Source organism: Lathyrus oleraceus, chromosome 7, assembly GCF_024323335.1.
Source record: "Lathyrus oleraceus cultivar Zhongwan6 chromosome 7, CAAS_Psat_ZW6_1.0, whole genome shotgun sequence".
NCBI classification, from domain to species: Eukaryota; Viridiplantae; Streptophyta; class Magnoliopsida; order Fabales; family Fabaceae; genus Lathyrus; species Lathyrus oleraceus.
The window spans coordinates 547423362-547567540 of record NC_066585.1 but is presented as its reverse complement, the minus strand read 5'-3'; the positions used below and the strand labels follow the sequence as shown (position 1 = coordinate 547567540).

Here is a 144179-nt window from a genome sequence, read left to right as displayed (position 1 = left end):
TATTCCAATAGTATGCTCCTTATTTTTTCTCTTCACTTTAGAGTGCGCTTTTGTAATAAAGCGCCCTCTAAGGGGCGCTGTCTATTCCAGTTTTTGGCGTAGTGTAAAATCCCACTTTCATCCCCTAGCAGAGGTAGCCGTTGTGGTTCATTCTGTTTGTGGGCCTCTACCTACAAACCGGTAGTTGTAAGTCCTATCTTTGTGGTTTTCTACCTACTCCTGGTAGTTGTAAAATCCCACTTTCATCCCCTTGGTGGGGTTAACCCTTTGTGCTTATCCTAGTTAATGACGGTTTCTGTTTCCGTGGTTTTCTGCCTACTAACCGGTAGATGTAATCCCCTCTTTGCAGTTATCAGTATCCAGTTTACGGTATTGATATTCTTTCCCCTTCTGGATACTTGCCTTAATCAAGCAGTATTGTCCCCAGTGGATCTTCCCCTTCCCTTTGGGTATTTGCTCCGAGTTAGCAACTTTATCCTCTTTTGATTGGTCATCTTTGCATGCCTATTCCTGGTACCCTGATGCCTTTCTTGTCGGTCGATTTATCCATTTAACAACCAATCCGGTTATGGATAATCTTCCATGCGAGTGTGTTATCTACATTTTGACGGCTATAGATAATATGTCTCATGCACTCTTTGGCCAATCTTTTGATTGTTTTCACCATCAGAGTAAGATTCGTATTCCTTTGTTCGGAATCGAATGTCCATCCTTTAACAAGTTTGCTTTCGCTCTCTTCAGGATGATGTCGGTCGATTTATCCATTTAACAACCTGCAATCCGGTTATGGATAATCTTCCATGCGAGTCTATTATCTATGTTTCGACGGCTATAGATAATATGTCTCATGCGCTCTTGGGTCGAAGTCGTCCTCCCCAGTCGAGTAAGATTCGTATTCCTTGTGGAATCGGATATCCATCCTTTAACAAGACTGCTTTTCTAGCCCTCTTCAGGATGTTGAGTGTTTTGGAACACAAACCAATTCACGTATGGTCGGTCACCCGTTTCTACCTACAACCCGGTATCTTTGGTGTTCCTTCCTGTTTGCTCGCTGTAGTGACCTTGGTCCCCAGTGAGATCCCTTGCAAGTGTGTAGCCTTGCCCTGACACATGTAGATGTCAGTATCCTGTCAGCACCCGCGTGTGTTATTTCTTTGGTGTCGGTAAACACCATCTTTCGGTGATTTCCCAGTCATGCGTAAGTGTCTGGTCTTCTTTGGTGTCGGTAAACACCATCTTTCGGTGATTTCCCAGTCATGCGTAGTGTCTGGTCTTCTTTGGTGTCGGTAAACACCATCTTTCGATGCTTCCCCAGTCATGCGTAGTGTCTGGTTTTCTTCTTTGGTGTCGGTAAACATCATCTTTCGATGTTCGTAACGTCGTCCTCCTTCCCTAGTGAAGAATCCTCCTCTCCGTTGGTGTCGATAAACGTCGAGTTTTTCTCAATTATCCGTTGATGATTTGGTTGTGTTCTCTCTCCCCATAGTTTCCTCCTCTCCATTGGTGTCGATAAACGTCGAGTTTTTCCTATGCGTCCGTTGGCGTATAGTTGATATCTTTCCCCACAGGGTCGTCCCCAGAAGAAGATTTCCTCCTCTCCGTTGGTGTCGATAAACGTCGAGTTTTTCCTGTGCGTCCGTTGGCGTATAGTTGATATCTTTCCCCACAGGGTCTCCCCAGAAGAGTCCTCCTCCCCGTTGGTGTCGATAAACGTCGAGTTTTTCCTATGCGTCCGATGACGTATAGTTGCTTATCCCTCACAGATCATTCATTAATGATTGTTGATTCCCCTCAGAGTAGTTCCTCCTCTCCGTTGGTGTCGATAAACGTCGAGTTTTTCCTAGTCATCCTATGATGTCTAGTTGTACCTTTCCCCATGCGGATTTACCTCTCCGTTGGTTTCGATAAACATTGAGTTTTTCTCATTCGTCCGATGACGTCTGATTGTATACCCTGTTCCCAGTCATTCATTAATGTCTGGTTGATTCCCAGCCAGAATCCCCAGTAGACGTCCTATTAGGTTTCTGATTGTGGTGCCTTTCCCTCGTGAAGTGGCTTCCTCCTCTCCGTTGGTGTCGATAAACGTCGAGTTTTTCCTATTCGTCCTATGACGTCTAGCTGTACCCTTCCCCATGGTGATTTACCTCTCCGTTGGTTTCGATAAACGTTGAGTTTTTCGTAGTCGTCCGTTGACGCTTGATTGTATACCCTGTTCCCAGTCATTCATTAATGTCTGGTTGATTCCCAGCCAGAATCCCCAGTAGACGTCCTATTCGGTTTCTGATTGTGGTGCCTTTCCCTCGTGAAGTGGCTTTCTCCTTCTCCGTTGGTGTCGATAAACGTCGAGCTTCTCCCTTTCGTCCTATAACGTCTGGTCGAGTCTTCCCATTCATCTGATGATGTCTGGTCTCCTTCTCTGTTGGTGTCGATAAACGTCGAGCTTCTCCCTTTCGTCCTATGACGTCTGGTCGAGTCTTTCCATTCATCCGATGATGTCTGGTCTCCTTCTCCGTTGGTGTCGATAAACGTCGAGCTTCTCCCTGTCGTCCGATGACGTCTGGTCGAGTCTTCCCATTCATCCGATGATGTCTGGCTACCTCTCCGTTGGTCTTGGTAAACGTCGAGTTTTTCCTGGTCGTCCCAGCTGATTCACCTCTCCGTTGGTTTCGGTAAACGTTGAGTTTTTCCCACTACGTTCGCTGACGTATGGTTGTATCCTTTCCTGGTCATCCCCAGTAGAGTTGATTTACCTCTCCGTTGGTCTTGGTAAACATTGAGTTTTTCCTAGTTGTTCGCTGGCATCTAGTTGAGATTTCTGCTCCCATTCATCGTGTTGAGATGTCTGGATGTGGTTGTGCTTTTGAAAGAAGAAAAACAGAAAAGAGAAGATTCCCAGCAGTGTGCAAATTTCTACGGTTCTTGGTATTCAATCCCTGTTTACCCTGAAAGTCTGACAGTCGTTGCTCTCATCCGTTCGGGTTCCCAGTTGATTGAATAGGGGCAGCTGTAGCACCTCAAATTTGCAACCTACCTTTTGTATATTCATTTCATATTAGGTCATTAACATAACATGGTCCACTGCATAACATTGCATTGTCCATTTGCCCAAGTGCAAGCCCACTGACAAATCAGGTCAAACTGGTCAGGAGAATCAGTCAACAAGCAAGCATGTGCTCTTTTCATTGGAACAAAGCCCTATGGTTGATTTATCAAGTTCATATGGTCTAAGGATCATTTTGAAATGGTTTGGCCAAAGATTGGATGATCAAAGCTCATCAGTCAAGCTGAATTTCAGTTGGAATCATAGAAAGTCAACTGTGGTCAACTGTGCCTGATTTTATGGATTGGAAGGTGTGAGATGGTTTGAAAGGCTTCATTCATGTCCATACAAGTCTCATTTGACATACCAAAGACCAAGGTTGAAGAATTGGAGGTCAGACAAGAAGTTTCCTAAAATGGCAGGTGACCTGTAATTTCAGCTGCCCAAAATGGAAAGTTTTTCTCCCCAAAATTACTTCATCATACAAGCTTCAAATGGAATTTTGTCCAACATGAAAGTTGAAGATCTTGACTTCACCATTCCAAAAAGTCCAAGAACTTGAAATTCCCATGTGTGGTTGGCAAGATATGGTCCATTCATTTTCCAAAAATGCCCAAATTCAAAGTGGCATAACTTTCACATGGAATGGCCAAATTGGATGGTTTTTCTTTGAGCAAATCACATTTTATGTGTACTTTCATAATCCATCATCACATTTTGCCAAAAGCCTTCATACAAAAAGGTCAATTTCAAGTGCAACAATTAAAATCCAAGGGCAAAATGGTCCAATTTGAGAAATACATGGAATTTTGAAATGAGGCTTTTTGCAGCACTTTCTAAATGGCATTTGTGACTTGTTTGAACCAAGTTGGACAGAAAAATCAGCTGCATTAACCAAGGGCATTTTGGCCAAAGCTTGAAGAAATGCATATTACACTAATCTTTTCCATTTGCTTAATCTTAATTAATTTTGGATTAGGGAGAGGTATAAAGAGCTAATTGTAACTGTATTGCTTAAGCACTAATCATTCTTCAAGATCCAAAACAGAAAAACCAAAAACTCTCTCACTTTCTCCAATTTTTCACATTCACTTTCTTCCAATTTTCTCAAGAATCTTTGATCCTCTATGCGATTTCTTTGTGGATTCTTCATGTGCAGGTGATATTGAACTTCTGTTGAAGCATTTGGAGGTATAAATCCATCAAAAACTCCAACTGTCCAAGCTTTCTCAACCATGGCAAATCAAGAATTCGAGCACCTGGAGTGTTGCTGAGCTACCAAAGCTGTACCAATCATCTTCCTAATCAACATACTTCTGCTGTTTTCGCGAATTGGATCGAAAGGAGCACAAATTCATCAGCTGCCATTCTCATAAGGTTGGATTTCGACCTTGATGATTCTCCAAATTGAGATATGATCTGTGTAGATCGTTGATTGTAGAATGTAGTGCAACTTGTAGAATTAGAATCCATTAAGATTTGAGAGAGAAATCTAGGATTAAAGTTAGGATGTCAAAACTATTTCCGTTCGATCCTCGCTGTACATAAACTTCGGGACGATTTCATGTATATATTCATGATGTACGCACTCATACGGTTCCAACGGTATATTGTTTGCGTATTTTCGTTGAGATTTGCTCGTGACCGAAGCTGAAGGTGAAGAACATATGAACACGGACGAACAGCTTCAATTCCTGGAGATTTTTCGCGCTTCAATCCGTTTCCAGGCCTGGCAAATTTCAAAATGTGTTTCCCACCAAAAGCAGACGAATCAGACGCTGACACGACATTACTGAAGCTGTGCGTTTTGCCTTGGCTGTGTCTAATTACAGAAATGCCATCCGAGTATTAATTAAATTCAATTAATTCATTAGAGATTTAAATAATTATTTCAATAATTCCATAAAACTTACAAAAATCATATAAAATCCATTTCTAATCCAAATTTAGTGGGAGTTTTTTTTGTTTGATTCATAATTTTGTCTAGAATTTTATAGGTATGATAACTCAAGTTGTGCATGGAGATTTTTTGCTTGGCCTATGGATCTTTGTCATGTGTGCATGTTTTGTATGTTTCACCATTTTTAACATGAAATGATCATACATTATCCAAATTGAATGAAATTTCACATGCTAATTCTTGACTCCTTGCTGGTTATTTTGATGTATAGTTTGTGAATTTTGGATCTCTGGTTTGGTAGATATGATGTGTGCAAGTTGAGTGTGACAATTTGTGTCACACTAGGTTAGGTCAATTTCATGATTTTATTTGACATGCCTAGGCTTTTCCAATTGATCTCAAATTTTTCATGTTGTGTCTTATATATGTCTAGTTTCACCATGAATTTTTGTATAAATTTTTGATTCATTTTCCATTTAATTGAGATTTTTGATTGCTGGTTAGACATTTTTGGTCTTTGTTTGAGTGTTTGTTTTCCATGTCTCATGAAATGCTCATACTATATCATATGAATGTGAAATTTGATGGAGTGATTCATAACATGTTTAGGTGTAGTTTGGCTTTAGTCCCATTCATTTCTTAATTGTTTTCACTGTTTGGCATGTGATTGAAGTTGATGCTCATTTTGCTACCATGTGTTGACTTGTTTGGATTGCTGCTGACTTTATGATTTTCATTGACCTACTTCCTGTTGTCCAAATGGCATGAAAATTGATATGTAGCTCATTGAATGTGTCCTGTTTAGGCTGGAAATATTGTGGAATTTATTGAGATGTTTAGGCATTTGTTTGAGTGTGATCTTTCTGTTTGCTCCTATGTGACTCATAATTGCCTAGCTTGATCTAATTTGTGCATGAAATTAATTTGGTGTATGGTTTAGACATGAGACCAATTGGATTCTCTTTGTATGTGATTAATGTTGATGTTGATCATGTTTCACTTGCTGTTTTAACTTTTTTCCTTCTTTTTGACCCTAGGCTTGTCCTAGTGGTCTTGTATCTCATGTTTGAATGTGATTTTCAGGTTAAGAGGCAAAATACCTTAAGGAGGTGGATTCACATTTGATTGAGATATCATTGGACATTGTACACTAACTTGTTTGTTTTGTAGGATGTTTGGCCTTTGAGTTGACTTGCACTTTGGTGCATTGGATTGTGTTTGTCTGTATATAGCTAATTGTGAACCGTTTGCTGTTTAGTTATGTGATTGGTATACTGATGATATTTGATTGATTTCAGGTACATTAGTTGCTAATATTGCTTTGCTTTGCTTGATAAGCAATTTGCACTGAGGTATAACATTCTTGTCTCCATGTAGTCTGGAAGACCTGGCCTGTTACTTAGCCAGGCACCTGTCTGAAGTCCTCCTTAAGAGGCGATGTTTGTGATTGTTTACTTTTGTGCCAAGCAGGTAAAGACCTCAATGAGGCAATTGGCGGAACCCAAGGGATATGCAATCTATCCCCCGCTATTCTGTTGAGTCGTCCCCCTGCTCACACCACTGTGTTGATGCATTGGGACACAAACCCAAGATCTTGTACAATGTACAGTTGTGTCAGAGTCTTGAGTGTAGAAGGGTTCCTCCTTTCTGAACCCACACTCCCTTGTCTTGAGCTCTCCCTGACCAGGGATAAGAGCTGTGAAGTCTTATCTTCACTCACATTTCATCAGCTTCACCTTAGCCCCTCAATGGCAAGGTTAAGAGCTAACCATACCTCTGTACAGATGACTTGCTCTTGCAGTCTTACCCTTTGATTGAGCCCTTTTGTGTGCATATAGTGGGTGTTACTTGTGAATGCTTAATTTGCTGTTTACTTGTGTTGAATAGAATAGGCTTGCTTCCTGTGCAAGTTAGCTAGAAACCTTGACTTAGGGACAACTTTGCATGATAACAGCTAGGCTCGAGTTAGTCTCCCTAGTTGTGTTTCCCTCTGTTATCTGGTTAGGTTAGTCCTGTGTCCCTTCGTAGGGGAACTACGTCGCCCTGATCCTCATACCAGATGAGGTACGTAGGCAGGAGATGAGCAGATCTCTCCGGGCGCCTGTGTCTTTGTTTCGTGTTGTTGTGTGCTTGGAAGCTGATGTAAGTCCATCGAGTGGCGTTCGGGTTCCAGTGTGGGTTTTTGGTTCGGATGCTGATGTAAGTCCATTGATTGGCATTCAGGCTCCACGTTTGCCTCCTTGTGTGTGTTTTTGGTTCGGATGCTGATGTAAGTCCAGTGATTGGCATTCAGGCTCCACGTTTGCCTTCGCCTGTGTTTGTTCGTGTGCGTGTTAGCTGAGCTACGAATGCTCTGATTCTCCTTCGTCCAAAGGAGATACGTATGCATAGGATGCGACATCCTAGCGAGCATGTGTCGTTTCCCCGGTCCGAACTACTTTGACTCTGATGTCTATGCCTGATAGACTAAGTAGGCCCAGGACGCGATGTCCTGCCGAGTCAGTTTCAGTCTGTTTTCTTGTGTCTCTTTCAGCCAGTATGTTTATTTGAGCAGTGTTTTAGCAGCCATTTCCCTTCCTATTGTGCGTGGATCCCGTCGAGTACGACGGATGCGTAGGGGTGCTAATACCTTCCCTTCGCATAACCGACTCCCAATCCCATTCTCTTTGGTCGCGAGACCATGTCTTTTCCAGGTTTACTCTGAGCGTTTCCTTTCCCTCTTTTGGGATAAATAACGCACGGTGGCGGCTCTGTTGTTCTTGTTTCCCGCCGGTTTTTTCGCGTAATGCGACAGGAGGACCTCCAAAATATTTTGATTAATGTTAACTATATCCCTAATGTGTCTGATAAGTTTGTTCAATCGTGCGAACCATCTAGTTTTTTTGTTAAACCTGCATTTTCTAGGTTGGATTATCTAGCTCGTGTAGGCTCTCATCCGCAGATTGATTTGTCTTATGCTTTGAAGAGCGTGTGGAAATCCAATATTCCCAGTAATAACCAAGTATTCACATGGAGGCTTCTCCTTAATAGGCTTCAAACAAGAGATCAAATAGCAAAGCCTGTTTGGTTTCAAATTCTAGATTAGATTGGTCTTTGCATGTTAATCCCTTGTACAACCATCTTAGACCATTTGTTGGCTTTTGAAACCTCTATAAAAGAAAAGATTAAGAAAAATATTTGTCTTCTATTATGGATAGCAGTCACTTGGTCTATTTGACTAATTAGAAATGAAACACTATTTAAGGAAGGGCATAAATGTGTGAGTGAAATTGTTTTGTTGGCTAAATCGGTCTCTTGGGATTGGTTTGGATCAAGATCTAATGGTCATCTTGTTTGTGATAAGAAAGATTAAATCCATTAGACTGTATTCATTAGTTTATTTGTTTTGTATCTTCATTGTAATCTTTTTTTCCTACTCGCGTTAATAGAATTCTATTGCTTGTAAAAAAATTGAAACTAAACAATTGAAAGTTTTCCATATTCAAAAAGCTAGTTTGAGATTCTAAATATAAAGTCAATGTATGTTTTGAGGAGGAGAAAATATTAAATTATAGGGTTAAATATGTTTGTGGTTCTCCTAAATATTTTATACTTCATTTTTAGTCGTTCAAAAGAATTTCTTTAAAGAACGATTTTCTTAAAAATTTTAAACCATCCTTTTGGTCCCTCCGATTAAAATTGTCGCAATAATTAGTAATCCATCATTTAAATTGTCGTTAATTCTATTATTAAGTTGTAAAAATCTTCGTTAAATTACAGATGAATCAAAAGTAATGATAAAATATTTTAGAAAAACTATTCTTTAAAATAAATTTTTAAAAAATTAAAAATAAAATATGAAATATTTAAAAGAAACACAAATATATTTAATTATAAATTATATTAGGTAAAAAAAAAAACTAATTTTCATGGTCTAGTCTAATTGCACAAGGATGACTGGACCAAATATTAATCTGAAGTTTCTGTAGGATGACAAGACAAAAGCTTTTTTCTTCTTCTTCCTTTTCAACGTCCTTTGATGCTGGACAGTGAAATATATATATATATATATATATATATATATATATATATATATATATATATATATATATATATATATATATATATATATATATATATATATATATATATATGATACTACGTCATGAAGAAAACAAGTTAATTCTTAAGGTCTAAAAATGAGTGCACCTAAAATTCTTCCGAAGCTCCTATAGAATAACGGAAGAGTTAGAGCTTTTAAAGCTTTTTTTCAACGTTCTTTGATGCTGAAAAGTAAACTACATGTTGATTGCTTGTACAAAAATCAATTGGGTACATTATAACACCGTTGTAAATGATCAGTTTATTTAGAAACCGATGTGAAAGATAACATGCACTGATATTACTATTCACAAACTTTTTCACATCTGTTAAAAGAGGGGCCACTGTGAAAATAGAATTTAATTTGCATCCTCTCAATTTATATTTTCTTCAATCTTTTTCAATCTTAAATCCTAATCGTTTAATTAATTCAATGGTAAATAATAAAAACGCATATGTTAAAAAAAATATTGAAACAAAATATTTAATCATAAATTCTCTAAAATATATATGTATATTTAGCACACTCAACAATTAGATATATTAAATTAATTAAAATTTTGATTTTTTAATATATAAAATATACGAACTAATCTAATATTTTTGTTAAATACAATTGATATTTAAGTATACTAATTGATTAAAAAATTAATTTCTTTTAATATATGAAATATATCTAAGGATTTATTTTATCTCTAAAAAACAATTAATAATTAAATATACTAATTGAATTAATTTATTTTCAATGTATAAAGTATATGAAAAATTGATAAGCATCCTCGGCTTAAGATATGATTGCGTCAATATGTTGCTTTTGAAGGCGGGTCTTGTAGATAAGAGGTTTTTGTTTCATTCAATTTTTAATAAAGTAGCAATTTGTTAATTAATTTGGGATTCACACCAAGTTAGAAATAGAAAATTAGTTATATTAAAAGGTGAGAATAGGAAAAGTGGAATACTTATTGAATATTCGTCGACTGAGTTTAGTAAATAATTAAGAATTAAGATCGAAGGAGATTAAAAGAATTAGAGATCGAGTGGATTAGCAATGTCAACGTGGTAGAGAATGTTTGGAGGACGTTCTTCGCTCCCTGCTTCGTCTCTTAATTATTCCCCTATTTTCATCCTCAATCTCCGTTATGAAGGAATACTTTTCTTAATCTTCATCCTCACATATCTTCGTAGAGAATCATTGAGATCGAATCTTAATTTTCTTTTTATATTTTTTAATCATAATTATGTTTATGACATTAGTATTTTATTATTTTTTCCTTAAAAGAACACGTATATTTTGATTTTTTTATAAATAAAAACACATCTTCCATCAATAATAAAAGGAAAATCAAAATACTTGTAGGTTGTTGATATTTTTTTCTGTAAAAAAATAAATATTCTTTTTTTATACAATATTAACTTTAAAAAATATATAAAATTATATAATTATATATTATATAATATATATAATTTAAAAACTAAATAATATAATCGGAGTCGGGAAATCTAATAGAGGATACTTTTTAGATCCCCGTCCAAAATATGATCGGAGGAACTTTTCCCTCCATTTCCATCTAAAAAAGGTTATCTGACTTTAGAGCTTCAGACATGTGATTCTCATGTAAATCTTCCTTAATAAATGCAATTCACATCCCTATAGTGAATTCAAATTCATGAAAGATTTGCATTTTAAAAGTAATACTAGAAAAATACTATTATGACGGTTGTACGGGCCACTTTTAAGTGTTTGTTTTCTGCAATATAAAATAAATAACATATTTAATAATTCAAAATTTTTAATATAACATTAATTAAAACAATTAAAAATAAATAATAAAAATAGTGTGGGTCTTGTTTTTCATTGAATATTTTATACTTCAATGTAATTAAATAAAATGATTATGATAATGTTTAGATTGTAAATTTGAAGTTGATTTGATTTAAATATTTAACATGTAATTTTTTATGTATTAGTGCACGATATTTTCTTTAAAAAAATATTGATTAAAAAATATTGTCTCTTATTTTTTATGAATCAATGAAAAATATTTTTCTCATTTTTTAAAATAAAATTTTGTCTAATATTTTTTATATTAATCAATAACAAATATTTAACTTGTATTTCATGATAAATATGTGTTATGTGTTTTTTCTTATAATTTTCAACGAAAAATATTTGTCACATGTTAATTTATTTTTCGATGATAAATATTTTTCCTATATATTTTTATATATATCAAGAAAAAATAGTTGTTATGTGTTTTATTTTATGTATTAGTGATGGATATATCTGTTATATTTTTTTAATAATCAGTAACAAATATTTAGTTTATATTTTATTTTGATGAATAAAATATAATTAAGTGAATGAAACTTGCTTTTGTGATGAGAGATTATAATCTTTTAAATATTTATCAACAAAAAATATTTATCACGTATTTTTTTATTGATCGGTTTCATTTTTTTTTATTGTTCTCATTTTATGTCAACGATAATAATAAAATATTAACTTATTTAATTCTTTGGTGGCCAATATTTATTATATGTTTGATTTACTTAAACTAATATATCTATATTACTCTAAAATTCATTTAGAATATTTAAAAATACTAAATTTAATTGGTTAATTAGTGATAAACATTTTTAAACTACAGCTTTGAGAAAATTAAAGTGTGATATTTATTTAGTAATTTTAACTACCACTTAAGTTTTCATATTTTCATTTGCTTACGAAATTAGTATCACATTAGACAACCCCCTATAAACAATAGTATCAATGATGCAATCAACTATGTTAGTATTATTCACATCCTTGCAAAAAACACTTTGTCGTTTCTATAATGCCAAATAACATATATTGTTTCTGTAGCAGCAAGTTTTCTGATGGCTGATCTCCACCATTTTCATCTGTTATTCCTCATAATCCACTTAACACCATCCAACATATCAACAATGTTATGATGCTAATGTGTCCAAATTATGACCTTTTTCTAAACAAGCTTAGTCACGGGGTAGCAAAAGAGAAGGTGATGTTGGGTTTCAGCATCATTACAAAAACAACAATGACTACTAGTTATCAAACCAAATTGATTCAGGTGATCTTTCGTTACTATCCTTTCATGGCAAGCAAGCCAAATGGAGAAATGCGCTCTAGGCTACGCCATATTACCGTAGAACAATGATCTCAACTCAACTTTTTTATTGGTATCCAAGAGAGTTTTATGCATTTTCTTCATGCTGAATTTGTTAGCTTGTAGCATCTCAGTCCAAACTTGCAGCAGTTGAATAATCTTTCTCTAGTTCAAAATGGCTCTAAGAATCCAAGAGGAGTTATGTCTAACTTCAACCTCCATTACAATATGTTTTTTCAGATAGTAGGTGTGAACCTGTAGCGGGGTATTCGTTACCATTAGAGATATTGACTAAATCCAAGGTAAACCATACAAGTCGAGTCGCCACCGCACTTCTATTTATCCAAAGGAATGGTTAGAAAGCGAACAAAAACCTAAAAGTTTTATCAAACCAAAAACTAGAAAAAGAGAGTCAGAGATCTGGGTAAGGGGGTTGGTTATGCAATGGGAAGGTGTTAGGCACCCAAAATATCCTAGGTACTCCTAGGGAGCCCTTTTCATACTTGTTGTAAAGGTTGTTGTCTTGTGAAAAATTTGTTTGTGCAAACATGATTGAAGAGATGAGAAGAGAATATACAAGTTATTTATATTTTGTGTTTATATGGATAAACTCATTGCTTACGTACCATCTTAAAAAAGATTAGGATCAAAACCTCGTAGTTCGGGGGTAAAAATCTCAAAAATGAGTTGGTGAATTGATTGGTCCAAAAGCCTTAAGGTCTTTTGTTATCCAAGGGAGAAAACTTAACCAAACCACAAATCCACCATGTGAGGATAGATTCAACATGCTAGTGAGGGGTTAACCCTATAATAAGCATGGAAGACTCATTGTCCATCACTAAGGATATAGGTGAGTATTACATCTACCACAAGGATAACTCAAACCTAATAGTTAAAGGTTATGAAAAAGTTTTGATTAAGAGGGTGGCCATTGAAACCACAAAAGACATTTGAATGGGTTATATTTACCAATGAAAAGTATGTACAAAATATAGTCAAAGTTGACTTAGAGATTCAATTCAAAATGAGTGTTATAAAAAGAAAAGTTTGAAAATCAAAAGCATAAGGCTTAGGTTTCTAATGTTGAAAACAAGTGTTAGATGTTTGCACAAAGGTTTTGGCTTGGGTTAGAGTGGAGAGAAGAAGAAGAAAGGCTAAAGTCCTAAGCATACAAAGAGGTGAGGGATAAAGAATAAGACCACAATGGAGTTCCTCTCTTGAGATCATATGGATGATCCAAGTAGCTCTCATCCTTTGGAATAAGCAATCACATAAGCATAACCTCAAGCAATCATCAATCAAATGAACTTTTGGAAGGTTCTTCAAGGCATCTTGTAACTCTTTCTCTTAGAAGCTCATGGCAATGGTTCCTCAAAGTTGAAACAAGGTGGAACCCCTAGCACAAGAACACACACATCAAAGAATTTTATGAAGCAAATCAAGAATGGACAAGAGTGAGTTTAGAGGTTTGGGTCCTTCATGATCATCTTCAACATTAAGGTCCTTTTACTCCAATTTTTGCATAGGGAATGTCCTAGAAACTAAGTCCATTTGTCCATTTCTTTGCCTTTGGTCCATAACAATCAAATCAAAACACAAGCACAATAATATATACACAATTATGTTATCAAGTGAGCAAAAGGCAAATTGCATTAACATAAACATGTGCTCAAGTGAGCAAAAGGAAAAAGCAAATGGATAATATGTGCAAGAATAGTAAATTGCATAAAAGTAAAGTGCAAAAAGTAAATGTTAATGGTTAATGATTAGTGTTAGTAGTTAGTGTGCCATAAGGCAAATTTAGCGCTATGTTAAGCAACCGTAATTGGACTTATGTAGAAGTCACAACTATCTGAGGCCGGTCAATAATAATGTAGGCAACAACACAAGTTAGAAGTCTTGATTAGTGAACCAAGTTCCAACAACTTGCCATGCCAAAAAGAAGAAGAGAATTGATCTTGTATTGGTTTAAGTCTTTTGCATGATTTAGGAAACAACCTATCCTTAATGCAAAGTCATTCACTTGATCAATTGATCAAGATGAAGTAGATTTGGATTAAGGAAGATTAAGTCTCCCTAATCAATGCTAACTTATCAACCTTTAACTCATTGATCAAAAAGAAAAAAGAAGAAGAAGGAGATGAATAAAGGAAAAAAATGGAAAAGGAAAGAATAAAGTGCATTAAGATGAAATAAAATATACCAATCCATATGTGTTGACCAAATGACATTGAGAGTCAAAGTCAAACAATGAGAAAACCAGAAATGAGATGAAGATTGGAGGTCAAACAATAAGCAAAATATTTTTGGCATTTTTAATATTAAAATAAACTTGAATTAAAAATAAAAGAAAGGTCAAACTTCAAAATCACTTCAAATCAACCTTGAAAGGTCCAAGTGATTTATCCCAAGTTCAACAAGGTCAAACAAAGTTTGACAAAAAATTTCAGCATTTTTAAAAGTCAGAAACTATTTTTTATCAATTAAAAATGAATAAAAATAACCTAATTGAACTAAAATCTCAAATAAATCTCAAATCAATTAAAAAATTGATGAGAATATTTTTCATAGATCCATCATCATTCAAATAGGTTAGGAAAATATTTTTGTATTTTTTGAATATCAAAAACTATTTAAAATGAATTAAAAATAACCAGAAAAGAGAAAATTCACAAAAAATATCAAATGACAAAATAAAAAATATTAAAAATCAAAATTAGAAACTAGAAATTATTTGAAGAAGAATGCAATTGATCCCATATTTTTTGGAATTAAAATGAAGAAGATATGAATTTTTGAAAATAATGGAAATAAAAGAAATTAAATCAGAAAAATAGAAAATGCCAAAAATCCAGAGGCGTCAGATCTGGATTCATTAATTGACGTGGCACATCTGAAGGCGGGGAGACGCGTGCGCATGGTGTACTTGAGTCAACAGCATCACACATGGCATTATTAAAAGTCATAAGATCAAACGGTTGTGATATAAACTGGAGAAAGCATCCAACGGTCCACAATGTATCTGGTAAAGGGACGGTCACCGGAGCCACCGTCTTCTCCGTTGAGCATGAAGATTCCGGCCAGAATTGCAGGTTTCAAAAGCTTAACCAAAATACACGATCCATACATCATTGGAAAGCTGGGATGATGTACATCATCCCTGTACCACTCAATTCCATTCTAGGTCTCTATATTGAGAGAAATCAGAGATGGAAATTCTGTGGTGTTCATATGAACTTCATGGATTTCAACAATTAAGCACTCAAAACAATTGCCTCTATGAAGAGGACTTCAGCCAACACAATATCCAAGCAAATAGATCAGTAAAGGGTGAGTTTCGAAGAAAAAACCAGTTGAAGAACAACCTTGGATTGTGAAGATCTGAGCTCTTTTCCTTGCTTCCTTTGGCCAAACAGAAGTTCTATGGATTGGATAATGAAGGTCTAGGAACTTTAGATCTAAAGATTCAACCAGATTTTGTTGAATTTTAGATCTGAAAATTTGAAGAGAATTGAACTTAGTTCCTTTAGGTGTGGCTCGGTTTTGATTTCTGCAGCACTTCAGGTTGATTCATGGATGAAATTTGAATGGAGTGAGGCTTCTATTTATAGATGGAGAGGCAAGGCAAGTGTGATCAATCTGTGTGCATGGCAAATGGATACTCCTTGCATGGGCTTGCATGATCATTCAAAAGGCCCAAATTCAATGCCAAATGCAATCTGAAGCATAATTGAGCTGAAATGGTCGTGTAATTGGCAATGCACAAGCTTGCATAATGAGTTCCAACATGTTATGCACAATTATGCCTAAAACTTCTCCTCTTCGAAAAAGCCATTTGCCAAATCCAAACATGAGCATGTGAGTAATGGTTGGAAAGGTCTTGATGTAAGGAGCAAATGTTATGTTGGGTAAAAATCCATTTGAAGTGTGGAAATTAGTGAATTTTGAATTTAAAGTGTAAGGTGCAAAACATGCAAAGGCAAGGTTTCCAAATTTGGCCAATGTTCAAGCCCCTCTATTTTGATGATGCAAGCCTCAAATATAAAAACCTCCAACATCAAAGTTGTATATCTATTAAAGACAATCAAAATGGACTTAAATTTTTCATCATTTGGATTTTTGATGAAAGAGTTATGGGCACTTGAAGTTGGACTTTTTTGACTTTCAATGCATTTGGTCCAAAGTGACCTATAATGTTTTGCATTATCACATGTATTTCCTTTGAGATTTTGAAATTTTGTTCAACATAACATTTGAAGTAGACATATTAATATTTCCAATTCATTTGATCCCATCTAAAAATAATAAAAAATGAATGAGTTATGTTCTGGGGAAGTTGACCCAAAATTAGGGTTTCAGTCAAAATGACCTATAATGTATTGGAATGGGAAATGACCTTCCAAGCTTCAAATCAATTTTTGATGAACATGAAAGTTGTTCATATTGTCCTTAAGAACATTTTTTATTTTGGGATCATCTTCATTTGAGCATCACATAAAACTTTAGGTCTCAGTGTATTTCAAAATAGTCAGATGGATTGACTGATCAACTTCTCAAGTCCATGACTCATATCTTGATGAATTGATGATTGAGGACACTCAAATAAGTTCAAATATGCATAAAATGATTAATTAAAGAACTTCCCTTGATTGTATTTGACCATGGGCTGAGGTAGCTTCAAGAGCAAGGCATTGTGGATGATCTGATGAACTAGGGTTCCCTTGGGGAACAAACCTCAAACCCTTTGACTTGTTTTGATCAAAATGATGAATTGAGATGCTAGGGAGGCATATTTGATGGATGAGAGCTTTGGGAACCATTACCATGCTTGCTTTCATCTTCTCTTGGCCATATCATTGTGTCCATGATTTCCTTGAAGCTTTTGACCTTGTGATTGCTCAAGCTATAAACAAAAGATGTTAGTGACATATTTTTGTGCTTTTGGTTAGTAAACAAAATAAGAAAAGCAATAATATACAATTCAAGCATGCTTGGTGACCTCCAACCACTCACAAGAGGAGATCCCACCCAAAGGTAAGGAGCCAAGATGTTTATGATCCTTGAGGCAATGCAAATGCAATGTTATGATGCCATGAGGGATCTTAGGGTCAAAATTGGGGTCTTACAGAACCCACTTCACCCAAAGGCTATCTAATTTCTCACTAATATTCCACAACAGCCTGACCAAATTAGCACGGTTCCAAACATCAAGATTAAATAAATTGAGCCCTCCTTGATTAGTAGGCCTGCACACAGACTTCCACGGAATGGGAGCTTTCCTGCTAATTTCCGTATCACCTGTCCATATGAAGGTTCTACATATGACATTGGTTTTATGGAGAACAAACTAGGGGAAGGAAACACCGCATCCAATAATTCATAACAGTAAAAGTGACATTTTTCAAAAGTTGAATTCTCCATGTATAACACAACAGTCTAGCACTCCAGTGAGTAATTCGACCTACAATTATGTCAATAAGATGCATATAATGATGGATTGTGAGCTTCTTACTAGTCACCGGCACTCCCAAGTACAAAAATGGGAGAGATCCCTCTTTGAAAGACGTAAGTTATATGTTTTCTTCCCTAATATTTGGCTCCACTCCTCCAAAATAGATATGGAATTTTGCTGGATTTGCTTTAAGGCCAGTCGAGTTGGAGAAACTCTTGAAAGCCTTCATCGTGATCTCAACAGAGATGTTATCCTCTGGAGAAAACAACAAAAGATCATCTGCAAAGCAAAGGTTAGTGAGGCCAAGTTTTTCACATTTGGCATGGAAGTTAAATATGTTGTCTCTATGCATATTCTTCAAATTTATGTTCAAATATTCCATCATGATGACAAATAGAAATGGTGAGATAGGATCACCCTGTCTTAATCCTTTTTTTCCATCATAATCTCATAGGACTCCCCATTTATGTTGAACTTGTAAGAGACAGAGAAGATATCAAGCATAATCCACTTGGTAAACTGACAAGGGAACCCAATCTCATTGAGGATACACTCCAAAGCCTTCCAATCAACAATATCATATGCTTTTTGGATGTCCACTTGCATCATGCATCTTGGTGTGCCCCTTTTTCTAGAGTACCCTCTGATTAATACATAGGCCAGAAGAATATGGTTGTGAATATCTTGGCCAGGAACGAAAGCAGCCTGGTTTTTATCAACAAAACCTTGCTCAATCTAGTTGTATATGATTTTATCATAACTCAAAGTAGTGTATTATTGAAAATCTTCAAATATTCAAGGTAAGAAATTGTTTGTGTTCAAAGAGAAACTCAAGCTTTTGGTCAAGGCTAAGATCTTGGAATGAAAAAGTCCTTTGGAAATTAAATTTACAAGTGGAAGAGACAGTTAAAGATATTAATATGTTGGATCAGTTGGTGGTAATGATGACATTTCTTTCAATTATGAGCTATCTAAGAGGAGAATCGAGGTTCAATATCCGGTTTAGCAAAAGCTCTATCTTCGCGAATCATTGATCATGAAAAAATCCAAATGCATATGGCTAAAGGAAGGAGATCAAAATTCAATTTTTTTTCATTCATTCATGAATTCTATATTTTGTCCTAATGGCATTGTGGCCCTAAACTCAAGAGACACTCTAATATAGAATGTAGAATGCATTAAGTCTTTGGCTTACAATCATTTCAAGTATATATTTTAAGAGCCAACACCTTGTAGACCAATGCTGACACTATGGCAAAAATGACTTTTAACAGCGCATCTTAGACAACGCTTTTAAAAGAAAGCGCTGTCTAAGGTTAAAATTAAAATAAAGCGCTGAAAATGTTCCAAGAAAATAATGAAAGCGCTGTCTAAGGGGGGGTCTTAGACAGCGCTTTTAAAAAGCGCTGTCTAAGACCCCCCCTTAGACAGCGCTTTTAGAAAGCGCTTTTAAATATAGACCTTAGACAGCGCTTTTGATAAAGCGCTGTCTAAAGTCTTTAAATTTTAAAAAAAAATTAAAACCAAAAGCGCTGTCTAAGGGGGGGTTTAGAAAGCGCTTTTGGAAAGCGCTGTCTAAGGCATACCTTAGAAAGCGCTTTCCACAAAAGCGCTGTCTAAGCTCTAATTAAAATAAAATTTCAGGATTGTATTTTCGTTCTCAGTACGTATTTTTGTTTTCCCTCTTCTTCACTCACCTCTCAGACACCCAAAACACATTTTTTCAGCGCAACGTTCGAAAACCCTATTCACCTCCGCCGTCACCCAAACAAGCGACCGCCGCCATTTCCGCCACCGTTTCCGCCACCGCACTCCTCATCTCAACAATCTCAACAATCTCAACCCTATTTTGTGTGTACTGTATTCCATTGTTTTACACTGTTCATGTTTTACCTGCAATGTTCCATTGTTTACTGTATGTTTTAATATCATTATATATTGTTCAGGCCAACGCCAAGGCAAAGTTTGACGAAACTGTTGAAGCACATATAAAACCGGGCATCGATTCCAAGCGAACAGAACTGGTATGTTTCAAGATACTTCTTTTTATTTTTTATTGTTTTTCTTGTGTTTGTGTGTTTTTTCTGAGCATATAAAATGCATGTACTCAGGTGGCATATAAGATGTTTTTCTTTGTCTGTACTATATATATTTATATACTCACCAATGCCTACTACAACACGTATGATTACTCTTTACAGGAAAAAATGACTCAAAAACACATGAATTTGTAAGAATATGTTACTGTTTGCTCAGAATTGTTGCATCATACTAGTAACTCTTGCACCCTTTCAAAACTTAGGGGATTTGTACCTATGTTCATGCATTATTAGAAGAGTTTGAGAGAGTAATAATAGCACCAAAAAATTCAACTAAAACAGACAAATTAATAGTTATAGTCTTAGGTTTTTGCTTGTAAATCATGATTTGTCGGTAATACACTCCAAAATATAATGGTTGTTTGTTGTTGCTCATGTGGGGGCAGGGACTAACTAGGGATTGTTCTGGGTAGAAGTAGTACTACATGTGTCAAATATTAAATGATTTATTTATAAAGATTGAAAATATATGGAAATTTAGTTAAGAGTAAAGAAGATCAGTTAGTATTTTATTTTATAATAAAATATTTTTATAAGTAAGTTGCTTATTATTGAATGGACCTTGATTGACTGCAGTTAACAAAACAAAATATAACAGTCAAAAATAATAATTATTCAATTTAGATATAATGTTTTAAATAAAATCTCTACTTTTGAATTATGTATTAAGTATTAAAGTTGGTATATTGGCGTATCGGATACGTTATTGAAGTTTATATTAACATTGGTTATGTATAGGTTTTTGAAGTTTAAAATGAATTAAAGCTTATAATTGTTAGGATATTCAAAGATACTACCTTAGCTTATAATTGTATGGATTAATTGTTTACTTTAATAAGTAGGAAAACCATGGATAAAACATGGATCTGTGCCGATCGAATGACCAAAGAGTACGAGAGTGGGGTTTTGGAATTCGTTAAGTATGCTGTTCAACACGCTGAAAATCCCAGACGAATGCATTGTCCTTGCTTGCGTTGTTGTTATATTGGTAAGGTTGACGCACATGGATTGAAATCGCATTTGCTGAGGCATGGAATTGATCAAAGTTATCGGTGCTGGATATTTCATGGTGAGAAAATTAACGAGAATGTTGAATCGAGTGGAAAAAGTAATACGAGCTATGCTTCATACGACAAAGACACGGAAAGATACGATTGTGATCGAGTTGAAGAGATTGTAGAAGCACTGGAAGAAGATCTTCATGATTGTCCTGAAATGTTTGAGAGGATGGTAAGCGATGCAGAGAAACCGTTGTACAACGGTTGCACTAAATTCTCAAGACTTTCTGCGGTATTAAAGTTGTACAACTTAAAGACGGGCAATGGATGGTCGGATAAAAGTTTCACAGAGTTGTTGGCCCTTATGAGAGAAATGCTACTGGATGATAATGTTCTTCCTAATCGAACCTATGAGGCAAAAAAAATGTTGTGCTCTATTGGCATGAGCTATGATAAGATACATGCTTGTCCTAACGATTGCATTTTGTTTCGTAACGAATATGCAATGTTAACTGAGTGCCCTAAATGCGGTTTGTCTCGATATAAGAAAAGATTATCTCCCGCAAAAGTCTTATGGTATTTTCCGATAATTCCGAGATTTAGGCGCATGTTTCGTAGTGAAACCGATGCAAGACATCTTACTTGGCATGCAGATGAAAGAATTATTGATGGAATGTATCGGCATCCGGCTGATTCACCACAGTGGTCGAAGATTGATAATGATTATCCTGAGTTTGGATCAGAAGCAAGAAACCTTCGATTGGCATTATCTACTGATGGAATGAACCCACATGGTCTTCAAAGTATCTCACATACCACATGGCCTGTGATTCTTATGATTTATAACCTACCTCCGTGGCTATGTATGAAGCGTAAGTACATGATGTTATCTATGTTAATCTCTGGGCCTAAACAACCAGGGAATGACATAGACGTATACTTGACACCTCTGATTGAAGATTTAAAGATTTTGTGGGAGAACGGTGTGGAGGTTTATGATGGATATAGGAAAGAAAGTTTCAATTTGAGGGCGATGTTGTTTGGCACAATTAATGATTTTCCAGCATACGGGAATCTATCTGGGTATAGCATTAAAGGTCAACGTGCGTGTCCTGTTTGTGAAGACGGAACCGATACGATTCGATTGGAACTTTGCCAGAAGAATGTGTTTCTCGGTCATCGTAGATTCTTACATTCTAAACATCACTACCGTGGGTGGAGAAAAGCATTCAATGGAGACACCGAACATCGTAGAGCTCCACCCGCATTGTCAGGTGAACAAGTTTTTGAAAAGGTGAAAGATGTGCGTACTGAGTTTGGCAAGCCTTTTGCACATAAGATTGTGAAAGGTGGGTGGAAGAAAAGGTCGATATTTTTTGAATTGCCATATTGGAAGTCTTTGTACGTGAGACATTTTCTCGATGTTATGCATATTGAAAAAAACGTATTTGAAAGTGTTATCGGTACATTACTCAATATAAAAGGCAAGTCTAAGGATGGCCTTAAAGCAAGGGAGGACATGTTAAAAATGGGAATGAGAACTGAATTAGCACCCGTGAAGAAAGGAAGACGAACATATCTACCACCTGCTGCTTTTACTTTATCTAGAAAGGAGAAAAAAAATTTGTGTAAGTCTCTGAGTGAAGTTAAGGTTCCAGAAGGATACTCATCTGATATCAGAAGACTTGTTTCTATGAAAGACCTCAAGTTGAAGAATTTGAAGACACATGATTGCCATGTTATAATGGAACATTTTCTACCGATAGGTATACGTTCTATTTTGCCAGAAAAAGTAAGAAGTGCCATAACTAAATTGTGTTTTTTCTTTAGGTCAATTTGTAGTAAGGTGATCGATCCCGAGATCTTACCAACACTACAAAAAGAGATTGTAATTACCTTGTGTGAGCTTGAAATGTATTTTCCTCCGTCTTTTTTTGACATAATGGTTCATTTAGTTGTTCATCTTGTGAAAGAGACACAGTTGTGTGGACCAGCTTATATGAGATGGATGTACCCTGCTGAACGGTATATGAAAATATTAAAAGGGTACGTGAAATCCCGAAGTCGACCAGAGGGTTGTATTGTTGAACGATACATTGTTGAAGAAGCTGTTGAGTTTTGTACTGAATATTTGTCTAACGTTCAATCGATTGGACTCCCCAAAGCTCAGATTTTCGACAAAATGGAAGGTAAAAAATTAATTGGGAATAAAATTGTGACAATATCAAGGGATGAACGGGATCAAGTTCATTTGTATGTTCTGCACAATAATAATGAGGTTGAGCCATATGTTGAAATGCACAAGGATGTACTCCGAAGGTTAAATCCGAACAGAAATGAAAATTGGATAGTTATAGAGCACAATCAAAGTTTCATACAATGGTTGAAGGATCATATTTATTTGAAGCGCTCTTCAGATCCTTCTTCAGTAACAGAAAGGTTGAGATGTTTGGCATATGGTCCAAGTTTGCATGTGTTTTCTCATAGCGCGTATTCAATTAATGGATACACATTTTATACCAAAGAACAAGATGATAAGAGTACTATGCAAAATAGTGGTGTCACCGTGCTAGCTGAAGCAATGCATATATCAAGTATGAAGGACTTAAACCCCAAATATGCAAATTTGTCATATTTTGGAGTTATTGAGCACATTTGGGTGTTTGATTACGAGAAGTTTCAGATTCCCATCTTTGGTTGCAAGTGGGTGAATAGTAGTGGCATACGAATGGATAAGTCTGGATTTTTGCAAGTTGATCTTACTAGGGTGGGGTACAAAGATGAACCTTTTATTCTAGCATCTCAAGCTAAACAAGTGTTCTATGTGAATGACCCGAAGAGTACAAAATGGGCTATAGTGCTTTTCTCTAACAAAGTGACTGATGATAGCGGTGTCGATCAATGTGATATTGATGTTGAGAATGAGTCATGCATTAGACGGAATGAGTTGAATAGAAATGATGAAGTTGAGGATCTTATACCGGATGAGTCATATATAAGAAACGATCATAATGAGGGAATTTGGATCAATTCATCCGTACGCATTGCTAAGAAACAAGTGATTAATATTCCAACAAAGAAAAGAAAGAGATGTTAGTGACTTAGGTAAATTATCCATGGTTTCTTTATTTATTTTTTTCATTTGTTTTGATTATAAGTTATATGTGATAATGCATGATTTCATTATATTTTTGTTTTCAATTGCTTTGATTATAAGTTATATCTGATAATGCATGATTTCTTTATTTTTTTGTTTTCAATTGCTTTGATTATAAGTTATATTTGATATTTGATGGTTTCCTTGGTTTATTACAGGTTAGACATGGCTGATGACCAACATGAGGAAGTTAGTAAAGTATCCGCGGAAGAAGAAATTCGAAGAGGCATCACGGTAATGCGAAGGGTGGTCCAAGGAAGATCTCGAGGCATCATACTAGATGTCTCTTGGAACAACCAGGGACAACTTATAGAACCTAATGGGCATACCTTAACTAGTTTCATCGGTGCACTAGTAAGGAATGAAATTCCCATTACATGTGATGATTGGAGAAATAAAGAGTTGAAAGACTCCAAAGAAAAAATTTGGAGTGAGATAAAGGTACAATCATTTGGCCCTTAATTATACGGTATCAATTATGTTTTTTCAATTACCGATACTAACTATCAATCTGTATGTTTTTCTTAGCGATGTTTTAACATCGAAGAAGAAAGAAGAGGGTTTTGTATGAAATTGGCCGGAAAGCTTCTTAGAGGGTTTCGAACATTTTTATCATCCAAGTTCCTTAAGGATGCGGATGGTAATTTTGTGGATGCGGAGCTTCCTAGAAAATATGAAAGTTTGATATCGGCTGAAGAATGGGAAGCTTTCAAATCCAAAAGACAAGACCCGACTTTTCAAAGAATAAGTGCTACAAATCGGGAAAGAGCATCAAGTCCCGCATATCCGTACCGAAAAGGACGTGTCGGATATGGACGCTTAGAACAATCCATGGTAAGTATTTATAAATTGCGAAAACAAATTTGTTCATCATATATTAGTTTTATCTGATCAAATTGTATGACTTAATGTGTAGCTGCAGAAGGAGGAAAGTTCAGAAACATCTCTTCCTGCACATGTTTTGTGGAAGGAAGCCCGTGTGGGCAAATCTGGAGTTCCTCAAGAAGAAGTTTTAAACGTATACCAGAAATGTGTAAGTATAACATTTTTTCATTAATTGAATAACATTTTTATACACAAATATTTGACAAGTATACGGTATTCATCTGATTTTTCAGGAGGAGCTATCTCAGTCTCTATCTCCCGATGATACTAAGACCATACTTAGTCGGGCATTAGATGTCCCTGAGTATTCTGGTCGGGTGAGGGGTAAGGGATTTGGAGTCACTCTGACCTCCCTCAGTGTTAAAAAAGGAAAGGCTCCTAGTAATCGGGAGCTTCATGCAAGATTGGAAGCCATGCAAGCTGAGCTTGATGCATTGAGGAGAGAAAGAGAGGCTAGCGCCTCAACGGTATACAGAGATGCTTCGGACAAAAACAATATCAACTGTACCTTTCAGCCGAACATTCCAGAGGTAATTACATATAATTGTCTTAAAATGAACTATTTGCTTAAATTATGTATTTGACATATATACACATTAACGATTTCTTGTTATTATTGGTTTTAGGGCATTTCCCATTGTCAGCTGTATTTGGCGTCACCATACTATCGGATGGTTGGCAAGGGAAAAGTGCATAACGTTAGCGGAGTATTACTCCACACTAGAGAGCTCCCTGCTGGATGTTTGAAGGTATCAGTTGATATTGCAGTTGAGCCGAATGCAGCATTACCATATCCTAGCGATGATTCGGATGCAACAACGGTGCACGAAGCAGTAGGTTCGTTTGTTGCATGGCCGACAAACCTCATATGCGTAGGATATGAGGTATGCTTAAAACTTATGTTAACTTTAATGTGTATATTCAAAGTTTAAAATTTATGCTTAAAATTTTACTTACATATTTTCCTTGGTTATGTTAAATAGACTCCCACAAAATCCAAATCAAAAGAAAATGAGGTTAGCAATGCCTCCGCACAACAAAAAAAAGAGGTTAGCAACGCCTCCGCACGGGTAAAAAGTTCTGGTGCTAAGAAGACCGTAGCTAGGAAAAAACCTACCACCAAGTATAGGTCATGCCTCAGGAAATTTCTAGAGATGACCGATATACCGGCCGGAGGTGTTCGGACTATACATATGGAGGAAGGGATTTTCGGCTTTGATCACGACCAAATGATTGGTAATGAAGACTTCATGCAAGTTTTTGGTCATGAAGAAATCGGCGTCAACGTTGTCAATACATATATTAGGTAAATCCGGTCTACTTTGTTTTATTAATTAAACAACTTATGTTAATGATGTTTACTTTATGTTAATCCGGTTTACTTTATGTTTCAAAAGAGGTGTTAATGATGTTTTTATATTAGGTTTTTGTATGACAAATTGATGCGCCCCAATGATTTGGACGAGTCATTCGGATTCTTAGCACCCGCGAGCGTCAACTTAGGTTTAATCTTAAGTAGACTGCATACCGTGACGGAGTATGTTCTTCGGATCCTCACGGACAATAAAGATGCGGAGAAGTTGTTTTTTATACCGTTTAATACCGGGTTAGCATTTCATTCTAAATTCATCTATTATAATTATTTTCCAAGTTACCATCTAACATTTGCCTAATCATTATAGTGGACATTGGTTGTTGCTCGCAATCAATCCTATCCGAGAAATTGTGTATTATCTTGACTCGTTAGGAAATGATTGGACAACATACCCGGATATGAAGGACCTAATTGACACGTAAGTGAGAATGTTCAAAATTTTTCTTAGTTTATGTGAATTGTTCTAATTGCTTCATTTTTATTTTATTAGCGTCCTACAAGCTTTTCGGGCCCAACGAGATATCCAAACCTCAAGGAGGAGCGCCAACCGCATTACATGGATTAAAGTGGCGGTATATTTTTAATTACCACATTTTTTATTATATTAGTGATGACACTTGATAAAACTTAGGATTTATAATCCATATATTTTTTTCATGTAGTGTCCTCAACAACGTAATCAAATAGATTGCGGGTATTTCGTGTTGAGGTTTATGCGGGATACTCTTGCTTTGGGCCGATTAGTGATTCCCACCGATGTATGTATTTCTAACTTATTAGTTATTTTTATATTTACACATATCTCATATAATTAAATAGTTGGAATTAATTCAAAATATGTTATATTATTATGTAGTACTTTGAGGAATTCAAGTGTGCATTTTATACAAAGGATCAAGTGGACGAAATCAAAGAGGAGTGGTGTCAATTCATGATAGAGCTCAAAGTTTTTTCATAAATTTGTGTAATTAATGTGTACATTTGTAGTATATGTAATGACTTGTAAATGTGTACATAAATTTGTATATATTTTGATACATTTAAGGCAAAATTGGTTTGAATTGGTATATATATATATATATTTGTTAGCCAAAAATTGTTAGAAAAAAGGCCAAAATGGCATGTATAAAATGTGATAACTGTCTGTCAAAATCTGGTTGAAAACAGGTAGAAATTCTGGTTTATAAACCTGGAAAAAATGTGGTTTAAAACAAAAGCTTGAAAAAATTTTGTATACATTAGACAGCGCTTTTGGAAAAAGCGCTGTCTAAAGGGGGGATTAGAAAGCGCTTTAGGCAAAAGCGCTGTCTAGGGGGGGGGGGGGCTTAGACAGCCCCTTAGACAGCGCTTTTGCCTTAAGCGCTGTCTAAGGTATACCTAAAAAAATTAAAATAGGGGGGGTTTAGACAGCGCTTTTTGAAAAGCGCTGTCTAAGCCCCCCCCCCCCCTAGACAACGCTTTGGCCAAAAGCGCTGTCTAAGGTATACCTAAAAAAAATTAAAATAGGAGGGTCTTAGAAAGCGCTTTTGGCCAAAGCGCTGTCTAAGGGGGGGGGGGCTAAGACAGCGCTTTTAAGATTTCAAAAAGCGCTGTCTAAACCTTTAGCAGCGGAGGTTTAGACAGCGCTTTAAAGCGCTGTCTAAGGCCAAAAAAAGCGCTGTCTAAGGTCTTGTTTGGCATAGTGTGAAGGGAGTGATTTTTAATGAACTCTTTATAGAAGAAATTAATAGTCTTGAGGTTCCCTTCCCACTTCAGGATATCAAAGATGTTATTTGGAGTTCAGCGTGTGACAAAAGTCCTAGACTGTATGATTTTTCGATGGGCTTCTTCAAAGCTTGTTGGGATATCATTAACTAATATATTTTTGGCTGTGTAAATGATTCTTGTTTCACCACTGCTTGATGATAAGAACTATCACATGTGGGCAAGATTAATGCACATAACTTTGATTTCCAAGAACAGAGAAAAATTTATTGATGGAACTCTCAAGAAGCCTCTGATTTATGATCTTCTGTATGCTCCTTGGATCCATTGTAACACCATGGTTTTAACTTAGATTCATCGTTCAATTTCTGAATCCATTGCAAAATAAATTCTATAGATCATTAGTGCAGTTGGTGTATGAAAAAGATTGCAACTTCAGTTTTCTCAAAGTGATCTATTCCGCATTTTAGATATTCAGGAAGATTTGTAAAAGTTTTGCCAAGGTACTCTTGATTTTTCAAATTACTTTACTCAACTGAAAGTTATGTGGGATGAGTTGGAGAATTATCGCCCAATTACTGCTTGTTCTTGTGTTATTTCTTGTTCATGTAGTTCCATTACATCAGTTAAAAAGTATATAGAACATGACTATGTGATTCGGTTTCTCCAAGGATTGAATGAGAAATCCACACATTCCAAATCTCAAATCATGATGATGAATCCCCTTCCTGGTGTTGATAAGGCTTTCTCACTCGTTATTCAACAAGAAACAGAGATAAATAGTTCAGTTTCTTCCAATGTTCCTAGTGCAGTCACCAATGAAGAAATTCTTGCATCTCAGTTTCACACATCACCAGGAAATTTCAATGGCAAGCCTGGAAATAACTACTTCAGAGGAAAATCTCAAGGACAAAAAGGTCATAACCGGATGTGCACTGATTATGGCAGGACAAATCACACAATTGAAACTTGTTTCCTCAAGCATGGCTATCCACCAGGTTTCAAAGGCAAAGGTAAACTTCAGAATGCAAGTTCTAATTCTCAATCAGTTTCTAATGTTAATGCAGGTTCAAAAGTATCTCAATCAGGTTCACCTATGTCTTTCTTTGGTTTTACTCAAGAGGAGTATAACAACATTATGGAATTACTCCAACAGTCCAAGACCACTCCCAAAGCCAATTCTATTTCCACATCTCCCTTTGTCTTGAACTCTCATTCCCCCAATAACAATGGTAAGAACCCTCACCTTTGGATCCTAGACACAGGTGCAACTGACCATATAGGTTTTAACGTAGCTTTATTTATTTCCTGCAAAACCATTATACTTGTTCATGTTAGCTTGTCTGATGGCTCTCAGGTTACTGCGTCAATGTCTAGTAGTGCATTTCTTTCTCCTGCCTTAGTCCTACACAATGTGCTTTACATCCCTAATTTTCATGTCAATTTGCTCTCTATTGCAAAACTTGTTAGTAGCAATTATTATTATGTGCATTTCAATGTTGATTCATGTCAAATTCTGAAGAATAATTCCAAGGCAATGATTGGTATAACTAACCTACAAAGGGGATTATATGTTCTTACTTCCTCAAAACACTTTCATGCCTGCCATTCTATAGCTCAATCTCCTAGTACTCTTTGGCATTTAAGGCTATGCCATATTTCTAATGTAAGCTTACACAATATATCCATAGTTTTCCCTTTTATTCCTTATAAAAGTAATAATATTTCTTGTGATTCTTGTCATTTTGGTAAGCAAAAGAAATCATCATTCCCTAATAGCATTACTTTTTCATCAGCACCTTTTGAAATCTTGCATGCTGATTTATGGGATCCTTTTTCTACCATTTCAATCCTAGGACACAATTATTTATTGACCTTGGTTGATGACTATACTAGACACACATGGGTTATATTCCTTAAAACTAAAGACCAAACCAAAAATAGTTTGATACAGTTTATAGAATACATAGAAAACTAGTTCAATACCTCACTAAAATGTATAAGATCAGACAATGGTACAAATTTATAGCTTAAAATCTGGTTTGGCAAAAGCTTCATCTTCGTGAATCATTGATCGGGAAAAAAATCCAAATGCAGATGGCTTAAGGAAGGAGATCAAAATTCAAATTTTTTTTCATTCATTCATGAATTCTATATTTTTCGTAATGGCATAGTGGGCCTAAACTCAAGAGACACTCTGATAGAGGATGTAAAATGTATTAAGTCTTTGACTTACAATCATTTCAAGGATAGATTTTAAGAGCCAACACCTCGTTGACTAAGGTTGAAGGGAGTGATTTTTAATGAAATCTCAATAGAAGAAAGTAATAGTCTTAAGGGTCCCTTCTAACTTCACGATATCAAAGATGTTATTTGGTGTTAAACGTGTGACAAAAGTCCCAGAAAGTACGATTTCTCTACGGGCTTCTTCAAAAATTGTTGGGATATCATTAACTAAGATCTTTTTGACTATGTAAATGAGTTTTTCTTACAAGATCATATTCCAATGGAAATCACGAAATTTTATTGCTTTAATCCTTAAGAATCATAATCCCCAAGAGTTATATGATTATCATCCAATTTTTCTTATATGAAGTATATATAGGATTATTTCGAAATTATTAGTTGGGAAAATGAAGTAGATCATTCGTAAGCTCGTATCAACTAACCAATATACATTTATCTATATTATAAGTATGTTCGGAGTGGTTGTGATAAATGAACTGATGGATTTTGCTCGAAGAAATAAGAAAGACATGTTTCTCTTTAAAGTCAATATCAAAAAGGTCTTTGATTCAATTTCTTGGAATGATTTCCTGTATGCTCCCAATCGGATGAAGTTTATAAGCAATTGGATTAAATGGATCAAGGATTGTGCTTGCTCCAGTTATCTCTCACTCTTGATAAATGGAAGCCCCACAATTGATTTTCATGAAAGGGAAGAGCTTCGTCAAGGGGACCCTCTCTCCATATTCCTTTTCATTCTTGTGACTGAGGGTATTGCAGGCTTGTTAAAAATGCTCGATCCAGCCTTAGTTTTCATCCATTTAAATTATCAGACAATCTAGAGTTCGACCTTCTACAATTTACAGACGATATAATGATTGTAGGTCAAGCGTCCTGGGAGAATATATGGTATATTAAAGTTGTACTTCGTGGGTTTGAAGTGGACTCTGACTTAAGTGTAAACTTCCATAAAAGCGAAATATTAGGTTTCATTGTGGATTCAGACTTCTCGATGACATATCTTACTTCGTAGCATGTGCAATCATACCTTTCGGGTTCTCATTTCTAGGAATTCCAATTAGGGTTAGTCCATGAAGGCGCTCAAATTGGGAACCAGTTATCTCAAAGCTTCAAAGTAGGTTATCCTCCCACAAAGGTAAATATGTCTCTCTTGGAGGTTGATTCACCCTACTAAACTCAGTTTTGAATTCAAATCCACTTTACTTATTCTCCTTCTACAAAGCTCCAAAAGTCGTTGTTCAATAGATTATTAAAATTTAGAGAGCATTCCTTTGGAATGGTGGAGAAAAGAAATAAAGAATTAATTGGGTTGTATGGTCTACAATTTGTAAATCAAAAAGTGAAGGGAGTCTTGGGGTTAAGCCCAGTGAATCATTCAATTTGGAAATAATTAGTAAATGGGCTTGGAAAACTCTCTCAGATGATAATTCGAGTTGGCATTCACTTCTAGCCTTCAAATACAATGTCCTTAACGAATTAGACATAAATCTTTCTTGGCTAGCCAACACTAGGAAAGCTTCATTATGATGAAGGGATCTTAGGATCTCATTGGGTGCTTATGGTGAAGATTCGAATTGGTTTGGTAATTGAATTTCTTGTAAATTAGGAAATAGATAAGAAATCAACTTTTAGAGGCATAAATGGCTTGGATAAGTATCTCTGGGCATACAACTCCATGATTTTTTTTATTTAGTGCAGGGCTCCAGAACAAAAGTAAGCGGATCGAGCAATTGGATTAATGGTGCTTGGAATTGGAGTGTTGACATGAATCTGAAGTTGCTTTAGGGTACATCAAGGATTGATTGGGAGGACCTCCAAAATATTTTAATTAATGTTAACCATATCCCTAATGTGTTCCGATAGGTTTGTTCGGTGGTGCGAACCATCTAGTTTTTTTTTGGTTAAATCTGTTTTTTTAGGTTGGATTATCTAGCTCGTGTAGGTTCTCATCCGCATATTGATTTGTCTTATGCTTTTAAGAGTGTGTGGAAATCCAATATTCTCAACAATAACCAAGTATTCACATGGAGGCTTATCCTTAATAGGCTTCAAACAAGAGATCAAATAGCAAAGCGGGGAGTTATTATAAGGGCGCATAATCTTGTATGCCCTTTGTGTTTGGGGCCAGAAGAATTACACTCGTATCTTTTTCTTTTTTGTACTGTGGTTGAGCCTGTTTGGTTTCAAATTCTGGATTAGATTGATCTTTGTAGGTTAATCCCTTGTACAACCATCTTAGACAATTTGTTGGCTTTTGAAACCTCTATAAAAGAAAAGATTAAGAAAAATATTTGTCTTTTGTTATGGCTAGCAGCCACTTGGTCTATTTAACGAATTAGGAATGAAACACTATTTAAGGAAGGGCATAAATGTGTGAGTGAAATTGTTTCGTTGGCTAAGTCGGTCTCTTGGGATTGGTTTGGATCAAGATCTAAGTGTCATCTTGTTTGTGATAAGAAAGATTGGCTATTAAATCCATTAGACTGTATTCATTAGTTTATTTGTTTTGTATCTTCATTGTAATCTTTGTATCCTCTTGTATTAAGATTAAGTACTCCTTCTACTTGCGTTAATAGAATTGAAAGTTTTCCATATTCAAAAAGCTAGCTTGAGATTCTAAATATAAAGTCAATTGCATGTTTTGAGGAGGAGATAATATTAAATTATAATGTTAAATATGTTTCTGGTTCTCCTAAATATTTTATACTTCATTTTTAATTGTTCAAAACATTTTCTTTAAAGAATTATTTTCTTGAAAATTTTAATCCATACTTTTGTCCCTCCGGTTAAAATTATCGATAATTCAATCGTTAATTAATAAACCGTCATTAAAATTATCGTTAATTTCATTGCTAAATTGTAAAAATCATCGTTAAATTACATATGAATCAAAAATAATGATGAAATATTTTAGAAAAACTATTCTTTAAAAAAAATTAAAATTTTAAAATAAAATATAAAATATTTAAAAGAAACACAAACATATTTAATCATAAATTATATTAGGTAAAAAAACAAACTAATTTTCATGGTCTAGTCTAATTGCACAAGGATGACTGGACCAAATATTATCTGAAGTTTCTGTAGGATGACAAGACAAAAGCTTTTTTCTTCTTCTTCCTTTTCAACGTCCTTTGATGCTGGACAGTGAAATATATATATATATATATATATATATATATATATATATATATATATATATATATATATATATATATATATATATATATATATATATATATATATATATATGATACTACGTCATGAAGAAAACAAGTTAATTCTTAAGGTCTAAAAATGAGTGCACCTAAAATTCTTCCGAAGCTCCTATAGAATAACGGAAGAGTTAGAGCTTTTAAAGCTTTTTTTCAACGTTCTTTGATGCTGAAAAGTAAACTACATGTTGATTGCTTGTACAAAAATCAATTGGGTATATTATAACAAAATTTTGGGAATATCTTAGAGAATGTTTTATAATAGTCGCTACTAGTAGACAAATATGATTTCCCAACACCTTTGTAAATGATCAGTTTATTTAGAAACCGACGTGAAAGATAACATGCACTGATATTACTATTCACAAACTTTTTCACATCTGTTGGAATAGGGGCCACTGTGAAAATAGAATTTAATTTGCATCCTCTCAATTTATATTTTCTTCAATCTTTTTCAATCTTAAAACGATTACTCAAATCCTAATCGTTTAATTAATTCAATAGTAAATAATAAAAATGCATATGTTAAAAAAAAATATTGCAACAAAATATTTAATCATAAATTCTCTAAGATATATATATATATATATATATATATATATATATATATATATATATATATATATATATATATATATATATATATATATATATATATATATAATTAATTAGGTATATTAAATTAATTAAACTTTTAATTTTTTAATATATAAAATATACAAACTAATCTTTTTTTAAATACAATTAGGTATATTAAATTAATTAAAATTTTGATTTTTTAATATGTAAAACATACGAACTAATCTAGTTTTTTTGTTAAATACAATCGATATTTAAGTATACTAATTGATTAAAAAATTAATTTCTTTTGATATATGAAATATATCTAAAGGTTTATTTTATCTCTAAAAAAACAATTAATGATTAAGTATACTAATTGAATTAATTTATTTTCAATGTATAAAGTATATGAAAAATTGATAAGCATCCCCGGCTTAAGATATGATTGCGTCAATATGTTGCTTTTGAAGCCGGGTCTAGTAGATAAGAGGTTTTAGTTTCATTCAATTTTTAATAAAATAGTAATTTGTTAATTAATTTGGGATTCACACCAAGTTAGAAATACAAAAATAGTTATATTAAAAGGGTGAGAATAGGAAAAGTGAAATAGGTATTAAATATTTGTCAACTGAATTTAGTAAATAATTAAGAATTAAGATCGAAGGAGATTAAAAGAATTAGAGATTGAGTGGATTATGGATGTCAACGGGCACAGAATGTTCGGAGGACATCTCATCTCTCAATTATCACTATGAAAGAATACATTTCTTAATCCTCATCCCCAAATATCTTTGTGCGGAGATCGAATCTTAAACTTTTTTATACTTTTTAATCATAATTATATTTATGATACTAGTATTTCATTAATTTTTTTAAAAAAAAATACGTATATTTTGATTTATTTTTATTTTAAAATAAAAATACATCTTACATCAATAATAAAAAAAATACAAAAATACTTGTAGTTGCTTATATGTTGTTGATACTTTTTGCTGTAAAAAAATAAATATTCATTTTCTAATATATTAACTTTAAAAAAATACTTAAAATTATATAATTATATATTATATAATATATAAATTTTAAAATTTAAATAATATAATCGGGATCGGAGAATGTACAGAATGGAGGATATTTTCCAGATCCCCGTCCAAAGTATGATCGGAGGAACTTTCCCCTCCATTTCCATCTCAAGGGAAAAAATTGTCCGATTTTAGAACTTCGACGGATGATTCCCACATAAATCTCCATTAACGTATACAATTCACATCCCTACGGTGGATCCAAACTCATGGAAAGAATTGCATTTTAAAAATAATACTAGAACAAATACTAGTGCGACCGGTGCACGGGCCATCATGGAAAGAATTGCATGCGACCGTTGCACGGGCCATTTTTAAGTGTTTGTTTTCTGCAATATAAAATAAATAACATATTTGATAATTTAAAAAAATTAATATAAAATTAATTAATACAATTAAAAATAAATAATAAAAATAGTGTGAGTCTTGTTTTTCATTGAACATTTTATACTTCAATGTAATTAAATAAAATGATTATGATAATGTTTAGATTATAAATTTGAAGTTGATTTGATTTAAATATTTAACATCTAATTTTTTATGTATTAGTGCATGGTATTTTCTTTAAAAAAAAATATTGATTAAAATATATTCTCTATTTTTTATGACTCAATGAAAATTATTTTTCTCATTTTTTAAAATAAATTTTTGTCTAATATTTTTTATATTAATCAATAACAAATATTTAACTTGTATTTCATGATAAATATGTGTTATGTGTTTTTTCTTATAATTTTCAACGAAAAATATTTGTCACATGTTAATTTATTTTTCGATCGTAAATATTTTTCCTATATATTTTTATATATATCAAGAAAAAATAGGTTATGTGTTTTATTTTATGTATTAGTGATGATATATCGTTTATATTTTTTTTAATAATCAGTAACAAATATTTAGTTTATATTTTATTTTGATGAACAAAATATAATTAAGTGAATGAAATTTGCTTTTGTGATGAGAGATTATAATCTTTTAAATATTTATCATCGAAAAATATTTATCACGTATTTTTTTATTGATCGGTTTCATTTTTTTTTATTGTTCTCATTTTATGTCAACGATAATAATAAAATATTAACTTATTTAATTCTTTGGTGGCCAATATTTATTATATGTTTGATTTACTTAAACTAATATATCTATATTACTCTAAAATTTATTTAGAATATTTAAAAATACTAAATTTAATTGGTTAATTAGTGATAAATATTTTTAAACTACATCTTGAGAAAATTAAAGTGTGATATTTATTTAGTAATTTTAACTACCACTTAAGTTTTCATATTTTCATTTGTTTACAAAATTAGTGTCACATTAGTCCAACCCCTATAAACAATAGTATAATGATGCTATCAACTATGTTAGTATTATCCACATTCTTGCAAAAAAAAACTTTGTCGTTCCTATAACGCCAAATAACATATATTGTTTTTGTAGCAGCAAGTTTTCTGATGGTTGATCTCCACCATTTTCCTCTGCTATTCCTCCTAATCCACTTAACACCATCCAACATATCAGCAGTGATATGATGTCAATGTGCCCAAATTAAAACCTTCTTTTAAACAAGCTTAGTCATGGGGCAGCAAAAGAGAAGGTGATGTTGGGTTTCAGCATCATTACAAAAACAACAATGACTACTAGTTATCAAATCAAAATGAGTCAGACGATCTTTTGTTACTATCCTTTCATGGCAAGCAAGTCAAAGGGGAAAATGCACTCTAGGTTACGCCATATTACCGTAGAATAATGATCTCAACTCAACTTTTTTATTGGTATCCAAGAGAGTTTTATACATTTTCTTCATGCTAAATTTGTTACCTTGTAGCATCTCAGTCCAAACTTGCAGCGGTTGAATAATCTCTCTCTGGTTCAAAATGGCTCTAAGAATCCAAGAGGAGCTATGTCTAACTTCAACCTCCATTACAACACTACGCCAAAAATGACTTTTAACAGCGCATCTTAGACAGCGCTTTTAAAAGAAAGCGTTGTCTAAGGTTAAAATTAAAATAAAATACGGAAAATATTCCAAAAAAATAATGAAAGCGCTGTCTAAGGGGGGGTCTTAGACAGCGCTTTCTAAAAGCGCTGTCTAAGACCCCCCCTTAGACAGCGCTTTTAGAAAGCGCTTTTAAATATATACCTTAGTCAGCGCTTTTGATAAAGCGCTGTCTAAAGTCTTTAAATTAAAAAAAAAATTAAAACCAAAAGCGCTGTCTAAGGGGGGGTTTAGAAAGCGCTTTTGGAAAGCGCTGTCTAAGGTCTAACTAAAATAAAACCAGTATCCCCAACTTCTTTAAGAAAAATCTGTATTATTCCACAAAATAGAGAATAAGTCGTTTCAAAAACCAAACAAGAAACGCGTCTCTTTCTTAGTAATAGCGTGTAAAATTAATTCGATTCAGTAACAACCTAATCGGAATCCTCAATTTCCTAACCCTACTCCTCTCAATCCCAATTCTAGTCATGGGAGTATGGCTCCACAAACAATCCACCACTGAATGCGAACGCTTCTTAGAAAAACCCATTATTGCCCTTGGCGTTTTCCTCTTGGTTGTTTCTCTCATGGGTTTAATCGGTGCTTGTTGCAGAGTCTCATGGCTTCTGTGGTTCTATCTTCTCGTCATGTTCTTGCTTATTGTTCTTCTTTTCGCTTTCACGATCTTTGCGTTTGTTGTTACTAACAAAGGTGTGGGTGAAGCTTTGTCGAATCGGGGGTATAAGGAGTATAGGCTTGGGGATTATTCGAATTGGTTGCAGAATAAGGTTACGAATGGGAATACTTGGGAGAGGATTAGGGGTTGTTTGGAATCGGGGAAGCTTTGCTCTGAATATCATTTCAAGTTTTTGAATGATAATATTGAGAAATTTCATGCTGAACAGTTGTTTGCTCTTCAGGTTAGGGTTTTTTGTTTTTGGTTATTGGATTTATGTTCTTGTGTTTGTTGATTTTCTGGGTTGGGGTCTAAATTTTAGCTTTCATGTTGTGATTTATATTTAGGGTTTTTGATTTTGATTATGTGGATTGGGATCAAAATTTTAGCTTGCATGTGAGTTTTGTAGCAATTGTGAGCTTTGTTATTGTGTTTAGCTGAAATTTTTAGGTTATAAGGAAAGTGAAAAATTTTAGGTTTTAATTACTGATTTACTATTTATGTAGAAAAAGTGATTATGAAGTACTGTAATGCATTCTTGTGTTTGTGTAGGATTAAATTATTTGATTTAGTTTATAAGGTAGTGCTACTTTATATAACTTTTTTTTGAGTATTCAATTTCAAGGTATCTTTCTGAAAAGTGGATTTTTAAACTGGGATTTGTGAGGAGTCATGGTTTCTTTCTGAAAAGTGTATAGACTTTTTATTTTTAAAAACTGGGATTGCTTTTGGTCTGAAAAGGGTGTGTTCTTTATGGAAACAGATTTCAAATGAATCTTTGTTGAACTTTTTTGCATCCTTTTTTGTTACTAGTTTTTTTGGTATGGTTTGTTTGTGTTTGCATTTTATTATTTTTAATCTGTGCTGTTTCATTTATGAAATTTGAAGATATGAAATGGCATTTTAAGGTTATTTGATTTTAATGTGTGAGCAGGAAAGAAGGCTCTGTGGAAGCATAATGTCTATGGATTGGCGCCAAGTGTTGCATCGGCACACCATATATTGGTATTATTTGACATTCTAATGCTCTAATTTCTTTGATTTTCTCTCCTGTTTGCAATTGATAAGTTACTGTTATTTTGTTGTAGACGTATGCTAAGAATCACAATGATACTAATCTATTGGTGGAAGTAATGAAACTTTTGAAGAGGAATGATTTACCATTGCAACCGGGCACGGCAGATATAGTTTTTAGGTATGTCATTCTTTTTGCATTTTCATGATTTTGTTTTGCAGTACAAAGGGTCTTCTGTGAATAAGATTTTAATATGGTGTTTACCTCTAAAAGGAGTTGCTGAACTTTTTGTTGATTTCATTGTTATTCCCTTTAAACTGGCTGGCATGCTTCATTTTCAAATCATGATCTGTTGTTAGTTCCCCCAAAGCTCTATTTGATTGTATGAAGGCAATTTGGTGCCTCTTTGTGCCTTAGGCTACAAGCCTACAATGCAGTTAGTTTGCTTGGTTTTTAGTATTGTCCAACACTAGACAAATTATGAATCTCACCTTTTCTTGTATGTTGCTTTTGTTCTCTTAAGTATGTTTTTCTGACCTGTTACCTGGGTCAATCATTTGCAGCATTTGTTACAATACAGATGAATGGGAGTTGATTAATAAGTACGCGAAAAGGTTTGTTAAGGCTGGTGTAAAACTACGACAAACCTCATTTGAAACATGGATGGGATTTGCTGCCAAAACAGGTGCTCATACTTGATGTCTTTTGTCTGCCTAATTCTATAAGCTTCTGTTGAGGTGCTCATTAGATAAGTGTTTAGTTATATTGAATCATAAAAAAGATGAGCCATGCAAGCTTATGTTTGCAGTGGAGCTTGCTGAAATGCTGTCCACAGACATGCAGAAAGAGGGCCTTCATGGGCGAACGTTGACTCTTAAACTGAAAACTACTTCTTTTGAGGTACTTGTGATTTCTTGACTCTGTTTCTTTCTAAACAATTTTCTGTTTATGATAGAGGTCAATTCTCTGGCTTGGGTTCTTACCTCTGGACAAAGCTTTGTTAAAAGAAAAGTTGTTAATATTGTTCAAGTTCCTTTAAGGATTTGTCATGATCACCATGCATTTTACTATCTTACTATATTTCTCTTGCAAGTACTAAAAAAATGCTCAATCTATAGGTTCGGAATAGAGCTGTGACTTTACAAAACTACATCAACTCAAGTGAGGATATTCTGAAGCATGCATCAAAATTGCTGAAAGCTGAGCTTCCCGTTTCAGTAAGATTAATAGGTATATGTTTCTGTTAACTTGCTTTATTGTTGACCAATTATTCAGATGGTGCTCAAGGCCAATATAAGAGGGTGCTTTCTGCTTATAGATATAGTCTATGAGCAAGTTCACATTAGTTCCTTGTATAAGTCAGTGCATAACAGATTTTTCTTCTCCTCTTAGGTCTTAGAGTATCACAGTTTAACGGAGATAAAAGTGGTAGTGGTGCTACCCCTGATCGTACACAGAAGACTATTACCAATTTCATTACTTCAGGAGAAGCCAATAGGAAAAATGACCCTTTTTCAGATGTTACAGATCATGACTTTATCAGTGATATAGAAACTGATCCTTCGATTGATGTTGGGCACACAAGCCAGCTTGATAGCAGAGATCCTTTTGATGGTAATCATTCATTAGATGTAAATCACCAAAGCTGCACTCTCTGGAAAAATGATGGTGCAGAGAAGGTATATCTCCTTTTCTCTCTTTATTTTTCGAAGTAGCTGACATATATTGATATAGGTCAGTTTCCGCAACCGAATAATTGCTTTGGCGGATTGAGGAGCATGTTGATGTTTTTTAGCGCTACTATTTATCATCTCTGCCGTATTTACCAGGTACAAACTTCTGGTAATGATGCTGCAAGTTCTCACCACAGTGCATGTACAGAGATGCTTGGATCAACTTCATTCCAGGGGAAGTTTGAGGGGAAAATGTGATAGGTCTATGTTTTTTCAGTCAGGATCAAAAGCACCGAATCAATAGACAAAGCAAATCCAAGAAGCAAAAGTTGTCGCAGAGAGAGGGCCGATATACGCCCATTGATTATTTTTTTGTTAAGGAGTAATCAAAGCTTTAAGTTATTATTGTATAATTTGTATCTTATTTTGCCTCACATCAATAATTTCTAAGTCTCTAGGAATGTCTTTTCTCCACATAAGATAAAATATGTATAGTTGTATTATGAATCTTGATATGATTAATAAAATAGTCTCATTCATTCACCGTGTGTTTAATTTTTCTTATTTTATGTGAATTGTAGAAAAAAGGCCAAAATGGCATATATAAAATGTGATAAAATCTGGTTGAAAACAGGTAGAAATTCTGGTTTATAAACCTGGAAAAAATGTGGTTTAAAACAAAAGCTTCAAAAATTTTCGTATACCTTAGACAACGCTTTTGTAAAAAGCGCTGTCTAAGGTATACCTAAAAAAATTAAAATAGGAGGGTCTTAGAAAGCGCTTTTGGCCAAAGCGCTGTCTAAGGGGGTGGGGCTTAGACAACGCTTTTCAAAAGCGCTGTCTAAGGTATACCTAAAAAATTTAAAATAAGAGGGTCTTATAAAGCGCTTTTGGCCAAAGCGTTGTCTAAGGGGGGGCTTAGACAGCGCTTTTAAGATTTAAAAAAGCGCTGTCTAAACCTTTAGCAGCGGAGGTTTAGACAGCGCTTTAAAGCGCTGTCTAAGGCTAAAAAAAGCGCTGTCTAAGGTCTTGTTTGTTGTAGTGCAATATGGTTTTTCAGGTAGTAGGTGTAAACCCACTTCACCCAAAGGCTATTTGATTTGTCAATAATATTCCACAACAACCTGACCAAATTAGCACGGTTTCAAACATCAAGATTAAATAAATTAAGCCCTCCTTGATTAGTAGGCATGAACACAGACTTCCACAGAATGGGAGCTTTCCTGCTAATTTCCGTACCACCTGTCCACATGAAGGTTCTACATATGACATTAATTTTATGGAGCACAAACCTGGGGAAAGGGAAACATTGCATCCAATAACTCATAACAGCAAAAGTGACATTTTTCAAGAGTTGAATTCTCCATGTATAACTCAACAGTCGAGCACTCCAGTGAGTAATTCGACCTAAAATTATGTCAATAAGATGCATATAGTGATGGATTGTAAGCTTCTTACTAGTCATCGGCACTCCCAAGTACAAAAATGGGAGAGATCCCTCTTTGAAAGACGTAAGTTGTATGTTTTCTTCCCTAATATTCGGCTCCACTCCTCCAAAATAGATATGGAATTTTGCTGGATTTGCTTTAAGGTCAGTCGAGTTGGAGAAACTCTTGAAAGCCTTCCTCGTGATCTCAATAGAGTTGCTATCCCCTCAAAAATAACAACAGATCATGCATATTCTTTATAATTATGTTCAAATATTCCATCACGATGACAAAGAGCAATGGTGAGATAGGATCACCCTGTCTTAACCCTTTTTTTCCATCATAATCTCATTGAACTCCCCATTTATGTTGAACCTGTAAGAGACAGAGAAAATATCAAACATATTCCACTTGGTAAATTGATAAGGGAACCCAATCTCATTGAGGATACACTCCAAATCCTTCCAATCAACAATATCATATGCTTTTTGGATGTCCGCCTGCATCATGCATTTTGGTGTGCCCCATTTTCTAGAGTACCCTCTAGTTAATTCATAGGCCAAGAGAATATGGTTGTGAATATCTTGGCCGAGAACGAAAGCAGCCTAGTTTTTATCAACAAAACCTTGCTCAATCTAGTTGTATATGATTTTATCATAACTCAAAGTAGTGTATTATTGAAAATCTTCAAATATTCAAGGTAAGAAATTGTTTATGTTCAAAGAGAAACTCAAGCTTCTGAAGTCAAGGCTAAGATCTTGGAATGAAAAAGTCCTTGGGAAATTAAATTTACAAGTGGAAGATACAGTTAAAGATATTAATATGTTGGATCAGTTGGTGGTAATGATGATATTTCTTTCAATTATGAGCTATCTAAGAAGAGAATCCAGGTTCAATATCCGGTTTAGCAAAAGCTCTACCTTCGTGAATCATTGATCAGGAAAAAATCCAAATGCATATGGCTAAAGGAAGGAGATCAAAATTCAAATTTTTTCATTCATTCATGAATTCTATATTCTGTCGTAATGGCATTGTGGCCCTAAACTCAAGAGACACTCTAATATAGTATGTATAATGCATTAAGTATTTGACTTACAATCATTTCAATGATATATTTTAAGAGCCAACACCTTGTAGACCAATGCTGAAGGGAGTGATTTTTAATGAACTCTCTATAGAAGAAATTAATAGTCTTGAGGTTCCCTTCCCACTTCAGGATATCAAAGATGTTATTTAGAGTTCAGCGTGTGACAAAAGTACCAGACTGTATGATTTTTCGATGGGCTTTTTCAAAGCTTGCTGGGATATCATTAACTAATATCTTTTTGACTGTGTAAATGATTCTTGTTTCACCACTACTTGGTGATAAGAACTATCACAGGTGGGCAAGATCAATGCACATAACTTTGATTTCCAAGAACAAAGAGAAATTTATTGATGGAACTCTCACGAAGCCTCTGATTTATGATCTTTTGTATGCTCCTTGGATCCGTTGTAACACCATGGTTTTAACTTGGATTCACCTTTCAATTTCTGAATTCATTGCAAAATAAATTCTATGGATCAATAGTGCAGTTGGTGTATGACAAAATTTGCAACTTCAGTTTTCTCAAAGTGTTGTATTCTGCATTTCAGATATTCAGGAAGATTTGTAAAAGTTTTTCCAAGGTACTCTTGATGTTTCAAATTACTTTACTCAACTGAAAGTTATGTGGGATGAGTTGGATAATTATCGCCCGATTACTGCTTGTTCTTGTGTTATTTCTTGTTCATGTAGTTCCATTGCATTAGTTAAAAAGTATATAGAACATGACTATATGATTCGGTTTATCCAAGGACTGAATGAGAAATTCACACATTCCAAATCTCAGATCATGATGATGAATCCTTTCCTGATGTTGATATGGCTTTCTCACTTTTTATTCAACAAGAAATAGAGATAAATAGTCCAGTTTCTTCCAATGTTCCTAGTGCAGTCACCAATGAAGAAATTGTTGCATCTCAGTTTCGCACATCACCAAGAAATTTCAATGGCAAGCCTGGAAATAACTACTTCAGAGGAAAATCTCAAGGACAAAAAGGTCATAATCGGGTGTGCATTGATTATGGTAGGAAAAATCACACAATTGAAACTTGTTTCCTCAAGCATGGCTATCCACCAGGTTCCAAAGGCAAAGGTAAACTTTAGAATGCAAGTTCTAATTCTCAATAAGTGTCTAATGTTAATGCATGTTCAAAAGTCTCTCAATAAGGTTCACATATGTCTTTCTTTAGTTTTACTCAAGAGCAGTATAACAACATCATGGAATTACTCCAACAGTCCAAGACCACTCCCAAAGCTAATTCTATTTCCATATCTCCATTTGTCTTGAACTATTATTCCCCCAATGAAAATGATAAAAACCCTCACCTTTGGATCCTAGACACAGGTGCGACTGACCATATAAGTTTTGAGATAACTTTATTTATTTCATGCAAAACCATTATACCTGTTCATGTTAGCTTGCCTGATGGCTCTCAGGTTACTGCGTCAATGTCTAGTAGTGTAGTTCTTTCTCCCGCCTTAGTCCTACACAATGTGCTTTACATCCCTAATTTTCATGTCAACTTGCTCTCTATTGCAAAACTTGTTAGTAGCAATGATTATTATGTGCATTTCAATGTTGATTCATGTCAAATTCTGAAGAATAATTCCAAGGCAATGATTGGTATAACTGACCTACAAAGGGGACTATATGTTCTTACTTCCTCAAAACACTTTCATACCTTCCATTCTACAACTTAATCTCCTAGTACTCTTTGGCATTTAAGGCTATGCCATATTTCTAATGTAGGCTTACACAATGTATCCATAGTTTTTCCTTTTATTCCTTATAAAAGTAATAACATTCCTTGTGATTCTTGTCATTTTGGTAAGCAAAAGAAATCACCATTCCCTAATAGCATTACTTTTTCATCAGCACCTTTTGAAATTTTGCATGCTGATTTATGGGATCCTTTTCCCACCATTTCAATCCTAGGACACAATTATTTATTGACCTTGGTTGATGACTATACTAGACACACCTGGGTGATATTCCTTAAAACTAAAGACCAAACCAAAAATAGTTTGATACAATTTATAACATACATATAAAACTAGTTCAATACCTCACTAAAATGTATAAGATCAGACAATGGTACAAAGTTTATTTCCCTGTCTAAGTTCCTTTGTCAAAAGGTATTGTACACCCGAAATCTTGTGTTGAAACACCCCATATTTTGAATGTATCTAGAACATTATTCTTTCACTCCCATATTCCTCTTAACATGTGGAATTTCTGTGTCTAACATGCAATCCTATCAAAACACCTTTTCCTGTCTATGATGACCCTATGGACATAAGTCAGTTCCCTAGTTCTACTGACATTTCATGTCCTACTGATAATGGCCATTCATCTACTAGTCCACAAAGCCACCCTACTCCTAATGACTCTACCAGTAATCCTTCCACCAATTCTCCTTTATCTCATGACACTAGCCTCCTAATTTTCTTTGATAGTACTTCTAATAGTCTTGCCCCTATTATCAATTCACCCACTTCACCTGCCCTAGCAAGTACTCATATCAGTCCTCCTCATCCTACCATGCATTTATCCATTGAACAATCTTATGATCTTCCTTCTGTCCATACTAGTCTTAATGTTCCCTTAGTTGAACATGACACTTCTAATCAGCCATTGAGACATTCCACTCGAGTCTCTCAGCCTCCTAGCTATTTGGCAGACTATCATTGCTTTCATGCTTCCAATATTAACTCTCATCCTAAGTCTCATACCTTCCATGTTCCATATCCCTTGTCTTATGTCATTAGCTATGACAAATGTTCTCCAACTTACAAGAATTTTTGCTATTTTATATCCTCTACCACTTAACCAAAGACCTTTAACCACGCCATTAAACATGACTATTGGAAACATGACATGGATGTTGAGTTATATGCCCTTTCAGAAAATCAAACTTGGACTATGGTGAATCTACCCCTAGTAAGATACCTATTGGGTGAAAATGGGTATACAAAGTGAAATATAAGATGGGTGGTTCTATTAAGAGATACAAGGCAATGTTAGTAGCAAAGAGTTACACATGGATGGAAGGAATTGACTCCTTTGACACATTATCTCTTGTTGCCAAGCTCAATACAGTTAGAGTTTTGTTATCACTTGCAGCAACTAAGGGATGGCATTTAGAACATTTAGATGTTAATAATGCATTTCTCCATGGTGGCCTACATGAAGAGGTATATATGTCTCTTCCTCCTGGCTTGACTGGTTTCCATGCCCCTAAGGTTTGCAAACTATAAAAGTCCTTTTATCGTTTAAAATAGGCTAGAAGGAAATGGTACTCCAAGCTATCTTCTTTTTTTATTTCTCTTGGTTATCTACAGTCACAAGTTGATCACTCTTTTAATGTCAAAGCTAACAAACATCATTTTACAGCCTTATTGGTATATGTAGATGACATTGTTTTAGCAGGAAAGTCTCAGTCTGAAATTAATAATGTCAAACACCTTTTGGATCAATAATTCAAAATAAAAGATCTTGGCCAATTGAGGTTTTTTTTGGGTTTTGAAATAGCCAGATCCATAACATGCATTTTTCTCAATCAGAGGAAATACACTCTTTAGTTATTAGAGGATGTTAGTTATCTTGCTGCTAAACCTTCCTCAATTCCTTTTGATCCAACAACCAAGTTATCTATTCATGAAGGCCAACTTTTGGAGGATCCTTCCTCCTATAGAAGATTAATTAGTAGATTGATTTATCTAACCAACTCAAGACTTGATATCTCTTTTGTTGTGAAATACTTGAGTCAATACATGTCTCGACCTCATATGAGTCATTACTCTGCTTCCATGCGTGTTATCAGATACCTAAAGTCTATTCCTGCTAAAGGCATTATATTCTCTTCCTCTAATGCATTAAAGCTCTTTACATTTGTTGACTCGGATTGGGCTTGATGTCCTGGCACGAGGAAATCTGCAACTGGCTATTGTGTCATGCTAAGATCATCTCTCTTATGATGGAAGTCTAAGAAAAAACACACCATTTATAGGTCGTCTATTGAGGCTGAATATCGAGCCTTGGCTTCAATCACATGTGAACTTCAATGGTTATAGTATTTGTTTCGTGATTTACATGTTATATTTTCTCAGTCTTCTTATGTATTTTATGACAACAAGTCAGCCATCTATTTGGCACACAATCCCACCTTCCATGAACAAAGTAATCACATTGAGCTAGATTGTCATGTTGTTCGTGAGAAACTCTCATTCATTTGCCTCCTATATCTACTCACGACCAACTTCCCGACGTGTTCACCAAGCCTTTGCACTTTCCTGCTTTAAATTTTATCGTTGCCAAGTTAGGCTTATGCAACTTACACAATCCAACTTGAGGGGGCTCTTAGTATATATTATTCCAGCTAGTATTATCTTGGCATGTGTTCAGCTGGAGCAACCATTCAAAGTGTGTCACGTGTACATTCAGCATTCATTTATATCCATTCAATATAGCTTATAATATAAATAGTTGAATAGATAGATCGATGTAATATATATAAGCAATTATACAGTTAGCTTGTAACTAACTTTGTTGTAATAAACTAGAGTTCAGTTGAACTTTTTCATCATCTTCTTCATGTATTTTTCTCTCTGAACTTCCTGAAACTTCCACCATTAACAATTATATATCTTGGAATAACAAAGTTATGTCACTTTTCTCCACGATTGGAATTTCCAATGGTGGAGAAATTTAATTTATTTTTTAATTTAAAAATAAAAAAGGAAGACGTCACTTTTATTATAAATAAAACACATAAGAGTTGGCGCTAGGAGCCAAACCCATGATCGGTGTAGTTTTTCTCCACAATTGAAATTCCAAACTGTTGGAAAATATCATTTATTTTTAATCAAAAAATGCCACTTTTATTATAAATAAGGGTAATGCTAACTTGTGTCATTTGGGCACATGTTAAAAAACCCACAAATAGAAAATTCATATTGAAAAAATCAATAACACCATTAATTATAAAGTTGTATTAAATTCAACACATAATTCCCAATAAATTTTTACTATGTTTATCTCTTAACTTGTGTCCCAAGGGCACAAGTTAACATTACCCTATAAATAAAACACAAAATTGTTGGCGATGAGAGTCGAACTCATGACTAGTGTAGTCTTTTTACCACGGTTGGAATTCCCAACCATGGGGAAATGTAATTTGTTTTTAATTAAAAAAAAGTGTCAAAATTTGAAGGTTTCACTACGGTTCTTTTTACAACCTTGTTGAAAACTCTGCAATGAATGTACTATTAGTTGTGTAGACAAATTTTATTATTTTCAGGATCGATTATATTATATTTATGAAAATAAGTTCATCCCTTTGCCTAAAGCTCCTAAAGGTTTTGTTCCTTGAAAGGAAACTCCAACTGCCTCCTCTATTAATAGGTTCAACTCCACTGTCAAATCATATCTTGATGATTGTATTACACGTGTTGGTACCTATGACCGTCGTGAAATTTCCTTTCGTAAATACAAAAAAAAAGTCTAATAAATAATTATTACATCGGTCTCACACACGCGCGCACACACACACACGCACATACACACACACACAAAGTCGTGTTTTCTAGTGTGTTATGTTGTTGATTTCTTCTTCTTCTTCTATTATCTTTATCTTTTATGTGTTGGTATTTTTTGAAGTTTCATTTTTGCATTGCGTTTTTGTATGTTTTGTGCTTTTAATTTGTGGCAATTATTAGTGTGTATGTGTATGTGGTGTTTCACTTGTTAATGTGTTTTTTCGTCTTATTTATGTCTCTCTTTATTTTTTATCTTTGTCAAAGGGGAATAAGTTTATGAGATATCTGCAAGTTTTGTACATGTAAGTGTTGAATGCAGGGGAGCCTAAATTGTTCTATGAGGAACCAAAATATCTCAAAAATGGTCAAACATCAAAAAGGGAAGACTAGAACTGCTTCATCGGTAATCATATTAATTTACTATGTTTTGATGTTTTTCCTTATTTTATTTTATCGTATTTTGAGTCCCTTAAAGTTGTCCCTAATTCTCTCTTAGACCGAAATCACTTGAAATGAGTTAAAATTATATCTTTGCCAAAAGTCAATGCAAGATGGCTTGAATCACAAGTTTGTGACTTGAAATCAAGATGTTCATACAAGCATGATTCAAATCATGCAAAATCTTGAATTGAATCATGAGTAAAACAAAATTTAAAATTTGGTGCTAAAAATGTATGATTAATTCAAGACATCACATGAATCAATTCATAAGACACCTTGACTCAAATCATAACTTTGTTTGACTCAAATCAAGAACGAAAAGTTTATTTTGAAATTCAATTTGGGAGATGTGACTTGATTCATAAAATAACTTGGCTCGAATCATATGACTCAAGTCATGACCCGAATCTAATAAGTAAAAAATCTTTTTTATCTTTATTCAAAACACTCTCTCACTTGATTTGAAACATTACTTCTTCTTTTGATTAGAATGAGAGTTATTTTCACAACTATTTTTTGCCTTATCTAAAAGCACATATAAAAACCAATTTATTTCTCTCTCTAAAAATATACATTATAATTTTGTAAAACTTTGAGTGTTTTGTCAATCAAACAAGTTTTCTCTCAAATTAACCTTGAAGAAAAACTTCCCTGGTTGCTAATTTATTGAGTTGTGAACAAGTGTTGTGTGAGCTTCTTTTTTGAAAACTTAATCAACTACCTTTAGGTAAAAACAAAATTACCGAGTGTTTATTAATTTTGAGAGAGTGTGTGAGATCTAGTTGTGAAGGGATTCATTAGGTGTTATAATGTTCTTGTGAAGCTTATTTTGTTTTCATCTTGAAGAATATATTGTGATTGTGGTTTCTGGAGATTGACATTCATTGAATAAAAAGAAGAGTTTCTTCACCAAGAGATTTTCGCTAGGATATAGTGAAGATCGTTGTAGACGAAATCTTGGAATTTATAACTCATTCAACAAGTTCAAAGACTCAGACAAAGAAATTTTGGTAGGATCAAGTAAAGATCGTTGTAGATGAAATCTCAAAATGTCTTGGTTTTGAGAAGGAGGTTTGATTCAAGATTGAAGATCTTGAAGGATTTTCCGTCTAGTGTGTTATGTACAACAGAAGGAAATCAAGATTTAGATATGTGTTTTTTAGAAGTTGGCTTTTAATTTGCAGTTAGCATGTGATTATTTGTTGTATCAAAAGACACTTGTAAATTTTAAATCAGTGAAAAATTATCAATTTCATATGACTTGTCATTAGATTCTTTTCTGAATAATTCCTAACAACCTAATGACTTACAATATGTTTCCAAACCCAAAAAACTCTTCAAAATACTCAACCCAAGAGTCATAGTCTCTATGTGTTCTTTCTTTTTATGCATTATTGTGTTTCTATGTATATAATTTGAATCATTTTGAATGTTGATTTAAACCACATTAGACAGACCTTCATTGAATTATTTTTTCACCTTATTTTCAAATCAATTTTAAAATATCAATAACATAATTTGATATTTAAGAAACTGCTATGAGCGCATGCAGCCACGTGCTCATCTCAACTAGTCACATGCTCATTTCACCTAGTCATCAATCACTACCAATGGATAGCACAGTATTCACTAATCACTACTATATCACTCTTCTAGAAGATCAATAATGAGTGATTTAAAAGACATAAAATGGACCACCGTGTTCTTCCATAAGATGACAACAAAAATATGATAAGTGGTACATAGCCTATTATTCCGTACACTACATGTGTGAGCATTATGACTGTCTTCTATGTAATATGATAGAATAGAAGACTTTGCCGATAGAAACTAATAATTAGTATCAACTTTTTCATTCACTTTTTTTATAACATAAAATATACAACACTCACATGAAAGAGTTTACTTTAATTAAATCTATATAAAGATGCAGGTTCTTTATTTACTTCCCAGTTTTATCCAGTCAAAAATTAGGAACTCTTTATAATATTAAATTCACAATATATAAATATATATATATATATATATATATATATATATATATATATATATATATATATATATATATATATATATATATATTATTTTTCATTTTTTCTTTATGACCACAAACCTTACATATCCAATCCTACCGAAGTTTATCCATTAACAACGAATGCCCCAAACACATTGTTAATGGAGATGATAAGCTCGTTCCTAAGGAAACCTTACTCTATCTTCTATGCGTTTTTTTGACAGTCACAATTCTCACACTTTCAGTCCTATCATCTCCATTAACAACGACAACCTCAAACATGTTGTTATCGGAGGTAGTAAACTCATTCACCATTGTTACTTATCCAAACTCGTACAAAGCAAGGTGATTCAAGAAAGAATTTATCCATCACTTATCAAACCAGTACATGTATATTTTTCACAATTCATTATCCATTAATGTTGTTGTTTAGATATCAAACCATATAGATTTGCTGTTGTTATTTTTTTTATTTATTGAGATTTAATATTTTATATTAATTTTTTTATGAGATAAATTAATTCAGTGGTGTTTTGTTTAGATTGATATTGATGTTTTTATGTTGTTTAATTGTTGTGACATAGCAAAATTTTAAAAATTACATATTGGTGTGAATGTTATATGTTGTTGCATGTTTGTTGTTTTGTTGTTGTGAATTAAGCATATATTTTTTTAGCTAGCAAAATTTTGAATCCAAGATAGATGTTGTTGTTTTGTTGTTTGAAAATGTTATATTTTATTGAAAATATTATATTTTGTTTAAAATGTTATATGTTTTGATAAGATTGAGATTAATTGTTGTTATGTAGGTTGTTTATGTAAAGCAGATATTAGATTGACAAAAGGTAAAATTGAGTTTATTTTATTTAACGTGGATTGATTTTGTTTCACTAACCTCTTTTTAAACGGAATATATAACATTTAATTTGATATAGAAAATAATGATTTGAAAATAAATACGTTATATTTACAAAAACAACTTATATTAATCAATATTTTTCTAGCATCATATAATTTATTATTCATCTCTCATTCTTTAATATTTAGAATTTGACTCAATACTTCTAGTTTTCGTTAAACTCTTTCTTCTATCATAGTTTCTTCATCAAAGAATCCACCTTGTTAAGGACATTGAGATTCATCATCATCTTTGTCGTCATCATTTTAATTAATTACGTGTATATTTTCACAAGTACTTAAGATAAATTGCAGAAATACTAAAACAAGTAGGTGCAGAAGAATAAATGCAGAGAAAACTGTTAAGCTAGAGGGATGAGAGACTCAATATTCTTCCACTCAAAATTCCACCCATTGGCCTATTTAACTAAGTCAGTGGAATATTTTAGGTTAGCCACCCTTGCTCTTGTGCCACGTCTTGACTCCTGAATTTGAGTATTTGTTGCTCTCAACCATTTCAGAAGTTGCAGTGGCCCTTTTGCCCTCATTCATAACAGTCTTGTTTCATTTTTGTCAACATAACTTCCAACATATAATATTATAGAATTTGTCTAAATATAATGATTTCAACATGAATCAATATTTTTTATAATATTTTAAATCTTGTTTTTTCTATTTCATGCAATGTTAGCTAAGATATAATCGAAAGAGTAATAAAAATGCTAGAAATATAAAATATGACAAAGTGTCACAAGTTCCTTTCAAAAAATATTATTGAATCATATGAATATATCACATGGGAAGGCATTAAGGAGCCTGTTGGTCCTTTTATTAAATTGAACTAACTATCTTCAACCATATCGTTAATTCTTCTAATGAATAATGTTGTCTAAGATTAAAAAAAAAATGTTATTAAAGCCTAGAGGAATAAATAAGGATGATGGTTTAAGATAAAAAATTATTATTAAAGCCAAACCTGTGTAATATCTTGAAACAAACTGACAATTTTTATTGAATTTCAATGACAGAATAAATAGCCACGGGCTAAACAACCATCCCACAATTTTAGGCTGATTCTAACTGACCACTAGTCCACTCCTAAACTTGCTGCAAGCATAAACTAACAGACTTTGACTAATTCTAATTTAAAGGGAAATAATAGACTATATTAATTAATTAATAACCCAATGCATAATAAGTTGCAGCTGGAAATATTCTAACATCCTCCCCTGAACTGAAGCCTCTTCATCCAAGATCTTCAGTTCACTTCCTCATGATTGAACTCTGTTAAGTCACGCATGCCGAGCTTTCCTCTGAGTCTCTGAAAAATATCCAACTTGACTGCCTTAGTCATTACATCAGCAACTTGTTCATGTGTTCCACAGTGCTCCAATTCTATTATGCCATCTCTAACTAAGTCTCTTAGAAAGTGAAACCTTACATCAATATGTTTACTCCTTCCATGGAGAACAGGATTCTTAGAAAGCTTAATTGTGGAACTATTGTCACACCAGATCTTTGTACCTTCCTTCACACTTGATGTCCATCCCATCACCTCCAGAATTCTCTTCAACCACACACACTGAGTAGCACATTGAGATGCTGCAACAAATTCTGCCTCTGTTGTGGAGAGAGTGACGACAGGCTGCTTCTTAGAAGCCCATGAAATAGCTCCTCCTGCTAGAAAGAACACATACCCACTTGTACTTTTCCTATCATCCCCATCACCTGCATAGTCACTGTCTGTGTATCCCAATAGACATTCATTCCCAGCATTTTTCTTGTACCATATACCATAAGTGAGTGTCCCCTTCAGATACCTGAGAACTCTCTTTGCTGCTAACATGTGTTGTCTTGTTGGGGCTTGCATATATCTACTTAGCAAGCAAACTGTATACATTATATCAGGTCTTGTGGCTGTGATATACAACAGACAGCCAATGAGCTGCTTGTATTGAGTTGCATCAACAGAGATACCATCACCTTTTACAGATAACTTAACACCGGGTACCATCGGATTATGAACAAAATTGCAGTCCAGCAACTGAAATCTTTCCAGAATCTCCTTTGCATACTTTTGTTGACTGATAAATATTCCCTCCTTACTTTGAAATACCTCCACACCCAGAAAATACCTCATTTTTCCTAAGTCTGTCATTTCAAACTCAGCATTCATTGATGACTTAAACTCTTCCAATAATGAAGTAGTATTGCTAGTGTACATCACATCATCCACATATACACTTACCAACAACACATGAGCTCCCTTCCTTTTGATAAATAGTGTGTGCTCGTATGTGCACCTTTCAAAACCAGCCTTGAGAAAGTATTTCTCGATTCTACTGTACCAAGCTCTTGGAGCTTGTTTTAACCCATAAAGTGCTTTCTTAAGCTTATAAACCTTTGATTCCTCCCCAGCAACCACAAACGCTTGTGGTTGCTCCACATAAACATCCTCGGCAAGCTCACCGTATAAGAAAGCACTCTTCACGTCTAGCTGACAAACAGGATAGCCATGGTATGCAGCAAAAGCTAGGAAGACTCTAATTGTGTCCCACCTAGCCACAGGAGCAAAGACTTCAGTGTAGTCTATACCTTCCTTCTGAGCGTACCCTTTCACAACCAATCTTGCTTTGTATTTATCAACACTACCATTCTCCTTCAACTTTGTTTTAAACAACCACTTCACCCCAATCTGCTTCACACCTGATGGTAGCTCAGTAAGACGCCATGTATTGTTCTTCTCAATTGCTTGAATTTCTTGCTTCATAGCAATTCTCCATTTCTCCTCCTTCACCGCATCTTCAAAAATTAAAGGATCCTCTGCTGAAGCTAGCATTGCACATAGATCTGTTTGACTGAAACTCAGATCATAGTCTTCCAAGTACGAAGGAAGTCTCCTTTGCCTCGGTTCCAAATCTGTAGCAGTCACATTTGGCTCATTCTGCACAAGGTGATCCTCCGCTTCATTTGTAGGATTCTGATTACTTTCCTCCTCGCTGTCATCTGCATCTGAATCACAATCTTCATCAATACATCCTTCCCATATCAGTGTTGTTGATGAAGAACTACTTTCAGGCTCACTATCCCATCCCTTCTGCTCATCAAAGCTAACATCTCGACTAACAACCACCTTTTTAGTGTTGGGATTGTACAGTCTATATGCCTTTGATTCTTGAGACATTCCAAGAAAGAAACCTCTCCAACTCTTATCATCAAGTTTCTTCCTTTGCTGATCTGGAACATGTACAAAAGCAACACATCCAAAGACTTTAAAATGCTCGACTGAAGGCGGATTACCTGTCCAAAGTTCTTGAGGAGTTTTATCCTTGTTAGCAACTGTGGGACTTCTGTTGAGAATGTAGGCTGTCCAGGAAACTGCTTCAGGCCAGAAAGTAGTAGGTACCTTGGTATCTTTCATCATGCATCTGACCATATTCATAATGGTCCTATTCTTTCTTTCTGCTACTCCATTCTGTTGTGGAGTGAGAGCTGTAGTGAGCTGCCTTCTGATTCCTTCTTTAGCACACATGTCTTGGAACTCTGTAAGAGTAAACTCTCCTCCTCTATCTGTTCTAAGACATGTAATGGCAGATCCTGATTCCTTCTCAATTTGAGCCTTGAATTTCTTGAAAACATCAAATGTTTCTGATTTTTCTTTCAAGAAAAAAACCCATAGCTTTCGACTAAAATCATCAATCACTGTAAGAACGTACCTCTTCCCGCTGCTTGATTGAGGAGTGATAGGGCCACATAGATCTGCATGAAGCAACTGCAACCTCTGGGTGGATTTCCACTTGCTTTGCTTTGGAAAAGCCTTTCTCTGCTGCTTCCCTACCATACAAGTTGAGCAAATTTCAGAATTTCCGGTTAGCTTGGGCAGACCTGTAACCAGCTTCTTCTTCTCTAACTTCATTAAATTTTGATAGCTTAAGTGTCCAAATCTACGATGCCATAGAGTCAACAAATCTTCCTTGTCACCTGTAATTTGCAAACATTGATCTAAGCTTCTTTTCTCACTTTTCTTTGGCATAGTGTGAAGCACAAACATTCTGTTTGTCTTCATTTTGATTTGCAGTAAAAGTCCTTTCTCCTCATGAAAGACTTTGCATACATTGTTCTTGATAAGAAAGGTGAGTCCTTTCTCCTGCATTTGGCCAACACTAAGCAGATTTGTTGTCAAACCGGGTACATAGAAAACATCCTGAACCACAAGCACCTTTTGTTCTGTTACCAGCCTTGCACTGCCTTTGCCTACAACTTCAAGTTTGTCGCCATTTCCCAACTTGACAGATCGCCTGAATTTCTCATCAAGAGTGACAAACCATTCCTTGGTTCCACTCATGTGATTGCTGCACCCAGAATCTAGAAACCACCAGCTCTGCTGACTCTCAAAGCTTTGATCTCCATAAACCATTAAGCTCACTTCTTCATTCCTGCTTTGCACTTCTTCAATAGTCGCCATAAGGAGCACTTCCTCTGTCATATCATCATGATGATATCCTGCATTGGAATAATTTGCTTGAGCATTCCAATCAGGACATTCATTTTTGAAGTGTCCGAGTTTGTGGCAATGGAAACACTCCACTGTATCACGATTCCAGGGCCTTGCTCCTCTACCTCTTCCTCTGCCCCGAAAATTTCCTCTACCGTTGCCTCTTCCACCTCTGCCACCATAGTCATGAGTAGCTTTTAAGGCCTGATCATCTTCACCACTCTTCCTGTTGAATTTCTGTTCATGTACCAACAATGAACTCTGAAGTGCATCAACCGTTAGGGTGTCAATATCTTTTGATTCTTCTATAGAGCAGACAATATAATTGAATCTCTCTGTTAGGGTGCGAAGAATCTTCTCAACCACCTTCACATCATCCATTGTTTCACCACAATTCCTCATAGCATTTGCCACCACCATGACTCTTCCAAAATAGTCATTCACTGACTCACCATCTTTCATTTCCAACACTTCAAAATCTCTCCTAAGAGTCTGCAGTTGTGCTCTCTTGACTCTTGCATTACCTCGATATTTGTTCTTCATAGAATCCCACAATTCTTTGGCAGTACTCTTCTTGGTGATCGTCTTCAGAATAGTCTTGTCGATTGAATTATAAAGATAATTCTTTGCTTTGAAGTCCTTCAGCCTCATATCCTCCTGCGCCTTTGTTTGAGCTGGAGTAAGCGTATCTCCCTGCGTCGGCTCAGTGAAACCATCGGTGACAACTCCCCAGAGCTCTTTAGATCTGAGCAAGTTCTCCATCAACAAGCTATAGTGATCGTAATCACCGTCGAACTTAGGTAGGCATACCTGTGCAAAATGACCATTCTCAGTCATGATGAAAATCCTCTCAATCACTCCTTTTTTTTTTTAGGTTACAGTTTGTTCCTCGCTCTGATACCACAATGTGTAATATCTTGAAACAAACTGACAATTTTTATTGAATTTCAATGACAGAATAAATAGCCACAGGCTAAACAACCATCCCACAATTTTAGGCTGATTCTAACTGACCACTAGTCCACTCCTAAACTTGCTGCAAGCATAAACTAACAGACTTTGACTAATTCTAATTTAAAGGGAAATAATAGACTATATTAATTAATTAATAACCCAATGCATAATAAGTTGCAGCTGGAAATATTCTAACAAAACCATGTAGTACTTTGATTAGAAAGATTTATTGAAGAGTGTAAAAAACTTTTCTAATACCAACGTTCAACATTGTATTCAATGTATTCAAGAGTGTCAATGTTCAAAATTATAATTAAAGCCAAACCATGCAGTCCTTTTAGTTTGAAAATAAACAATCATGATTTAAGAAATGAGAGACTCATTTAAAAATCTTGTCAAATAATATTCCAACAATTTTTTAAGAAAATGCACCAGATTTATCTAGTCCATAAGCACCATACTATTCATGTTATTATCCCCATCAAATTTAAACCCTCATGTATTTTGAGCCAATTTTACATGTTGCTGAACAGGGTCGTCCCAATCAATTTGAAGGTCTTGTTCTATTTTAAAATTAGATATTTAATAGATGAAAATACAATAAATTAAAAAGAAAAATATTTTATTTAATTGTAAATAAAATTAAATATATAGAGACAAAGATGATAAAAAATACTATGTAGAAATTTGATTTATCGAAGTTTAGTTATTCGCGTCTTTCATCTCTTACCATCTTCGATTTATAAAAAAAAGTTCATACCATTTAATAAAAGAAAAAAAATCTTTGAACAATTTCCACAATATTAATAATGAAGTATTTTATTTAATAAACAATCAATAGTGTAAAATTATAAATTTTCAAAGTCTCACAATTACTATTTCAAATTTATTCATGTAACGATTCACAATGATAGAAAAATATAAATATTTTCAAAATTACATCTCAAAATTTTTCATAGATCTATAAAATACATTAATAAAAGAAAAAAATTAATTAGGTTAATTGCGATATTAAATTTTAAATAAATTTAAATGTAATTTATTTAGATTATAGGTTATTGGATAGGATATACTTCAATATCTTAATAAAAGAAAATATTTATTAAATTAATTACAACATTAAATTAAATTTAAAAACAATATGGTGGCATTTTTTTATAAAAGTAAAAATATACATAAAATGTAAAAATAAGGAATCAAACTCAGGTTGTATTACTACCAAAATAGTATGGTCAGCGCTGGGCTACACAACAATCATATATTAAAATGGAATTAGTAATATATATTCATTAGTCTTATATTTATATTGACCCTATCTATCAAATTCGGGGCCCTAAAAAGTCAGAGGCTCTGTGCGGTAGCACTCTGTAACACCTCAAAATTTGCCCTCCTCTCTTGGGACTAGCATTAACATATTTGCATATCATTTTAGGACATTAGGCATTTCATATTGCATATCATGTGGTTACATAGTGCAAGCCATCTTCTCAAGTCTTAATCAGGAGATGAGGAAGTTCAAAGGTGCAAGCTAGGGTTTAATGACTGATCATGGGCCATCTGAGGATTGGACTGTGAATTAGGGTTTCATGATTTCCAAGGATATTGGTCTTCATCTTGTTTGAATTGATACATCATCATCATCATGGTTGGATGTCATCAGGAGATTGGAGAAGATTCCTTGAGATTAGGGTTTTGACCACTGGTCAACCCTAATCAGTTGTATTGGGCCAATCAGGGCTGGATCAGGAGATGAGGTTTCTGATGGTTATGGGGTTCATTTTGTGATTATATGGCGATTATTGAGGCTAGGGTTTCACCCTTGAGCTATTTCAGTTGATGATTGGGGCTCAAATTGGTCTATGCATTGCCAAATTCATCTGTCAGATGAAAAGTCAACTGTGGTCAACTGTACATGATCTGGTGAATTTGGAGGTGAAAATGAGTTGAAGACACTTCATTCATGTTGGAACAAGTGTTAAATAACATTGCAAAGCTTAAAAAGGAAGAAAATCAAGTCAGGACAAAAACTGCCAAAAATAGAAAGTGACTGGTAACTGAAGTTTCCAAAAATGGAAAGTTGTGGACCTCAAAAACAGATGTCCAAGGAAGCTTCAAATGAAAAATTGTTCAACATGAAAGTTGTAGATCTTGTTCTCACCTTTCCAAAAAGTCCAAGAACTTGAAAATCCAATGTATGGTTTGCAAGATATGGCTCATTGAATTTCAGAAAAGACCCGTAATCAGGAGGCCATAACTACCACATACTTTGTCCAAATTGCAAGTTCTTTATATGCACAAACTCCATTTGACATGTACTTTGAGGGTGCATCATTGGATTTTCCCAAAAATGGCCAAGGCAAAAAGTCACTTTTCAACTGGACAGCTGAATTGGACCAGGGGCAAAATTGTCCAAATGTCAAAATAATTGGAATTTTTGAATGGGACTTTTTCCAACACCTCAGGAATGGCATTTGGAGTGTGTTTGAATATTCATTTCATGCATAGGCCTTTTAAATTGAGATTTGGCTTGAAAAGTGAAATGGTGAAAATTGGTCATTTTGCATACACATAGTGAATTTGAGAATGGAGCAACCAATCAGCATGGGACAAGTTCCTACAGCTCATACATGATATTTAGGGGTTGTGTGAGGTGTCAAAACAGGTGTCAATGAGCTGGCTATGGAATTGACAATTTTGCCCTTATTTGCACAATTACCACTTTCACTTAACATGCCATTTAACTAATCAAGTGGATTAAGCATGGATTAGGCTCACATATATAATCAAAATCACTTGCTAATCATAACAGCATTGCACAATTACCAAAACCAGATCAAGAACCTCTTCATTCTCTCCATTTTCATCAAGAAATCAATACCTTCAATTCCAAAATTCATCATCAATTCTCAACCATTTTTCGTGATTCTTTTTGATTTGGACTCCTTGCATCATTACCTTGGACTGTTTTTGGAATTCGAAGGTGGAGAAGGATGGAATCGTGACTGCATTTTCAAGAGCATCCATGGTGAAATGATGATTTCAAGCAATGGAAGCCATGGCAATTGAAGCTAGCATCTCCAATCACCTTCTATATCCCTCTACTATTGCTGTTTTCATGAATTGAGCTCTAAAAGCGCGCGAATTACACTGCCATATCCAGGTTTGAAGGTTTTTCGAATCTCATGTTTCTTTGATTGTTCATATGCGTTTGAAAGTGCTAGTCACGTAGGTCATGGATATGCTTGTGGTTTATGAAATAGTGAACTGAGTAGGGAGAAATCCGGAAATGAAAGTATGAATGCAAACCCTAACTCACTCGATTTGGTTGATTTAGGAACAATTAGGTTTGGATAGTGTGATATTTGGATTGTAGGAGTTGAGACGAGTTCAACGGATATAGCCTCGTCCATTTTCGTTAACTTTTTGTGTTCTTCGTTTTTTTTCAAATTCTGGAAATTGTTGCTTGAAGATGATGACTGAATGTGTGTTTGATCCAAAAAAGTATTTGAAAATTTGAATACTCTGTTTACCGCCAGCGCCATGTGATAATTACAGTTATGCCATTGTTGATTTTTAATTAATTCATTTAATTGATAAAAATATTTTAACACATTCAAAAATTCACCAAAAATAGTAGAAAATTCCTAAAATTGTGAGGATTTTTTCTATGACTTTGTTGATGAGTGTAGGATTTTTTTGACCTATTGGTCAAAGTTGTGCTTGGTAAAAATATCATTTGACCTAGGCTTATTTCACATGTGTCCACTTTTGCTACACTTTGCCAATTGTTTCGTGAAATGCACATGACATAAAATAAATTCTTGAAAATTTTTGTGATGATTCTTGACTGATTGATGCTCATTTCCATGTAAATTTCATGAATTTTTGATACCTGGTCAATGAGCAGCAAATTCTGGAACTTAGGTGTGACAATTTGTGTCACACCTCTTTATGTCAACTTGCTGGATTTTTTTGAGTGACCTATACTTGTTGGATTAATGTGAAATTTTGCATGATGCTTAGTTAACATGTTAGGAAGCTATGAGAATTTTTGTGGAATTTTTCATGTCATTTTCAAATTGATTGAGATTTTTCATTTCTGTTGACCAATTGTGCAAGCTTGTGTGACATAGGTTGGTAGATTGATTGAGAAATGCTCATATGGTACTGTATGATCATGAAATTTGATATGCTTGTAGTAGACACATGTTAGGACCTCCCTGTTTTGGTCTCATCCATTTCTTTATTGTTTTCATTGAGATATGAATTTTTGAAGTGGAAGCATGTGTTGATGTTGTGATTTGGAGCCTATGATTGTGTCTGTTTTTGTTAATTTTCATTGACATGGTTCCATTTGTCTAAATGAGCTCAAATTTGACATGGTAGACCTTGATTGACCCCTGTTTAGGTGTATTTAATTTGAGAATTTTTTGATGTGTTTTGGTATGGATTTGAATGCAATACTTCTGTTTGTATGCTTGGTGCTTCATTTGAACCAATTTGCCTTGTTTTGTGCATGAATTGAACATGATGGATGATATAAGCATGAGACCAATGATGTTTGCTCTTGTTTGATGTTAATTTGATGTTGGTTGATGAATACCTTGCTGTTTTAGATTTTTTCTTGCTTTTGGACCCTAGGCTTGGCCTAGTGGTCTAGTTGCTAATGTTTGCTTGATTTTTCAGGATCAAAAGCATAATGTACATGGAGGATGATCCAAATCCAATTTTGATTGATGTTGTTGATGTTTGTACACTAACATAACATTGTTTTGTAGGTGTTGAAGCTTGGGCTTAAGCCTTGAGCTTGCCTTGTGTTGTGCATAGTTTGTTTAAACTAGTTAACTGTTTGTTGTTTATGGTTTGTCTGTCTGATTACTGACTGAGTTTGATTGTTTCCAGGTACTTTAGCTGCTCAGTTCCTTGTGAACTATTGCTTTGCTTTGCTTAAGCAACTTGCATTTGAGGTATAACCTTCTTACTTCATGTAGTCTGGAGACCCGGCTGTTACCGGGCCGGGCAAATTGTCTGAAGTCCTCCTTAAGAGGCAATGCTTGTGTATGTTTATTTTTAAGCCCAAGCAGGTAAAGTCCTTCAAGTAAGGCAATTGGTGGAAGGTAGGGACAAGAAGCCTGTCCCCCACTATTCAGTGAGTCTTCTCCTTGCTCCCATTACATGGTTGTAGCATTGAGATCAAAAGCCCAAGATCTGTTGTGTCAGAGTCATCGAGTATAGAAGGGTTCCCCTATTCTGGACCCATGCTCATTTGTCAGCTCTCCCTGGTTAGGGATAAGAGCTGTGAGGTCTGATCCTCACTTCATCCTTTCATCTGCTTCACCTTAGCCTCGTAATGGCAAGGTTAAGAGCAAACACAGCCTGTACAGACGACTTGCTTAGGCAGTCAAACCTATTGATTGAGCCCCTTGTTTGGTTATAGTGTGTGCTCTGTGGATATCTGATTGACATGCTTGTTTGAGATGCTTGTTCTCATTTGATGTATGCTTGTATGCTTGTGTGCTTGCTTCTTTCCTGGTTAGGATAGGCTTGCTTATGCAAGTAGGATAGAAACCTTAACTTAGGGACGACTTTGCATGACAACATCTAGGCTCGAGTCGTAGTCTCCCTAGTGTTGTGTCTCCCTCTGTTGTCTGGTTAGGCTAGAGTTCCTTCCCCTGTTAAGGGGAACTACATCGCCCTGATCCTTGTTCCAGACGAGGTATGTAGGCAGGAGGTCGTGCGAGACCTCTCCGGGCGCCTTTTTATTTATTTGTGTGTGTTGTTTGACAAGTGCTAGGCTCGAGTCCCTGACTCCTTGGCATGTTGTTTTTTGTGTGTTTACTTGTTATCTGATTGTTTGTTTTGGCTCGGATGCCGACGTAAGCCCAGTAATTGGCTGTCGGGCTCTACGTTTGCCCTTTGAGTGTGTTTTGGTTCGGATGCTGACATAATTCCATCCAGTGGTTGTCGGGCTCCATGTTTGCCATCTGTTTGTGCGTTTTGTGTTGTTTGGCGTGAGTAAGCCGAACTACAGTGGCTCTGATTCTTGTTCCAGACAAGATATGTAGGCATAAGGTGCGACGCCTTATCGAGCTCTTTCCTCTTAACCCCACCTGCGTTCCCCGTGTGTGTGTGTGATGTTTAGCAACCTATTCTTTATTTTAGAACGTGGATCCCTAGGAGTACCTAGGACGTGAGGGGTGCTAATACCTTCCCCTCGCGTAACCGACTCCCGAACCCTTTCTCTTTGGTCGCGAGACCATTTCCTTTCCAGGTTTCTCTGAGCGTTTCCTTTCCCTATCTTGGGATAAATAACGCGCAGTGGCGGCTCTGTGCTGTGTGTTTTTATTTTTTAGGCTCGCCGGTTGATTTTTCGCAGGATGCGACAGCTGGCGACTCTGCTGGGGATTAAAAGATGTTGACCTGTGCTGGTCCTTCTTCCCTAAGCGAGTCTTTCCTAGCGTTCTAGGATTAGTTTAGGTTGCTTGTATGTTTGATTTATTGCATTTATTATTCTGACTGTGTATATATTTGCATAAATGTCTGCATGCATCATACTATCATGTTGCTGTCCTCCGTGCAGGTGTTTCCTCTGTTTGGGGTGGGTGTTCTGAGTGGGGCTAAAACCCAGGCCCGAGTATACACCTAGGATTAGCGTGGTCTCACGTCGCTCATGTGCCGGTTGGGCATATTGTTGCTACGTGACATACCACAAGCCGGACGAGGTTCATCTGAGAAGTGCTCTTCCAGTGGGGTTTTCCACTTTGGTTGGGTTATCTCTTTTGGGCTGTTGACTCTGGTGACCGATCATTTCCCGGATCTTTGGTTTAGATGATCTTAAGGGAGCTACAATGGCACACCCGGAAGGGCAAACCCATTGAGTATCTCTGCCCGATTGTCGAGACTATTATCCGCCTTAGGATGACCTGTTTAGAATTTACCTGTGAGGGGAAGGTGATTCTTTCAGATGCATGTTCAGATGGTGATCAGATGGTGACTTTTTGATCAGTGATTCAGAGACATATTTATAAGTCGGATTTATGGCCGTTTATTTCAGAGACGCCGGAGTGCTGTCCGAGATTTATCAGTGGGGATCCGTTTATTTCAGGATTCCCCGGGCCGAGATATTTATCAGTGGGGATCCGTTTATTTCAGGATTCCCCGGGCCGATTCAGGTGGTGGTGGTGTGTCTGCTCAGAGACCAGTGATGATGATGATGTATCTGTCTTCCGTTTATTTCGGAACCCGTGGGTCAGATTTGTGATGGTACATTCCTCAGATGGTTATGATTAGTTCAGAGACCAGGGCTGTAATTCAGTGCAACAGATGATCAGACGACTTGGAGGATGGCACAATGCATTGCATTCATACATCTGCATCATTCTCATTTTGCATTCATCTGCATCAAACCTACGTCTAGCCATATGGGGAGTATTACGGATTGAGAATCTGGTTGAGAGACATCTTGAATTTCAGAATGGATGTCAAAATATTATCTGTCTCGATGAAACCAGGATCAAAAGACAGAATCTTCCTCATATGGATAGACGTTGCATTCATGCATATTAACCCATTTGCTGTTTTGTAGGTGCCAACCGGTGCGCATAGCTCATTTGCTCAGATATCCTGCTAGGGGCAACAAATCCAAACTGATGGATCCTCCCAACGCCGACATCCTCGAACTGAAAGAGATGGTGAGGGATTTGTTCAATGTTGTACAAGGGCTCGCCGAGGGGCAGAAAGTGATCGCCGAGAAGGTGGGGAGGATTGAAGACTGGTTGAAGAAGGGGAAAGTACCAGGAGGTGCTTCGTCGTCTGGAACGAAGAGATCCTTTGGTGATGGTCAGCATAAGAAGGAGGATGGCGCGAGTGCTATGGATGTCCATGCCCAGAGAGGACACGGTAGGGGTCATTACTACCAGCATACTGCTGCGGTAAGGATGCCTATTGGTAATCAGTCTGCACAACAGCAACAGCAGCGTCAGCCATTTCAGCAGAGGTCTCAGAGGGTAGGATATCCAGTCAGGAGGAGGATGAGTGATCGGCATTTTGACAGGCCGCCTGTGACATATTCTTTCCTATTGAAAAAGTTGAAAGATATGGGGCTGGTACAGTTGAGGACTTTGGCACCTATGGGACCTGATCAAAGGCCAGCCAATTTTGATGAAAGTGTCAAATGCGAATTCCATTCGGATGCTCCCGGGCACAGTGTAGAGGACTGCAAAGCTTTTAAGCATGTTGTCCAGGATCTGGTAGACTCCAAAGCAATCAACTTTGCTCCATCCCCCAACGTGAATGCCAATCCCATGCCGGCACATGGTCAGGCAATGGTGAGTGCAATTGCTGAAGATTCGGATCACGCCTGTGTGATGGGTAAAGAGACTGACAGTGACTGCAAGTTCAATAGTTGGATAAAGCCGTGCGTACCAGGAAGCTGGAAGGCTTAAAAGATCAGCACCGTTACTCATTCGGAAGAGTAATAATTTCTTGTTTTCAGTTTTATTTGCATGAAAGCCATATGTGTTGCCCGACACGTATTGGTCCATTGTAAGGGCCACCTCATGTTTCATTTTGCAACATTTCTGCATCATTAATAAATGGATGTTTTTCAGTCAAAAAGCGGTGTTCCCTGTTTTTCATTTATTTTTGCAGTTTAAAAACAAATAAAAATGGCAATGTTTATTTTCATTTTTCTTTTTTTTGATTTGTCTCGTTCCGAATTCAAAAATAATTCTCCGGATCTCATTGATGACAATTTGGTTACCCCTCATATGACTTCGACAAACCGATCTATCTTGCTGAAGAAGAAGACGAAGAAGATTGTGATCTGCTGGAATTAGCCAGGTTGTTGAAACAAGAGGAGAGGGTGATTCAGCCGCATGCGGAGCGGATTGAGATTGTTATTCCAAGCACCGCCGAGGTCAGGAAGGAAGTGAAAGTTAGGGCCGCTTCAGAGGCAAGTCGAGAGCAGAATGGTAGCCTTGTTGAAAGAGCATGTGGACGCCTTCACCTGGTCATGTCAGGATATGCCAGGGTCGAATATCGGTGTCATTGTGCACAAGCTACCATGGAAAGGAGACTGTCCTCCAGAGAAGTAGAATGCCGGTGCCACTTATCAGAGAGCCATGGTGACTTTGTTTCATGATGTGATTCATCATGAAGTTGAATGCTATGCTATGACATGATAGCAAAGTCCCAAGCAGAAGAGGGGCATCTGGTGGATCTGACCAAGCTAAGTGGAGAGGTTGAGATAATTCAAACTGAGGTTGAATTCGAGTAAGTGCACTATCAGAGTGCGGTCCGGTAAGATGTTGGGGTTCATTGTAAGGGAGGAATCGAGGTTCATCCTGCAAAAAAAAAAAAAAAAAAAAAAAAAAAAAAAAAAAAACAATAAGAGAAACGCCTGAACCGAGAAAAAGTAAAGAAGAGGTTCGTGGTTTCATAGATGGATTGAACTACCTGTCATGGTTCACATCTCATCTAACAGCCACGTGCGAACCTATATTCAAGATGTTGAAAAAAAAAGGATCAAACGGTCAGGTGAAATAATGATTGCCAAGGGGTATTGAAAAATAAAAAAATAAGTTGCAGGAGCCTCTGATTCTGATACCTCCTGTGGAAGGAGCAATTGTTAATCTGTACTTGACGGCCTTCGAGGGGTCTACGAGGTGTATTGGGTCAGCATGACGAGTCTTGTCGAAAAGAGCATGCAATTTACCTTAGCAAAAAGTTTACCGACTGTGAAACAATACATTCACTGTTCGGGGAACTTGATGTACTTTGGCATAGGCTGCTCGCCGACTGAGACAGTACATGCTAGTTCATACCACTTTGTGGATTTCCAAGATGGATCCGATCAAGTATGGGTTTGAGAATCTAGCAGTGACCGGACGGGTTGTGAGAGCGCAAAGGAATATTGACTGATCAGTATACCTCTCAGAAAGCAATCAAGGGGTGTATTGTCTGATTACGTCGCCTAGCAACCCAGTGAGGATTATCAATCGATGAAGTTTGAGTTCCCTGATGAGGGCATCTCGAGGTGCTCTAATCGAAAGATTGAGAGTAACCGATCCCGGAGGAGGGGCCTGACCCCAAATCCGAACGGATTCTGATGTCTGATGGGGAGGATAAGGTGAACGAGTTAGTGCTTCCCGGGGCACGATGGAATGCACCAACGTTGGTGGCTGAATACGAAGCTGGTATCCTGGGTACCGTACCGCGGTACGTACGCCTGCTGGGGCACACGCCTTTCTCACTCAGAGAGCCTGATTGGAGAAAAGAGGCTAGCAGCCATCTGTCATGGGCAGCTATACCAGCAAAGGATGAAGCGTGCTTTTGACAGAAGGTACGACCTCGGGTGTATCACGCGGGTGATATGGTGCTGAAAAGGATCCTTCCTCCTCAAAACGATCGTAGGGGCAAATGGACACCGAATTATGAAGGTCCATTCGTGGTCAAGAAGGTTTTCTCTGGTGGAGCCTTGTTGTTAACGACCATGGATGGTGAGGATTTTCCATCCCCTGTGAATGCGGACGCGGTTAAAAAATACTTCGTATAAAGAGACCCGCTGGACGAGAAGAATAAAATAGTCCAGGCAAAAATGGGCATCCCGGCGAACCAAAAAACAGAAAAAAGGTTCGGGCAAAAATTAGGGATATAAAAAGAAAAATGTACACCCGGCAAGTCGAAGACCTGAAAAGGCGACTTGGGCAAAAAAGGGTATCCCGGTGGACTGAAAACCCGAAAGGGCGGTCCAGGCAAAAGAGGGATTGAAACGAATGACTGCGTCCAGCATGATCGTTTGCGCTTTGGTTGAGGCATCATGGATAATACCCGGTGGGGATCAGTCAGAAACGTCTTGTTCAGAAGGCAGGAAGCACGGAGAGTCTGAGGACATATGGGGTGTAACCGAGTTGGAACTCGATGAGATCTCGGGTTTCACATTGCCATTAGGATAGATTTTTCCTTTTGAGTGCAATTACCTCTTTTCAGGAATTGCTTCCTTTGTATCGCTCAGTTTGAGCCACACATCTTTCAATCAATAAAATGCATATTCAGTCAAATAATTTTGTTTTTGTCTTTCATTACCGCTTTGATTGCAAAAACATCCAGATATTCTTGATAAAGAATTTTGCATTTTAAGACATACAGGTTCCTTCCAATGCATGTTTATAAGATTGAAAGCTTGAAATCTTATTTGGAAGGTCGAGTGACCCAAGTGTTGAAATCTTGACACGCCTGGGGCACGGTTTTATCTAACGATCTGTTTTGCAGGAACTGTTAGGTATTTTTCACTCACTTGCAGGTTGTGATGTGGAAGCTTTGTAACAGATCCCCAGAGAGTTCGCTCAGGAACGAATGAATGAAAAATGACGAAGTGACGTTGAGGCGTACGATGATCCTTGATGATAATCAAGAAGACTCTTCATAATCGGCAGATTGGAAAGTTTGTGGAAAATCCCCGCAGAGTCTGATCAGGGGCAAGCAAGTTAGAGAACGGTAAAGGAAGACGTTGAGACGTACGACGATCCTTGATGTTGATCAAGAAGACTCTTCAAAGTCGGAAAATTGAAATTTATGTATAAATCCCAGGAGTACGTTTCTCGTCGAGCACGGAGCGACTTGGAATACAAGATGATGGAGCAGAAAAGGTCCAGATGAGTCTGGGAATTCTCAAAAGTGGAAAGCTGATGCGAAAGTAGGAGGTGGATAGCATGGTTCGACGAGTCGATGGGTGTTGTACCCACTTTTCTCATCTCCCCAGCTAGTCCCCGAGTGGAGCGGGTTTCAATGAAATATATCTCCAGCAGTGTTCATCCTACCAGTGGATTGGACAAGTTCCCGTAGCAGACGAATATCTGCATCCCCAGCCGAGGGTATCCTACATGTGGATTGATTGGGTCCTCCCCAGCGGAGTAGTTGTCGTTCCCCTAGCAGGGTCTGGATGGTATTCCCCCAGCAGGTTGAAGATTGCTCATTTCCCCAGCGGGAGTATCTGTGAGGGTTCCCAAAGCAGAGTTGGGATCTATATCCCCAGCAAGTCAAAGACTGTGGTATTCCCACAGAGTGCAGTGAAGGATCTGTATCCCCAGCATGTCCTCGAGAGGGTGGGGTGCAAAGGAGGTATTCCCCAGCATGTCCTCGAGAGGGTTGGGTGCAAAGGATCTGTATCCCCAGCAAGGGTTGTCTATTTCCTAGCAGCAGTGCTATCCCCGGCAGGGTGGAAATCGGAGCAGTGGCGAGTTCCTCAGCAGAGAGTCTCGTATTCCCCAGAAAATTCCATTGAGGGGGATATTTTTATGCATTCATCATGTAGAATAAGCATTGCATATTGCATAGAAAAATAAATAATCGCGTAGCATTTCCATAATTATGGAGCATTACGCAGAAGAAATCAAGCATGCATCATTGCAAACGTCAACTAGTCTCAAGCCGTGGTTACTGTTTGAGAGGTATTTTGCCCGAAAATGAAAGTGTTACTCCGAGTAGTATAGCCTCATGATTGGATCACAGGTATTGTCCCAGTGGTACGACACTGGAGAAGACTCCTTCCGTCGGACGGAGATGGAAAAGGGATGTATTCAACGCAACCCAAACTGTGGTTACCGCTTGAAGATTTGGGGTTCACCAAAGGTGAAGATGTTACTATGAGGAGATTAGCATCACAACGTCAGATCAGCAATGTTCCCCAGTAGTGCGATATTGGAGGAAATGTTCCCGTCGGACAGAGATGGGGATACAGTCAGAAGTCGTTACGCGATCAGCGCGATTCAAGCCGTGGTTACCGCTTGAGATTTGGTTTTGTCGGACAGTGAAGACGATGCTCCGAGGAGTTCAGCATTGTGAGTTTGGAACCACCGTTTCTTCCCAGACACCAGTAAGTGTTTGGTCGATCATTGTTTGATGTCTGTCCGCATCATTGTTTGATGTCTGTCCGCATCATTGTTTGATGTCTGTCCGCATCATTGTTTGATGTCTGTCCGCATCATTGTTTGATGTCTGTCCGCATCATTGTTTGATGTCTGTCCGCATCATTGATTGATGTCTGTCCGCATCATTGTTTGATGTCTGTCCGCATCATTGTTTGATGTCTGTCCGCATCATTGTTTGATGTCTGTCCGCATCATTGTTTGATGTCATGTCAACATCATTGTTCGGTGCCTGTAAACATCGAGTTTCCTCCCGGTCATTGGTTAATGTCTGGTCGAGCTTTTTTTGGTGTCAGTAAACATCATCGTCCGATGTTCAGTAAACGTCGAGTTTCTTCCCAATCATCAGTCAGTGTCTGGTTGAAGGTGTACCCTCTGACGTGTTGCCCTTAGAGTGGTGATTAGTGAAGTTTCCGACTATCAGGTTGAAGCACTTATGGTATTCAGGCCAGTTTTTCGGAGTTCAGACCGAAGTGGTTTTCGGACCAGGTAGAAGAAGAGAAAATTTTCGGGGTTCAAGAAAAGCAAAAAAAGAATGAGAATCCCGAGTGGATGTGGTGTTCAGACCATAGTTATCCCTGCGTTACCATTTATTTTGGCATCCAGGTCGTCGGTTTTTCGAGTTTTTCTTCGCCGATGCTGACAGGCGTTGTTAATTATTATCCCATCAGAGTGCAAATTGTTCGTCTGTTCTTGGTATTCAATCACTCTTCATCCTGATCATCCGAAATCCGAGGCTATTTCGTATCGACAGGTTCACAGTGGATTGAATAGGGGCAGCTGTAACACCTCAAAATTTGCCCTCCTCTCTTGGGACTAGCATTAACATATTTGCATATCATTTTAGGACATTAGGCATTTCATATTGCATATCATGTGGTTACATAGTGCAAGCCATCTTCCCAAGTCTTAATCAGGAGATGAGGAAGTTCAAAGGTGCAAGCTAGGGTTTAATGACTGATCATGGGCCATCTGAGGATTGGACTGTGAATTAGGGTTTCATGATTTCCAAGGATATTGGTCTTCATCTTGTTTGAATTGATACATCATCATCATCATGGTTGGATGTCATCAGGAGATTGGAGAAGATTCCTTGAGATTAGGGTTTTGACCACTGGTCAACCCTAATCAGTTGTATTGGGCCAATCAGGGCTGGATCAGGAGATGAGGTTTCTGATGGTTATGGGGTTCATTTTGTGATTATATGGCGATTATTGAGGCTAGGGTTTCACCCTTGAGCTATTTCAGTTGATGATTGGGGCTCAAATTGGTCTATGCATTGCCAAATTCATCTGTCAGATGAAAAGTCAACTGTGGTCAACTGTACATGATCTGGTGAATTTGGAGGTGAAAATGAGTTGAAGACACTTCATTCATGTTGGAACAAGTGTTAAATAACATTGCAAAGCTTAAAAAGGAAGAAAATCAAGTCAGGACAAAAACTGCCAAAAATAGAAAGTGACTGGTAACTGAAGTTTCCAAAAATGGAAAGTTGTGGACCTCAAAAACAGATGTCCAAGGAAGCTTCAAATGAAAAATTGTTCAACATGAAAGTTGTAGATCTTGTTCTCACCTTTCCAAAAAGTCCAAGAACTTGAAAATCCAATGTATGGTTTGCAAGATATGGCTCATTGAATTTCAGAAAAGACCCGTAATCAGGAGGCCATAACTACCACATACTTTGTCCAAATTGCAAGTTCTTTATATGCACAAACTCCATTTGACATGTACTTTGAGGGTGCATCATTGGATTTTCCCAAAAATGGCCAAGGCAAAAAGTCACTTTTCAACTGGACAGCTGAATTGGACCAGGGGCAAAATTGTCCAAATGTCAAAATAATTGGAATTTTTGAATGGGACTTTTTCCAACACCTCAGGAATGGCATTTGGAGTGTGTTTGAATATTCATTTCATGCATAGGCCTTTTAAATTGAGATTTGGCTTGAAAAGTGAAATGGTGAAAATTGGTCATTTTGCATACACATAGTGAATTTGAGAATGGAGCAACCAATCAGCATGGGACAAGTTCCTACAGCTCATACATGATATTTAGGGGTTGTGTGAGGTGTCAAAACAGGTGTCAATGAGCTGGCTATGGAATTGACAATTTTGCCCTTATTTGCACAATTACCACTTTCACTTAACATGCCATTTAACTAATCAAGTGGATTAAGCATGGATTAGGCTCACATATATAATCAAAATCACTTGCTAATCATAACAGCATTGCACAATTACCAAAACCAGATCAAGAACCTCTTCATTCTCTCCATTTTCATCAAGAAATCAATACCTTCAATTCCAAAATTCATCATCAATTCTCAATCATTTTTCGTGATTCTTTTTGATTTGGACTCCTTGCATCATTACCTTGGACTGTTTTTGGAATTCGAAGGTGGAGAAGGATGGAATCGTGACTGCATTTTCAAGAGCATCCATGGTGAAATGATGATTTCAAGCAATGGAAGCCATGGCAATTGAAGCTAGCATCTCCAATCACCTTCTATATCCCTCTACTATTGCTGTTTTCATGAATTGAGCTCTAAAAGCGCGCGAATTACACTGCCATATCCAGGTTTGAAGGTTTTTCGAATCTCATGTTTCTTTGATTGTTCATATGCGTTTGAAAGTGCTAGTCACGTAGGTCATGGATATGCTTGTGGTTTATGAAATAGTGAACTGAGTAGGGAGAAATCCGGAAATGAAAGTATGAATGCAAACCCTAACTCACTCGATTTGGTTGATTTAGGAACAATTAGGTTTGGATAGTGTGATATTTGGATTGTAGGAGTTGAGACGAGTTCAACGGATATAGCCTCGTCCATTTTCGTTAACTTTTTGTGTTCTTCGTTTTTTTTCAAATTCTGGAAATTGTTGCTTGAAGATGATGACTGAATGTGTGTTTGATCCAAAAAAGTATTTGAAAATTTGAATACTCTGTTTACCGCCAGCGCCATGTGATAATTACAGTTATGCCATTGTTGATTTTTAATTAATTCATTTAATTGATAAAAATATTTTAACACATTCAAAAATTCACCAAAAATAGTAGAAAATTCCTAAAATTGTGAGGATTTTTTCTATGACTTTGTTGATGAGTGTAGGATTTTTTTGACCTATTGGTCAAAGTTGTGCTTGGTAAAAATATCATTTGACCTAGGCTTATTTCACATGTGTCCACTTTTGCTACACTTTGCCAATTGTTTCGTGAAATGCACATGACATAAAATAAATTCTTGAAAATTTTTGTGATGATTCTTGACTGATTGATGCTCATTTCCATGTAAATTTCATGAATTTTTGATACCTGGTCAATGAGCAGCAAATTCTGGAACTTAGGTGTGACAATTTGTGTCACACCTCTTTATGTCAACTTGCTGGATTTTTTTGAGTGACCTATACTTGTTGGATTAATGTGAAATTTTGCATGATGCTTAGTTAACATGTTAGGAAGCTATGAGAATTTTTGTGGAATTTTTCATGTCATTTTCAAATTGATTGAGATTTTTCATTTCTGTTGACCAATTGTGCAAGCTTGTGTGACATAGGTTGGTAGATTGATTGAGAAATGCTCATATGGTACTGTATGATCATGAAATTTGATATGCTTGTAGTAGACACATGTTAGGACCTCCCTGTTTTGGTCTCATCCATTTCTTTATTGTTTTCATTGAGATATGAATTTTTGAAGTGGAAGCATGTGTTGATGTTGTGATTTGGAGCCTATGATTGTGTCTGTTTTTGTTAATTTTCATTGACATGGTTCCATTTGTCTAAATGAGCTCAAATTTGACATGGTAGACCTTGATTGACCCCTGTTTAGGTGTATTTAATTTGAGAATTTTTTGATGTGTTTTGGTATGGATTTGAATGCAATACTTCTGTTTGTATGCTTGGTGCTTCATTTGAACCAATTTGCCTTGTTTTGTGCATGAATTGAACATGATGGATGATATAAGCATGAGACCAATGATGTTTGCTCTTGTTTGATGTTAATTTGATGTTGGTTGATGAATACCTTGCTGTTTTAGATTTTTTCTTGCTTTTGGACCCTAGGCTTGGCCTAGTGGTCTAGTTGCTAATGTTTGCTTGATTTTTCAGGATCAAAAGCATAATGTACATGGAGGATGATCCAAATCCAATTTTGATTGATGTTGTTGATGTTTGTACACTAACATAACATTGTTTTGTAGGTGTTGAAGCTTGGGCTTAAGCCTTGAGCTTGCCTTGTGTTGTGCATAGTTTGTTTAAACTAGTTAACTGTTTGTTGTTTATGGTTTGTCTGTCTGATTACTGACTGAGTTTGATTGTTTCCAGGTACTTTAGTTGCTCAGTTCCTTGTGAACTATTGCTTTGCTTTGCTTAAGCAACTTGCATTTGAGGTATAACCTTCTTACTTCATGTAGTCTGGAGACCCGGCTGTTACCGGGCCGGGCAAATTGTCTGAAGTCCTCCTTAAGAGGCAATGCTTGTGTATGTTTATTTTTAAGCCCAAGCAGGTAAAGTCCTTCAAGTAAGGCAATTGGTGGAAGGTAGGGACAAGCAGCTTGTCCCCCACTATTCAGTGAGTCTTCTCCTTGCTCCCATTACATGGTTGTAGCATTGAGATCAAAAGCCCAAGATCTGTTGTGTCAGAGTCATCGAGTATAGAAGGGTTCCCCTATTCTGGACCCATGCTCATTTGTCAGCTCTCCCTGGTTAGGGATAAGAGCTGTGAGGTCTGATCCTCACTTCATCCTTTCATCTGCTTCACCTTAGCCTCGTAATGGCAAGGTTAAGAGCAAACACAGCCTGTACAGACGACTTGCTTAGGCAGTCAAACCTATTGATTGAGCCCCTTGTTTGGTTATAGTGTGTGCTCTGTGGATATCTGATTGACATGCTTGTTTGAGATGCTTGTTCTCATTTGATGTATGCTTGTATGCTTGTGTGCTTGCTTCTTTCCTGGTTAGGATAGGCTTGCTTATGCAAGTAGGATAGAAACCTTAACTTAGGGACGACTTTGCATGACAACATCTAGGCTCGAGTCGTAGTCTCCCTAGTGTTGTGTCTCCCTCTGTTGTCTGGTTAGGCTAGAGTTCCTTCCCCTGTTAAGGGGAACTACATCGCCCTGATCCTTGTTCCAGACGAGGTATGTAGGCAGGAGGTCGTGCGAGACCTCTCCGGGCGCCTTTTTATTTATTTGTGTGTGTTGTTTGACAAGTGCTAGGCTCGAGTCCCTGACTCCTTGGCATGTTGTTTTTTGTGTGTTTACTTGTTATCTGATTGTTTGTTTTGGCTCGGATGCCGACGTAAGCCCAGTAATTGGCTGTCGGGCTCTACGTTTGCCCTTTGAGTGTGTTTTGGTTCGGATGCTGACATAATTCCATCCAGTGGTTGTCGGGCTCCATGTTTGCCATCTGTTTGTGCGTTTTGTGTTGTTTGGCGTGAGTAAGCCGAACTACAGTGGCTCTGATTCTTGTTCCAGACAAGATATGTAGGCATAAGGTGCGACGCCTTATCGAGCTCTTTCCTCTTAACCCCACCTGCGTTCCCCGTGTGTGTGTGTGATGTTTAGCAACCTATTCTTTATTTTAGAACGTGGATCCCTAGGAGTACCTAGGACGTGAGGGGTGCTAATACCTTCCCCTCGCGTAACCGACTCCCGAACCCTTTCTCTTTGGTCGCGAGACCATTTCCTTTCCAGGTTTCTCTGAGCGTTTCCTTTCCCTATCTTGGGATAAATAACGCGCAGTGGCGGCTCTGTGTTGTGTTTTTTATTTGAGTCTCGCCGGTTGTTTTTTCGCGGATGCGACACACTCCTCGCACCCCACAGGACCGCCCCGTGATGAAGATGCTCGTCAAACACAATATCATTAAGTAAGCTCTAAATATTATCCAAAGCAACAGTATCATCTATCACTTTTTGATGAATATTACCAAAGACATTCTTGTTCCAGTTTTTAAGTATGAGTTTTCTTGAGCTTTCTATACAAGATATACACAAGGCAAAACCATGCTTAGTCTCACTTAAAACATTTTTTTAATGATAAACAGAACAATCATATATATATAAATAAATGTCGCATTACGCGAAAAACCGGCGGGAAAACAAGAACAACAGAGCCGCCACCGTGCGTTATTTATCCCAAAAGAGGGAAAGGAAACGCTCAGAGTAAACCTGGAAAAAGCATGGTCTCGCGACCAAAGAGAATGGGATCGGGAGTCGGTTATGCGAAGGGAAGGTATTAGCACCCCTACGCATCTGTCGTACTCGACGGGATCCACGCACAATAGGAGGGAAGATGGTTGCTAAAACACTGCTCACACACACACATACACTGGCTGAAAGAGACACAAGAAAACAAACAAGACTGAAACTGACTCGGCAGGATATCGCATCCTGGGCCTACTTAGTCTATCAGGCATAGACATCAGAGTCTAAGTAGTTCGGACTGGGGAAACGACACATGCTCGCTAGGATATCGCATCCTATGCATACGTATCTCCTTTGGACGAAGGAGAATCAGAGCATTCGTAGCTCGGCTAACACGCACACAAACAAATGCAGGCAAAGGCAAACGTGGAGCCTGAATGCCAATCACTGGACTTACATCAGCATCCGAACCAAACACACACAAAAAGGCCAACGTGGAGCCTGAATGCCAATCACTGGGCTTACATCAGCATCCGAACCAAACAAACTCACACTGGAACCTGAACGCCACTCGATGGACTTGCATCAGCTTCCAAGCACACAACAACACAAAACAAAGACACAGGCGCCCGAAGAGATCTGCTTATCTCCTGCCTACGTACCTCATCTGGTATGAGGATCAGGGCGACGTAGTTCCCCTACGAAGGGACACAGGACTAGCCTAACCAGATAACAGAGGGAGACACAACTAGGGAGACTACGACTCGAGCCTAGATGTTATCATGCAAGATTGTCCCTAAGTCAAGGTTTCTAGCTAACTTGCACAGGAAGCAAGCCTATCCTATTCAACACAAATAAACAGCAAATCAAGCATTCACAAGTAGCACACACTATATACACGCAAGTGGGGCTCAATCAAAGGGTAAGACCGCAAGAGCAAGTCATCTGTACAGAGGTAGTGTTAGCTCTTAACCTTGCCATTGAGGGGCTAAGGTGAAGCTGATGAGAGGAGAGTGAAGATAAGACTTCACAGCTCTTATCCCTGGTCAGGGAGAGCTTCTGACAAAGGAGCGTGGGTTCAGAAAGGAGGAACCCTTCTACACTCAAGACTCTGACACAACTGTACATTGTACAAGATCTTGGGTTTGTGTCCCAATGCATCAACACAGTGGTGTGAGCAGAGGGACGACTCAACAGAATAGCGGGAGATAGATTGCATATCTCTTATATCCTCCAATTGCCTCATAGAGGTCTTTACCTGCTTGGGGACAAAAGTAAACAATCACAATCATTGCCTCTTAAGGAGGACTTCAGACAGGTGCCTGGCCAAGTAACAGGCCAGGTCTTCCAGACTACATGGAGACAAGAATGTTATACCTCAGTGCAAATTGCTTATCAAGCAAAGCAAAGCAATATTAGCAACTAATGTACCTGAAATCAATCAAATATCATCAGTATACCAATCACAGAATTAAACAGCAAATGGTTCACAATTAGCTATACACAGACAAACACACTCCAATGCACCAAAGTGCAAGTCAACTCAAAGGAGCCAAGCATCCTACAACATAAACCAAGTTAGTTTACAATATCAAATGAGACAACTCAATCAAATGTGAATCCACCTCCTTAAGGTATTTTGCTTCTTAACCTGAAAATCACATTCAAACATAAGATACAAGACCACTAGGACAAGCCTAGGGTCAAAAGGAAGTAAAAAGTCAAAACAGCAAGTGAAACATGATCAAAACCAAGATTAATCAATTAAAAAGAGAATCCAATTAGTCTCACATCAAAACTATGCACCAAATTCATTTCATGCACAATTTAAGTCAAACTAGGCAATTGTGAACCATATATGAGCAAACAGAATGGTCAGACTCAAACAAATACCTAAACAGCTCAATAAATTCCACAAAAATTCCAGCCTAAACAGGACACATTCAATGAGCTACACATCAATTTTCATGCCATTTGGACAAGAGGAAGTAGGTCAATGAAAATCATAAACTCAACAGAAATCCAAGCAAGCTCATACATGGTAGCAAAATAAGCATCAACTTCAATCAAATGCAAAACAGTGAGAATAACTAAGAAATGAATGGGACCAAAGCTAAAGTGAACTCAAACATGTTATGAATCACTCCATCAAATTTCACATTCATATGATAAGGTATGGCAATTTCACAAGGCATAGAAGACAATCACTCAAGCAAAACCCTAAAATGTCTAAACAGCAAGCAAAAATCCCAATCAAATAGGAAATGGCTCAACAATTCCTACAAACAATCATGGCAAAACTAGACATACAGATGATATCTTATGCAAAAATTGGGAGCATTTGGCCAAGTATAGGCATGGCAACAAAAATCATGAACACAGCATAACATAGTGTGACACACATTGTCACACTCAACTTGCACACATCATATCTTGCAAACCATAAATCCAAAATTCACAAACTATATACCAAAATCACCATAAGAGAGTCAAGAACAAGCCTATAAAATTTCATGCATTTTGGCTGAGGCATCAAGATTTCATGTAAAAAATGGTAAAACATACAAAAAATGCATACATGAACAAGATCACTAGGCAAAGTCAAAAATTCATCAGGCACAACTTTGACTACTATGCCTAAAAAAAACTAGAGGAAATTTGGGATCCAACACAAAAACTCCCACTCAAATTGGATTAAAATTGAATTAGTTTTGATTTTTTGAAGTTTATTATGAAAATGAAATATTTATTTAACATGAAAAATGAATTAATTAGGCGCAGTGGCAAAATTGTAAATAGCTGAAGCCAGGCCAAAACGCGGTCGTTCAATTAAAAGCGTTGGCAGCATGTTATTGGCTGGTTTGCGCGCCAAACAGTAAATTTGAAACGGAAAGCAGGAAAATGGATTGAACAGCATCTGGAACGAGTTTTCATCGTGTTCATCAAGAGAATTCCCAGAAAATCCAAAATGCACAAATCTTCACCAAAACGAACAAACAAGGTACCGTTGGAACCGTCTAAGCACATACATCACAGATATCATCATGAAATTGTCCAGAAATTCATACACAATGAGAATCGATTGAAAGTAGTTTGAACATCTAAGCTTTGATCCTAGATTTCTCTCTCAAATCTTGATGAATTCTAATTCTACAACTTGCAACGTGATCTATGAGCTACACTCTACAAGAACCACAACACAATTTCAGCAATGGCGAGAGTTGATTCCTAACCTTATTGAAGTGCAGTGCTCGATTTAGGTGTTTTCAAGGCGCGATTGTATGAAACAGGTGGAGTATGTTGATGTAGAAGTGGAGTAGAATCGATGCTTTAGCTCAATTGTGCTTCAAGTGATGGATTCTTCAAGCTGCCATGGAAATCCAAGCTTGCAACAGTTGGAGTTCGGCACGGTTTTCTTCCTCAATTCCTTCAAACAGTCCTTTAACAATACCTGCAGATGAAAGATCTACCAAGAAATGGCACGAGAATTGATGGATTATTGATGAAAAATGGAAAAAAGTGAGTATGCAATGTGTGAAACAAGTTGAGAGAATGCTTGAGATTTTCTGTTTGGATCTGAAGAAAATGATTAGTGATTATGCAAAACAGTTACAATTAACTCTTTATACCTCTCCCTAATCCAAAATTAATCAAGATTAGCAAAATTAAGATGATTAGTGTAATGTGCATTTTTATGTGTTAGGTCCAATATGCCCTTTTTTAAACCGGTCCATTTTTCAGCTCAAAACCAGTTCTCACAAGTCAAAAATATCATTTGGAATGTGTTAGAAGAGGTCTCATGTGCAAATTCAATGTATTTCTCAAAATCACCATGTCATGCTAAAAAATGCAAATGTGTTCACTTAAAAAATGGCATTTTGCTATGAGAGTTTTTGATGAAATTTGGTTATGCACCATTAAAGATCATATGAAATGTGGTTTGCTCAAAGAACAATCAACCAAATTGGCCATTCCATGTGAAAGTTATGGCACTTTGAATTTGGGCATTTTCTGAAAATGAATGGACCATATCTTGCCAACCACACATGGGAATTTCAAGTTCTTGGACTTTTTGGAATGGTGAGATCAAGATCTTCAACTTTCATGTTGGACAAAATTCCATTTGAAGCTTGTATGATGAAGTAATTTTGGGGAGAAAAACTTTCCATTTTGGGCAGTTGAAATTACAGGTCACCTGCCATTTTAGGAAACTTCTTGTCTGACCTCCAATTCTTCAGCCTTGGTCTTTGATATGTCAAATGAGACTTATATGGACATGAATGAGGCCTTTCAAACCATCTCACACCTTCCAATCCATAAAAATCAGGCACAGTTGACCACAGTTGACTTTCTATGGTTTCAGCTGAAATTCAGCTTGACTGATGACTTCTGAGCATCCAATCTTTGGCCAAACCACTTCACAATGATCCTTAGACCATATGAACTTGACAAATCAACCATAGGGCTTTGTCCCAATGAAAATAGCACATGCTTGCTTATTTGACTGATTCTCCTGACCAGTTTGACCTAATTCTTCTGAATGGCTTGCACTTGGGCAAATGGACAATGCAATGTTATGCAATGGACTATGTTATGTTAATGACCTAATGTGAAATGAATGTACAAAAGGTAGGGTGCAAATTTGAGGTGCTACAGCTGCCCCTATTCAATCAACTGGGAACCCGAACGGATGAGAGCAACGGCTGTCAGACTTTCAGGGTAAACAGGGATTGAATACCAAGAACCGTAGAATTTGCACACTGCCGGGAATCACCAACGGAAACGTCCACTGGGATCTGATACTTATTACTGAGGATTTTGATTTTTCTGTTTCTGCTTCTTCTCAAAGGTACAGTCACATCCAGACATCTCAACACGATGAATGGGAATCGGAATCACAACTAGATGCCAACGGACAACTAGGAAAAACTCGACGTTTACCAAGACCAACGGAGAGGTAAATCAACTGGGGACAACCAAGAAGGGATACAGCCATACGTCAGCGGACGTCATGGGAAAAACTCAACGTTTACCGAAACCAACGGAGAGGTAACTCTACTGGAGGACGACCAGGAAAAACTCGACGTTTACCAAGACCAACGGAGAGGTAACCAGACATTAATGAATGACTGGTAGGGATACAACCACACGTCAGCGGACATAGTGGGAAAAACTCAACGTTTACCGAAACCAACGGGGAGGTAAATCCACATGGGGAAGGGTACAACTAGACGTCATATGACGAATAGGAAAAACTCGACGTTTATCGACACCAACGGAGAGGAGGAAACTCTGAGGGGAATCATCTGGTGTTACCAAATGATCTGTAGGGAATAAGCAACTAGACGTCATCGGACGACTAGGAAAAACTCGACGTTTATCGACACCAACGGAGAGGAGATTCAACTGGGGACGACCCTGCGGGGAACGATATCAACTATACGCCAACGGACGCACAGGAAAAACTCGACGTTTATCGACACCAACGGAGAGGAGGAAACTCTTCTGGGGAGAGAGAACACAACCAAATCATCAACGGATAATTGGGAAAAACTCGACGTTTATCGACACCAACGGAGAGGAGGAATCTTCACTAGGGAAGGAGGACGACGTTACGAACATCGAAAGATGACGTTTACCGACACCAAAGAAGACCAGACACTTACGCATGACTGGGAAATCACCGAAAGATGGTGTTTACCGACACCAACGAAGACCAGACACTTACGCATGACTGGAAATCACCGAAAGATGGTGTTTACCGACACCAAAGAAGACCAGACACTTACGCATGACTGGAAATCACCGAAAGATGGTGTTTACCGACACCAAAGAAGACCAGACACTACGCATGACTGGAAATCACCGAAAGATGGTGTTCACCGACACCAAAGAAATAACACACGCGGGTGCTGACAGGATACTGACATCTACATGTTAGGGCAAGGCTACACACTTGCAGGGGATCTCACTGGGGAACAAGGTCACGACAGTGAGCAAACAGGAAGGAACACCACGGATACCGGGTTGTAGGTATGAAACGGGTGACCGACCAAACGTGAATTGGTTTGTGTTCCAAAACACTCAACATCCTGAAGAGGGCTAGAAAAGCGATCTTGTTAAAGGATGGACATTCGATTCCACAGGGAATACGAATCTTACTCTGCTGGAGAAAGCAATCAAAAGACTGACCAGAGAGTGCATGAGATATATTATCTATAGCCGTCGAAACGTAGACAACATACTCGCATGGAAGATTATCCATAACCGGATTGGAGGTTGTTAGATGGATAGATCGACCGACATCATCCTGAAGAGAGCAAAGGCAAACTTGTTAAAGGATGGACATTCGATTCCGAACAAAGGAATACGAATCTTACTCAACTGGGGAGGACGACTTCGACCCAAGAGCGCATGAGATACATTATCTATAGCCGTCGAAACGTAGATAACATACTCGCATGGAAGGTTATCCATAACCGGGTGGGTTGTAAAATGGATAAATCGACCGAAAAGAAAGGCATCGGGGTACCAGGACTAGGTATGCAAAGATGACCAATCAAAAGGACATGGAATACCCGCTGGGGATAAAGTTGCTTAATCAAAGCAAATATCCGAAAGGAAAGGAATATCAATATCGAAAACTGGATAATGATAACCACAAAGAGGGGATTACATCTACCGGTTAATAGGCAGAAAACCACGGAAAACAGTAACCGTCATCAACTAGGATAAGCACAAAGGGTTAACTCCACCAAGGGGAGAACGTGGGATTTTACAACTACCAGCTAGTAGGTAGAAGACCACAAAGATAGGACTTACAACTACCGGTTCGCAGGTAAAGGCCAACAAACAGAATGAACCACAAAGGTTACCTCTGCTAGGGGATGAAAGTGGGATTTTACAACTACCGGCTTGTAGGTAGAAAACCACGACGATAGGACTTACAGCTACCGGTTTGTAGGTAGAAGCCACAAATTCCGCTGAGGATAAGATGAATGAGTGCCGGTTAGTGAGCCACTATTCATTCATGCCCCAGGGAAGCACAAGAAACAGTCAATAGGAAGCCAATTTAGGATTGATCCAAAAAGGCAAACTGAATCAAGACTCCTCCTAATGAGGAAAGAACTCAATAGGGAAAACCCATCCCGTTAGGGAGGGAACGGAAGCAACCGTCATCCACGAGGATGTATCTCAGTGGGGAGCGCAGAAGGAATGGTAGACACTTTCTGCTTAAGGGGTAGACTCTACATGGAGAGATCAGAGACAACCACATCTGCTGGGGGAATGGATCCAAGCATGCCAAATGCTACCAATTCTGGGGAGTAACACTGCCGGGGATACCCACTCGACTAAAGAGTCACCTGTTGGGGAAACACCTCTCTCAACCCTGCTGGGGAACCCAATTCCGAAAATCGATCCAAGCGATGCTAAACTCCTTCCAACGACCCCATCTCGGCTGGTCACCACTGCCTAGGGCTAATGGACATGTTTGCAATGTTGATGCATGAGTTTTTTTTTTGTTTTACACAATGCCCCCATGATCATGGAAATGCTATGCACTAATGATGCAATATGCTATGCTTGTCTAAATGATGGATGCATAAAAATACGTCCCCTCCAGAGACAACACCGGGGAACTCCAGGAACTGTGCTGAGGATCTCCTTGCCACGTCAATTTCCACCCTGCTGGGGAATGACAATCCTCGCTGGGGATGGCCTCCATCGAACCCGAACCGCATGGGATTACTCTGCTAGAGGAGGCAACCCATGCTTGTCTCTACTGGGGATGATCCTCCGAACCCGGCCTGCTTGGGGGACCTCGCTGAGGGAAGACCATCATCACAAACTCTGCTGGGAAGGCAGTAACCTTCAGACTTGCTGAGGAGCGACTGATCTCAAATCTATTAGGGAGATAACACTCTCACACCCATTGGGGAGACACATCCTATTGGGCACGGAACACCTGTCGAGTCGTCGAAGAGCGGCATCCATCGTCCGCCCACAATGTCAGCTTTCCACTTTTGAGAACTCCCAGACCCACCTGGACTTTCTGATCCATCCCACGAAGATCAAATTCCTGGGATTCATACAAACTTTCCAGTCCTTAGACTTTGAAGAGTCTTCTTGGTTAACTTTCCAGGATCGTCGTCGTAATCCTGCATCGTCCTTCCACTGTTCGTCTAACCACTTTGCCCCTGGTCGGGCTCTGCAGGGATCTCTTTTGTCAAAAGATTTCATATCACTACTTGCCGGTGAATGAAGATATCTCACAGTACTTGCACAAGAGATTGTTAGATAAAAGCGTGCCCCAGGCGTGCCCCATGTTTCAACATCTTGGTCACTCAAACTTCCGAATAAGATTTCCAGATTTCAATCTTATAAGCATGCATCGGAAGGGACCTCTATGTTTCAAAATGCAAATATTCTTATCAAAACGAACGGATGTTTTCATAATCAAAGCGGTAATGAAAACAAAAACAAAACTATTTGACTGATCACGCATTTATTGACTGAACCAAAAAAGGTGGCTCAGAACTGAGCAACACACAGGAGGCAAACCCTGGAAAGAGGTGATTGCGCACAAAAGGAAAAATCTATCCTAATGGCAATGTGAAACCGTGATCTCATCGGGTTCCAACTCGGTTACACCTCACATGTCCTCAAGACTTTCCGCACTTTCGGCCTTCTGAACAAGACGCTTCCAATCGACCTCTGTCGGAGACTAGCTGTGATGTCTTAACCAAAGCACAAACGATCATGCTAGACGCAGTTGTTCGTTTCAATCCCTCTTTTGCCTGGACCGCCCTTTCGGGTTTCAGTCCACCGGGATACCCTTTTTTGCCCAAGTCGCCCTTGTGGGGTTTTCGACTTGCCGGGTGTACAGCTTTTTATTATCCCTAACTTTTGCCTGAACCTTCTCTCTTTTTTCTTGGTTCGCCGGGATGCCCCTTTTTTGCCTGGACTCTTTTATTCTTTTTGTCCAGCGGGTCTTTCTTTTTTTTCACGAAGTATCTTCTAACTGCGTCCGCATTCACAGGGAATGGAAAATCTTCATCATTCGTGGTCATCGATCACAAGGCTCTGTCAGAGGAGACCTTTTCGACCCCGAATGGACATTCATAACTGTTTATCCACTTGCCCCACGATCGTCTTGAGGAGGAAGGATCCTTTTCAACACCACATCTCTTCCATGCTACCCACGAGGTCGCACGTCTCGGTTAACAACACGCTTCATTTACTGGGTACCACTGCCCCATGATAAGTAACTGTCAACCTCCTTTCTTGATCATGCTCGACGCGTCATACCGAGTCCTTATCCACTCGCCCTTTTCTAACTTCTCATCCATCCGGATTCTCCACAATGAGATTTAGCCTCCAACAGGCAATATCACTTCTATCTCATACTGAATGAGGAAGGCGCTGCCCCAGTAGATGCACGTATCGAAGTACGACACTCAGGATACCAACTTCGTACTCAGCCACCATAGTTGGTGCATCCAAATGTTGTCGGGGAAGCACCAGCTCACTAACTTTAAACTCTCCCCGTCAGACATCAGAATCCGTTCGGATTCAGGGTCAGGCCCCTCCTCCGGGATCGGTCACTCTCAATCTTTCGATTTGAGTACCTCGAGATGTCCTCATCAGGGACTTCAAACTTCCTTGACTGATAATCATCAGTGGGCGAGATAACCATACAGTACCCTCCTCTTGATTACTTTCTGGGAGACATCCTGCACATCGTATTCAGTCGACACCATTCGCCCTCTCGCAACCCGTCCGGTCCATGCTGACTTCTCAAGCACGTACTTGATCAGATCCATTCTGGACATCCACAAAGTGGTATGAACCAGCATACTGTCTCAGTCGGCGAGCAGCCTATGCCAAAGTACATCAAGTTTTCTTGAGCAGTGAGTGTATTGTTTCACAGGCGATAAACTTTTTGCTTAGGTAAATTGCATGCTCTTTTCGACAAGACTAGTCATGCTGACCCAATACGCCTCATAGGCCCCTTAAGGGCTGTCAAGTACCAGATTAACAGTTGTTTCTTCCAAGGAAGGTATCAGAATCAGAGATTCCTGCTACTCATTTTTCTTTCCATGCCCCTTGGCAGTCATCATTCCACCTGACCATTTGATTTCTTTCTTTTTTATTTGTTTTTGGTTCAGGCGTTTCTAGTTTTTTTTTTTTTTTTTGCAGGATCGACCTCGATTCCTCTTATCCGCTCACAATAAGCCTCGGCATCTTACTGGACAGCACTCCATAAGTGCACTGATTCGAACTCAACGGTATGAGTTATCTCTACCTGTCAAACAACTTGATCAAGTCCACCGGATGCCCCTCTCTGCTTGGGACTTTGCCATCATGTCATCAACATGGCATTTGCTTTCACGATGAGTCATATCATGAAACAAAGTCACCATAGCCCTTTGATCCGTGGCACCGGCCTTCTTCTTCACTAGAGGATAGTCTTCTCTCGATGGTAGCTCGTGCCCCACAACATGGGTATTCCACCCTGGTGTATCTGGATGCAACCAGGTGAAGATATCAACCTGCTCTTTCAACAGGGCTACCATTTTGCTCTCGACTTGCCTCTGAAGCGGCCTCAACTTTCATTTCCCTTCTGAACTCGGTGGTACTCGGGATTACCATCTTGACTCGCTCCTCGTGCGGTTGAATCACCTTCTCCTCTTGTTTCAACAACCTGGCTATTTCCCGTAGATCACAATCTTCTTCGCCTTCTTCCTCGGCATGATAGCTTGGATTGTCGAAGTCATATAGAGGTGTAACCAAATTGTTATCGATGAGATCAGGAGGGTGGTCACTTTTGTGGTTGGAACGAGACAAGTTCAAAAGAAAAACGAAAAACATTGCCATTTTTATTTTTATTTTTAAACTGCAAAAAAAATGAAAAACAGGGAACACCGCTTTTTAATCACAAAAACATCCATTTATTACTGATGCAAAATGTTGCAAAAATGAAACACATGAGGTGGCCCTTACAATGGACCAATACGTTTCGGGCAAAACGTATGGCTTTCATGCAAACAAAATAAAACCCAGAAATACTACACTTCCGGATGAGTGATAGTGACGCTTTTGGAGGCTTTCCAATTGCCTGGTACGCACGACTTTATCCACAACTCGAGCTCGCGGTCACGGTCGGTCTCTTCACCCACTGAACAAGCATGATCAGAATTCAGCATTCCTGCACTGACGAAGATGTATGGTGGACGACGTCCTCTGTTTGGTCTAGACGACTCTTGATCTGGATAACCCATCCCAAACATGTCTGCCTTCACCACTATGTCAATGATCCTTCCCCAACCTCGGGCCTCTTTGTTCTTCACCACCTCTAGAGCTTGCTTATAAGAAGAAATGGACAGCGTCTTCTCTTTCCCAATAACAACAGCATTCTCTACCTTGATGGTTTCAATTGCTTGACTGGGTGTTTCAACTTTTTCACTACCCATTTCCACTTCCATCGTCTTCTGGGTTGTATCTCTCATCAATGCACACCCCTCTGTGGCAACGGCCGCACAATAATTATCAACAACAGGGAAAGCTCCATCCTGCATCAGAGGTTTTGGGACCACAGCCATGGGAACCTTTAACTGATCTTCCTCAGTCATCTCTATTCCTTTCTTGACCTTTTTCACCATCTTCATCTTTACAGGACCCTTCCTGGGTACAGGGTTGACATCCCCATCCATGATCTGTGCCAAGCTGATGATCTTTGAGTCCACCATGTCCTGGACGACATGCTTGAAAGCCCTACAACCCTCAACACTGTGCCCGGGTGCCTCAGAATGGAACTCGCACCTGGCATTCTCATCATAGTATGCATGCCTCTTCTGTTGTGCTACGGGAATCAAAATCCTTGGCCGGACTAACCCCAAATCCCTCAATCTCCTGAACAAAAGGGTGTAGGTCACAGGTGGTTCCTCGAACTGACGCTCCTCCTTTTTCTTCTTCACCTGGCTCCTAGCTCTCGGTGCCTTCTGTTGAGGTGGTAGTTGTTGCTGTGGTACAGGTGGATTACCAACAGGAGTGATTACAGCAGCAGCATAAGGATGATAACGATCCTTACTGCGTTATTTCTTTGCTGGCATACCACTTGAGTCAACCTCTTTCTCGAGCGGACCACTGCCAGAGGGTTTCTTTGCTATAGAGTCAGAGGGATTTGTCACCTCGGGTGACGGAGCTTTTCCCTAAACTTTCTCCTTGATCAGCCACTTCTCAATCTTTTCCAATCTCTCGACCATGGCTTTCTGCCCCAAGGCAAGCCCTTGCACAACACTGAACAAATCTCTCACCATCTCTTTCAGTTCGAGGATATCGGCGTTGGGAGGATCCATCAGTTTGGATTTGTTGCCCCTAGCAGGATGTCTGAGCAAACGAGCTATGCGCACCGGTTGACACCTACAAAACAGCAAATGGGTTAGTATGACTCACGCATGCAATGTCTATCCATACCAGGAATATCTGTCCTTTGATTTTGGTTTCACAGAGACAGAGAATTTTTCATTAATAACAATCCGACATCTGGATGTCTCTCAACCAGAATCTTAATCAAAAATAATGGACCCTGAGTACGGATGGACATGAGTTGAATGCAGATGAATGCGAAATGAGACCAATGCAAATGCATGAATGCAGGTTACTGTGCCACCAATTCCTCTGAAAACCCATTACTTCTCTGAACCAGTCCCATCTGTGAGACCAAGTCACCATAAATCCAACTTGGGGAGTTCCGAAATAAACGGAACCGGAGATTACATCACTATCATCACAGGAACATCCACTGAACGGATGACAATCAGATCCTCTGAACAAGTACTCTCAACTCAACCCGGGGATCCGAAATAAACGGAACCCGCTGATAAACCACGGACAGAACTCCGGCGTCCCAGAAATAAATGTCCATAATTCACAGTCATCATCAGTACCAAGAGTCACCAACAAGTCAGCAACAGTACCTGTAATAATCAACCCCTCCCACTCACGGGTGTCATCTAGGCCAGGGTAAGGTCAAAAGAAACGCAGCATAAATAACCTTTCGCAGAATACCATCATATACACACCTGAAGTATGTAACGATGATACCCCACCAGGGTCTGAACTGCTTGTGATGTCGATGTTCCGCTAAGTGGCGCATACCACCCGCTTCCCATGAATCACTTTATTCCTAGGTTTCCTAGATTACACTCATAGCCTGGGTATTGGGCCTTTTACCTCGAGTAACACCCACCCCCAATCAGAGAAAACACAGCCAGCACAGCAGATGAAATGAATGAATGCAAACATTAATGCACACATTGAATGCAAACAGTAAATGAAATGAATGCAATAAATAACAGCAGATAGCAACCAAAGCCCTAACCTAGAAAGCGCTAGGAGAGACTCGCTCGGGGAAGATGGACCAGCACAGGTCAACTTCTCTAATCCCCAGCAGAGTCGCCAGCTGTCGCATTACGCGAAAAACCGGCGGGAAAACAAGAACAACAGAGCCGCCACCGTGCGTTATTTATCCCAAAAGAGGGAAAGGAAACGCTCAGAGTAAACCTGGAAAAAGCATGGTCTCGCGACCAAAGAGAATGGGATCGGGAGTCGGTTATGCGAAGGGAAGGTATTAGCACCCCTACGCATCCGTCGTACTCGACGGGATCCACGCACAATAGGAGGGAAGATGGTTGCTAAAACACTGCTCACACACACATACACTGGCTGAAAGAGACACAAGAAAACAAACAAGACTGAAACTGACTCGGCAGGATATCGCATCCTGGGCCTACTTAGTCTATCAGGCATAGACATCAGAGTCTAAGTAGTTCGGACTGGGGAAACGACACATGCTCGCTAGGATATTGCATCCTATGCATACGTATCTCCTTTGGACGAAGGAGAATCAGAGCATTCGTAGCTCGGCTAACACGCACACAAACAAATGCAGGCAAAGGCAAACGTGGAGCCTGAATGCCAATCACTGGACTTACATCAGCATCCGAACCAAACACACACAAAAAGGCCAACGTGGAGCCTGAATGCCAATCACTGGGCTTACATCAGCATCCGAACCAAACAAACTCACACTGGAACCTGAACGCCACTCGATGGACTTGCATCAGCTTCCAAGCACACAACAACACAAAACAAAGACACAGGCGCCCGGAGAGATCTGCTCATCTCCTGCCTACGTACCTCATCTGGTATGAGGATCAGGGCGACGTAGTTCCCCTACGAAGGGACACAGGACTAGCCTAACCAGATAACAGAGGGAGACACAACTAGGGAGACTACGACTCGAGCCTAAATGTTATCATGCAAGATTGTCCCTAAGTCAAGGTTTCTAGCTAACTTGCACAGGAAGCAAGCCTATCCTATTCAACACAAATAAACAGCAAATCAAGCATTCACAAGTAGCACACACTATATACACGCAAGTGGGGCTCAATCAAAGGGTAAGACCGCAAGAGCAAGTCATCTGTACAGAGGTAGTGTTAGCTCTTAACCTTGCCATTGAGGGGCTAAGGTGAAGCTGATGAGAGGAGAGTGAAGATAAGACTTCACAGCTCTTATCCCTGGTCAGGGAGAGCTTCTGACAAAGGAGCGTGGGTTCAGAAAGGAGGAACCCTTCTACACTCAAGACTCTGACACAACTGTACATTGTACAAGATCTTGGGTTTGTGTCCCAATGCATCAACACAGTGGTGTGAGCAGAGGGACGACTCAACAGAATAGCGGGAGATAGATTGCATATCTCTTATATCCTCCAATTGCCTCATAGAGGTCTTTACCTGCTTGGGGACAAAAGTAAACAATCACAATCATTGCCTCTTAAGGAGGACTTCAGACAGGTGCCTGGCCAAGTAACAGGCCAGGTCTTCCAAACTACATGGAGACAAGAATGTTATACCTCAGTGCAAATTGCTTATCAAGCAAAGCAAAGCAATATTAGCAACTAATGTACCTGAAATCAATCAAATATCATCAGTATACCAATCACAGAATTAAACAGCAAATGGTTCACAATTAGCTATACACAGACAAACACACTCCAATGCACCAAAGTGCAAGTCAACTCAAAGGAGCCAAGCATCCTACAACATAAACCAAGTTAGTTTACAATATCAAATGAGACAACTCAATCAAATGTGAATCCACCTCCTTAAGGTATTTTGCTTCTTAACCTGAAAATCACATTCAAACATAAGATACAAGACCACTAGGACAAGCCTAGGGTCAAAAGGAAGTAAAAAAGTCAAAACAGCAAGTGAAACATGATCAAAACCAAGATTAATCAATTAAAAAGAGAATCCAATTAGTCTCACATCAAAACTATGCACCAAATTCATTTCATGCACAATTTAAGTCAAACTAGGCAATTGTGAACCATATATGAGCAAACAGAATGGTCAGACTCAAACAAATACCTAAACAGCTCAATAAATTCCACAAAAATTCCAGCCTAAACAGGACACATTCAATGAGCTACACATCAATTTTCATGCCATTTGGACAAGAGGAAGTAGGTCAATGAAAATCATAAACTCAACAGAAATCCAAGCAAGCTCATACATGGTAGCAAAATAAGCATCAACTTCAATCAAATGCAAAACAGTGAGAACAACTAAGAAATGAATGGGACCAAAGCCAAAGTGAACTCAAACATGTTATGAATCACTCCATCAAATTTCACATTCATATGATAAGGTATGGCAATTTCACAAGGCATAGAAGACAATCACTCAAGCAAAACCCTAAAATGTCTAAACAGCAAGCAAAAATCCCAATCAAATAGGAAATGGCTCAACAATTCCTACAAAAAATCATGGCAAAACTAGACATACAGATGATATCTTATGCAAAAATTGGGAGCATTTGGCCAAGCATAGGCATGGCAACAAAAATCATGAACACAGCATAACATAGTGTGACACACATTGTCACACTCAACTTGCACACATCATATCTTGCAAACCATAAATCCAAAATTCACAAACTATATACCAAAATCACCATAAGAGAGTCAAGAACAAGCCTATAAAATTTCATGCATTTTGGCTGAGGCATCAAGATTTCATGTAAAAAATGGTAAAACATACAAAAAATGCATACATGAACAAGATCACTAGGCAAAGTCAAAAATTCATCAGGCACAACTTTGACTACTATGCCTAAAAAAAACTAGAGGAAATTTGGGATCCAACACAAAAACTCCCACTCAAATTGGATTAAAATTGAATTAGTTTTGATTTTTTGAAGTTTATTATGAAAATGAAATATTTATTTAACATGAAAAATGAATTAATTAGGCGCAGTGGCAAAATTGTAAATAGCTGAAGCCAGGCCAAAACGCGGTCGTTCAATTAAAAGCGTTGGCAGCATGTTATTGGCTGGTTTGCGCGCCAAACAGTAAATTTGAAACGGAAAGCAGGAAAATGGATTGAACAGCATCTGGAACGAGTTTTCATCGTGTTCATCAAGAGAATTCCCAGAAAATCCAAAATGCACAAATCTTCACCAAAACGAACAAACAAGGTACCGTTGGAACCGTCTAAGCACATACATCACAGATATCATCATGAAATTGTCCAGAAATTCATACACAATGAGAATCGATTGAAAGTAGTTTGAACATCTAAGCTTTGATCCTAGATTTCTCTCTCAAATCTTGATGAATTCTAATTCTACAACTTGCAACGTGATCTATGAGCTACACTCTACAAGAACCACAACACAATTTCAGCAATGGCGAGAGTTGATTCCTAACCTTATTGAAGTGCAGTGCTCGATTTAGGTGTTTTCAAGGCGCGATTGTATGAAACAGGTGGAGTATGTTGATGTAGAAGTGGAGTAGAATCGATGCTTTAGCTCAATTGTGCTTCAAGTGATGGATTCTTCAAGCTGCCATGGAAATCCAAGCTTGCAACAGTTGGAGTTCGGCACGGTTTTCTTCCTCAATTCCTTCAAACAGTCCTTTAACAATACCTGCAGATGAAAGATCTACCAAGAAATGGCACGAGAATTGATGGATTATTGATGAAAAATGGAAAAAAGTGAGTATGCAATGTGTGAAACAAGTTGAGAGAATGCTTGAGATTTTCTGTTTGGATCTGAAGAAAATGATTAGTGATTATGCAAAACAGTTACAATTAACTCTTTATACCTCTCCCTAATCCAAAATTAATCAAGATTAGCAAAATTAAGATGATTAGTGTAATGTGCATTTTTATGTGTTAGGTCCAATATGCCCTTTTTTAAACCGGTCCATTTTTCAGCTCAAAACCAGTTCTCACAAGTCAAAAATATCATTTGGAATGTGTTAGAAGAGGTCTCATGTGCAAATTCAATGTATTTCTCAAAATCACCATGTCATGCTAAAAAATGCAAATGTGTTCACTTAAAAAATGGCATTTTGCTATGAGAGTTTTTGATGAAATTTGATTATGCACCATGAAAGATCATATGAAATGTGGTTTGCTCAAAGAAAAATCAACCAAATTGGCCATTCCATGTGAAAGTTATGACACTTTGAATTTGGGCATTTTCTGAAAATGAATGGACCATATCTTGCCAACCACACATGGGAATTTCAAGTTCTTGGACTTTTTGGAATGGTGAGATCAAGATCTTCAACTTTCATGTTGGACAAAATTCCATTTGAAGCTTGTATGATGAAGTAATTTTGGGGAGAAAAACTTTCCATTTTGGGCAGTTGAAATTACAGGTCACCTGCCATTTTAGGAAACTTCTTGTCTGACCTCCAATTCTTCAGCCTTGGTCTTTGATATGTCAAATGAGACTTATATGGACATGAATGAGGCCTTTCAAACCATCTCACACCTTCCAATCCATAAAAATCAGGCACAGTTGACCACAGTTGACTTTCTATGGTTTCAGCTGAAATTCAGCTTGACTGATGACTTCTGAGCATCCAATCTTTGGCCAAACCACTTCACAATGATCCTTAGACCATATGAACTTGACAAATCAACCATAGGGCTTTGTCCCAATGAAAATAGCACATGCTTGCTTATTTGACTGATTCTCCTGACTAGTTTGACCTAATTCTTCTGAATGGCTTGCACTTGGGCAAATGGACAATGCAATGTTATGCAATGGACTATGTTATGTTAATGACCTAATGTGAAATGAATGTACAAAAGGTAGGGTGCAAATTTGAGGTGCTACAATAAAATAGACATAAAGATGAACAATACATGAGAGATCTGAGAAAAGGCACTAGGAGTACTAACACCCATAACAAAAAGCGAACACAAGTAAAACAAGAAAACTCCCCGAGCAAAAAATCTCGATCGGCACACAAAATCAACTACAAGAAAAAAAAACAAATAGAAAAATTCATCAAAACACAAGGCTAGAATTAACCAATACAAGACCGCCTAAAGAACCACGAAGCTATAGAAGGAGTCAATTAGAACACAATCAATGGAGGTCGAAATTGCTCACCCCCTATAAATTAATAAACATGATAGAGTTCTCCAGCCAAGCCGAGAAGACACAAGAATTTTCCGCTGACCTATTAAGATATCATTTCTAAGTCAAGAAGATGCACATATCTTCCACTTCTTTTTGAGACACCTAGGATCCAGAAGAAGAAAAAAACTATATCGTTTCGGAATTTTCAAATCGACCAAAGCACGACATGTCAAACCATCGACAACCTCCCCTAAACCTAAGAGCACCAAATGAAGTGCTAAACATCTGGAAAAAAGTAATAAGGTGACCAAGAAAAATGGTGCACCACTCCAACCACCTAAAGATCATATACTAAACGGACGACGCGAACTCACAAGTCAGAAAGAGAATAATCAGTACAATAATTTTGACTTTAGACAACGGGAGAATAGACAATGACTTTAAAAGTGTAGCCAAAAGGGATAATAGGTTGCGTTTTTCTATTTGTTGCCAAGTTTCTATATTTTTAAAACAAAATCCGCCGTGTGTTCCCTTAATGCTACGGTTTCAAAAGCGTAGGTGTAATATAGTCGTTGCTGACAACGTTTTTTTTTATATACGACCACATAAATAACCGTAGCATAAATCCATTATTTTTATTTAACATTATAAAACACAATTAATAGTAACGGTGTATACCTTTTTTCACATGTGTATGTTTTGTCAAATCAAACGAAAATATCTTTTTATATTAATTTTTTTAATATTTTTACAACTATTTAGATGACATAACTTAATTGAAAATATGTATAAAAATATTTTACCCCATTAATATATAATTATTAATCTTATCTAAAAATAAATATTATTATTAAAATATTTAACATCATTACTTTCTATCATTACTTTCTATAAGTAATTTTAACATATTTCGATTATTATTATATCACTATTATTATTGTTGTAATTCCAATAAAATAAATATAAGAAAATAATAATAATAATAATAATAATAATAACATATCTATTCTATATAAAATAGTTTTTCATAATAAAAAAATCGCATAAATTAAATATAATAACCTATTAGCCCTTTTTTAAATAGGTAGAGTTTAACCAAATTATAATTTTATATTTCAACTGGAGTTAAGTTTTTGTTAATTATAGATATTGATATATATTATTGATATTAATTTCAATAAAATAAAGTGAAAATTATTTGTTAATATCATTAAAAAGAGAAAGAAAAAAGTCTCCGTATTGTTACTGAGAAATCTAACATCTCCTTCGCTTTGCTTCGTCTTGTCCTTGTCGGCCGCTGCTCACCGTCCGCCGCTCGTCGTCCACAAACCACCGTATGCAGCTTGATCATGATTAAGATTGGCTTTATCCTCTCTATCTCTTCTCTTTTCTAATATAAATTTAGGGTTTCTCAAAATACTTAAATTCTTTCTTGTAAAACCTTTAGATTTGCTCAAATTTATCCATTCTCTATTTAATTGAAGTAACGTGGAAAGATACGAAGGTTGTTTGATCTCTAACAGAAAGAGATTAGAGCTTGATTTAGGTTTCAATAGTTATTATAAAAAATTGTGGATTTTATAATTATTTATATGAAAATTGGGTTTGAGAATAATGAGAAAAAGTGTTTGGATCTCCTGTGATTTTATAATTATCTATATTAAAATTATAGATATTTATATATTATTATTTAAAAATATATACTTTATTCTCTCTCAATGATTTAGGTTTTGAGTATCACACGTTCATTAACTAACTGGTCATTTATGCAGCTAAGAATCTATGTTGTAAGAAGAATGTATTGAAGTCAATTTGTTCTCCTTAAGTAGGATTCCCACAATGCACTATTTCTAAAGAAGGTCAATTTGTTTCCCATAAAATGAAGTCCAAAACCGATTTGTGTGGAATGAAATGGAAGAAAGAAATAATTTATAATTAATTTTTATTTATTGAAATAAATTTGATAATTCCTAATTTTAAAATAATTATTTTTTATAATTACGGATTATAATCAAAGATGATCCTGAAGATGATGAATATGATGAAGAATTGAAATTACCGAAGATAACTATACTATTTAACTTAAAAAGTTATAGTACTTGAATTGATTTTTAACGTGTGTTTTTACATAAAAGATTCTATTATATTTCATATTATTAATTAATGTTTTTTATACATAATAGAGATTATATAACATTTCATATTATTAATTATTGTTTTTGAATAATTTAGTGTTTTCAAATAATACATTAGTTTTTATATAATAGAGTATATTACAGTTTATATATTAACTATTGTTTTAGAATAATATATCATGACTTCAATATAAATGTTTATAACAAACTTAATGTTATCAATACTTAAATAAATATTAAATATTGTCTAATTGTAAAAAAAAACTGAAGTTAAACTAGGATAAAAAGGGTGTGGCTTTAAGATTAAGCAACCGTTTTAAAAGGAAAGACTAAATAAAAACCATGGTAGATACTGGTTTTAGAGAACTGTAGTCTAATTAATAGACAACAGTTATACAGCGTAGCTTAATCAAAACCATATCTAAAACAAATTAAAAAACGTGGTCTATTTATATATTCAGGCGACGCTTTTGCTCTTTCGTAGACTAAAATAAACAAAATTCCAGTTTATAGGAATAGGCAACGGCTGTATATTCCACGTGTAAATAATCTCGACTTGAAGACTCAGGTTACGGTTTTCATGCTTCTAGCCGCGGTTTTTTCTTATTGCCTAAATCCTATTTTGTTGTAGTGAATATTGATGCATTGTGAGAACTCCATATCTTTATATATTTAAAAGAAGAATTTCACCTTATATTAATCATATTATATTAGTTATGAACTCATTCGTTGCGCGATTAACATACAAGTTATTTAATTACAATGATAAATTTAATATATGAAATATTATGATAGTGTAAATTATTTTGAAGATTTTTTTATTTAATAACTTTAAGAGCCTTAATATCACCCGCATTGCGATTCAAATGCAATAGCGAATAGAAATCTTATTGAAATAAAAAGAAGTGAAACCTAATAAAATGAAGGCAATATTATAAAATATGCAAAATAATTTATTGTTGTAGATGTTAAAATATATTTATATATTTTTTTAAAAATATATGTGACTTTGCTCCCAAAAAACTATTAGAAGTTATTTTAAATTTAGATTTTACAAATTAAAAGAGTGATTTTGGCATCTAATAATTTAAAATTTTATTTTATAATAATATTTTATCCTAATAAAAATTGGACTAAATTACAGTTTTAGCCTTCATTGAATGTTTTACTCATAAAATCAGTCATACTATTTTGTTTTTAAATAGTTTTGATCTCAATCCTCAATTCCGGTTAAAAAAACGTTAGAGGTATAAGTTTTATTTTATTATCTAGCACTTTTTCAAAGATGTGGTAATTTTTTAATAATATTTTGTTAGAGAATAAATTAATAATCAATAATTGTTGTAAATTATTAACAATTAGTGCAAGATTAATAAGTGTTGCAGTAGGTTTGAATTCAGAAATAGACAATATTTGTGAAGTGTTGCAGTAGATTTGAATTCAGAAATATGCAACACTTTGTGAAGTGTTGCAAAATGAGAAATGGTGCAACATTTAAAAACTATTGTTGTAGGCGAATCAGTACAATATTTATTAAAAGTGTTGTTGTAGACGAAATAGTACAACGTTTGAAAAGTACTATTGTAGGCGAAACAATTTAACATTTAACAAAAGTGTTGATGAAAGTATGTTTCATCAAGTATTGCAACCTTATGAAACAACACTAGTTTGACCTATAAATTGAGCATTTTGGATTCAAAAAAATCCATTAAAAAAACTCATCTTCTTCACACAAAATTTTGGATTTCATATTTTCTATAATTGAATTTTCATCAATTTTGTACAAACTCGGATATAGACTGAATTATCCGGGGTATTCTTGTGTTCCAACTCTAAAATATTTGAGAGTGCTTAAATACTTATAAGGAAAGTGATATCTCATGATTCTAGCCTCCATCCATTTTATTTAAATGAATTTTATAAGAATCTTATAAATATTGTAAATAATAGAAACCGAGACTTCCGTATCAAGAATCAATATTCGTCGTCATGAATCCATATGTGTTTTTATTATTGTTTTTCATATAAATTAGAGCATCGTAAAATCATAATATCAAGATCCAAATTAAATTTTACTTACAATTGGTATCATAGCAAAGTGGTGACATGTTATGGATAAAATAATTTTTATTATTATTTTTAAAAGTATATAGCAAAGTTGTCGATATTATAATTTTAGTCTTGATCCATTTGATTTACAATCAATTTTTTAATAATTTTATAAATATTTAAAATAAATGCAACCGATATTTACATATCAAGAATCGAGAACAATAGTAATCGACAAAATAAATTCGAATATGTTTTTATTGCATTTCATAAAAATTAAACCATTGTAAAAATCATAATAAAATATAAAATAATTTCACCATTAACATCAAAGTCAGATTACGAATATTATAATTTTTATGGAATGAATATCATATTATTTAACTAAAGATGATTAATTACTAATAATGCATTTTAGTTGATCATTTGGCAAACACACAAAATTGTATGTAGTTTATGATAGTTTCCATGTATACGGCATTTCATAATGTCTATATTAGGCAATAATCGATGCGTCGGTGATGTAACAATAACTTTTCTAATATTTATCCCATTATTTTCAAAATTAAATGATATTATATATATACACATTGTAGCACTGTAGCATACTTATTATCTTGTAGATCATCAAAGTTACCATCAAGATATTAAGTGTTATAAAATTAATTTAAATAAAATGGGTAGATGATAGAATCGTAAATGATGTCTCTTTTTTTATAAGTATTTTAAACACTCTCAAATATATTTGAGTTAGAACGCAGGAATACCGTAGATAATTCAGTCTATACTCGAGTTTGCACAAGATCGATAAAATATTTTGAGGAGGAAGAATGCTGCAAAAGCCAAAATTTATAGAAAGAGTGTTATTGATGACAAGAAATCTAAGAGGTTGAAAACTGCTCTAAAAGAAAACGGTACATTTGATAAAAGACGCGGCAATGACTCAACAGCTTTGAGGATACCACTATCAGAACTTTCGCCAAACATACTAAATGACGGTCGTGGTATAGCCAACGTTGAAGTAAGTCGTCAACTTCATTCGTCCTTAAAGACTAAGCCAAGTACCAATAATAATATCAGATCAAAAAGGATATCAAGCAGAAACATTACCAAATTAGGAGTTAACTTATCTAAGAGGTTTGACAATACATTTGCTGCAACAACATCAAACCAAGATCCAATACCAAAATTGCAACTCAATGAGCTTTTTGCATCTGATAGTGGAGACGATAATATGAATGATGAATCTGACGGTATATTCTTAATTATTTTTCATTTGAGTTAATTTGTTTATGATATGTTATAGAATATTACAATATTCTTAACACAATAAATGTTATGTCAAAAGGTTACAGTTCAGCAACAAATTCAAGTTTTGATGAAGATGAAATGTCTAATGGAACAGATGTTATGGAAACTTTTGAAATTACATCAGATATTTTAAAATGATTTACTATAAATAATATTTTATTATTATGAAATACAACTCATTTAACATATGAATTAAATACTATTGATGATCAGGAGGGTATTATGATATAGGGGATCCTGTCATTGAATGTCAATATTGTGGTGCAAATATGTGATATTCGGAAAGGAAAAACAAATATCGTCATGCGTCCAATCCTAAATTTTCCATGTGTTGTGGATCAGGAAAAGTTCAGTTACCTTTGTTAAAACCCGCTCCTAAAGTTCTACAACATCTGTTGTTTGACAACGAATCATGTGAATCAAAAAATTTCCAACAACAAATTCGAATGTACAACGTTATGTTTGCATTTACATCTCCCGCTGCGAAAGTGGACAATCGATTTAACAACGGTAGATGCCCTCCCAATTTTCATATCCAAGGTCAATCATGTCACCGAATAGGAAGCATGTTACCGGTGCCAGGTCAAAATCCACGATTTGCACAACTATATGTTTATGACACTGAGAATGAAATTGAAAACAGAATGCATGGATTCAGGTTAGATATCTATTATTTTCCAAACTTTAAATTTATTTATTTAAGAAACTTGCAATAAACTGTTTCAACTCTTTTCATTATAGGTCAAAAAGTGGAGTTGATGTTAATATTGTGAGAAAACTATCTGAAATGTTATATGAATGTAATGTTCATGCACAATCATTTCGCATGGCAAGGGACAGACTTTGTGAAGAAGGTGTTTCTGATTTAAAACCTCGTTTAATATCTGAACGAAGAAATGATGGAAGGATATATAATCAACCAACTGTATCCGAAGTAGCTGCTTTAATTGTTGGAGATGTCGACACTGCAGAAAAAAGAGACATTATAGTGCAAAAACAATGTGGCGAACTTCAAAGGATAGATGAGTATCATACTAGTTATTTAGGATATCATTACCCATTATTATTTCCATATGGTGAGGATGGATATAGACCTAATGTGAGGCACCGTGATAAAGGGACAAATATTCGCCACTTCACAGACATAACACAGTCAGAACAGAACAATAAAGATATTCCTTGGGAAGAAGCAACAAAGCGAAATCGACTTACAATAAGAGAGTGGTTGGCCTTTAGAATTCAATCAAGATCTAATGAAGCACAAACGTTGTTGCGATCAAGGAGACTTTATCAACAATTTTTGGTAGATGGTTTTACAATGATGGAATCAGAAAGACTTAGGTGGCTTCGAAAGAATCAGTCAAAACTGAGGGTTGGCAAGTATCACAATTTGAATGAATATAATTCAAATGGAGAAACGCACGGGTCAAACACAGGTAAGAGGGTTGTGCTACCTTCTTCATACGTTGGTAGTCGTAGATATATGGATCAACTATACTTTGACGGAATGGCAATATGCAGCTATGTCGGATTTCCAGATCTTTTCATTACATTCACATGTAACCCCAACTGGCCTGAAATTCAGCGTTTGCTTGGTTCTGTTCATCTAAAAGCATCAGATCGTCCTGACATCATTTCAAGAGCCTTTGAAATGAAATTTGATGAGCTTTTGTCTGATCTCACAAAGAAAAGTCTATTGGGGAAAATTCTTGCATGTGAGTAACTTATTCCATATTCAATTAATCGTATTGTTATTTTCAAATTTATCATTCGTGTGCTGACTATTGTATATATTTTATATATTTATTTTTATAGATATGTATACAATTGAGTTTCAAAAGAGAGGATTACCACATGCTCACATCTTAATTTTCCTCCATCCATCTAACAAATATCCAACTCCAAGTGATATTGATCGCATTATTTCAGCTGAAATACCTGACCAAGATACCAATGAAGAATTGTATAATTTGGTTAAAACTCACATGATTCATGGCCCGTGTGGATTTGCAAATCGATCTTCACCGTGCATGAAAGATGGAAAATGTTCTAAATATTTTCCAAAACAGTTTCAGCCTGAAACAATTGTTGATCAAGATGGGTTTCCGGTATATAGAAGAAGGGACAATGGACATACAGTTCTTAAGAATGGAATTCAAGTCGATAACCGGAATGTTGTTCCATACAATGCAAAGTTGTTGACAAAGTACCAAGCTCACATAAACATGGAATGGTACAATCAAAGTACATCGATTAAGTACTTATTCAAGTACATCAACAAAGGTTACGACAGAATCACCGCTGCCATTGTACCGAATGATGATGGAACTTCCAACCAACCGCAGAATATTGATGAGATTAAACAATATATTGATTGTAGGTACGTTTCTAATATATCACTTGAAATATGATGTCATGCAATTTATCTATTTCAACTAAAAGTGTGCAATTTTTCTTTACATGCATGGTGTAGAAAATTTTATATGTACACTGTTTTGACTATATGTGTTATAATAAAATTTATATATTCTGTCTACAATAATCATTCTATTAATTTTAAATCCATTGTCTTTCATTATATTATTTGTAGGTACGTTTCTCCGAGTGAAGCATCTTGGAGGATATTCTCCTTTCCAATCCATGGTAGAAAACCAGTTGTTGAGAGACTGTACTTTCATTGTGAAGGTCAAAATTCGGTATATTACACTGATTTTGATCGTATCAATACAGTTCTGGAAAAACCAAGTGTAACTGAATCGATGTTTACATCATGGTTCGAAGCAAATTGCAAGTATCCTGAAGCACAAAATTTAACTTACAGCAAATTTGTTTCAAAATTTGTTTATGTTAAGAAAAAAAAGAATGGAAACCCCGTCAAAAAGGTTACACAATTGGTAGGCTTATATGGGTTCCTCCAACAACTGGCGAATTGTACTATCTTAGATTGATGCTCACACATGTCAAAGGCCCCCGCAGTTATAATGATATAAAAACAGTGAATAACGTAAAATATGATACTTTCCGGGATGCCTGTTTTGCTATGGGTTTTATCGGCGATGATAGAGAATTCATTGCAGCTATTAAAGAGGCAAATCATTGGGGTTCAGGTCAATATTTGAGATTACTATTTGTTCACATGTTATTATCAGGCAGCATTAACAGGCCAAGACATGTATGGAGTAAAACATGTCATCTCTTAGCAGATGGAATACTATATGCTCAACAGCGAATTGCAAACAATAGAGGTATTATTTTTCCTATATTGTGATTTTTTATTATATTTATTTGTTTGATTCTTAAAAGTAAATTTGTTTTATAGTTTACACTTATAATTACTATTGTATAAAGGTTTGAGGTTGTCTGATGAAGAGATAATGAATTTAACATTAATTGAGATTGAACGAAATCTTCAAAGGAAGAGCCGAAGTCTAAAGGAATTTGCTGGAATGCCTTATCCAAGTGGATATGTGGTTGAGCAGTTGGGAAATAAGCTCATATACGAAGAGCGGAGTTACAATCCAGCCGAACAATTGCAAGAATACAATAATTTGTTCTTAAATCTTACAGGTAAGTATGTTAAATGTTTGTAAGTTTTGTCATAATTTTATAAAGTTAACTTTTAAAATATGATTTTATCTTACAATTTTTTTTAATGTATAATTAATTTATTCACTGCATGTTGCTATGTATTTTTTTAAAATTAGATGAGCAAAGAGGTGTATTCAAGCGAATAATGGAAGCAGTAAACAATCAACAAGGAGGCGTATTTTTTTTGTATGGATACGGTGACACAGGGAAAACCTACATGTGGAGAACTCTAGCTTCCTACATAAGATCAAAGAAACAAATTTGTTTAACTGTTGCTTCATCGGGCATAGCTTCACTACTACTTCCAGGAGGTCGAACGGCTCATTCAATGTTCAAGATTCCAATACCTACAATGGAGTCTTCTACATGTAATATCGACAAAGGTAGTGATCGTGCAGAGCTACTAAAAATGGCAAAGTTGATAATTTGGGATGAAGCTCCAATGGCACACAGATTTTGTTTTGAAGCGTTTGACAAAACCCTTAAAGACATAATGGGGCGTTCCAATTGTTCTGACAAATTATTCGGAGGGAAAGTAATTGTATTTGGTGGAGATTTTCGGCAAATATTACCAGTTGTACCAAGGGGCAGCCGTTCAGATATAATACATTCTATAATAAATTCATCATACATCTGGGATCATTGTATTGTGCTGAAGCTTACAAAGAACATGCGACTCCAACAAGCCGGCAATACTTCAAGTACATCTGAACTAGAATTGTTTTCTAATTGGATATTAAAAGTTGGCGATGGGAAATTGGAAGAACCTAACGATGGTTACACGGATATTCCTATTCCAAATGATTTCTTAATTTCTAACTATGATGATCCACTAGAAGCCATTATTAGTGAAACATATCCGAATTTTCTTAACAATTACAAGAATCCAGAATTTTTGCAATCAAAAGCTATATTGGCAGGAACAATTGAAACGGTTGACATCATAAATCAATACGTTTTGGGATTCATACCAGGTATGCGTTATTCATTGTAAACATATTTATAGATACATTCATATATTTATATGTACTAACATAGATTTATAATAATAAAATTTCAAAAAATTTCCCAAAGGTGAAGAAAAGGAATATTCAAGTTCAGATTCTGTAGACACTTTTGACGGTGAAGGAAATGAAGCTTTTGATGTTTTGATCCCGGAATTTTTGAATACACTTACAACTTTCGGTCTACCTAACCACAAGATTAAATTGAAGATTGGGACCCCTATTATGATGTTTCGAAACATTGATCAACCTGAAGGTCTCTGCAATGGAACAAGGCTTATAGTTACAAGATTGGCAAACTACATTATCGAGGCAAAGATTATATCTGGAAAGAATATTGGAGGGGTTATCTATATTCCAAGAATGGATATGACTCCAACACAATCTCCGTGGCCATTCAAAATGACTAGAAGGCAATTTCCCATAACTATATGTTATGCTATGACAATTAACAAATCTCAAGATCAGTCATTGGATTATGTTGGATTGTATTTGCCTAGAAGTGTATTTAGTCATGGTCAACTATATGTTGCAATATCAAGGGTCAAAAGCAAAAAAGGGCTTAAGATATTAATTCATGACAAGGATAACCATCCATTGAATTCTACAACAAACGTCGTGTTCAAAGAAGTTTTTGAAAACTTATAGAACGTAAGTTTTTCATTAGTTATATTATATCAACAAATGTCGTTGTTTATTATTAGAATTTTATTGAATGAGTTGTATAAAATATACATTATGTTTTAACATTTGTTTATATGGATGTAATTGTTTTTTACAGGGTAATGAATCATCACTTCCTAAAAGGTTGCGGGCAGGTTTTGTATAAACCCAGTTTTTTAAGGACCAAAGAATTGTACGAAGTTAAATCATTTTTGTTGCTGGACTTATTTCTCACAATTTTAACTAAAATTGTGAACCTTTTGTTTCAATATCTTTTGTTGCATTAAACCTTACTGTATCAATTGCAATTAATTTCAATATTTGGTAGTATTCATTACTATATTTGAACACAAATGAGGTTCTGGTATTTCTTTTACATGGTTTATGTATTTTGGTTAAATAATCATTTATTATGAAGGTTAATATTTGCGCTTTTATACCTCAAATTAGTAACAGATTGGAAAATTTCATTCATTACTAAATAAATATATTTTTATTTCTTATGTCCAAAATCTCAATGATAAATGGAATGTTTATTCATAACATTAACAATGGAATGTTTATTATATATCAATATACCACTAAATTGTAAAAATATTTTTGTATTATATTTTTTGATTATTTCCTTAATATAGTATACAAAAAAATTAAGCAAATTATATTACTATAAATTAATAATGTTTTACTTTATTATGTCCCAAACTGAAAAAAGTTATTTGTGGAAATTTTTTGAACCCATTTATTGATCATTTAACATCCATTACATTAAAAAAAAAACTCTTATGCAATAAATTTGTGTACGTTGATCCAACCATATATATATATATATATATATATATATATATATATATATATATATATATATATATATATATATATATATATATATATACAAAAAAAATATATTATATTTTAATTTTTTTAAAATAAATTATTGCACTTGCGCGACCCGTGCGAACGCACGGGTCCTTTACTAGTTATTTTTAAAAGTATATAGCAAAGTTGTCGATATTATAATTTTAATCTTGATCCATTTGATTTACAATCAATTTTTTAATAATTTTATAAATATTTAAAATAAATGCAACCGATATTTACATATCAAGAATCGAGAACAATAGTAATCGACAAAATAAATTCGAATATGTTTTTATTGCATTTCATAAAAATTAAACCATTGTAAAAATCATAATAAAATATAAAATAATTTCACCATTAACATCAAAGTCAGATTACGAATATTATAATTTTTATGGAATGAATATCATATTATTTAACTAAAGATGATTAATTACTAATAAGGCATTTTAGTTGATCATTTCGCAAACACACACAAAATTGTATGTAGTTTATGATAGTTTCCATGTATACGGCATTTCATAATGTCTATATTAGGCAATAATCGATGCGTCGGTGATGTAACAACAACTTTTCTAATATTTATCTCATTATTTTCAAAATTAAATGATATTTTATATATATATATATATATATATATATATATATATATATATAATATATATATATATATATATATATATATATATATATATATATATATATATATATATATATATATATATATATTGTAGCACTGTAACATACATTTATTATCTCGTAGATCAGCAAAGTTACCATCAAGATATTAAGTATTATAAAATTAATTTAAATAAAATGGATAAATGATAGAATCGTGAATGATGTCTCTTTTCTTATAAGTATTTCAAACACTCTCAAATATATTTGAGTTAGAACGCAGGAATACCGTAGATAATTCAGTATATACTCGAGTTTTACAAGACCAATAAAAACTCGAACGTAGGGAAGATGAAATCCGAAATTTTGTATGAAGAAGACATGTTTTTCTAATGTGTTTTTCTAAATCTGGAATGCTCAATTTATAGGTCAAACTGGTGTTGTTTCATAAGATTGTGATCATTGATGAAACATACACTTTCAACAACACTTTTGCTAAATGTGGCATCGTTTTGCCTACAACAACACTTTTTAAACGTTGCATTGTTTTGCCTACAACGGCACTTTTTAAACGTTGCATTGTTTCTCCTATAGCAACATTTTTACCAAATGATGTACTGTTTTACCTACAACAACAGTTTTCAAAAGGTTGCATTATTTTGCATTCTACAACACTTCATGAAGTGTTGCCTATTTTCGAATTCAAACTTACTGTAACACTTCACAAGTGTTACCTATTTCTGAATTCAAACCTATTACAACATTTCACAAGTGTTGTCTATTTCTGAATTCAAAAATTAATCTTCACTTGAATATTTTCTTATCATTTTGGAATACACTCAAGATTATTAATTGTTAATAATTTACAACAATCTCCCACTTGTTATAATAATTACAAGATCATTCTAGAAAAAGAGAAATAAAAAATGTTAATACAGTTATGTATCTTTCAATTTAAAACTTAACCTTAGTTGGGACAACGCAAAGTCTAATCAGAATGTTAGGTAGTAATATATTTAAACCATTAATCCATATGATTAGACTGACCTTACCTTACACACATTCTTTAAGGGTTCTTCCCATACATATGTAAGTGTTTGAACTTGTCAAGTATTTTCTCAACATACTGTGTTTGACTAAGTTCATAACCCCCACTATTTTACTTTACTTTGATCCCCAAAAGTGTATCAACTAGTCCAATATCATTCATCTTGAATGTGGAAGTAAGAAAGCTATTTGCTTCTAAAATTCCATTAATCTCATTGTTAATGATCAATATGTAATAAACATATAGACAAAGGAATATCACAATATTCTCTCACATCTTTGCGTACAAATATTTGTCACAAGAATTAATGAAGAAGGTTTTTAGGTAATCGTGCATGATGATATAAGAAGGTTTTTAGATGAAGTGAGAGATGAAATTCTAAGCAATTTAAAGTAATATAGTATGAATTGCAATGAGTACCTTAGTTTTGTTCACTTGTCTCAAATCTTCACTTGAATTTTTATGTTCAACCTTCTTAATCAACTTCATCATTGATGTGTATGACACTTTTGATCCTTTTCTTCTATGATAATCTTTGTCTTCATCAAAATTGAACTAGATATAAGATGTATTTCTCACAATCGTCATCATTTTGATAATGACAAAATATTTGAATTTATGTTGTGATCATGATTGAAAAATCTCTCCTTAAGTTGTGTGACTCCCCATTAATTGGTGAATCTTGCAATGACAAAATCAAACTTTTGATGTCATTGTTCTGGTGCTTGTTTTAATCCATCCATGGATTTGACAAGCTTCTATGCCTTTGGTTAATTATCAGGAAGCACATAACCTTATGGTTGCTCCGTGTAAATCTCCTCATCGAGATCTCCATATTAAATTTTCGTTTTGACATCCATTGGATGAACTCTAAGTTCATGCAAAGAAGCTAATTCAAATGATACTCTAATTGTCTAAAACCATTAGCTACTAATCTATCATTTTAGGTGTTTGGTGTATCATCACTATGATACTTACTTCTAAACACCCACTTGCATCCAATATGTTTTGATCCAAAAAGAGAAGTCATTTGAAGCTAATTCTTCCCTTTAAGTCTTAGGATCATCTTCCACTTGAAGAATAATAGGAATTTTCCAAACAAAATTCTCACAATCTCCTTCCACAAGATAAAGGAAATAAGTAGAGGACTATTTTTGTTTGGTCCTAGATCCTTAGTCTTTTAGAGTCTCTTGTTTATCATTTGTGATAAGGTTCTTAAAGAATTTCACTTCTTGTAATTTAATAATTACATTAGACTCCAAATTCAAAAATTTATATAAGTCATGATCCATCTTTGTAATCTTTATATGACTTAAAATAATAAATCTCATTGAATACAAATATTTTATTCACATAGAATACAAATCAAAAATCAATTCCTTAATTTGAAATCATGAACTTTAAAATTTTGACTACTTTAATTATCAACCAAACCATACTTTAAAATTTTCAAATTTTCAATTTCATTTTATCTTTCCACCGATTTACTTAGCACAATATAATATTTTTCTTTTAGGAAATTAATTAGAAAATTAAGCAAAAGAACAAAATTTTACAACCAAACCATAATTACATTCAAAATTACTAGCCATTACCGGAACTTTGGAAAGAATTAAGAATTTAATTTTGTTTCGAGGTAGATAATTTAATGCGATAAAATCTTTTTATATGCAAGATTCGTGTTGCAAATAATTATTATATATGTAACCATAATATGACCAGAGCACACTTATGTATTTTAATAGATCACATTTCATATCATTACAATTACATACATGTATGTTCCTAACAAATTATTATTCAATATACAAAGCTGAACATATACACTCCATAAGATTTATTATTGGATCCTCGCACATACATTATTTAACATAACCTATTCTTAATTTAATATATAATCATTATTATATTATCTATAGTGTAATATATATAGCATATGTGCATAGAGAATTAAAGGGTTGCGACTAACAAATGTGATATATATATATATATAGATAGATATGATCGGAAACCATTTCCCAAAATTACCATAACGTATTATATGATACGAACAATACAACGATTCAAATTGAAATGATTCGTATTGAAAACTTCAAAATCTTACCTAATTATATTATATATATTATTGAAATGCCTTTAAAAGTATATATGTGTCATATTATTTGGACACTCATTCAATCTTTATATCATCCAGTGAATTATTATATATACTACAATTACTATTAAGATAACTTTTAAAAATATAAATAATAAAAACTATTTTATACATTACATGTCATAATTATTATAGAAATCATATACTATCATATGATACTAATTGTAAATAAAATTTAATTTGAATCTTAATATTATGATTTTACTGTGCTCTAATTTCTATGAAAAACAATAATAAAAACATACATGGATTCATGATGATGAATATTGATTCTTGATACGGAAGTCTCGGTTGTTACTATTTGCAATACTTATAAGATTGTTATAAAATTAATTTAAATAAAATGGATTGAGGTTAGAATCCTGAACGATATCACTTTCCTTATAAGTATTTAAAGTACTCTCAAATATCTTAGAGTTGGAACGCATGAATACCCATGATAATTCAGCTTATACTCGAGTTTGCACAAGACCGATGAAAACTTGAATATATGGAAGATTAATTCCGGAATTTTGTGTGAAGAAGATAAGCTTTTCTAATATGTTTATATGAATCTGGAATGCTCAATTTATAGGTCAAACTGGTGTTGTTTTATAAGGTTGTGATCTTGATGAAAAACACACTTTCAGCAACATTTTTACTAAATGTTGCATTGTTTCTCATACCGCATCATTTTTCAAACGTTGCATTATTTCGCCTACAACAGAACTTTTCAAACATTGCATTATTACTCCTACAACAACACTTTTATCAAATATTCATAGCTTCGCGTACAACAAAAGTTTTCAAAGATTGCATTGTTTCGCATTCTGCAATACTTCACGAAGTGTTGCCTATTTTTGAATTCAAACATACTGCAACACATTACAAGTGTTGCATATTTCTGAATTCAAACATACTGCAACACTTCACTAGTGTTGTCTATTTCTGAATTCAAATTGAATATTTTCTTGTCATTTTGGAACACACTCAAGATTATTACTACTTCAGTCTAATTTATAAGAAAAAAAAGATAAATTTCACGTTTATTAAGAAAGATAGTTAATTGCATTTAATTTTCTTAATTTCATATAAGAGAGATAACATAATTACTAGTATACCCTCAATTAAATGTCATTCAGTAATAAAATTAAATAATTAATGCATGGATAATTTTGGAATAAAGACATTAAATGCACATAGATTGGTTGAAATTTGCTTATATTTAAGGCCAAAAAACTTAAAAGACTTTTGCTTATAAATAAGGTCGGAAGAAATAATTGTTAATAATTTACCACAGTCATAACATGCATCACACTTATTCTAATTAATTATTATACTTGTGCACTCATACATCAATAGAATAACAACAATATACTTCGATGCTTGTCCCATGATCCGAAAATTAAATTTGTGACTGTGTGTTTTGTTTCCCCAATTTTTTATATATCATGGATATTTCAGGAGAGACAAAAGATTCTTTCAAATCATTTTGGCATAAAGAGAAATGAAATATATATATATATATATATATATATATATATATATATATATATATATATATATATATATATATATATATATATATGCCTGAACCAGTAAGTTCGTGTCTAACTCATTTGGTGTGAGTGCGCGTGACGGCAATAGTGCCACTGAACCAATGTATTGATTTGTTAAAAATTTGAATGTGAGATGCAAAATTTAATACTAAAGGATACACAATTAAATTCATATAATTTTTTTAAAAAAATTATGAGATTTTAAATTATGATTTTGTGATTAATTTGTGGCTGTAACTTTTTTATGAAAAAAATTTACACTCATGTTTCTTTGTATAGTGAAAGGCACATAATTATATTAAAATTATATATAACATATATATGATGTTCTAAATCCATGCATAATATGTTAAAAGTAATGTTTATTTTGCGACATTAAATTTTTATATGCATGATTTTTAAGCCATTCAAGTACGTAAATTTGAATAATTAAGAATATTGGTTTGTGGTATATACTTGAATGTAAATTACTACTTGGACTCAATGAGACTTATTACTATAAGGCATGGAAAGATTATTCAAAGATAGATCATGACTTATATAGATTTTTGAATTTGGAGTCTAATGAAATTATTGAGTTTCTAAATGGGAAATTCTTTTAGAACCTCATCATGAATGATAAGGAATATGAGATTCCAACTAATGAGAACGAGGAAGATTTTTCATGGATTGTCGAAATACAATCTGAACTTAGGATAAGCAAAAGTCCGCAAGGCTAAGGATCTAGGACCAATCGAAATAGATTAATGACTTATTTCTTTTTATCTAGTAGAAGGAAATAATGAGAGTTTTGTTCGTGAGATTCATGTTATTCTTAAAGTAGAAGATGATCCTAAAGCTTATAAGGAAGCAATAACTTTAAGGGACTCCTCGTGTTTAGAAAGAAGTATCATAGTGATGGTATACTAAACACCTATAAGGATAGATTAGTAACAAAGGGTTTTAGACAAAAGGAATGTGTTGATTATTTCGACACATATGTGTCATACCCCAAAATATGCCCTACTTTTTTCAATTTTTGTCTGGCTCATTGTTGCATCCCTCTACATACATACTTCTCTTTTTAGACATTAATTTAGATGAAATCATTCAGTCATCTGCATGTTCATGCCAAGTTCATTCATATCATCCATTTGCAGTCACATTTTCAAATAAACATCTTGGATTCAAAGGTTGCATAATTGACAAGAAAGCTAAGGTTTTCCCAAGAATCAAGTTTAAGGGTCTTTTGTGGTGCATTCAAGTTGGGAAGATCATATTTTGAGCCAAGTCCTCGAAAAAAACCTAATTCACTGACTTTTAGAACTCTTGGTTCTTGTGTATTGCATTTTGGTTTTAGGGTTTGATTAGGACTTGCAAGGAGCATGGTGATCATCTATGGAGGTTTGTAGTGGAGATCATTGACCATGCATTTAATTCTTTAGTTGTGTGGAGTTGGATTCAAGTCCATTTATTGAAGGTCCTTTCATAACATTTCAAGTTGGCACAAGATTAGCACAAGGCAATTGCAATTTGAAGCAAATTCATTTAGCACAAACTTATCTTTCATTCACAAAGTCATTACAAAATACTACATAAGTACACAAATCAAAACCTAAAAGAAAACATACAACTTTGACCAACAGTTGGCTTTGGTTATTTATTGACTTTTTGGTCAATCAGTTGACCAAAGTCAACTCTCCTAGTAATCCTAGTTACAACATTTTCTTTATTCCCAAGTGAATCCATAGCCTTGTTCTTCATGATCATTGGTCTTATTACCAAAATCCCACAATTGATGAGTCCATGCCCACCCTCGCCTACAAGAACAAAATCAAAACATCATTAGCATTTACCAAGCTTTAATCAAATACCAAACCAAACAATTCAATAAAGGCTATCACATTCCATTGATTTCATATCATTTCTAACTATCCAATTCAAGCATATTCATCAATTCTAATAAGCAGCTCATTCAACAAGACTTCACAAATGCTACACTAACAATCATTTAAAGTTTGGCATTCATCATGTTCAATCATGTTCAAACAATTTGCATTGATATTTTAATACTAACATTTTCAATTTCAAATCCTAAAAAACTTCCTCTTAAAAGCAATTAATTTCTTCACTTTACCAAATTCAAACTTCAAGATAACATCATTTAGTTCCATCCAATTTAACCAAACTTTTCATCAATTTAATACTAACTCTAGATGTTCTGCAATTGACTTTCATTCTCATTAACGTAACATGTGATAGATCAGAATATAAATAATTTCTACTTGACTCAATTACTAACAGGGGTAACACTCCTTTATTAGAATTTCAAACTGAATTAATCTCTAACAGTTGGATAACTAACTGCAGCAATCTGAATTTCAAAGCTAACTAAAATTAACATAACAGTGTGAATAAACTTGCACTTAGATTCCAAAATAGACTAACAACCCTACACATTTGAACTAATCTCCTAACACCAAAATGAATTTCAAATTCCAAATTAACTGGTCCAACCATTAACAAAAACTTGCAAATTCAATAAAAGTCTCTAACAGAATTTCGATCTCACTAACTAAACTCCCAATTTTCATCCCCAATTCACTCTTCCAATCACTATATAAATCAATGCCACAACTCAAAATCTAAATTGCGACGAGTCATACGAGTATGAATTAAAGCACACGGGATTCATATCCGCTCTTGCAGGCCGCGTCGGAATCGGTAAGTTCTCCCTTTTCTTGATCGGCGATTAGCTCGTTTATGTGTCGTCGTTGCAATCCGGTATCTTGGATTTCGATGGCGATTGTTGATTTTGTAAGAGAAAGTATGAAGTGTCGAATTGGATAATGAGGAACAAACACATGTCGCGTTGAAGTGAAGAGGTACGGCGTTGTGTATTCGACACTGAAGTGGAAGCGTTATTGATTCTGGATTATTTTTCGGAAGTGCTTCTTCCATTTAGATTCAGCTTATACGTTCCTTAAGTTCAGCGTGTTGTGGATATGGTTTGGGCTCGGGCCCAAACGGAATGCCTCAATCATCCATTTTTCCTCTTTTTTGGTGCCACACCAAGGCTAGTGGGCCTGGGGAGGGCCTTTCAGTCTCAGTCAGGTGGCGTGCACCCCATGCTCTCTCTTATATATTGTTAGTTAATCTTTTAGAATTTTAGTTTGATTAGAGGATAATTTTAGAATATTGATTTTAGAATTTTATTTTGATTAAAGGTTAATTAATTTTAGATTTTGATTTTAGAATTTTAGGTTGATTAGAGGTTAATTAGAATATTAGCATGTGATTTTAATTTTCTTTTCTCTTTGCAATTTCGATTTTGATTAATTCTAACTACTAATCTCTAATATTTAACCACTGAGTTGTATTTCTTTTCACTTTGTTTTGATAGATTGATTGATACATCTTTCATACTTCAAATCATTGATAGATGGACATTTTGGTTGATTTAATCTTCTTCGATTCAAACTTGTTGACAAATGATCATTGGATCATTTTCGATACTTTGAATCATTGATAGGTTGTCCCTTGATACGTCATATTTTGAGTCGTTTGATTTATGGATAGATAATCTCAAGTAATCGGTTCCTTTTAAATTGACTCTTAACATCTAACTTCTAACATTTAAACTCTTACAATTTAATTCTTGTCTATTTGCATTCATCCACTTCATTTTTGTATCATTTCATTAATCATTTGCTTTATTTTGTTATCAAATCTAAAATTAACAAAAACATGATAAAAATGGAAAATACTAAAAAGACTTAATTTGAGGACTATTAGACGATATGAACCTTGTGTATGACCTAAGCTTGGAGACTTAAAGGACTTGTTAGTACCCTTGCATTTGGACTTGGACTTTTGTGATTGACCTATGCAACTTGGAGTTCCTGAGGACTTGTAATCTTTTATTCATGGCACTACCTTAGGGAGACATGCTTTGTAAATTCCATTATCCAATTGTTAGCTTAGGACACAATGCACACACAAGGCTTTCTCTTGGTCTACCTTACAATGAGACCCTTTATTTCTCTCACAAATCCCTTGTATTTTTCATGTATCCCTCTCCCTATTTTGGTGTACTTTTTACTCGTTTTCCTTTGTCTTGTTATTGCTTGTTAGCTAACCTTAGGATATATGATCGTCACTATTTCATAAACAATAAACAAACCCTTGATCCAATGTCAAGCGGTATTTTCTCAAATCAAATTTAAAACACCATAAAATACGATTAGGATTGTACGCTATGAGCCTTAAGTAGTAGAGAAAGGATGAGAATGGAGCTTTCCTACACTCATTCTGAGTATTTTGAACACAAGACATTTGGCTTGGTAGTTCAAGATATTCACCTTTACCCATAGCCTTTAGTGCAATCCGAAGTCAAGAACAATCTCTTTTCAAAACATAAAACCAATATCAACTCATTAAACCTTTTGTTTGGGCCTTAGGGCATCACTTTGAAACCCATTTTTCAAGGTATAAAATCAACAAAACAAACAAACATTTTGTACCATAAAATACGAGGCTCTGATTTCTCACTTCAACAAGTGAGCATACGTAGGCACGAGGACCCAAATCCTTGGCGAGCACACTAATAAAAAAATACATTTTCACTACATAAACCTATAGCAAGTAAGCATTGAGATAACAACACTCATTCAAGCGTAGATATCTTAGATGATTCCCATCGAGTACGATGGATGTGAGGGGTGTTAATACCTTTCCCTTTCATAACCGACTTTCGAACCTATTCGTGATGACCATTCTTTTGGGGTTTTCTCGATATTTTCCCTTTCCTTTGGAATAAATAAAAACCGATGGAGACTCTGAATTTTTCGCGTAGCTACAATATGCACTAGTAGGAAGCACAATGCAAATTAGAGTTTCGTTTGCATTAACTTTCTTGCATGACCTTATAGTTCATTAAACAAGTGTCAAAAAGCATTCCTAAATAGAGATGTTGATGAGGAGATTTATATGGAGCAACCAGAAAGTTATGTTCTTCCTGGTAATGAACAAAAGGTATGCAAGTTTGACAAATCATTGTATGAATTAAAATAAGCACCGAAACAATGACATCAAAAGTTTGACTCTGTCATTGTAAGATTCACTAATTAAGGGGAGACACACAACTTAAGGGAGGTTTTTCAATCATTATCAAAACATGAATTCAAAGAGTTTGTCATCATCAAAAAGGGGATATTATGAGAAATATATCTTATATCTAGTTCAATTTTGATGAAGACAAAGTTTATCAAAGAAGAAAATGATCAAAAGTGTCATACACATCAATGATGAAGTTGATCAAGAAGGTTGAACATAGAAATTCAATTGAAGATTTGAGACAAGTGAACATAAATAAGGTGTTCATACAATTTATACCATACTACTTTAAATTGTTGATAATTTCATCTCTCACTTCATCTAAAAACCTTCTTGTATCATCATGAATGATTATATAAAACCTTCTTAATCTAATTCTTGTTACAAGTGTTTATACACAAAGTTGTGTGAGAATATTGTGATATTCCTTTATCTCTATATTGATTATGTATTGATCATTAGCAATGAGATGAATGAAATTTTAGAAATAAAGAGGTTGCTAATTTCCATATTCAAGATGAATGATCTTGGACTAGTTGACACACTTTTAGGGATCAAAGTAAAGCAAAATAGTGGGGGTTATGAACTTAGTTAAACACATTATATTGAGAAACTACTTGATAAGTTCAAACACTTACATTTCAAGAAAGTGAGTAATCAATTGATCCTAGTGTGAAACTTTATAAGAATGATGGAAGAGTTGTGGCTCAATTGGAATATACAAGTGCATGTAATGTACTAGACCCGACATAGCATTTGCAATTAGTAAAATGAATAGATTTTACTAGCAATCCAAATGGTAGGCATTGGAAGGACAGCATTAGGATTTTTGGATATCTTATGAAAACCAAAAATCTTGTCCTCCATTATGGTATATTTCCTGCCATATTAGATGGATATATCGATGGGAGATTGATATCAAGTGTTGAATATCATAAATCTACGTTTATATGGATATTTACACTAGCTGGGAGTGCAATTTATTGAAAGAGTAAGAAACAAATACGGATCGTTCTCTCAACCATAGAATTAGAATTTGAGGGACCTTCTATTGGAAGTTCCGTTGACTAAAGACAATGTTTCAAAGGCATTGATACATTGCGGTAGTTAAGACACTTTACCTAGAGCATACAAAAAGTGTAGAACAAAAAGTCTAGGCAAGTAGGACTTAGATATTGTTTCATGAGAAAATTGATTAATGATGTAATCACTTCATTCATATAAGATCGAGCTATAATTTACTTAATCTATTTACTAAACCACTGACCAAAGATTTAGTAAAGACAAACTCGAGACGTATGAGGTTGAAACTCCTTGAATAAGAGTTTCAACAGCGGTGGAAACCCAATCTTATGTTAACAAAACATTAACCTCAAGATTCAATGGGTAACAACTTTGGATTTTTGTCAGACATTTGATAATAATGTTGACTATTTTAAATTGATGGTTGATTTTTTCCAAACTCTTAATCAAGTTCAATACCGAGAATAAGTATCTCATGGAATATGATACTATATGAACTTCACCTATTTGAATTTCGAGATGGTGTCGTCTTAAAGTGAGAGTTGAAGTTTTCTTTCACAAAAAATCATGAAACAGGAAAGCACATGGCCATAAATAAGTGTTAGGTAGGATATGTAGGGGAAGAACCCTTAAAGAATGTGTGTAAGGTAATGTCAATCTAATCATATGGATTAATGGTTTAAAAGCATCGTTATCTAACATTCTAATTAAACTTTGTGTTATCCTCACTAAGGTTAAGCTTTAAATCGAAAAATACTTAGTTGTATTAACATTATTTATTTCTCTTTTTCTATAATTGATCTTGTCATTATTAGAATAAGTGGGAAACTGTTGTAAATTTTTAACAATTAATAATCTTGAGTGTATTCCAAAATGACAAGAAAATATTCAAGTGAAGATTAATTTATTAATTCAGAAATATGCCACACTTGTGAAGTGTTGCAGTAGGTTTGAATTCGAAAATAGGCAACACTTCGTAAAGTGTTGTAGAATGAGAAACAATGCAACCTTTGAAAACTGTTGTTATAGGCGAAACATTGTAACATTTGATAAAATCGTTGTTGTAGGTAAAATAGTGCAACGTTTAAAAAATGCTTATATAGGTGAAACAATGCAACATTTAGCAAAAGTGTTGCTGAAATTGTGTGTTTCATCAAGGGTCGCAACCTTATGAAACAACTTCAGTTTGAGCTATAAATAGAGCATTCTGGATTCATGAAAATACATTAGAAAAACCTATATTCTTCTCACAAAATTATGGATTTCATCTTCCCTACATTTGAGTTTTCATTAGCCTTGTGCAAACTCGAGTATAGACTGAATTATTCTGAGTATTCATGCGTTTCAACTCTAAGACATTTGAGAGTGCTTGAAATACTTATAAGGAAAGTGATCCATTCACGATTCTAGCATCAAACCATTTGATTTACAATCAATTTTCTAATAATGATTAGGCACGCCTCTCCAACCAACAATCTCACATTTTCATATGTTTGTATGTGCTATATAAACACTCGACATAAGGATGAAGAAAAAACTACGGGACTTAATATCACAGAACATGCAAGTTGTGGAACCTCATAGGCATAACAATAAATGGTGTGAAAAATTCAATTTGCTTACAACCAACATAAACATGATATAATCAAGCGCAGTAAACTTTGAAATTGAAGTACAAGTTCCTTTTTCACGAATTTTTCATATCAATCATTATCCCAAATGATTGTGCTTTTCGAAGAAGGATATATAACAAATGCCCATACATCATAGAATTCAAAAGTTGTTGCAAATTCAAGTGGAATTGTAGATTGGTTAAGAAGAGTTAGAAAAGTAAAGATTTGATGATATATATGAAAGGAGGAGGATGGTGGTGGATAGATGGGGCAATGTTCATCATTGAATGATCTAGAATATATATGTATGCAAATGTGATAATATTCATCAAGAATGATTAAGATTTGTGCAGAACAATGATGAAGAATATATATATATATATATATATATATATATATATATATATATATATATATATATATATATATATATATATATATATATATAGAGAGAGAGAGAGATGATAATTAGTTTTTGTGAGGGGTTTATGGTGTTAAGAAAGAGTATTTATCTTTAAACCCTTTTATTTAGACATGACATTTTTAACTAATAGATAAGAAAACATACATGCATGTGTAGTGAAGATGTCTCTTCTAGATTCTCATCCATGTTCCATTGAGAAAAGAATCATGGGATACAATATTAGTTATTGATTATGTGAAGAATAAAAAAAAAAGCATTATCAAAACATCATGTCACATATTAATAAAAATTCACACCTCAACATTTTTTGAATCGAAATTGGTGATGAGCTGAAACTATTTAAAACAAAAAATAGAATGATTGATTTCATAACCAGGGTATAATAAGGAGATTAAAATTTTAATTTAGTCTAAAATTAAATATTTTTCCAAAAATATATCTCTTTAAAATAATTTTTATGACTTATTTTAAATAGTTTTTATAATTTTGTTATCTAAAAAACAATAGGAGGTTAACTTTATTTTAATGCACACCTATGTAACTTACAAAATACGAATGTAATTATTTTAAAAAGAATTTCTTTTGATTAATCTTAAAAATACAATGAATTAATTTTTATAATAAAATTATGAATGATGTGCATGTCATTATGAAATACGAAATAAATTATATTGCAAGAAACATAGAATTGGGAGGTTGATGCTATTGTTAAGCATATATGGTATTTAAGATTTTGATGTTCAGAGGAAAGTGAAAACAAAATAGCAAAAATAATGATTGAGAAACAAAAAGAAGATAATTACAATAAAGAATTAGATATGTACCTAAGTATTGAAAGAAATAAGGTCGATAATTCATGCCACAAATATAAATAGAAACATTGGTGTGAGATTATATGTAGATGATAGAAATTTCAGATATTTAAGCATTACAAGTATTATCAATTAAATGAAGGGGTTAATTAGAATTTATAATGAATTATTTATGAATAAATGGGTTGAGGTTATGAAAAAAGAATAGAGAATGAGAATATGTCGTGTGAGTTTACTTCATATTGGAAACGATATACATGACATGACAAAAATAAAATGATTTGGCTAGAGTAAGAATGCTATTTATTAAAATTTGAACAATATAGAGAATCATAATTGTCAATATATCTGATATTTCAAATAATTTTATGAACATTTTTCTCAATAAGAACTAGGGGTAGACAACGGATTGAATTAGGCGGATTCGAGCCCAAATGATCAATTCAACCCAAATTATGGATTCAAATACATTGTGTATTTTCGTCTATTTTAGTGCTATAGATTGAACGGATTAAGGATCAAAAGTTTACGAATTTTTAGGTTGATTTTGACGGATTTAAGGTTAAAAAACAAGATATTTTTGAAACAAAAACAATAAACATAAAAAAAAAAAAACTAAAAGAATAACAAACGAGTATCTTAACCTAGGGGTGGCAAAACGAGCTCGGCCCGCAGGGCATGCCCGTTTTGCCCGCACTTTTGTGTGGGGCAGGCCAAGGATTTAGGCCCTCACCCTCAAATGTGTCCGCCCCGCCCCGTTTTTTTCGCAGGCTTTTGCGGACATGTGTATTTACATAAATTTTTGTATTTTTAGGCTTAAAGAGTGCAGTGCCCGCGGGCTTTCCCCGCTCTGCCCTCACATTTTTGCGGGACGGGTCTAAGTTTTAGGCTCACAACCTCAACTATGACCGCCCCCGCCCCGCTCCGTTTTTTTGCGGGACGGGCCTAAACGGGGCGGGCATGCCCGTTTGCGGTTTTTTTACCGAGATAACCCAGTTTTTCAAAAAAAAATCCAAAATACCCCAGGTTTCAGAAAAATTCCCAAAGTACCCCACTTTTAGGAGGTGTCGCCAATTGGATTGGCTAGGGCAGGTGCCCTAGCCAATCCAATTGGCGCCTATGTGTAAGGTTTAAGAGGAGGCGCTAATTCAATTGGCGAAACCCTTAAAAGAGTCTCAAATGACAAAACCTCCAACATGAAAGTTGTATATCTTTTCAAGACAATGAATTTGGACATAAATTTTACATCATTTGGATTTTTTATGAGAAAGTTATGGGCAGTTGAAATTGGACTTCTGATTTTTTCAACTGTTATTTGACCTATAATGTTTTGTATTATCACATGTGTTTCTTTTAGAATTATGAAATTTTGTCCAACATAACAATTGAATTAGACATCTTAAAGTTTCCAATTCACTTGGTCCCACCTCAAAATGATTAAAAATGAGTGAGTTAGGTCCTTGCGAAGTTGACCTAAAATTAGGGTTTCTGTCAAAATGACCTATAATGTTTTGAAATGAATGATGAGCTTCCAAGTTTCAAATGGATTTTTGATGAACATGAAAGTTGTTCATATGGCGACTCTTCTTAAAACTTAAATGGAGGCGCCAATTGGATTGGCTAGGGCAGGTGCCCTAGCCAATCCAATTGGCGCCTATGTGTAGGTTTTAAGAGGAGTCGTCAATTCAATTGGCGACTCCCTCATAAAATGCCTTTTTTGTCTTATAAATAGATGCGTTGTGTGGCCAATTGTTCCACAGCTCATATAATCATTTGGCTATCATGTTTGGTGTTCGTCGCCGATACGGTAAGGTGATTTATGCGAGAGACAACCCTCAAATGCTAATGCTGTTTTGGAACATCACCACGTTCGATTAACTGAAGAGGGAGCTGGTTCGATGGTTAGATGGGAAAATACCAGAAGGGGAAAAAATCAGAAGTATTGAGAGACTTGACAGTATCTTTGGCTGGGTGCAAATGAAGACTGATAAGGATGCTAGGGAAATGATGTTCGATCGAGACGACATTAATTTGATTGTTGTAATCAATTAGAATTATTTATGTTTTCAGATGTTTTGTACTGATGTTTGTTATGAAACTCGTTGTAACAAGAACTTAATGATATATAATGATTGATTGTTACAGAAGTACAATGTTACAAAAAGCTTAAGATCTAGATGATGTTCCTTGATTGGGACAGTTGTTTTTGTTGTGTCCTGGTTGACGACAGATACTACATAATCTTATCATTTTATCTGTGGAATCCATCTCTGTTCTGATACGTCTGTTGTTTGGCCTTCCTTTCTTCTTTCTACGCATCTCTTCATTATGCAATGTGTTGTGCAATGTGTCTGATACAGTAGACATGCATCACATTAGACATGTGTAGAAAGAGGATCATGTCATCCGTTGTCATGGTTGTTGTAGGCACTCTCAATGGCAGCATGTCTATCAGAAATCAAACATAGATTGGCTTGTGGAGCCACATGCGTTCTGAGATGTCGAAGAAAGAAACCCCATTCACCATCCGTTTCACCTTCAACAAGAGCAAAGGCAATGGGAAAGACATTGTTGTTGCCGTCTTGTATTTTCCGTATAACCAAGTGCCATCAATTTGAATAATAGGTTTGCAGAAAGCGAAACCTTTGATGCACGGGTCAAATGCCCAAAAGAGACGGTGAAATATTCTATTACCTGTAGCACAGATTCCGTCTGGCATCATTGCTGGCACTGTCTCCATAATTGCCACAGTTCCTGGGACATATGTTTTTAGTGCCCATAAAAACCGTGGCAATTCCTTGAATGAATCCTCCCAGTTGCCGAAAACCTGTTCAACAGCCTTTGTCCTCGCAATCCATGCTTTCTTGTAAGATGGAGTATAATTATATGTTGTTCGGATATGGGATATAATTATACTCACCTTCACTGATGGGTCTTTATTTACCAATGGCAGAATGTCTTGACATATCAAAGTTGTGCTCAGTTTACGGTGATCTTGTTCAACGTTAGTTGCAACGCAACTGTGCGGTGGGTCTATTGAAGCGATCTCCCAAAAGTCATTTTTCTTCTTGTAAGACACAGCCAAACGAAACTTACAAAGCATGTTACGACATTCGATAACATACCTTCTAGAATCAGTGTGTTTCACTGTAAAGTCAGTAAAGTTGTTCATGTGGAATTTTTTGATTGCCAAAACACATTCTTCTTTGGTACGAAACATGTCTCCCACCTTTAATTCGCCTACTGGTCTCGGATACGGATTATAGAAGACACTGTCGGATGTTTCATCGTCGTGAAGATCCATATTTGTCATATGTTGAGGCGGATTGTAGACATGACTAGGAGGTATTGGTGGTGGTTGATCATCATCTTCATCGTCGTTGTTCAGCATGTGATCAACCTGTATCTCGGTCTCCTCTTCTTCTTCATCAACAACGTCGACTTCTACTTCTGCTTCTGGGTTGAGTTCATCTGACCATTGTGCATCATCTGCATCATCTTCACCAGCTTCATCCTGATCGGTTAGTTGAGACTGTTGAGATGGTATACATGGTTGTAGAGTAATGTACAACTCGATACAATTGTTGCCTGAATGTTCATGACTAACAAACATATATTCAACATCTTCATCGTCTCGTACCTTAAGGGGGAAAACTTGCATTGGCCATTCTCAAAAAATATTGGATTTTGATATGTGATCTTTGACACAATACCCGATCCTATAAAGGATTGTATTCTTTTTTTCAAATGCAAAAAGGTTGCATTTCTCTTGATCGTGATTCTAATGGTATCAGTGTTTCGAAAACAAAAACCATGAAGCTCAGACTCAAAAGTTTCACCGTTGCAATGAACGTTGACACTGTATAATGATGAAGATGACATTGTGGAGATGAAAACTATTTTCCTACTGCAGATGAATGTGAGTGAAGTGTCTTGGATGTTGATAGTAAGACACTTAAATAGATGGTATCAGTGTCTCACATGCTAGCTAGTTCTGAGATGATGTGTCAAGCATGCAAGACAGTCTGAGTTAATGTGTCAACCATGCAAGCTATCAAGAAGTGACTCTTCAGCATCCAGGAGACAAGACAGCCACGTGTCGGACATGTAAGATAGTTCTGAGATGATGTGTCAATCATGCAAGATAGTCTGAGATGATGTGTCAACCATGCAAGCTATCAAGAAGTTAGTCATCAGCATGCAGGAGACAAGACAGCCACGTGTCGGACATGTAAGATAGTCAGAGATGATGTGTCAGTCATGCAAGACAGTTTGAGATGATGTGTCAACCATGCAAGCTATCAAGAAGTTAGTCATCAGCATGCAGGAGACAAGACAGCCACGTGTCGGACATGTAAGATAGTCAGAGATGATGTGTCAGTCATGCAAGCCATCAACAAGTGACTTGTTCAGCATGCAAGAGACAAGACAGCCATGTGTCAGACATGCAGATGGTGTCGCCAAATGGATTGGCGCCTCCACTTAATCCTTGTACATGGTCGCCAATTCAAGTGGAGACACCATGCATTCAGACCTCGAAACCAAGCATTCAGACCTAGCCTTGCATGCATGTCCCTATGGAGGCGCAAATTTGAATGGCGACTCCTCTTTAGGATTGTACATGGTCGCCAATTCATATGGAGACACCATGCAAACACAAATTTTTATGCTCTCTTCCATTTGCCTATAAATACATCCACTCCTTCAACACTTCTTCCACACCAACATTCTCACTACTTCCTCTACAATACTTCTTTTACAATTTCATCTTCAACAACATCTTCTAGTTTCATCTACACCAACTCCCCAACAATATGTCTTTACTCACAATGGGCGAAGCACACAGAGGAACAGTTGCAAACATCGCAACATATGTAATTTTTTTCTTTTGTTAACTTTTTATCTTTCATCTTCACCAACCCCATTTTATTTTGAAATACCAACTTAGTCAAGTGTTATATTATTTCTATTATATGATGTATCAAGGTTTCGAACTCAAGTCCACGAATTTGTCCCAATGGATCCGATGATTCAACCTTATGTTGAACTCGCCGGTTTTGGTCATATTAGCAAGATTATGTCTTGGTCTATAGATAACAAGTTCATTATAGCCTTATGCGAAAGATGGAGGCCAGAGACACACACATTTTGGTTTCCAACCGGTGAGTGTACTGTGACGTTAGAAGACGTCTACATGCTTTTAGGACTACGAATTGAAGGCAAAGTTGTTAATGGTAAGACCAACTATGCAAATTCAATTTGCATGGAGCTTTTAGACACTGATTTGTTAGATGATAATGCTAGAGGTCAAGGTATACTACTGTCACACCTAAAGTCATATTATAATAGTTTATATTTAGATGAGCATTCTACCGAAGATGCTCGAATAATAAAAACTAGGTGTTATATTATGTTGTTAATAGGATCCTTTTTATTTCCTGAAGGTAGTGGTTCTAGCATGCATATTATGTACTTACCTCTACTTAGACATGTAGATAGAATAGGTAGTTACAGTTGGGGATCTGCTTGTCTAGCCTATCTCTATAGTTCGTTGTGCAAAAACTTCCACAAAGACACATCTACATTTTCTGGATGTGCTGTTTTGCTACAAGCATGGGGTTGGTCAAGACTACCGTCTCTAGCACCGGTCAATAACAACCCTTTCACTTTTCCATATGCAAAAAAGTAAGTTGTTTACATTGCTATATCTTTACTTACTTCCTTAAAGTTTATTACCTCAAACTATTTTTTTTTTAACTTTTTGGTGTAGATGGTCGGCACGTGGTATGAGTTACAGCAGATGTTCGAGACACTGTATTACTCAGTATCGCAACCTGTTGGATCACCTTCGACCGACAGACGTAAGCAAAATAACTTCATTATTTCGTTATATTATGTTAACTTTTTCTACATTCATTATAATCCTATCTTCTTTAACATTTCAGTTCATTTGGCGTCCATACCTTAATCTGGATCATGAGCATGAGGTCAACGCTGAAGACGTAACCGTATGGACAACATGCACACCGATAATACGGTTCACAACTGTGGAGATGCACAACACCGATCGTGTGAAGCTGCAGTTCGGTATGGTCCAAAATATCCCAGATCCCCCAGCTAGCCTAGGAGAATGGCATATGCGTAAAGTGAACGACCAATGGAACTTCAACCCTTGGCAAACCTTCGCAAGATCGGAGTGTCGCAAGTGGAAGCACTGTCATGACCATGTCGTAACTGACGCAGTCATGCCAAATGAGGTAAAACCAAGTCGTACTTATATGGCTTGGTACAGATCGGTAGGTTTTCCATTCATCGCTAATGATATGTACCTCTACGACCCACGCCAGAAAAGTTACACACAAGAAGGATCAACATCTAACCCCCAACAACATTCTCAGCCCGGTTACTCACAACCCCCTATCCGTCAAACTTTCCGTTCCACAAACACACAAACATACAACCAAAACATGTCATTCACCCAACCCCAATACCAAGAACATACCTCATACCACCACCAACAAATTGACCATCAACCTGAGACCGATCATCGCTTCGCACCCACACCATCACCCTACCAAAGTCGCCTTAGCCAAAACACCAACCGCCCCTCCTCCTACCGTAGCCAAGAAGCCCAAACATCACAAAACCAAAACATCCCACAACCCTATCTCTTCCAAACACCCCAACAACCTTTCCAACCTTTCCTAGACGCATCATTCACACCCATGTCTCCCTTCAACTGTCCCGGTCGCCCATCCATGAGTCAACCACATCCCAACTTCTTTGGCATGGGTCATGAGCTCAGCTACGGCGGTACACCATCATTGCATACTGAAGACTATGTTGACTTGGCTGAATACCTCAACAGAACTTCTCCTGTAGGAGGTAATGACGCTTTTGGCCCCTAAGATGAACAAACACCGGTGCAGAATCGTCAACGTGGGTTAGGGCCAAGGGTTAGGGTAGCTAGGGGATGTGGGACCGGAGGTCGGTTAGGTGATCCCGGTCATCACCATTAGGTTTCTTTGTGTAAACTCCAAAATTTATTAATATCAAGTCATATTATATCAAATTTATCTTTGTGTAAACTCCAAACATTAGGTTTCTTTGTCTAAACTCTATTTTGGCAAAATTCACATACACGTGTTTTGACTGAAACCCTAATTTTGGGTCAACTTCCCAAGGACCTAACTCACTCATTTTTTATGATTTTGAGGTGGGACAAAGTGCATTGGAAAGTTTGAGATGTCTACTTAAATTGTTATGTTAGACAAAATTTCATAATTCTAAAATAAACATATGTGATAATACAAAACATTATAGGCCACATAACAATTGAAATGTCAAAGAGTCCAACTTCAGGTGCCCATACCTTTCTCATAAAAAATGCAAATGATGCAAAATTTTAGTCCGAATTCATTGTCTTGAAAAGATCTACAACTTTTACGTTGAAGATTTTGTCATTTGAGGCTTTTATCATTCAAACAGAAGGGCTTGAAGTTGGTCCCTTTTGGCAAAATTCACATACACATGTTTTGACAAAAACCCTAATTTTAGGTCAACTTCGCAAGGACCTAACTCACTCATTTTTAATTATTTTGAGGTGGGACCAAGTGCATTGGAAAATATTATATATCTAATTCAATTGTTATGTTGGACAAAATTTCATAATTCTAAAAGAAACACATGCGATAATACAAAACATTATAGGTCAGATAATAGTTGAAAAAATTAGAAGTCCAACTTCAACTGCCCATAACTTTCACATAAAAAATCCAAATGATGCAAAATTTATGTCCAAATTCATTATCTTGAAACGATCTACAACTTTCATGTTGGAGGATTTGTCATTTGAGGCTTTTTTAAGGGTGTCGCCAATTGAATTGGTGCATCCTCTTAAACCTTACACATAGGCGCCAATTGGATTGGCTAGGGCATCTGCCCTAGCCAATCCAATTGGCGCCTCCATTCAAGTTTTAAGAGGAGTCTCCAATTCAATTGGCGCCTCCTCCTAAAAGTGGGGTTATTTGGGAATTTTTCTGAAACCTGAGGTATTTTGGGATTTTTTTTGAAAAACTGGGTTATCTCGGTAAAAAAAACCCTGTTTGCCACCCCTATCTTAACCTCATCTATTTGATCAATCTTAAATGTATAAAACTTAGATATTAATCAACCAAACACAAAAACTTTAATTAAAGAATAAAAAAAAACATATAAAAAAAATGACCTAGAGAATTAAGGTCACATCATGAATGATTGTGATACGCTAACAAATGTAAAACAATTACCATAACCTGTACACAATTAAACCTATTAATTCAATATATTTTTCAAAAGGAGCAATTATGGTAAATCAAAGTATATATACGTATGGACCCCTGTCATACCCCAATTTTGTCCGGGGATTTTAAATTTTCATAAATTCAATTTAATTTTCAGTTTACAACATATGTACAGCATAATATGCATTTTATCATTAATAATACCTGAAATATCAGTCAGGATAAACTTATTAAAATACAGACAAATCGGTTGAATCTTTTCTCAAGTATGGACAAAATCAGCAGATAAAAAGTTTCGAAATTAAAATTGCAGACGCCAGTATTATTAATCTATGATTCACGTAGTTTAACCTGGTGTGCTCGTTGTATTTTTCAGCGGCTGCTTCAGTTGCATTTTGGCCCGCCTGAGCCTTTTAACCGGTGAAAATTTATTTCAACATTTGAAGAAACGTTGTATTTTTTCAATAAGTATATTTTATGCTGATCATTTTGGTGTGTCCGATTTAATTTTCCGAGCAAATTTATATCTGACTCCTATTTATAATCGATCATTTTATTTCTTTATTCCGGTATTCAAAATGAAAGCAAATAGAGTTGTTTAGGTTATTTAATAATGAATAATAATGATTGATTTTAAAAAATAATAATAAAATAAATTTGAGCATTGGATTCCATTGGCAATTGACAGCTAGCAAGAACTCATTTTTCTGTTGGATTTTTGCTGTTTCCATCCACAAAAAATAGAGGGAAATGAAAAGGGGGTAGTCACACATTAATTCCCCAACATCTCTCTCTGACCAAAAGATAAAGGAAATGATTAAATAAAAGAGAGAGGTTCATCTCCAGTACACGTTTTCTCACCCATATACTCTCTCTTCCACTCATTATTAAGGGCACCCCATTCCCACTTTTTAACTAACAGACTCTCTACTCTTTGTGAAAAGGAAAAAAGGAAAAGAAAAAAACGACTTTCATCCTCTCAATACACTCTCACTCACTGTTCGTCTCCTTCGATCCCACACACTCCGCGCTTCACTCTCTATACCGTCCAACAACCACCATTGTTGAACCTTGTACTCTTCTTCTCCATGCAAATCACATCGTCGTCCTCACTCTGAATCTCCTCCGCAATCACCCATGAATCCAACGCCATAAAACCCACCAAGCTTCACCGCCATCCGCTCATAAATCCGCACCGGAATCAACCCCGGCAACCACCATCACTTCCGCCGGTCGCCGTCCAAATCACGCCAACCTTCGCCTCTGTTTCGTGTCACCAAACCACCACGCGACACACACCTCCACCGTCACACAATAACAACCGCGATTTCCGAAGGACATCCCAGATCGCCGACAACAGCCGTCCTTCACCACCAACGGTAAAAGCGAGCGTCGTTTTTCTCCAAACATTTCCGACTACATCATGAACACAACTCAGTAATGCGGCGCGGTAAGCAATTATTTGTTTCCAACATCGAATTTGGTAGCTTCGATTCATAACAACATTCAATATTTGAAATGAAAAAGCAATGTTCTATCTGAATATATATTGTTCCTGGTTTTGCTTTAGCTGGCAGTTTATTATTTTTCCTCCTATTCATGGCTTAAATGTTACGTTGCACTCATGATTTCTGTTGGAATCAGACGCGGTAACAAGTTGAGTCCAACTATCTTGTTCATCACACACTGTTCAATCACACATCTATATTTATGTTCTGATTTTATCATCACTTGTATTTTGATTTCTAAAAAAAATCATTAAGTATATAAGTATGGTATAAGGTTTAGTCCGTTCTAATTGTTAGATGGATTGATAATGTTAGGAATTTATTTTATGATTAGCTGGCTATTATAATGGAGGGATATTAAATAATGCATTCAAATGTTTGTTTTACCCTAGTGTTTAGTGTATAATTTTTCGTTTTGCTTTAAGTTAAGTATAAGTTGGGCTTTTGTTTAGGTGGCGCTGTTTGCTTTTAATTGATGTAGCAGGAGTTTTGCTTTTAACAAGTTGCCTTTTTGCTGCAATTTCTCCTTTGTTAATTGGATACTAGTGTTTGGTGTAACATTCCTTGTACATTGCACTTAAGGTTTTTGTTGCTTTCTAAAAGTTGATTATGTAGCATATGAATTTATATTTCAAATTGGTTTTCACTAAGTATAAATTTCACATTTTGTATAATACGTTGTTGAGATTTTTGTGTTATGGTTCATATCCAGCTTTTAATTAATTTCTAAAGCTCTCTACATAGTTTTTTTTTACTATTGAAAGTAATGAGTTTGCTACTAATTAACTTCATCGAGCTAAATAGGTCACTTATACTCTTTAATTATAATTGAAATCAATTATTAAACTTTGACTAGTTAAGTTGTTTTGGATTAATTAATTTTTAATTAACTTAGTTGTTTGATTTAATTCAATAATTTTGATAATTAATTTTAATTAGTTTAATTAATCAATTTAACCAAATTTTAATCGATTAATTTTGTCAATTATGCATTGATCGATTTCTTCCACTAGTACTTCACATCATTTCAAGACCATTTCATCATTGAGTCAAAACTATTTTAAAATCACTAAAATCACACAATTCTTGATTTAATATCGAGTCCATTTTCAAACACCCTTGTAAGTCGATCGCTTTTAAAGCATCGTCATCAACCTCACATAGCTTACTCTTGGGCTTTCTTACAATGAGACCTATTCGATTTTTATCGAAGAGAAGAACAATACACTAAAATAAAATTCAATTCATTCACAAGAATGCAAATTTTAAAACCTCGATCCGACATCGAAAGTTAAATTAAGATACTTAATCACATTTAAAACAACACTTCATTTGAAAATGAAAAGGGGGATGGTTTTGAGTTTTCAACTCCTCTCCTCGATTATTTGAATACGAGTTTTCTTACTCGGTTAGTCAAATAGTCATCATTTCTAATCCATTTAAACAAAAACAAATCAAATCCTTTTATAACAAGAAACTAAAAGGGAGATAACTTTGAGTCTTCAATTTTTCTCCACGACTATTTGAATACAAGTTCTCTTACTTGGTTATTCAAATAATTGTCGTTCCTCTACAAACTTCCAACTCCAATTAAATCGAATTATTTTCATAATAAGCTAAATGAAAAAGGAGATGACTTTGAGTTTTCAACTTCTCTCCTCAATTGTTTGAATACGAGTTCTCTCACTCGGTCAGTCAAAGAATTGTCATTTTTACAAACATGCAACTTAATCAAATCATTTCCATAACAAACTGTACGAAAAGGGAGATGGTCTTGAGTCTTCAATTCCTCTTCTCAAATGCTTGGATATGAGTTGTCTTACTCAATTATTCAAGTATTTGTCGTTTATGCTAAAATACATCAACCATACATAAACTTATTTTTATAATCACTTAGATGAAAGAGAAAGTGGTCTAGAGTTTTCTATTCCTTTTCCCGATTATTAGGATACGAGTTGTCTTACTCGATTATCCGAGTATTCGTCATCCATTTAAAACACCTTAATTATTATCAAATCCTTTCTATAATTAAGGATGAAAAAGAAAGTGGTCTAGAGTCTTCTATTCCCTTTCCCGACTGTTAGGATACGAGTTGTCTTACTCGATTATCCGAGTATTTGTCATCCTTCCAAAACACCATAACTATTATCAAATCTTTCCTATAATTAAAGATGAAAAAAGAAAGTGGTTTAGAGTCTTCTATTCCCTTTCCCGACTGTTAGGATACGAGTTGTCTTACTCGACTATCCGAGTAATCGTCATCCAACCAAAAATATCTTAACCTATCAAGTTTATCCTTTCTCGCCCTAGTGCGATCGAAACCAGTCAAACAAAACATCCAACATATTAATCCAACTTGTCACCCTCGTGTGATCAAAACTCTTTTCAGAAAGAACATTGTTTAATCCTTTCTAATGCACACAACAAACTAATACTTAAGCCTCCACCGAGAGTAGACAAGTCAATGTTTAGCCTTTATGATGCGATCTAAACAGTTGTTCATTAAAAAACACCAACCAACCGTAGTTCCCCGAACTACGAATGCTCTGATTTCCTTATTACGCCATAAGGATACGTAGGCAGGAGATTGTTGTATCTTCGCGAGCACACTAATAAAAACCTCCATTTTCCCTTTCTGAGGTTCTCATCCACTTCTATTTTTAATATTTTATAACTTAAAGATAACAAACAAACATAAATTAACACTCGAAACGCAAATTAGAACTAAAAGGTTCCCGTTGAGTACAACGGACGTAAGGGGTGTTAATACCTTCCCCTTACGTAATCCACTCCCGAACCCGAATATGGTTGCGACGACCATTATTCCATTTCCTAAAGGTTTTATCGATATTTTCCTATTCCATCATTAGGATAAATAAAGTTCGGTGGCGACTCTGTTCGAACATAATTTTTTCCGCGACCATCGCGATGAATCGTATTTTTCGAGATGCGACAACCCCTTCTCGTATAGTATACTTAAAAAATCTAAAGCTTCATTTATGGAAAGAAAAAAAAAATTCAAACTGTAAAAGTATATTCCTATATAGATTTGTGGACTATTCAAAGATAAAAAATGATACTACCAGACTTATATTAAAATTGCCGAGAAAAAAATTATAACCAATGAAGTTTTATTATTTTTAAGTTTATCAAACAAATGGACAAGTACTTCGGTTAGTAGAACTAGCCAAGAATTCTTTATCATCTATAGTAGAAATTGATGTCTATTACATGTAGATCATCCTATTACATGTAAATTTGACGTATTATCATTAATTAATTAAAAAGTTAATTTATATAAATTGATAGTGTAGTTCTCTTTTACACATATATTTAATTAAATCTTGAGACATTGATATTTGTGTAGATATTTTATGAACTAATCTATTAAAGTAACACAAAAACACATTTTAATTGAATGCACGTGTAAAAAAAAAGAAAAAAATCGGAGAAAATACATAAAAAAAACTAACATAGCGGAAACAAGTATAAACATCAAAGAAAAAGCGGGAAAATACAATTTTAGCAATACAAAAAAGAAATGGAGAACAAACTACACAATCCAATTAGAAGGATAATGAAAGTGTCATCCTAAATTGGCAAATAATTGATTTTAGGGTTTTAGGGTTGGTGGATCATCCCCCAATCGAGGTATCGTTATAAAAATACAATCATAGTCAAAAGTGATCCAACCGAATCTTTCTCAATGCTACTAGGATCAATTGGATTCTTCAAAACTCTAAACTTAGTCAAAAGCACATAAGGCTAGTTAAGTTTTATAACATCATTCAACAATTTTAGTGCCACTAATAAAAAAATGACAAAGATTATGGAACCACAAAATGGAAAGGTTGCACACCCATGGATGAAGTCAACAAAATATGATGAGATTGTGGGGTATCATTTATCCTAGAAAGGGAGAGAACAATCATGCATTAACCACGTCAATAGCCAAATGAGGAAGCATTTTTGTAGGCCATGATACCATGACCAACATGATAGTTTTCTCTATAAATATCACACTCTATAAATTTTAAGTGACATATAATCAATCAAGCTACTATACACACTTAATTTTATTTATTTTACCTTTTCAATGTATTTCTTAGGCTAGTATAACTATTTCTCACTAAGAAGAAGATATTCATCAATCAAAGAAGGATCAAAAAAGAAAAAGGTTGCAATCAAGAATCAAGATTGAATAAGCTTATGGATATTTTTAAAGTAAAAGAAATTGATCACGAAATAAGATACATTGTCAATTTATCTTTGTATAAACTTTAGATGCTCAAAAATCTCTCATGTAATCTCCTCTAAAAAAAATTCCAGTATTCATGCATAATTGACATTCAAGCCGCAACTTTTAAAAGGCCAAAGTTCAAGTATTTTAATAGTGTAATTGATTGCACATTTCAAATAATCGATTGCATGTTATCTCTACTTGGACAATTTTAAAATTTTAGAGGTGTTAATAGATTAATTTATTTGTATAATCGATTGCATCATGGTTTTTGCTGAAAAGTTTGAACTCTACAAAGGTGACAGTCGATTGCTCCATTCAAGCAATCGATTGCACCCTAGGAAATTTTGAAAGTTCATGAACCATTGCTACTCTAAACCATTGCAATCCATCATAAACTTTATTCAAACATTGTTGTTAATATAAGAGTTATCTTATGATGTATTTAAAGCAAAATATATCAAAATTTTAAATATTCTCTTTGTCGAGCTGCGAAAAATACAAAGCCGCCACCAGATTTTATTTATTACAAAGGAAAGGGAAAATAGTGATAAAACCTCAAATGAAGACTCGCAACCAAGAGAGGATTCATAAGTCAGTGTTATGCAAGGGGAATGTATTAGCATCCCTCACATCCATGGTACTCCATAAGAACCCCTTGCTCGTATTAATGCATATGAATGTTGTTTATCTGTAAGTTGCTTGCTATCGATGAATGAGATTAGAGAACGGGATTGGGAGAGAAAATATGTTTTAATTTAGTGTGCTCGCCAAGAATTTGGGCCCTTGTGCCTACGTATCCTCGTACGTGCAATAAGGAAGTCATAGCTCTGTAGTTCGTCTCACAAATGGAGTATGTGTTTGGTTGTTTTTACTGAACAATGTTGACGTTCACGTGCTACTGTTTGCTTGCTTGTATACTCTGTCATGGGAGCAAGAAGTATTTGCCTATTTGCGGTCAAATGGATGCGCTTGGATCACACTCTAGAAGTTAAACATTACTTGCTCACACATGAAGGCTTAAGTGTCGTTCATGATAAAATGGAAGTAACACGTCCTTTTTGAAAGGTTTGAAGAGTGTGCACTGAGGCAAAAGACGATTTGATTTGTTGGGATTGATTTTATATACGAAGACAACCATCAGACCCTTGGCTAGATACAGTCAACAATCCAAAAATTCGGGAGTTGAGAGGACAATATTATCCCAACCACTCTTTTTTGTCCAAAAGATATTTGAATTGTGAAAAGGTTTGACAAGTCTGATCATTGGAACTTATAAGAAGACAAGTATCTGACCCTTGACTAAGTACGACCAATAATCATAATACTTAAGAGTCAAGAGGACAATGGTATCCTAACTACTATTTTTCTCCTTCATATCACCTAGATCTAACTTGTTTAAATCATTAGATGTTTTAAGGGGGAAGTCAAGTGTCGGATCCTCAAGCTAGGTACGACCGACAACCCAAGTACTTGAATGTTGTGTACAAGCACGTACACCCTATTTTTGCATTCTAGTTTGTTATGAAAATGTTTTGAAAAAGGCACTTGACGTTGGATCAAGTGTTTGAATTTATTATGAAAAAGTGTATGAAGAATGGAGAGGGAGATAGAAGAGAATGAAGTGAATGGAAAAGAGATGGATCATGGAATGGATGGGAGATACTTGATGTTAGATCAAGTACTTGCGTTACAACGGTGTGAGTTTTATGTTGAAAACAACTTGACGTTGGATCAATTACCTTTTGTTTCTTTTGAAATGCTTCATTTTATCGTTTGTTTTTATCTTTTTAGTTAGCATGTATGATGAACTACTAAAAGAAATAAACCTAAGTTATTACATGTTCATGGGGTGGGGGGACATGTGACCTACAATGGGGGGATGGATCCACATAATACAAGTGGGAATGGAAATGAATTATACAAGTTATAAACTATCTACCATGCCTAAAACATACAAGTGGCATGACACTACACACAATACAAGTCAAGTGAATGGGTTAAAGGCATTGAATAATTGGATCACGTGTGTAATCCTAAAGTTACATGTGGATACAGACACAAATGGGGTTAGTATGAGGTCAAGTCAAATGAGAATGATACAACAAGTGTAAGCATATTCAAAGATTTAAATCAGTTCAAAAGGAAATATTAATCATGGATAAACAAATCAAAGACTAATCATATGATCACGACAAATGAAATTAAGCATACAAAGCATCTATCACCTAAATTAAAATGAGATTTTCAATTTATTTAATATGATCACAAACAAAATAATTCGATTAAATGGACAATTAAAGTGAACATTAATTCTAAGGATTAAAATCTACCTAAACATGAATTAGGGAACACACTAATCAAATGGGAAATTAATAATCCAAATCACAATTTCATCTAATGAACATGATCATGACAATAATAATGTGATATGCGAATCGAAATGGAAATTTAACATAAAATCTAATCATGGTAAAACCTACCATTAAACATATTAATCAAAGTCCACAAAATGAATTAACAAAACCCTAATGGATAAATACAATCTAATCAAAGCATGGTATGATTAAACTACTATTGAATTAAGTTCTGAAAAATTAAGATCAAATCAACATGATTAACCTGATTTCTAATCAAACTATATCACATTAATTCCTAACTAAACATAATTAATCATATGAACTATATTAATTCCTAATTAACAAAAATCAAGAATTAAAAACTACCTTAGTTCTAACAAGATCAAAAACAATAAGCATCAAGATAAAATAAAATAAAAACTAGAATTAGAATAAACTACTCATCATTATGCAAAGCTTAATGAGGGATTAATCAATACCAATGAACATGTGATGGGCTATGGGGATGAGCTGCATCGAGGGAGTGTGAACTATGGCAAAAAAAAAGTGATTGGGCCAAAGGCCCAAGTCTTCGCAATAAAACCTACACCCGGATCCATGAAACCTGAGCTCAACCAACACTAAACAAAAGCAAAGAAAACTTAGCATTGCTTTCCAAACCAAAACGAAACAAGTTCTGTCAAGCAATGGATGAAAACTCATTGTCGGTGTCGCCTACCAATCTCCTCCGATGGCTGCAAGAATCGACCTGGACCTTATCACTTCTATCGCCGTTGTTGCTATGTTCCCCTTTTGTTGCGCTTGCAATGAAGATTGAAAGATGTTGAGTCCGAACATAGAAGGAAAACACTTTGGTTCGATGGGGCGCACGATGGTTGCTGAAGCGAGACGAAGACGATGAATCAACGAAGAATCTAAATTAACCTCTATGAAATCTCGAACGAATCCGTGTCCGATCCAAAGTCCAGTGAAATCGAAACGAATTTGACGCAAGCTCCGATAATCCTTCTTCTTCGTCTTGTTCTGAGTTTGTCTTTTTCCTTGAATTCAGTTGGAATTTTCTCTTTCTATTGAAGATTCTTCTTCTTGTTATTATGCTACTCGAAGCTCCTTTTTCTGCTTGCTTTTCTGTGAATTTCTTGTTGGAAGTTATTTAGAGGAGGTTAAATCAATTCGTTTCAAGGGAGCTTGAGAATTATGAGGTAGTTCTTGTGAGGGTTCTGTCAAAATTCTGCAGGTTAGTGGGAGTTCTTGAAGTGAAGTTTGCTGTGTTATAAGTTAGCAGGTTTTTGTTGATTGGAAGTGGTTAAAGAGGTTGTGAAGTTTCCTACAGAAATCTTCAAGGGTGGTTAGGAGGTTCGGTTCCGGAGTTTTTTTGGATTCCTGGATTGTTCTGTTTCTGTTATAACATGGTGGTTAGAAGAGTTGGATTCAGTTATGGAATTTGTTATGTGATTGAAGTTGGGAGAGTTAGTTAGTAGGGAATTTGAGGAGGGTTTTTCGAAGGTTTTTGTGGATGGCTCGAAGAAGTTGGAATTGGTGGTTTTTATTTCGGTTCGGAGGGAGTTATGTTAAGGGATTGTGAGGGTGAGCTCAGTTTCAATTTTCTACATAATCTTCTGAAGGTTGTTGGAATCCCTTTCAATTCGGTTAGGAAGTTGTGCGGAGGTAAAAATTCTGTTACGACATTCAGTTCAGTCAATTATGAAGTTTTGTTGAAAATGGTTGAAGATTTTGAAGTTCAGTTATAATCTCTTGGATGTGAAAATAGGTTTTTATTTTCATCATTCATGGTTCTTAAGAGTGGTAGATTTTGGAGATCTCTTCTGAAGCGATAAATTGTGACCATTAAGTTATGAATAAACCTGACGTCAATAAATAAAATCAGAGTCGTCACCGCGCTTTTATTATTGTCTCCAAAGGAAAAGGGAAAAGTATGAACAAAATCCAAGGATAAGAAGTTTTTAAATCATAACTAATAAAATGCCGGAGATTACAAGTAAGAGGATTGTTTGATAAAATAAAGAGTGTAAGGATGAGAAAAGAATTCATTGATTATATTTTTGTGTTTGACAAGACCGAAACCTTCGGTCTTGTGCCTACGTACTAACATAAAATGAGGGATCAAAACCCCGTAGTTCATGGTAAAAATTTCAAATGAGTTGGTGAATTGCTTTTAACAAAAAGTTTAATAAGAAAAGGCACAAAGGGTCAAAAATTTGAATGAGGTTGTTAGTTCTTTTTTCTTTTTGAAATTTAAGTCAATATGGTTAAGTTTATTTACAATTTTTTATTAAGAAAAATATTTTAAAATTCATTGGCATAAGGCCAAAGTTTCTAATTATTAAAACATGTCTAAGTTTAAAATCACAAGCAAATAATGTTTTTGAAAGGAGGGAGAGATTTTGAAATTAAAGAGGTGGGAGGAGATGAAGAGGCTATCCTAAGCATAAATTTAAAAGTTAAGAGTTGAAAAGATCTGACAAATGGGATGCTATCCAACATACAAGAATGTCGTATAGAAATTCATTTTCCATTTGATTTTGATTAAGCAATAAGCATAAGCAATGAGCAATATTCAGACATCATAAAGATCAAGGCATCAAATAAAGATAGTCACATCTAAGTAAGTTTTCCAATAGCTAGCAATATTCATTATCTTCCCATGTATCAGATGAAATATTCCTTATGGCAAGCTCATAGAAACAATCATTAGACCACAACAATAATAGTAGTATAACACTTTAAGCATAAAGACAAAGTGACAGATGAACCAAGGGCACTCAAGGTCTTGTATCAGATGAAGGCACAAGCAGAGATAGCTCAGTGTCAAATGTTGGCATTGGCCAAGTTCTTTAGCACAGGGAATGTTGCCTAATTCTAAGTCCAAAAGCTCAAATCAAGTCCAACTGTCCACCAAGATATTTTTTAGGGTTTTTATTGTTATTAGGTGTTTTAAGATTCTAAGGCCACAAACAAAAATCAAAACACAAACAAATATATATAATCACAAGATATGACTCAAATGAGCAAAGTGAAAAGTACTGAATCATAAACAAGTTGTATGAAATGTAAAATGACAGATGAATGGTAAATGACTAAAATTTAAATAGCATAAAATAAATGACTTGAAAGTAAAAGCATAATCAGTAAAGGTTAGTCAATGGTTAGTCAAAAGTTAGTGTTGAGTTTTAATTGATTAAGTCATTCTTTGGAGAACACTCAGTCATTCATTCACATGTATGGATCCTTGAACTAAGACATCATCCATGAGAAGGACTCCAACTTGGATAATTCAACAAGTATGCCACTAGCTCTCATGAAAGAAAAAAAGGTCAAGTCTCCACACAATGCCATGAAGAAGGGAGACCTACAATCTCACTTACTAGAATGTTATTCCTTGAGGGTCAAATTTAGCTCCATGTCAAGCAATCGTAATTGGACTTATGTAGAAGTCACAACTATCTGAGGTCGGACAATAAAAATATAGGTGTTAATGCATGTTAGAGATTTGATACAAAGAACCAAACTCCTAAAACATATCGTACACTAAAAGAAATGGGAGGGACATATCTCGGTAATACTTGTATTGATTCATCTGACACAAGGTCATTGATGAATCAATTAGCCTTTAGACATTAGAGATTTTATTGGTCAAATGAGGGAATGGGAAAGAATATGGATGAAGATGAAGAAGGAGGGGAAGATAGAAACACAAATTAATCGTGGAAGAAATTTCATCAAATCAAAACCATCTATTCATTTTGGGAGATAAAATGTACATTTCATCAATCCCCTAAATCCAATGGTTTTGATTCAACAAAAGTCAAATCAACCTTCACCAATGCCCAAATAGAAAACCAAACATCACAAGACCATAAAAATTGCTCAACAACATTTTCAAGCATTTAATCAATTAAAAATCAATTTAAAAATGAATTAAAATACATTTTAATTTGCTCAAAACCTAAAATCCCTTCAAAATACCAAATAAATGACCAAGGGATTTATCCTATGTCAAACAAGGTCAAAGGACCTTAGACAAAAAATTTCACTATTTTTAAAAAGTCGGAAATATTTTTAAACAAATAAAAATATGCACAAAAACATTTAATTCATGAAAAATACTAAAATTAATTCAAAAAAGATTTTAATTCAAAATATGGAAGAGGAAAACATTTAATGATTTTTGGTGAAAGTCTCATATTTTTTGGATTAAAAATAAAATTAATATGAATAAAATAAAATAAATGGATTAAATAAAAAATCAGAAAATAAAATGAAATTAAAAAAAAAACGAGCGCCATCAGATCTCCCTCATTAATTGAGGTGGCAGATCTGATGGCCAAGTGCGCGCTCCCATCAAACACCTCAATCAACGCGTATACACGCATGTTAATTCAAATCAAAGGCCAAGATTAGAACGTGGGAACCAGATCAGATAGTTTGGACCTTACCAACGCACCACCAGAGCCCTAGCTCCGGTTATCTTTTCCGGTGGACCTCACCGGACTGGTCCACCCTCAACCAAATAGAAAATGAAAAGTGGATACATGTTTTTGAAGGAAAAATGCTCAGGAGCACGAATCTGACCTCAATTTTCTCCAATTCCGAGTATATTGAAAGATACATGGATTTGAATTTTGAGGATAATGAACTGAGTTGCTTCGATTTGACCTCAAAGCAACTCAATCTTGTTGCCTACATTGATAGGACTTCAGCCAACCAAAAATTAATTGAAATGATTGAGAATTGAGAGAGAATCAAATAGAGAAAGTTTGACAAATTTCACCTTCTATTTGCAGTGATGAAGCTCGATCTAGATCTCAATTGACTTGGGCTTGCTTCCACTTGATTGCAGGAGATGAATTAAGAGCTCAAATGATTTGAACTCTTGGAGTTTCAACTTCAAAACAGAAGTGAAATTGAAACTCGATTTTCAATTGAAAACCTTCAAGATTATCCTATAATGGAGATGGGAAGGTTGCAAGAGAAAATCTTGGGCAAAGTCTCCTCAATTATGAGTAGGGGGCCATGTATTTATAGGCTTAGCAATTGATTTCCACACACTTCCATAATTTGTCCAAAAATAGCAATTCTCATGGGCATGCTTGGATGGGTGTGTGATAGGCCCATGAGATGATATCAAAGGTCCAAAAATGATCATGAGTGATGCTGCAAGTGTAACATGAAGCCATGCATTCGAAATTGAGAAGTGGTCATGAGATTCATCCATATGGAACCGTGAAGAGTAACCATGCGCAAATCATTCAAACCTTGTCCAAATGAAGTGATTTTGGACTTTTTGGAAAGGTGAGATCAAGGGGAACAACTTTAATGTTTAACACTTTTCCATTTGAATCTTGGATCATGGTGAAGTTTGATGTGTAAGTTTTGGAAATCAAACATAATTGAAAATTTTCTAAGTACCAAGTCAAATATCCACTACTTCCACCTTGAACAAATTTTGCTATGAGCTTAAAATGGAAAAAGTCACTTCATTAAAGTTGTAAATATTTCAAAACTATTCAATTTGGTCACAAATTTGATCTCATTTGGATTTGGCATGAGGGAGTTATGCATTTTAGAAGTTGAGGAAAATTGCTTATCAATGCTAATGGCCCAAAATGACCTATAATGTTTCCTCTTGGAACATGCCCTTGCAAGTTGAATTTGAAGTTTCTCAAAGAATAAAAGTTGGAGAGGGAATCTTGAAATTGATCATGAAACTTAGATGGCCTTCATCTCATACAAATTGATCAAGTTATGGTCCTTGGAAGTTAACTTCTTAACTAGGGCACAAACAAAATGACCTATAATCTTTCACCATAAAAAACGACTTTCCAAGAAAAACTAGATCTTTAACTTAACATGAAAGTTGTTTGGAATATAATAATGAGTAAAGTTTATCTTGGAATCATTTTCATATGACAAAAAATGTAGGATATAGGGTCTAGGGAACCCCAATCTTGACTAGTTGACTTTCTCTGGTCAACTTCTTTGAACCAACTTGCAAACTTGAAGTTCTTTTGATTTTTGGGACTCATGGACGATCATATATGTATAAGATGATGTAATACAGAGTATCATTTGATATATTGGACCAATTGTTGAAGAAACTTGTTAAGAAAGTCATACAAGATACACAGATGAATTAGGGTTTCAAAGGCCAACAAGCTTCAAACTCTTGATAATTTCTTGATCCAAATGACAAACGAAGAACATGGGGATCCATATATGATGTCTAGAACCATTTTGAACCATATATTTATTGTTATCCTTGCACTTAGGTTCTCAAACCCTAATTGTGAGCTTGATAAGGCATTGGTGGATGCACACACTACGTACAAAAGAAACAAGTTATACATGGACATATTTTTGGTATTTTGGTTTGTAAACAAAGAAAAATAAAGTATTATGCAATCAATGTTCTCGGTGATCTCTCCTAATTCAAACCCAAGGAATAAGGGGTAAGGAGGATGCCAATGTGTGATCCCAATGCCAATGCAAAGCTATAAGATGGCATGAGGGATATTAGGGGTCAAAATTGGGGTCTTACACCTTCTGATGAGTACTTGGTTGAACTTGTGCTTCCAAAATTTGAAGTTTTCTAATTATTTTAGCACACATACTCCTTGAAGCCTGCAATTCACTATTATGTTTTGCCAGGGCTTCTTTCAACATCTTTGTTTCTTCTTCCATTAAATAAGTAATATATACACTACAAGTATCATTAGGAAACTATTTAATGACATCAACTGCCTTATATGACATTAACACTTTTAAGACCTTCCCGTACTGACCAAAATACTCTCTCTTTTGGAGAAGATCTTCATCATCCAGATCCAGAGGCAATCCGACTTTGTAAACAAGGTTTCGCTGAATCACTCACACACTACTGAGTTGATTCCGTCCATCGGAAGATTTAGATTTTGCTTTCCGGTTATTCACCTTTTTGCAATGCTTCATGTTTTTTTATTCAAAATATTGAAAACAGTATAGGTCTATATTGCAGAAAATCCATATTAACACAAAATATAAATATTACTTCAAAATTAAAAAGGCTAAAAAATATTGGCCTGAATGTCGAAATGCCACAAAGGGCATATTTAAACGTTTACAAATACCAAAATATCGTTCAAATGACATAGTAAACTTAACAAAAATAATGATAAAATGCAAGTCCTAGAAAGGGAAGGAGGCTTTGGGCTTGTCATATTGGATATTCGCTGCAGAGA

The 144179-nt window shown here is 35.6% G+C and overlaps 1 protein-coding gene, 1 long non-coding RNA gene and 1 pseudogene across 2 annotated transcripts; 2 read left to right on the top strand and 1 right to left on the bottom strand.

Annotated features, from left to right (window-relative positions):
* The first annotated feature begins 38423 nt into the window (after positions 1–38423).
* Positions 38424–40805, top strand: LOC127104945 (uncharacterized). Its single transcript, XM_051042082.1, has 7 exons — positions 38424–38579; positions 38663–38769; positions 39153–39274; positions 39398–39489; positions 39708–39819; positions 39982–40268; positions 40419–40805. The coding sequence occupies exons 2-7, from the start codon at positions 38708–38710 to the stop codon at positions 40518–40520; spliced, it is 777 nt and encodes a 258-aa protein (XP_050898039.1). The 5' UTR covers positions 38424–38579; positions 38663–38707; the 3' UTR covers positions 40521–40805.
* Positions 40806–64800: 23995 nt separating this feature from the next.
* Positions 64801–105353, top strand: LOC127104943 (uncharacterized; annotated as a pseudogene).
* Positions 105354–113076: 7723 nt separating this feature from the next.
* On the bottom strand, positions 113077–114659 carry LOC127107654 (uncharacterized). The gene is made up of 2 exons (XR_007795785.1): positions 114231–114659; positions 113077–113384 (listed from the first exon to the last, which is right to left on the bottom strand). It is a non-coding gene; the product is annotated as an uncharacterized LOC127107654 (long non-coding RNA).
* Positions 114660–144179: the final 29520 nt, after the last annotated feature.

What these genes read in the sequence shown, in the direction of transcription:
- LOC127104945 (XM_051042082.1), top strand. Translation starts at nt 38,708, where the DNA reads ATGAAACTTTTGAAGAGGAATGATTTACCATTGCAACCGGGCACGGCA. An exon ending in GGGATTTGCTGCCAAAACAG is followed by an intron (nt 39,275 to 39,397) that starts GTGCTCATACTT and finishes TTATGTTTGCAG; the next exon opens with TGGAGCTTGCTGAAATGCTG. An exon ending in CGTTTCAGTAAGATTAATAG is followed by an intron (nt 39,820 to 39,981) that starts GTATATGTTTCT and finishes TTCTCCTCTTAG; the next exon opens with GTCTTAGAGTATCACAGTTT.